General features: G+C 41.3%; 1 pseudogene; it reads right to left on the bottom strand.

The window, feature by feature from the left end:
• Window positions 1–33,345: 33,345 nt before the first annotated feature.
• LOC145407801 (uncharacterized) lies at window positions 33,346–98,471 on the bottom strand (annotated as a pseudogene).
• Between the last annotated feature and the right edge of the window lie 45,708 nt (window positions 98,472–144,179).

Here is a 144,179-nt window from a genome sequence, read left to right on the forward strand (position 1 = left end):
ATAAAAATGATAGATTACTAATGGAGAAGGGAGAAAAAATGAGCAGATGGAGAGAACACTTTAAGGAATTGTTGAACGTAGAGGATAGAAGTAATGTGAGTATAAGTGGCTGGGGAATGGCTGGGAGAAGGAGGGAGGTGAGACGACAGGCAGAAATCAGTAGGATCGTAGTTGTGGAAGCAATGAAGAAATTTAAATCGGGGAAAGCCCCAGGAATTGATGGAGTGTGTGGTGAAATGCTGAAGCATGGGGGAGAGATAGTAGTAGAATGGATGTGGAAGATGTGCAGATTGGCCTGGGAGGAAGGTAGAGTCCCGGAGGATTGGAAGTCAGGTATAATTATTCCCTTGTACAAAGGAAAAGGTAAAAAAGATGTGTGTGGTAATCATGGGGGCATTTGTCTTCTTAGTATAATAGGAAAAGTGTATGGTAGGATACTTATTGACAGAGTTAGAGAAAGAACAGAGGAATTAGTTGGAGAAGAACAGGGAGGCTTTAGGAAGGGAAGAGGTTGTGTAGATCAGATATTCATTCTTAGATCTTTAGTGGAAAAGTTTCTAGAGAAGGGAAAGAAGTTGTATGCAGCTTTCATGGATTTGGAGAAAGCCTATGGCAGGGTGGATAGACAAGGATCGTGGAAAGTGTTAAGAATATATGGAGTAGATGGGAAGTTGTTGAATGCTGTGAAGAGTAAGTACGATGGTGCGAAGGCTGCAGTGCGTGTGGATGGTGAACTAAGTGAATTTTTCTCTTTGAAAGTTGGGTTGAAACAGGGATGTGTCATGTCTCCATGGCTGTTCAATCTGTACATGGATGGGGTAATAAAAGAGGTACAAGGTAGGGTAGTGGATGTTGGAGTGGCCCTGGTGAGAGAGGATAGTGTTTGGAAACCCCCTGTACTGTTGTTTGCAGATGATACTGTGTTGTTGAGTGAAGACGGAGGGGAGCTGCAAGGCTTGGTGGATGAGTTTGGGAGAGTGTGTAAGAAACAGAATCTAAAGGTGAAAGTAGGGAAGAGTAAAGTGATGGTCTTTGAGAGAGGTGAAGTCAGTGAATGTACAGCGAGGTTGGATGGTGAGGAATTGGAAAATGTGAGTACGTTTAAGTACTTGGGTAGTGTGATGAGTAAGGATGGAGGTTTGGAGGGTGAAGTGCTTGAAAGGGTACAGCAGGGAAGAAAGGTTGCTGGTTCTTTGAAAGCAGTGATAAGAAACAGGGAAGTGAGCATGGAAGTGAAAGAGTTACTACATGACAGTATTGTGATACCAACTCTAACGTACGAAAGCGAAGCTTGGACGTTGTTGGAAGGACACAAGTCAAGAGTGAGAGCAGTGGAAATGAGTTATTTAAGAGGAGCCTGTGGAGTCACATGGAGAGACAGGCTGATGAATGAGGATATAAAGAAGCGTTGTGGTGTTGATGTGAATGTGATAGGAAGCCCTATGAGGAACACACTGAGGTGGTTTGGCCATGTGGAGAGGATGGAGGGTGAAAGACTGACGAAGAGAGTGTATGTGAGTGAGGTGGAGGGTGGAAGAGGGAGGGGGAGGCAGAGGATGAGATGGAGCGATGGGGTGGAGAGGTATATGAGAGAGGGGGGTGTGAGTTGGGAGCAGGGCAGTGAAATGGCAGGGGACAGGGCGACTTGGAGGCTATTTGTTTGTGGCCACCCCAAACGGGATTGAGGCGTCTGGTAATAGATAGACAGATGTCGGTGTCACTTTAATGAAGCTTAGAGCCGAAGGTACAGGAAAAAGCTATTTACTGTATAATGTAACAAATGTTCTTTTACACTGTTACATAGTATACCTACTGAAAGCAACATAAGTAAATAAAAAGCCAAAAAATGTGGCTTACCATTGATAAATATTATATAGATTTTTTATATTTTCAATGATACCTATTTAACCCCTACACCGCGGGGATGTTTTCGCCGATCCTTGTGCATCCCGTAGGGATATTCGCGCTCCGGCTGACTTTATAAAAATATTTACAAAAAATCAGTTATTAGCCCTAGAATATTATAATTATATATACCTATGGCACGTACCTTCAGCTTTCTCTTGGGATGTTTGTTGAGTCTTCGTCGACAACCGTAGGACTTGTGGAGACTTCTGAAATTGGGCAACTAAGCCTCCACTTAACACTTCCTGACATCCCGTAATATGATTAACACAGCCTGACATTATCACTAGAAACACTATTCTTTGATTTTCAAATAGTTTGGAATTCAAACTCCAAAAAAAACACTTTGAAAGCAATGTAAATTACGAGCGCGCACGAGCGTCCAACCCGTCCTCGTTCCCCGCTGGTATTCTGTCATTTAATATTCATAAAAACACTCACACTTTATATTCCTATTACTTTATAACACTTATATATATCTGCAGTATTTATCCATAAGTTTCCTTCAGTAATAGTAGTTTATTGTCACTGTAGGCATTCACTTTCTCTTTAAGTAAAATAAGAAGAGAGCCAAGGTTTAACTTTCACTGTCATAACTTCAAGTATTTGTACTCATATTCTTATATTACTAATTATTTACATTTCTATTTACATTTTCTATTGTATTTTCAATATTCACACTTATATTTTACTTACACTATTTTATGCACTGTCACTTGCAGTAACTTATAAAACTATATTACACTGTCCAATCATATTTACATCCATTGCTTTCACTTGCTATTTACACATTATTTACACATTATTTACATTTTCCACTTGCACTTTTAGAACTGCTTCCGGCTGTGGTAATCAAAGAAGCAGGTTACACAGAGGGGAACCTGGCACTTAGCGCACTGCCAAGAGGTGCGTTTGTGCTCAGGTGTGCGTCTGGTGGTATGTGCACACACCTGGCACCTGCAGATCGCAGCCTTCCTCTTCGTTCTGGCAGGCATTTGCACCAGTCTGTGCTGCTCCATGTACGCCCTCTGCTCAGGTCTGTCGGGAAATCTAACAGAATGGCGCCTTGGAGCTGCTGCTGTCACCGTACCATATCTCTCAAGCAGCTGCTGAACACAAGTCCTGGCGAACAACCTCAGGGAGAAGGACTTGGGTGGCTTTACCTTCATCTTGTACAGGATGAAGGCGCTCAGCATCGTCATGTCAATGAGATGCAGAAAAACTTTCCTTTACCACCTAGTATTCTTCCTGAGGCAGTCGATCTCTCCAATCATCATGTCGGACTTGTCCACCAGCCGCATGTTGATATTATAGTCGATGACAGCAACAGGTTTCCTCACAGGTTCACCTGTCCTACGGTCGACCTTCCCACTGTCTTTCAGTTCCCCCTTGTGTACAGTGGTGAGCATGTGCACGACCCTCTTGTCATGCCACCGTATTGCCAGCATCTTCTCAGATTTGCGTAGGTGCACGTCTCCTCGCAGCTAGTTTCCTGCCTCAGGGAATTTGGGGAAGTTGGCACGATTGCTCTTCACAGTGCCACAGAAGCCGATGCCGTGCTCTGAAAGGTATTTAGCAAGTTTCGGTGCTGTATAGTAGTTGTCAGTATACAGCACATGATTCCCATCAAAATACCTTTCAAGCAGCACTTTCACTACACAGCCTGAGAAGCCAAGAGGGTGTGTTTTGTCCAGATCGACAGTGCTGGCTGAATAGATGACAGAGTCAAGGATGTACCCCGTTTTACAGTCGCACAGTACAAAGAACTTGATTCCAAAGCGATGACGTTTGCTTGGAATGTGCTGTACAAACCTCAGACGTCCTCTGAACAAAACCAAGGATTCGTCTATGACAACCTCCTGAAATGGGTGGAAGAATGACATAAATTTATCCTTCATTCTGCTCAGAATCTCCCGGATCTTCCAGAGTGGGTCGGTTTGGGAAGGTACATCGTTGTTGGCAAAGTGCAGGTTTCCCATGATGTTCCGGAAGCGATCTCTGGCCATGTACTTACTGAAGGTGGGTGAGGGTAGTAAGGGGTCCATGGACCAGTAATCTTCCAACTCATGCTTCTTTGAATGTGGCATGAAAAACATGAGGGCGAAGAACACATACAGCTCCTGCACTCCAAGCACAGTCCACTATTGCATCTTTGCTGCACCTGCACCACTTACAGCACGTTGTGACTCGTACCTGTTGGTCTCATCACATATGTGCTGCATGACTTCATCATCGAGGAAGGCCAAAAGGAGGTCCACACACTCAGCTTCCTCGTCAAGAGTGAAGGCAGGCTGTATCCCTGAGGAACTCTCGTCAAAATGGATTTGTTCAGGGACGAAATCAGAACCTTCCTTCCACACGAAGGCGTCTAGGGTTCCCTCTCGTGGCGGTGTAGGGTGGGTGAGGGTGGAGGGTGGCTGTGAGGCAGACTGGGCTGTTTCAAGGTCACTCTGGCTGACCCTAGGTTGCCGTGTAGCACTAGCAGCCCTTACTCTAGTTGCTACTCTGCTTTTATGAGTCAGGGATTTACCTCTTCCCCTACAGCCTGCCTTCACTGTAGGTGCTGGTGGAGACTCTGACTACGAAGACTCAGGAGAAAATTCCTCTGAAGAGGAGGAAGAAAGTAGTGAAGTGGGGCTGGGAGAACGGGGAGGTGATTCACCTTGGGACTCATGGTGGGCTGGGTCACATGGGGCCATTGTTCTGGGGCTAACCCGCCTCCTCTTCACTCCCTTCCCAAATTCCTTCCCTTGCTGCACTAAGGGCTCCTTTCCCTTGGAGCTAGGATGAACCTGGGACACTGAAGCACTCGTACTTGGAGTTTCTATCACAATTTCCTCCCCAGGCTCATCACACAATTCACCCAAAGGATCAAAGTCACTATCCATCATTATCATAGATAAATCTGCCAGTTCACATTCCACTGCTGAGTCACTTAGTCCTTTACTGCTTCCCACACGAGTTTTTCTAGGGGTAGAGGTCACAGGGCCCTTTGCAATGGGCGCAGAAGCAGCGGAAATGGCGGGGCGTGAGTATGATGATTTCACCTCAGAGGATGATAAGGAACTGAATGATGCGGCGTATTTGGGCAGCCAAGGGTTGACAGTGTCAGTAGGGTGACAGCTGCTAATTTGTATGCTATGAAATGATTGGTAGCAAATCTCGACAATATATAATAAATTAGGTAGTTCCAGGTGAATGTAAATATCACTTAGGCTTCTCCCTTCCTTTCTTATATATTTTTTTCTTATGAGAATAGATTATACAGCATATGTTAAGGGGAAATTACCAGGGAAAATTAGCGAACGAGTGCACATGAGGTGTTGTCAGGTGATAATTAGCCAATTCCAGGTGTATGGCACTATCACTTACCTTATTTCTTTTTTGTATATATTATTTTGTATAAGAATAGGGCATAGGGCTTATTTCAGTGGATGAAATCAGTGGAAAATTCTGGGGAAGATTTGCTTAGCGCAGCATGGCTGGGCAGGTGAAAGGAGAGGGTAATGAAGGGGAGGTAGGAAGGGGAGTCAAGAAAGAGGAAAAATGGCTAAATTGTCAACAATGGATGGGAGTACAGGTGACATTAGGAGCGCTGACTATTGTTGGACACCGGCAGTACTGATAGATGATACGAGCCACCACTTGGAAGCCCAGGAAAATTAAGCAGAATTACAAAAGTGATGCCCCGCGGTATGATCCATTGCACCCGAGCATCACGAAAGTGACGCCCCGCAGTTAAGGGGTTAAGATATGTACGAAAAAGAAAGTAAAAATGAACTGGGGCTTTCTTTTAAAGGCTATTTAAACAATAGCAATATTTTTTCCATTACTTTAAACTGAAAGTAACATACTGTTACGAAATAATAATATAGTGAGTAAGAATTAGTCTGAAAGAGAGAGTGAGGGAGAGAGCGGGAGTTGGAGATGGGGATAGTTAGGTGTGTGTGTGTGTGTGTGTGTGTGTGTGTGTGTGTGTGTGTGTGTGTGTGTGTGTGTGTGTTAGAATGCCTACATCTAGCTGACATCCTTATTTATCTTTACTTAATTTAAATGATCGATAATTAACTAGCAAATTCCTGTCTAATTATTGCACATTACTAATGAATAATAATAAATTGCTGATATAATGTAGAACAAACATCATTAATTGACAGAACTGACGAAAGTTATTCGTCATTAATAAATACAACCAAACCGTTGGCATATCTGTATGTACTCACTGACTCTGGACCTGTATTCGTCGCGTGAGTAGCGAGGAGCGCGGAACGAGTGAGTACAGGCAAAAAGTAGCGGCGCTATCAGTTCGGCTACTGGCTAAAAAAAGTAATGGCGTTACCACCATCGCTATTATAATAGTAGTGGCGCTATTCCCAGCTTTGCACTTAACCTACCTTACTTACATTTCATTTATGAAAATATTCTTTATCCTTACACTGCCTCTTTCTGTTTTTATATTGGTGTAACAACTCTTTTCATAACTGGGCCAAGTACATGTAAAGAAAACTTGCCTTGCAATGCCAATGACATTTGCTGACCATTTTGCTCTCTTTGCGTTGGTATCCCATAATTTCCTACTTGCGGGATCACAGGGAATTCGGAAAAGTCGCACAGAAGGTCCATGAGTGTCATTAAACTCAAATGCAGCACAATCTGTCCATTAATAAGGGCAAAAAAAGCACCAGTAGAACACACCACCCTCCACCTTCCCCCTACCGACGCGGTGTGTTTTGTCAACATTACGCATATAATTTGGCAGTTATCACTGTATTTACATGTACTTTGAAGTAATATCCACAATAAAACCTGAAGAGTAAAACAAAAATCTTCAGTAGCTCAAATTTTAGTAAAATATGCTACGATTAAAGGGAAATTTTATCAACGAAACTTAGAGAACGAGATGTAATTTTAGACGAATTTGCAGTCAACCGGCACAACTGAGCTCATATAACATGGAGGGGCTGTCTCCGCAGCTAACGTGTGACTTACGGTCGCCATATTGAAACACCAGCACTCGTCTCCGGCTAATGCAAATGAAACACTGCTCTTAGTTTTCTTTCTCTGTCTCAGTGCTGCTCTTATGTATGCATATGCATAATAATACAAATATATATATATATATATATATATATATATATATATATATATATATATATATATATATATATATATATATATATATATATATATATATATATATATATATATATATATATATATATATATATATATATATATATATATATATATATATATATATATATATATATTGTTACATAGCCTATGATTTCATCATCCTTTGTGTAATTCTAACGTACAGTATGCTGCATGTTTGATCACGAGCGTGTTCTACCTCACTTCCCCCCTCCTCCCTTATAGTAGAGTAAGTCGTTCTTTCTGTTGTTCAGAGCAGGATTGTCAACTCTTTGTCCCCTATGGCTTCATTTGCGCGTCCTTCTTACAAGTTGTATCAAGCTCTGCTGGCCCCTATATAATGAGCTCAGTCTCTACATTAATTGCCATTTAGATCTACGCCTCATTTTGCTCACATCTCTGTCCTCCCCTGTACAGTCGTTGTTATTGTGAGTGCTCAGGAAGTCTCCAACCAGCTACTGTGTAATTTGAGTATACGTGTTATTACATTTTGTTCTTGTACTGTGTAGCATAAGGTGTTAATTCTTAGGCCTAGTAAGGTTTTTGTGATTCATGTGTTTTTATGTCAGTCATTTTTGATAATATTTTGTATCTCTAATAATATATCTTGCATTCCCTGAGTATTATCCGGCTTTCTCATTTTATCAGGGCTGACTTAGATAAATTTACTCTTGCTAATTTCGTGTTAATAGAGGCTATTGCAGTTAACCATATATTTAACCTGTTTTTTGCCATTGCATTGTCCTTGTGAGTCCTGAATGTTTTGTTGTTAGTTTGAGCATTAAACTTTAACTCGTAATTTTACGTAACTCTTTTGTTTTGAACCTGGAACTTTGCGGGACAGTAGTGATTTTTAGTATTCTCACTTAAAGTGTACATTATCTTTCTCTGTTCCGTAACATAAATTTGGCGACCTCTTATCAGGATATTCAGGATATTATCATAAGGATATTGCTTGATATATTGTGACTGTGATTTATTCATGATGTGTACTATTACTACGCTTCATGAAGCCAAAGATTTTTTGTCAAATGTGCAAACAGTGTGTGATGTAGAAAACAGAACAAAGAATGAACTTAAGCTTGTTGCTCAACTATTGGGAATTGCAGTTCACTCTCATCATTCTAAAGATCAAATTGTTGGCATGATTAATAAAAGCTTGTTTAATGTAACTCCTCTAAATGAGCAAACGCAGATTGAAATAGCTAAGTTACAGCTAGCTCTGCAGGAGGCTCGTGTTAAGGAGGCTGAGTTTCAAGCACGTGCTAAGGAGGCTGAGTCTCAGGCTAAGGAGGCGGAGTCTCAGGCTCGTATTCAGGAGGCTGAGTTTCAGGCACGTGCTAAGTAGGCTGAGTCTCAGGCTAAGGAGGCGGAGTCTCAGGCTCGTATTCAGGATGCACAGATACAGGCTCAGGCACAAATTGAACTTGCTAGGATTCAGGCAGACCATGAGTATCGCATGAAACAAGGTGGAACTGAATCATCTAGCTCTGATGATTTTGATGTGGCTAAAAATGTTAAACTTGTCCCTCCTTTTAATGAATCTGATTTAACAAAGTATTTTCAGTTGTTTGAGAGGGTAGCTACAGGTTTTAATTGGCCTAAAAAGTATTGGCCAGTACTCCTTCAAACTGTTCTCACCGGTAAAGCTCAAATAACTTATGCATCTTTGCCTCAGGATCAATCTGATAATTATGATGTAGTTAAGAGCTTGATTCTTAAGGCATATGAGCTTGTTCCTGAAGCCTATAGAGTAAAATTTAGGACAACTTATAAGCAAGATAAGCAATCCCATGTTGAGTATGCAAAAATCAAAGAAGATCTGTTAGAGCAGTGGTTAAATTCTAAGAATGTGGATTCTGATTTTGACAAATTTAAGCAGATGATTTTGCTGGAGGACTTCAAGAGGTGTATTAATAAAGATGTAAGCCTATATCTTGGTGAGAAAAGAGTAGATAATTTGTCTGATGCTGCAGTTTTAGCTGATGAATATGTTCTCAATCACAAGAGATATTATCAAGAAAAAAGGAAAGCTGAGAGTAAGTACGTTGCCTCTACTCAGAGTACAGGTAACAGGAAAGAGAATAAAGATGATGTTTCTCAGGGAGTAAATACAAGCCTCACCTCTAGGTTTCAGAAAAGTAAATGTACTTATTGTAGTAAGCTTGGTCATACTATGGAGAAATGTTTCAGGAGACAGCATGATGTGAACAAAAAGGAGTCTTTAAATATTCAGTCAATTGGTCTAGTGTCCACCCTTGAGAGTTCCCAGAATTCTTTAACTGAGTTAACTGAACCTGCTTTGAGGGGTAAATTAAATCCTCATGATGAAGCTCCTCTTTTGAGCAGTAACGTGGGTGACACTCTCAAGAGTTCATGTGCTAATTTCCTGTCTGATGGTTTTGTCAGTCCTCTGGACAGTAATGACAGGAAATCAGTTAAAATATATCGCGATACAGGTGCTTGCCAATCCCTTATGCTGACCAGTGTTCTAGGCTCTAATGTTAATTCCTCTGATGAAACTGTAATCTTACAAGGTGTAGGGAATAATTACTTCTCTGTCCCTCTGTGCAGAGTGAATTTAGAGTCTGGTTTTGTTAATGGTTCCGTTATGGTTGGGTTGGTTGAGACACTCCCAATGTCAGGTGTAACTTTCTTACTTGGAAATGATATTGGTGGAAGTCAAGTGTGTCCAGCTCCTCAGTTGTCTGGTGAGCCAGTGGCTGCGGCCCAGGAATGTGATGTCCCTGATGTGTTCCCTGCATGTGCTGTCACTAGGGCTAAGTCTAAAGTTACTGGTGACTTAGAGGATAATGATGATGATGATGTTATCCTAGCTGACACTTTTCTTGCTAATTTGGACCACTCACCAGATGAGGCAGTACCCCGTAGTGTTGATAATTTGTCTCGTCAAGAGTTGGTTGAGTTGCAGGTTGCTGACCCTGAGTTGAAAGGTCTAGCTAACTCTGCTTGCAGTGAGGAAGAGTCAGCCGGTGCTTCTACTTGTTATTATATAAAGTCAGGAGTACTTATGAGGAAGTGGAGACCCCCAACAGCATCAGCTGACTGTGAATGGGAGGTTGTACATCAAGTTGTCATCCCTCGTGTTTGTAGGCAGGATATCATTAGAGTGGCTCATGATTCCAGTTTGGCAGGACACCTTGGAGTGAGGAAGACTTTGGCACGCATTTTGAAACACTTCTATTGGCCAGGTATCTTCAGGGATGTTTCCTGGTATTGTAAGTCTTGTCACACCTGTCAAGTTGTGGGGAAGTGTAATCAGACCGAAAAGGTTGCACCTCTAGTTCCCATTCCTCCTTTTGAGGCGCCATTCACCCGAGTGTTGGTGGATATTGTGGGCCCTCTTCCTAAGACTTCTTCAGGATTTTCTTATGTGTTGACCCTGATTGATATGGCTACTCGTTATCCTGAAGCCATTCCACTTAGAAATATCTCAGCAAAGAACGTGGTTAAGGAAATGTTAGGGTTCTTCACAAAGTTTGGTCTGCCCAAGGAGGTACAGTCAGACCGGGGAAGTAATTTCATGTCAAATGTTTTCAAGCAGTCTCTGAAAGAGTTGGGCATCACCCAGATCACGTCTTCAGCTTACCATCCCCAGACCCAAGGAGCGTTGGAGAGATATCATCAAACACTCAAATCGATGCTCAAGAAATACTGTTTGGAACATCAGAAAGACTGGGATAAAGGTCTTCCATTTGTTGTATTTACAGCAAGAGAATCTCCAAATGAATCACTGGGCTTCTCACCTTTTGAACTACTGTTTGGCCATGAAGTAAGAGGACCCCTTAAGCTACTCAAGGAATGCTGGCTGTCAGAGGAAGATGACGTCAACCTGCTGGAGTATGTGATGAAGTTCAAAGAACGGCTGTCCACTGCTTTACAGCTGGCGAGAGAGAATTTAGGAGCTGCTCAGGAGAAGATGAAGACTTGGTATGATAAGAAGTCCAGGTTACGCCACTTTCACCCAGGAGATCAGGTTTTGATTCTGCTACCGGTGAATGGGCAACCTCTTCAAGCCAAGTTTAGTGGTCCTTATTTTGTGGAGAAGAAACTCAGTGATGTCAACTATGTCATCGCCACACCAGATCGTAGAAAGAACAAGCAACTTTGTCACATCAACATGCTAAAGTTATATCACAGGTGGGACGAAAATAACCCAGTCTGCACTGTAGCTGTTCCACCCGAGTCTGCAAGTGAAGTTCTCCCATGCAGTATGAGCCTGAGTGATAGTTTGGGGAAGAATCCTGATATCATGAATGATCCCCAGACTAAGCTTTCTCATCTACCTCCCGAGGAAAGGCAGGAGTTTTCGGAATTACTGCAGGAGTACCCGCAAGTGTTCCGTGCTACTCCAGGAAGAACCACTGTGTTGATGCATGATGTCGATGTTGGAGACGCAAAGCCAATTAAACTGCCTCCTTACCGTGTGAACCCAGTGAAAGTTCCTCTCATCCAGAAGGAGCTTGGCTACCTGTTGGACCACAAGATGATTGAGCCCTGTCAGAGCGAGTGGAGTTCTCCTGTCACTCTAGTCCCTAAGCCAGGTGGGTCACAGCGGCTTTGCATCGACTACAGATGTGTTAATCAGATAACCAAAACAGACACTTACCCTCTCCCTCGCGTGGAAGATTGCATAGACAGGATCGGAAAGGCTAGGTACATAAGTAAGTTTGATTTGTTAAAGGGATACTGGCAAGTACCTATGACTGAACGTGCTAGGGAGATCTCATGTTTTGTAACACTAGGAAAGACTTTTGCATGTTCTGTAATGCCAAATGATATGAAGAATGCACCAGCCACATTTCAGAAGCTCATGAATGTTGTAACAGAGGGTTTGGCAGGGTGTGTTGTTTATATTGATGATGTATTAATCTTCAGTGACAACTGGAAAGATCACCTATGCCATGTCAGTAAATTTCTTGAGTGTTTGGTTCATGCTAATCTTGTAGCTAATTTATGAAAGTGTGAGTTTGGTCAAGCTCAAGTTCAGAACCTTGGGTACGTAATTGGTGATGGACATGTTGCACCACCAGGAGCTAAGGTTCAGGTTATAATTGATCTTCCCAGACCTAAAAGTAGGAAAGAGCTACAAAGATTTTTGGGAATGGTATGTTATTACCGGAGATTTGTTCTTAACTTTTCAATTCTTGTATCACCACTTACAGACCTACTGAAAAAGGGAGTTAAATTTGTCTGGACCGATAACTGTGAATCCTTTTTCAGCAAACTTAAAGCTATCCTATTAAGTCAGCCAGTGCTCGCTACTCCAAATTTTGCTAAGCCTTTTAAGATGGCTGTTGATGCAAGTGATACAGGAGCTGGGGCTGTTTTGCTGCAAGAGGATGATCAGGGTATTGAACACCCTGTATCTTATTACAGTATGAAGTTCACTCCACCTCAAAAGAACTACTCAACTATTGAGAAAGGCTTTTGGCCTTGATTTTGGGTTTACAGTATTTTTCATTTTATTTGTGTTCTGGTTTTGACCCCATAATCATTTATACCGATAATAACCCACTGAAATTCCTTAGTAAGTTTAAAGATAAAAATCAGAGATTGACAAGATGGAATCTACTTCTTCAGGAGTATTCATTAGACATACAACATGTCAAGGGGAAAGAAAATGTTATTGCAGATTGCTTATCTAGACTTTAGACAGATTGTTTTAGAGTAATAAGAAATTTCCTTTGTAAATTTCTTTTTCTTTGTGGGGAGGTGTTACATAGCCTATGATTTCATCATCCTTTGTGTAATTCTAACGTACAGTATGCTGCATGTTTGATCACGAGCGTGTTCTACCTCACTCCCCCCCTCCTCCCTTATAGTAGAGTAAGTCGTTCTTTCTGTTGTTCAGAGCAGGATTGTCAGCTTTTTGTACCCTATGGCTTCATTTGCGCGTCCTTCTTACAAGTTGTATCAAGCTCTGCCGGCCCCTATGTAATGAGCTCAGTCTCTACATTAATTGCCATTTAGATCTACGCCTCATTTTGGTCACATCTCTGTCCTCCCTTGTACAGTCGTTATTATTGTGAGTGCTCAGGAAGTCTCCAACCAGCTGCTGTGTAATTTGAGTATAAGTGTTATTACATTTTGTTCTTGTACTGTATAGCATAAGGTGTTAATTCTTAGGCCTAGTAAGGTTTATGTGATTCATGTGTTTTTATGTCAGTCATTTTTGATAATATTTTGTATCTGTAATAATATACCTTGCATTCACTGAGTATTATCCGGTTTTCTCATTTTATCAGGGCTGACTTAGATAAATTTACTCTTGCTAGTTTCGTGTTAATAGAGGCTGTTGCAGTTAACCATATATTTAACCTGTTTTTTGCCATTGCATTGTCCTTGTGAGTCCTGAATGTTTTGTTGTTAGTTTGAGCATTAAACTTTAACTCGTAATTTTACCTAACTCTTTTGTTTTGAACCTGGAACTTTACGGGAGAGTAGTGATTTTTAGTATTCTCACTTAAAGTGTACATTATCTTTCTCTGTTCCGTAACAAAATATATATATATATATATATATATATATATATATATATATATATATATATATATATATATATATATATATATATATATACATATTATGAAATTCTTTTCTGCCCCGATCTTTGAATTATATGGGATTCCTTTAGCCAAGAGTATGACTAAAACAATGTCATAGGCAGCAGCAACGCAGAACACACCTCTCTTTTTTTTCTTTATGACCACCTTAACCTAATGTCTGTTTAATTGTGATAATAAAGTTATAACTGAGGTCGATGGAAAGCGCACACATTTGAAAACAATCTAGATTTCATCAAAAAGTAAAGAAGAACATTATGTACAGTACAAAGTGTCATTATCCATCAGCTATTAAGAGAATTATCTACTCATATCTTTATGTGCACAGACATGCGTGTATAAGTATTTCCTAATGATTTTTAAATGCGATCAACCTAGCCAGCTGCTTTCTTACTTTAGTACCAATAGCTTCCTCTGTGATGGATTTTTAAAAACTGTCATACACTCTCATAATACTGTGGCAATGTGATACCTGTTGTATTGATTTGAAAACATGATTGTCCTCAATGGAAGTGTCAAACATATGGGTGTTTAGACAATCAACCATTCTCTGTATAGCAATATTGTGTGAGATGTTGGGTAACACAGCAAAGGAAATAACTGGCTGATATTTTAAGAATTTCTTTTCGTTCTTTTGCAAAGTTTGAAAGCATTTCTCAGTTTCATGACAGATTTTAACTACCGGTACTCTAACTCGCACTGAGGAGGCCTCCCGTGTCTCTTTTGTCAATAAAAGTGCACAGTTAACTATTGTCTTTAGATTCTGATGTCACTGCTTTATGACAAAGCGTTATTTATATTTTGTATAAATATAAGAAATGAGCGACATCGATGCACTGAGCCATATGTTAAAACTCTCTCTCTCTCTCTCTCTCTCTCTCTCTCTCTCTCTCTCTCTCTCTCTCTCTCTCTCTCTCTCTCTCTCTCTCTCTCTCTCTCTCTCTCTTTCTCTCTCTCTCTCTCTCATCTTTGAACACCTAGTTTTCGGAATCTTTTAAATGCGATGCGAATGTCCTGTATGTTGCACAAATGTAAACAAGAGTATTGTGTTTATTAGTAATGTTTTAGAATTAGCTACAAGGTATATTACTTCAATTGTGAAATGTAATGCCATCTGTCTTCTATAAATTCCTGTGCCCATTTTTGCATTCATAAGCTGCGCGGTGGACCATGGCACTATATTTTCCAAACTCATCGCCTGATTTCAAAGGGTGCGGAGAACCCTTGAAGTAATCCCTTCACGTTATTATAGATCTCAGTGGCCAGCCTCCGAGCTAAGATACGTTGGCACAGAAATGGTGAACTTACTGGCTGTCCAGTCTCTCTTTCTATTGGGTCTGTAGTAGAAAGTAAAGTTCAGGACAAAAAATCCTCCAACTGCAACTTCACAGTGACATCCCCTTCATTACATCTCCTTCGCCATTACTTCCTCTTCACTACATCTCCTTCACCATTACATTCACATCACTAGATCTTCACCATTACATTCCCTTCACTACATCTCCTTCACCATTACCTTCACTTCACTACATCTCTTTCACCATTACATCCCCTTCGCTACATCTCCCTCACCATTACATTCACTTCACTACAGCTCATTCACCCTTACATTCCCATTACTACATCTCCTTCGCCATTACATTCACTTCACTACATCTCATTCACCATTACATACAATTCACAACATCTTCTTAACATTTATGTCACGTTCATCGCTTTCATTCTTGACGTTTCATTTCAGAGAGCAACATCAGTGAACTGAATCATGCCAAGCCTCTCTCAATTTGCCAGGAAAGGAAAGTGCGAAGTACAAGAGGCAAACTTAGCCAACAATTTAGGGTTAGAATTTCAAAGTATGGCTGAGGGTTCCGAACTAATGCAGTGATATTCCATGCATCGCTAATTCCTTCATCACGAAAGACAACAACGATATAGAAATGGCTGGATCTCATTGGGTTTTGACACAGTTTCCAGGAAGCACAAAGGAAAAAAAAAAAAAATCTCCTCTACCTGTCTCTCACGCAGATACTTCATCACGCACTGCATTCGCATTTCATATTTCGTGTAGTCAAATCAAGAATGGGGCAAGTACTTACACACACACACACACACACACACACACACACACACACACAGTCAGTCAACCAAGCAATATTCGCAACTTACCTCTCGAGTAGTTATATTACGTTCGTATATATACAGGTTCAACTCAAGGAATAAAATAACCTTGAGTCATTCAGAGACTTGGTGTCCCCTTTAGGTTTTGAGTAAGCCAGGCTGAGGGAAGGAGAGAGGGGGGAAGATGAGAAAGGGGAGGAGGAGGAGGAGGAGAAGGAGGAGGAGGAGGAGGAGGAGGAGGAAAAAGAGGTATAAAGAAGGATGGAGAGGGAAGAGGTGGCGGAGGAGGAGGGGTGTGTGGAAAGGAAGTGGGAAAATATCAGAGAAATTAAGAAGAGGAGAAATGTGAAAGCTAAGACAAGAGGAGGGGAAGGGTAAGGAGAAGGAGGAGGAAATGAAAATGATAGAGATTATAAGGAAGGAAAATTTGAGTGTGGAGGGAAGAGCAGGAGGAGGGGAAATTTGCGAAGAAGACTAGGAAAGAAAGACTGATATGATGACTGAGATGAAAGACAGAATGAATGAGGAAGAGGAAAGAAGAGAGTGTGAGAGAGGGGAAAGAAAAGCAAATTTTTGTGGTGAAGGAAAATGGGGATAGTATACAAGAATGAGGAGGGGGAATGGGGAAGAGGCGAGGAATGGATAAAGGCAAGAGAGAGGGAAAGGGGAAGGAAAAGAAGATATAAAAGACGGTCTGAAAAATAAGTGGGTGGAAAGGGGAAAAGGTGAGTGAGGGGTAAGGACAAGACAGAGGGATAGGAGATGAAGGACAAGTTTCGAAGAGTAGCAGTATAAAGATATGGCGAAGGAATGAGTAGAATGGGAGACGGATGTTTAGGAGAATTCACCCATTGAATTTGTGGACATCTTATACATTTTATTATTTCCATCCCCTGACGAATTCTCCTCCGCTCAGGACAGACCCATCAAACTGGAGGTATAATATATAACCTCAGTATACCCATTTATCCTTTTCTAAGTAAATTAAAATGGTAAGATAAATGCACAAGTAAACTAAAATTACATCACTCGATATCAAACCGGGATATGCAGAGGGGAAAGAAGAGCAAAAAGGATTGGTGAAATAGTACCGTGCATCAAGCAAAGAGATTCTAAAAAGTGGACCCAATTTTTACCCTCAAGGCCAATTATTTATACGAAAAATAAAGATATAGATATAAATTCGAAGCCAAAAACATCACCGAGAGAGCGTTAAGTAGTGAGCTAGGCTGGGAACCTTATTAGAGTGTTGCATTAAGTATGAGACCAGTTGGCCGGAGGGAAATTGTCATGTCGAGGTTGTTATCTTCATCTCAAAGACAAATATGCAGTGCAGAGAGTTTTTAGAAGGTGGGAATTAGTTGTGGGTTGCAGTGAGAGAGAAAGAGAGATTTTACCATTATGTATGTTATTTATGGCACCGTCGGAATAAATATGATTCTGTTGCATTTTCCGCATATTTCTCGAACGTGATGAGTTGCTATGGTGCGCGCGCGCACACACACACACACACACACACACACACACACACACACACACACACACACACACACACACACACACACACACACACACACACACACACACACACACACACACACACACACACACACACACACACACACACACACACACACACACACACACTATGCATACACAAATATTCATACCTAAATAATATAGAATCCGACGAAAATGCTTTGAAGATATTGATTACTGCTCGATAGTCACTTTATTTGTGTGTGTGTGTGTGTGTGTGTGTGTGTGTGTGTGTGCTTTTGATACATTTTGCAGTATCTATAAATATTCCGGCTGAGTGATTGATGGATCTGTAAGCTTTTTTTTATTTTTAAGTCTTCTCTGAGTTTTGAAGGTCATAGTATATATTCTTATATAGTTGACGAGTGTGATGGTAATATATATTTTTATAATGTTTATTTTTGTAGTAATATCTCACTTCTAAGTACATGTTGCCTTTCCAGTACTTACGAATGTTTTTTTTTTTTTTCGCCCCGATTTTCTTTTTTTTCTTTTTCTTTTTTTTTATTAGAACAGAATACTAATGATTTTTTTTTTTTCACTGTCAGTTTTTGTCTTTTTTTTTTTCATAACACAATATCTAGCAAACATGTAATTCTTTTTTCTGCACTGGGCATTTAAAATTTCCACATCATATTCCCGTCAGTGCTGCTACACGTGATGCTGTTTATGGTGAAATTTGTGTATGTTGGTTGGTGTTTGTGTGTGCGTGTGTGTGTGTGTGTGTGTGTGTGTGTGTGTGTGTGTGTGTGTGTGTGTGTGTTAAAGTTGCACCGCCCCAGCCTGTCTCCAGATGTCACGTTATTAGATTATCCGCCGCCCCTGCTACACACACACACACACACACACACACACACACACACGTATCAGGTAGTTGTTATTCTAAGTAGCTGTGCAGATTTAGTTACTCCTCTTCTTTTACGATTTATTTTGCATATCCAACATCAAAATCCTTCCGTCTCCAAATGAAATAACGTCGATATAACAGTGATATAAATAACATCCTAAATAATTTCAAGGTGTAATACGCAAAATAAATCGCAAAGGAAGAGGTGTTACGGAGCCTCCTACGTCACCAAGCCCCATCCTCTCGTAGGACAGGGAGGCTCCCTATAACCTCTTCCTTAGCGATTTACTTTTGGCTATTGCTGGTTGATATCTTTTTGTCTGTAATTTATGGAGCGTATGACGATATTGGAATGCTATAAGCAATACAAAAGGGGACAATAAAGTACTATAAGCAAAACAAATAGGTGTTAAGAGCCTTTATACCCTACGAGAAAACGGGCCCTTAGTCCAGCCTATTATTTTTTTTTTTCCTTAATGCCTCAGTCTGCGTTCTTTTCCTTTCTCTAAAATGCTTATGGCAAATATTCTTAGCTTAACTTCGAAATCTCGAACAAATCACGTATAATCACTGCGGCTTTTCTCTTTCTCATCCAGTGTTATGCATGCTGGCGGTATAATCACAGCCATTGTTTAGAAACCTGGTATAAACCTAATTATAGCAGTCATCTTTTATCCTGTTTCGGAATAATATGAAAAACTGCGGAATATCTTTGAATTTTTATCTTTGGGGGAAAAAGGAATGGAACATAGTGTACAGTAATTTTTTTGTACACCAGGCGATGTAATAAGATAGGATCAGAGAGAGAGAGAGAGAGAGAGAGTAAAAATAAGCAGAGCATGTAATTATCTGGAATACACTAGGGCTGATAAATGTTTAATGTCTTAATACTGCTGGGTCGTAAATCTAAGTCATGGCCGTTGCCGTAAAATAGTATTCATAACAACTTATCCCTCTAATGCTCGGATCAGCTCTAGTATTTTATTCCATTTAACGGCAGGGGATCTTATTCAGCTGGCAGTGAGCATAAGGACTTAACAGTGTTAATACGAAAGCGAATATCCCTCGAAAGGTCGATAAAACTATAGTGATTTAGTTCAGCTAACGCCAATGACTATTAATCTCAGTAAGTCATAGGACCCTGGAAGAGTTGTTGCTATTCTGACCCCATGCTGAACCGAATGTGAACCCCTCCTGTCGTTAGACAGAGAGGGAACTGAGGGATGTTTGTAGAACCATGCCACGTTTGTGGAATCATGCCAGGTTTGTAGAGCCATGCCACGTTTGTAGAGCCACATTAATGTAGAATCATGTTACGTTTGTGGGGATATGACATTCTTTAGAACCATCCCACATTTTTAAAATCATGTCACGTTTGTAGAACCATACCCGTTATATGTGTGCTACCGTGGGAGGCGTCCCTGGCCAGCACCTGCCAAAGAGTGCTAAAATGCTTTATAAATATTTCATCCTGTTCTGTGCGTGACTGTATGGCGCTGTCAGACTTATGCTGAGATATCGCGCGATAATTATTTTTAAGAGCCATCCTTCGCAATTTCCTTAATTTTAGTGAACAGTGGCACGCAACCAAAATTGGTCTCCTGGTAAAATTTAAGTGTTAGAGATTGTCACACTGGGTGGGAAAGTAGACGCAACACCGTTGAATACAATAATGTCTTTTTGTTACCGATATTAATTTTGTTGGTACTAGATTATGTTGTTGACAATATTATTCAGCTTAAGACAGGATTCAGACGAGAGAAGTTAAATATAGCCTTTACTGACCCCTTCACCACAAGGGATCATCCTTAAGAAGAATTTCATAAGAAGTGTGTTTGAATGTACCTTTTCGTGACAGGGAGAGTTGGGGCTCCAGCTTAATGAACTCTCAAAACTCAGCTTTTAGCAATCTTCCTTTACCGACTTTTTTCAGTGTTTCAGTTGTTAGCATATTCCAACACTAATTTCCTTTTAACTGTCTACAGCAAACTATGTATATCTTTCAATATTTAATAATCATCTAAAATTATCTTTGCACCAAGATACGGAGTCCTCAGTGGAGGGGAGAACATATTCTCATCTTTTGGTGTTAGTGACGACCACTCGCCAGGCCGTTGGTCAATCTTTGACATCCCTTCCATCGTCATCATCATCATCATTATCGTCATCTAACCTCTTTTTCCCACTTAGAGGTGCTGTGAGGTAGGGTCTAGAATGCATGACAAAATAAAAGCGTCAGAGGGAGGACTAAACAGCGTGCTCTGTGGAAAAGGCCACACATTCTTTCATTCACCATTCTGACTCCTGTGATCTTTGCTCCACATTAAAGAAAACCATCAATATATTGGCCGTTCATTTTACCTGTGAGGTAAAATCAATCCGATTACTATCAGGTTAAACAAAGTTCGACAATTCCTAGCCATATACAGCTCTGTACAAGATTCAGCCAACCAGCTTGATCCCTTGTCAGTTTCCAACCCTCCCCAACCGCCATACCTCGCTTTCTCACTCATTTACCTTTCTGTCATTTCTGAGTTATTCGTGTCCTTCCTCCAACTTCCTGTCTGTGAAAACCACGTCTCCTCCTTTGAACCTCACCTTCTCCTCCTCACTGAAACTCAAATGATGCCACTGACAGCAAAGCCCTGTTATTTGTCTTAATTTCTTTACATTCATTTCAATGCCATTGCTTTTGTGTGTTCACCTCATATGTCATACCTTCTGCTTCTCGCTTTTCTCTGTTGTCTTATATTCCTTGGCTGAGAAAGGCTCGGCTTGATTCCCTGCCGTTAGATTATTCACCTCCTCTGCTTCCGGCTTTCCTTTGCTGGCTAACATTCCTAAGCTGATAGAGGCCTGGTATGTTTCATTGCCCTTAAGTATGTTCTTTAATATGGTGCGTCAGGCAGAAAAGTGACTGACGTGCCAAGTCTAAAGTATGTGCAGTGGAGTAGTACCCAGAGTAAGCCTAATCCCAAATGAAGCTGCATTTATTACTTTCTTTATACCGTCTTGAAACTGACAAAATCAAATGAAATCTTGCAAATTTATCTATATCTATCTGTCTGTCTATCTATCTATCTATTTTAGTTTTAGTCAGACGCCTCACTCTGGAAAGGGGGACATCTTTTGAACCACTTACAGGTAGAATACGATCATTTAATGTAGTTACCTGACCCACACGCACGCGTTCCAACACCAAGCTTCCAAACGGGTCCTATAAAGAAGTCATTAGTCTCATTTAATCTAGGCACGTTCTCTTTTTCTCCCCAGCACATTTCTTTCCTTTATATACTCCCTTCTCTCTACGCTCCTTCCCTCTCCTTCCATAATCCCTCTTCCCCTCTTCCTCAAACCCATATACTTCTTTTCTCCTATCCACTTCTAACCTTGTTTTTCCCTTTCTTTCACATTCTTCCTCCCATCTTTCTCCTATTTAACTACCGCCCCATTCCCCCCCCCCTCTCATCCCCTTATTCCTTCCCTATCCTCATTGTCCCATCCCTTTTCCCTCCCTGTATTTCCTTCCCAACCCTTTCATTCCTCCCCATCCCTCTTCTTCCTTCCCTTTTCCTTGACCATGGCCTTCCTTCACTTTTCGCCAAGCCCATCCCCATCTTCCTTCCCCATTCTCACCCTCCCTTTCCCTTCTCCCTCTCCTTACTCCCTTCTTTCCTTCATCTCTTATTCACTCCCCTTTTCTCCCACTCCCCCGCCCTCTCTCCTCCATCTCCCTTCTCTCTTCCCTTACCTTCTCCTGAGCCTTGGAACACCTGTGCTTGTTTGCCTAAAAGCCCAGTAATACCACCCCCTTGCCCCCTGATGCTCCTCCCCTTGCTGGTATGGGTGTGGGTGTGGGTGTGGGTGTGGATGTGAAGATGAATGATGTGTTTGGGTCTGGGAGTGAGTGTGGTGTGGGTGTGGGTTTGGGGAAAGGGGGGATTGAGTGTAAGTGTGGGAGTGGATGTAGGGAAAATGGAGACATGTATATGTGAGTTTTGGGTGCAGGTGAGGAAGCAGGGTAGGAATCAGGTGAGTGGAGGTGAGTGTAGCAGGTATGGGGAGGGATCTTGGCGGGGAATGGAAGGGAGTGAAGGATGGTGGGAGCGAGAGGGAGTAAGTGGGTGTTTGTTTAAGGCTAAAGGGGCCATGGTGCGTGAAGGTGGTGCTAGTGTGTATGTGTGTGTGTGTGTGTGTGTGTGTGTGTGTGTGTGTGTGTGTGTGTGTGTGTGTGTGTGAGAGAGAGAGAGAGAGAGAGAGAGAGAGAGAGAGAGAGAGAGAGAGAGAGAGAGAGAGAGAGAGAGAGAGAGAGAGAGAGAGAGAGAGAGAGAGAGAGAGAGAGAGAGAGAGGCCTGTACAGTATATAAACTCATTTCGTTTGACTAAGTATGGTGTTTTGTTTTTGCATTCTTTGATTCAGAATAACAACTCCATCTTCATAATGCCGCATTATGGATAAATGGATAATGAGACGTAAGTATATTTAGCAGTGGAGAATAAAAAAAAAAAAACAGCAAACACGATAACAAGGGTATTAAAACACACCATCTTTTGATATACATGCGAGCTTCTCCCCACAAAGAGAGAAATCTTCGCATTACAGTACATTTATTGAACAATGTAAGCTACCTATGACAATGATAAGCTACTGTGTGGGGGCCCTAGAGGAGGACGACTGTACAATATAAAAGTGAATTAGTTCGTGCTGTATTCTCGATGGTACAGTATAGGAGATCTTGTAGTGGTTATCTTTTTGCGTATACACACTTATTTTGTATGTTATTTGTATCTCAGCAGCGGAATTCGTAGCGTTTCTTCCTAAGTATGTACGAGTATTTTGTGGCCTATGCATATATATATATTGTTTTGTATAAATGGAAAATTTTGTACCAACTGCCGTGTATGCTTTGGAAATGTAAGAATTCTTTCTATGCAAGATTCATTTTTTACATGTTCACCTTCTTATTGTCTTGCATACTTACTAAACTTTGCAACACTCCTTTCTAGGCGATCTTTTAAGATTATTTTTCATTACAAACCATCATAATATCCTGAACTGTTTTACACCCTTTATATATGGACATAGTTTCTATCTTCAGCATACATCAAGAGAAACTGATTCCGGGATGGGTCATGGATGAGTTTGATTATATGAAGGTCTTTAATACACGCTTTATTGATTTTTTACAAGACCCACGTACATGCCAGAAAAAAAAAACGCTAATACCTTCGCACCAATCGTGAATGAAAAAGCCCTAACATATCTTTAGTATGGACGGGTGGTATTGGCGCCGAAGTAGTGACATGTGAAAGTATCTTGTCTCAGGGAACAGCTAAAAAAGGGGTGCTAGGAGCATGCTAAGCCCCAGAGTATGCTGTTATTGTTGTTATGGCTCCAAGCTCATCTAAACGTGAACCCGGTGGACTGAAGGCTGAAAATTGCCCTCATCATCCAGTCAACCATCCTCCTCTTGGGAGTATAGGGAGGGAGTTGAGAGACGTTTGTACAGCCAGGCAGTGAATCCTCCCGGTTACATCGGTGCCACCACGTGAAGGCGTCCCTCACAAGCACGTCTGGCGTGTAAACAACTCCACATATACAGTTGAATCACCTATTTATGTATTTGTTAGTCTCGTATATACCACTTGGCGATGTGACTATGTAATCCGCTATGTACAAAAATACAAGCTAGAACATCTTGATATCAACATACAATCAACATACCTATTTCTGTTTCTTATTTATTTTCTCTCACCGGTCTATTGAGCAACGTTTAAAATATTCAATAATACAAATACTCAAAACTCAGGGCCACATTCTAGGTGGCATAAGAGGCTCGTAGCAATTCTTCCTTAGTGACTTATTCTGTACATAACAGAATAACATTCTCCTGTGTGTTATTAATCTTGCTTTAGCACGGACATAGTTTGCAACAGTAACATACAGGAGGGCATTAAAGTCTTTCATGCCGAAAAAATAGCAAAGGGAGATGTGTTAGGGAGCTCCAAAGCCACTTAGAACTCCTATGTCTTTTCTCACCCACCCATAACCATTAATCGATATCTTCAACCCCCTCGGACAGAGGACGTTTTTTATTCTTGCTATCTCCAGACGATTTTACTCAGCTTAGGAGACACTGTTCGAACAAGAGAAGGTAGATTCGGCCTTAATTAACCCTCATAACGCGAGAAGTCTTTCCTAAGCTGAAGAAAATCGTCTGCCTTTTTCATTTTATTTCCACTTTTCCTTTCATTTTTATTTTTGGCATTTCCTGAAGATTTTATTCTACCTAGGAGATATTTTCGAACAGGAAAGGATAGATTTAGCCTTCACTAATCCCATGGGCACGTGAGTTATTTATTTATTTATTTATTTATTTATTTACTTTTTACAGAATAAAATTGTCCTGCCAGTAATAAAAGTAAAGTAGAACGTCATCAGACTGAAGGGATTAAGGACCGTGTCTTTGGTGGCATAAGAGACGACGTGGCATCTCTTTCTTAGCGATTTGTTTTACTTATTGCATCTTACTGTTCTTTTTCCTGTTGTTTATATATTTCTAGTAATAATAGATTCTCCATATCGTAGTACTAAAAGTAGTAGTAGCAGATTCAACTCTAGGCTTATCTGAATGTGAACCCAGTGTACTGCAGGCTGAAGTTACCCTCCTCCTGCAGTCTAGCATCCTCCTTTTGAGGGGTAGGGAAGGAGCTGAAGGACGTTTATATAACCTGGCAACTTCACTGCCAAGTTATATGATATCGCCATGTTAAGACACCCCATCCCGGTAACGTATAAGAGCCTAGTAAGACATAACATGCAACATAACATGCAAAACAAATCGTAATGGAATAGGCGGTACGGTATCTCTTAGACAAATAGAAATACAATCCCATACCTTTTACCTCTCATTCATTATTCTCATTCGGCATCTCTAAAGATCTGACTTTGGAGACTGGCAGAAGGAATCCCAATTAGATTGCGGGCTCCTTTGATTATCCCTTAAGAGATATAAGCTGAGCGTATACAGAATTCTGCAATACAAAAAACAATATAAATCCTTCTCCCCATGCCAAGTATATTCCTCCATTCCTCTCAACCACATATACTTTCAAGAGTTGTAGTCTCAGTGTCCCTTCGAGAGATATAGGTTGAAGATATACAGAATTCTATCTATCTATATACCTAGGCTGCTTCCCCCAGGGAAAGGGAGGTAGCCGAGACAGGACAACACACTCCCAATTTACTCATCCACTCAAACACGTTCATTTGCATCTTAGCCCCAGAGGGAAGAAGGGGCAGATCCTCATCGCACCACACTACACGAGGGTCAAGTGCTCAGTGCAATCAGTGACATCCGCTGCAGGACCCGACGGCAGAGCTAGTTTACCCCTGCCACATCATAATAGACCCATCTCCTTACCCGCACCTGACCTGATCAGCTGATCAGACAAATGCAGGAAAATATCCCCTCAGGGCTGCATCATCATTTACTCATTCACAATTTCTCTCCATTCGTTTCTTTCACGCACAGCCACTCTTCCTTGATCAACAGACATCCCTCTCGCATCCAACGTTCTCTTCACACTGTCCATCCATCCTAGTCGTGGTCTTCTCTTCAGCCTTACACCTCTCACATCAGAGCTAGTTATCTTTTTCACCAATTGCTTATTGCCCATTCTCTCCATATATCCAAACCATTGCAACACCCTCTTCTCAGCTCGGTCTGCCATCTCCCGAACAACTCCAGTTCTCCTTCGCACTTCATCATTTCTCACTCGATCCATACGTGTCACTCCACACATACTCCTCAGACACCTCATCTCCATTACATTCAAACTTTTCCTCTCTGCTACACCCATATTCCATGTTTCAGCCTCATATAACGCGGTCAGTACCACAACACCCTCATACAGCCTTCTCTTTACATCCATTCTAAGCGAACGACATCTAAACACTTTTTTCATTCCTCCCAGCACCTTTCCTACTTCATTTATTCTAAACTTCACTTCTGCATCTATTCTTCCATCCACAGCAACATGTGACCCTAAATACTTAAAACACTCTGCCTCCTCAAGCAACTCACCATTCGAAACCATATTCATTCTCCTACCGTCCACCAACCTCGTACACTTCATCACTTTACTCTTATTCTCATTTATTTTCAATTCCTCCTTTCACACATCCTAAACTCTACCAACTGTCTCAATCTCTCTTCTGAATCAGCTACCAGTGCAGTTTCATCTGCAAACAGCAGCTGCTTCAGATTCCACTCTCTACCATCAACATTCACAGACTCAGACCTCCACCTAGCACTGTTGCATTCACCTCCCTTACAACACCATCCATATAAATATTAAATAACCAAGGCGACATCACACATTCCTGTCGCAGCCCCACTCTCACGATAAATCAATCACTCACAGTATTTCCCACTCTTACACACGCTGTACTATTTACATAAGAACTTTTCACTCCATTTAGTAACCTCCCATCAAATCCGTACAATCTTAAAACAGTCCACAAAGCTTCCCTATCAGTTCTATCATACTCTTTCTCTAAATTCATGAAAGCCTAAAACACATCCTTACCTTTCGCTAAAAAATTTTCACACACTTGTCTCACTGCAAACACCTGATCCACGCATCCCCTCCCTCTCCAAAAACCACACTGCTCATCACCAATCACCCCCTCTGTACTCTCTCTAACTCTTAATTAACATTCTGCCATACATCTGACCTAAAAATCATACCGTATAAATCCTCTTTCTCCCTAGCACAGTATGTTCCTCCACCCTCCTCAGCCAGTTCGATTTTTACATATATTTCAAAAGTTTGTCGGTATCCCCTCATGATATAGAGCTAAAAAGAATTCTGTAACATAAAAATCATATAAATTCTCATTCTCCCTATAGTCGTGGCGCGCGACTCTAAGGTGTTATTATCGTGCTTTGGCAACCTACCATTCAAAAGTGCATCTGATTTCGTGTATAATATGAGATGCATATGATTCGTGTATTGTATGTTCGTGTATAATAATATTCTTGTATAATATATTCGTCCATAATAATCTGATTCGTGTATAATATGATACGTAATTGGACGCACTTTTGAATGGCAGGTTGCCAGGGTACGATAATGACAAGCTCAGAGTCGTGCGCCGCGACTTTAGCACTGTATAGTCCTCCTTCCTTCACATTCAGTTCTCACCGCTTCTTGGTTAATGGTCAGTTTACCTCTCCTCTTCCTCCTTCTCTTCCCCCCCCCTCCTCCTCCTCCTCCTCCTCCTCCTCCTCCTCCACTCACTAGTAAATGGTGTTGGTGTATTGAGAATATATTTTCCAACCAGCTCTCTTTCTTTTGGTTCCTACTATCAGCTGTGTACGTGTTAGCACTGTAAAGTCTAACAAATATTAACTGAGTTGCTTGCTGGTTTAGTGCAAGTAAATAGCATTGTCTTTTCTGTAGAGTAAAAACTGTGTTTGATGTTACACCAGTGAATTAGTTTTTACACTATAAACAGTTGTTCACTGAGTGGAGCTAGGTTTTTATTTTGTTTTTCCCTCCATTCCATTGTTATTTTTATTTTCCCTTTTTTCTCCCAGTGAATCAGTTTATGGTGTATTTCCACATTTCATGGTAAGTTAGATTAGACCATAGCAAGTAGATTTTCTATTCTATTTACACTGGTAAAGGCATTTCATTGTAAGTTTGGTTATACCGTAGCAGGTAGATTTTGTTTTTTACACTGGTAAAGGAATTCTTGGTAAGTTAGGTTATACCATAGCAAGTAGATTTTCTATTCTTTTTACACTGGTAAAAGAATTAATGTAGGTTAATTTGTGTCATAGCAGGTAGATTTTCTATTCTTTTTATACTGGTAAACGAAGATAATATATAAAAATTAAGTGAATCTCCCTAGAAATTCAATATTTCATTTATAGAGTAAATTATCCATTTGTAACAACATCCCTTAACCAGTTGTATATTATTTTTTTATTTTTGTGGTATTTTGGAAATATTGCTGCAAAATGCCATCTATACTGAAGGCCTGCCAGGAGTCAACCGGTCGTTTTGCGCCTCAGTATTTTTCGGATGACTTTTCGACACCTGTGTGCAAACTATGCATCAAGAGAAGAGATTTAGAAAATGGTTTAGCTGAATCACAGAGAAATTACAGGGAACTCAAGGCAGAGTTTGAGACATTGAAAGAGTTCGTAGCGGCAAACGTAGGAGTCAGTGACAACACTCAAGAAGGAAGACGCTTACAAACTGACCTCGTACAAGCCCCCGCCCATCAGGCAGTTACAAACGATAGTGTACCAATATCTTCCTCACCCAGCGATTCAGTACTTTCCTCGCCAAGTGAAGTCCCCTTTACTATGGTAAGAAATGGAGCAAAACACGGAAAAGGTACGAGGAAGCACCTTCCCATAACCACGTACAATCGCTACCAGATCCTTGCCGAAGCAGTTGATGAGACAGAAGAAACAAGGCTTATTGGGGACTATATTGTACGCAGTCAGCTAGAGGAATTTTGTGGACGCACCCCCAACAGTAGAAAGAGGTATTGTTTTCCATGAGGTGGACTGTGTGATATCACAGAAGACTGCAATGAGGTCACAAAAGACGCAAGTGATAAAACTCTATACATCATCCATGTTGGAATGAATGATCTGAAGTGCAATAGATCGGAGGAATTGCTAGCAAAGTATCATTAAATGATCAAACGATTCAAAACTAAGTCCACTAATGTGATAATATCTGGTATACTCCCAAGGATCAAGGTAGAGAATAGTTTTTATGATAAGGCCTTTAGCACAAATACCCGTCTTAAATCTCTCTGCATGCAAGAAGAAGTCGACTTTATTAATCTGTGGGACCTGTTTTATGAGCAGCATACTATATTCCAGAAAGATGGTCTCCATTTGAACTCGGTAGGAACAGAACGGCTAGGTAGACTTTTACACAGTAAAGTTGCCCTCTTCAAATAAGAAAACGCGGAACGTCCAGGAGCAGTAACCTCAACGTAAATAATTGTAAAGTCAGTTCATCAACTGTTTGGGATAGAATTAGAGTCTGCTATGTTAACGCATGTAGTCTATGCAACAAGTTTGAGGATTTAGAATCTCTTATTTACCTAGAAAATTATGACATTGTTGGCATCACAGAATCCTGGATTAACACATCCGACCGTGACTTTCTAGCGGAATACTCATAAACAGGGTACAATATTTTCAGCTGTGAGCGACCACATCGAGCTGGTGGCGGTGTTTTACTATATGTGAAAACTAGTCTTCACCCCCTTGTGCTATCCAAACCCAGCATTACCAACATAGATGCCAGTTACGTTCAGCTGAGTATTTATTTGCACAAAATAAATAAATGTCAAGTCTATCGTCCTCAAGCACAGTCAACTGAGACAGATGAAATATTTTACGATCAAATTGCGGAAATTTGTTGTCAAGAGGATAGAGTAATTTTTGAAGACTTTAATCTACTGGTAACAAAGTGGGGTGAACTGCTAACGGCACACTCAGGACAAGAGCTTTATATGGATCTTCAAGAAAGTGCCCTTTCCCAACACGTAGAATACCCAACGAGGGAAAACAGTATCCTAGACCTGATCTTAACTACAAATGATAATCTAGTCAACATCGTTGAAATAGGACCTGAGCTTAGTTCCAGTGATCATCGAATTATACATTTTAATATTATTACTGCAAAAGTTAAAGAAACAGTGAGCAAAGAAACGGTTCCAGACTATCACAGAGTGGATTTCACCAGACTTAGAGAGCTACTTGCAAATACAGACTGGAATGAAATGTCTGAAGCCGATGACATAAACCAAGCATGGGAAATATTCACCAAAAAATTTAAAGAAGCGATAATGTCATTTGTACAACTATGTAACAGGTGTCCAGCTGGTAATATTAAACCAAAATGGTGGTCCAATGAAATTAAAAGTAACTTAATAGCCAAAAAACCGGCATACCATAAATATTAAACCACACAAAATGATGATGATAAATTACAGTATGAAAATCTATGCTGCATATGGAAAAGACTTATTACACAAAGCAAAAGAGCACTGGAGAGCCACATTGCTAATATGTGCAAATCAAATCCTAAAGAATTTTACAGTTACATTAGAAAGAAAAAGGTTATGACTACATCAATAGGCCCTCTAGAAATGAACAATGGCAAACACACAGAAAATGAGGTCGAAATGGCGAACATTCTTAACGATTACTTTGCGTCAGTTTTTACAGTAGAAAACACCACCAGAAACCTACTGTTACCCACGAACCAAGCAAATAGCACAGTCCTTAATAACTATGCTATCCATAATAGCGATATCCTCTTAGCCATAAATAGTACGAACATAAATAAAACCCCTGGCCCAGATAAAATATCTTGCTTCTTCTCAAAGAAGCAAAAAATAAGTTACTGCTGCCACTCTCTCTTATTCTATAAATCTTTAAGTATTTGGAAAGTCAATGGAAACTAGCAAATGTAACACCAATTTTCAAAAAAGGAAATAAGTCGTACTCAGGAAATAACAGACCAATCAGCTTAACATTAACAGTGTGCAAGTTAATGGAAAAAAATCATAAGAGATAAAATAGTGAATTATCTAGAAGAAAATAATATAATTAAAGACTCGCAGCATGGATCCAGACATTGTCGTTCATGCTTAACTAACTGACTGGACTTCTTCCATGATGTTTACAAATCATATGATGACTCAAGAGCAGTAGATATAATTTACCTCGACTTTCAGAAAGCATTTGACACTGTCCCTCACAAGTGTCTCATGAGCAAAATAGAAGCACATGGAATAAAAAGAAATATGCATAAATTGTTACAAGACTGGATTTCAGACCGAAAACAGTGAGTTGTGATAAACGGAAAGGAATCCACATTGCGTAATGTGATCAGCGGCATTCCCCAAGGCTCAGTACTTGGACCGATACTTTTTATTATCTATATAAATGATATTGATGAGGGTCTGACTTGTAAAGTATCCACATTTGTAGATGATACTAAAATAACCAGTAAAGTAACTTCAAAATTACAGTGGCAGCTGATCCACTCTCCCGTCTGGGAGAAAAATGGTAAATGAAAAATGGCAAATGAAATTTAACACAGAAAAATTTCAAGTACTTCATATTGGAAGTAACAACGTCCATGCAAATTACAAAATGAACAATATCCAGTTATCAAGTACAGACAGTGAAAAGGATCTTGGTGTGATAATATCAAATGACCCAAAACCGAGTAAGCAGTGCACCAAGGTGGTTAAAATTGCAAACAAGCTGGTGGGTTTTATTGGAAGAACTTTCGAATTTAAATGGGAAAAATTCATACTTGCCTTGTACAACTCGCTAGTGCACCCCCATCTTGAGTATTGTGTGCAGTTCTGGTCTCCATACTACAGAAAGGACATTGAAAAATTAGAGAAAATACAGCGAAGAATCACAAAAATGATACCACGACTTAGAAACAAACCATATGAGGAATGCCTTGAAGAACTTAAATTATTTAGCCTAACAAAGTGCAGGTTAAGAGGGGACCTTACTGAAGTTTTCAAAATCATGAAGGGATATGACAACTTGGTCGTGAATAAGTATTTTGATATAGACAGGTCGAGTCAAACCAGAAGTAATGGCTGTAAAATTATGGGAAAGCGTTTCCAAACCCAAGAACCAAAATACTTCTTCTTTAACAGAATTGTAAATATCTGGAAAAGATTACCCTCAGATACCATGAACCGCATCTCAGTTAAGACATGCAAAAACAAAATAGACAAGTATTTGCATGAGAATCCTCAGCTGACTCTTTTTCTGTCCAAATAACTTGATTTTATAGCAACGTGTAAGTTCATTCTCCTTTTGTCTACAAGACACCCTGTAAACAACGAACCCATACATAGCCTCGCGTCACGTCATTATACATTTTTCAGTTTACTGAATGCAAATAAGGTAATATAAGCACAGATTAGGATCTCCACAGATAGCCCAGAGTTAACGGTCACTACTCTTACTTTCGACCTGTGATGGGCTGTGGATCACTGAGGGTCCCTGTTAGCCAAGTGACCACCATCGGGATTTTTTTAATGTACCACGGGTCACTGCTCCAGGATGAGGCTAATGTACTTGTCCCAGACGTAAGAGTTCCTCGTCTCAATGGAGTGAACAGAGCTAGGGGCTGATTGACTGCTGCCTAACTTAAAAGCACCAGGCAAGGCTGCCGCACCACCCCTAAACCTCCACTCTGTGCATTGTACATCCACACTGTGCACTGTGTAGTCCCCGTTTGTCTATAACACATCCCGTCATATATATTTTTCAATTTCCCCAGTGCAAAGAAAGTTATATAAGCACAGATTAGGATCTGCACAGATTGCCCTGAGTTAACGGTCACTACTTTTACTTTCGACCTGTGATGGGTTGTGGATCACTGAGGGTCCCTGTTAGACAAGTGACCACCGTCGGGATTTTTTTAATGTACCAGGGGTCACTGCTTCAGGATGAGACTAGTGTTCTTGTCCCAGACGGGAGAGTTCCTCATCTCAGTGGAGTGAACGGAGCTAGGGCCTGATTGACTGCAGCCTACCTAAAAAGTGCCAGGTAAGGCACCACCCCTAAACATCCACACTGTGCACTGTGTAGTTTCCACGTTATGTCTACAGACGTTCCATTAACTCAATGTACCCGTCTATAATATCATGCCATAAGTATTAGTTTGTATCATTACTTTCTCTTTCAGGTTACTCAGACGGGTAGCTTATGGATGAAGTATTATAGAATGTGACTTTTCCTTTCCAGTATTTCCTGTGAAATTTCCATGTCAGTTTTTCCATGCTGCATGGTGGTTTTTCTCACTTTTTTCCTGGAGGGTTTGAGGGTGGGAGGAGCCTTCTTGCTTTACTATCCTTATCCTCCAGTTTGTAGAGTTAGATCTTGTAGTCATAGTCTTCTCCGTAACAAGCAGCCCAGAAAGGACCATAAGATCTGTTGCTGTTTGCTTTTCTATGTAATCCTATGTAAAAACCTCGTCTTATTCCACCTCCTCCGTTTCACAGTCGGTAGGTGATCAAGTGAGCCCCACAACTATGACAATTACAGAGGTGCTCCATCTGCTGACCGCCCATTATACCAGACCCAAACACACCATTTCCCCTGGTATAACTTACATTAACACCACCTCCATAAGCCGATTACACTGCCATCCAATCTCGTCTAGAGTATTGCCCACCTGAACAGGATATCATTCTTGTAGTTAGCTTTCTCATGATCAGGGAAAGTCTAGTTTTCTCTTTCATTTTACTCCAGAAGCTTTGAGTTGAGAGTGAGTTGTAAGAGCCTGAGTTTGTTAAAGTACTAACTTCATAATCTGACTCCACTGCCGTCCGATTTTCCCTGTGTTATTGCCCACCTGTACGGGATGTCACTCCTCTGTCACCAGCATCACATGCGTTTTGTGACTAATATCCTACCTCGTTGCCCTGTGCTTCAAGTGAGCTTTTCTTTGATATTCTAGTTCCAGTACAAGCAGTTACATATGTATATAGTAAACCACAGTGCTATACCGTATGTTTAAATTACTCGCATGTCTTGTAGTTCCACTGGGTCATCCATCACTATATCAATCACTTTTCCTAGTCGTAAAGTTCCATCACATACCCATATAGTCATTTCAATAAACCGCAGTACTTTTAATCACAGCTTCTTCCAATGAAACCCATTTCCAGTCGTCACTAGGATCGCCAGTTGATCTCCGTCCTAACATTTGAAGTCAGGTCAATAAAGTAACTGAATGTATCACAGAATTACTTTTTCTCAGCCTCCTCCAGTGATCTGAATTTCCATTCCATCCATCACATCATCATTCATTTCATCGCTATCCCAAAATGCCCTTATTGATATTATTTACCCTGTTCATTTACCAGCTGCTTCTGACTCCTTCTTGCTCCTTTTACCTTCAAGTCAGTCAGCCGTGGAATTCTCTCTCTCTCTCTCTCTCTCTCTCTCTCTCTCACACACACACACACACACACACACACACACACACACACACACACACACACACACACACACCTCAGCCACCAGATAATTTACTGACCCTCGCACACAGACTCACTCGTTGGTCCTCTGGACTTTCCCATCAGTTGCCCATTTATTCACTCTGGCATTCATTTTCACACATTTACTCATCACATCACCCATTTCGTCACACGATCCTTCACTTACACTCTCACCCCTCCATTCACTCACCGACCCTCTCTCTCAATCACCACCTCATTCACTGCCCCAAATCACCAGTCTATCCATTCACTTCCTCACTCACGCTCCAGTTAACGGGAACCTTTCACTCTCAGAACACCCGCTAAATTATCGTCCTTTCTCACTCTCCCAATCACCCTTCCATTCAGACATCTCAAATCACCACTCACCCTCCATTTACCAGAAATCTGATGTTATAACATCAAATCCCTACACCATCCGAATCATGCCTAAACATACTTATAAACTCACTATTCCAATCACCATCCCATTCACACATGCAGTTCACCAGGCTGTTTATTCTCTCGCTCACTTATCTTCCACTTACCAGGAGTCTGACTATTGAATAAGCATTAAATCCTAATTATCATCAGAACACTGCGCCAACCACCACTCCATTCATTGCCCCTAAATCACCAGTCCATCCACTCTCTACTCCCAACTTTCAATTATATACCAGAAACCTGAACACAGAAAAAAGTAATTAATTTGACTATCGAGATAACCATTAAAGTCACTCTTGTGCTCACTCTCCCAATCACCACTTCATTCACTGCCCTAAATCACCAGTCCATCCATTCTCTCGCACACTCACCCTCCAGCAGGCAGTGACCATCTCCCGAGCACCCACCACCTCCCTTTCCATCACACGGGACACCATGAATATTCTAACAGTGGCCGAGGCTGGGTGGGTTTGGACTTCGTGTCGGCAGGAGCTGGAGGAGGAGGAGGAGGAGGGAGAGAAGGAGAACCAGGAGAGGAGGGGAGAGGGAGAGGAAAGATAGAGAAACTGTAAGGAGTAAAGTTCGTCCACAATCTCCTACCAGCATTGTGTCCTGCCTTCCATATTTCTCATTCCTCCCCAAACGTCAGAGTATGCATCCTTCTCATACTTTTTTATTGTGTGCTTTATATTGCAATCACATAATAATACTTCATGCAGCAAGTTACATGACCACCGCCAGCATATTTGTATCGGCTAACTTTTGATTGTGATTGTACAAGTCCCTCTAGTATTTTCGCTATAGGGAGGAGGAGGAGGAAAACCAAGAGACAGGGAGAGGGGAGAAGAGAGAAACGAGTCTCTCCATGGTCTCTGTCGGGAGGCGAAGAGGAGAGAGGAGCGAGGAGAGGAGAGAAAGTGACAGAGAGAGAAACAGTTTCCTCTCATAGTCTCGCTGTCTGGAGAAGGAGGAAGGGATAGAGGAGAGGAGAGAAGGGAGAGAGAGAGAGGAGCACGGCCCCCTCATAGTCTGTCGGGAGCGCCGCCCCCCTAGTGATGGAGGTTGGTACCGTGTCCTTCCCGCTTTTAAGTTACAGCCGGTCTTAGGTCTCACCCTATGCCAGGCTGGGGAAGAAAGAGAATAGTTTGGCTTTTAGTAATATTAGGTTGGTATGATGATGATGATGATGATGATGATGATTATATTATTATTATTATTATTATTATTATTATTATTATTATCATTAATATTATTATTATTATTATTATTATTATTATTATTATTATTATTATTATTATTTTAATGCAACATTCAGCAAAAAAGCACGGTTACGAATGGTAATCAATTTTTTGGCCATGTAAGGTTCGCAGTATTAAAAACTCTAGTAAACTAAAAGAAAAAAACTCGCCTGAAGTTAGCAAGAAAAAGTAATCAAACAGAACGGTGAAAACGATTTGCACTGTTAATCTTTGACCAAATTTGCCAGCTGTGAAAATCCAGGCTGAAGGACACAAACTAATAGTAATGAAGGAGAGTTGATGCGGACCATGAACTCCTAATGTGCAGTTAATTTCGCCAGTCAGGAAAAAGTGGAAAAAGATGGAGGAGAGAGAGAAATGGTGGAGGAGGAGGAGGAGGAAGAGGAGGAGGAGGAGAAGGAGAGAAAGAAAAAGCAGAGGGAGGAGAAAAGGTGAAAGCAGGTGGTAAGGAATAAGAAAGGTCAGTCAACTACTAATGTGCAGTTAATTTCACAAGTCAGGAAAAATATGAAGAAGTGGAAGAAGAGGGAGGAAAAGGAGACAAAGATGGAGAAGGAAGATGAAAAAAAGGAAGGAGGAGGAGGGGAGGAATGAAAAAAAGAAAGGAAGGAAAGGTCAGTGAACTACTAAGAGGCAGCTAATCTCGCGACTTAAAAAAATGAAGTATTAGAAGATGGAAATGGAGAAAAAGAAGGAGGAATAGAAGAAAGGATATGAACTCTTAATGAATTCAGGAGGAGGAGAGGAAGAAGGAGGAGGAGAGTAGGAACAGGGATAAAGATGATGATGATGATGATGATGATGATGATGATGATGATGATGATGATGATGATGGTGATGATGATGATGGTGATGATGATGTTCCTTGGTGACGATGGCTATGGTGACTGATCGTGGTAGTGATGGTGAAGATGATAATATGAAAACGATACTCAGTGATAATGGTGGTAGCAATGTAAATGAAAAGACATCAGATTACATGCAAAGGTAATAACAGCATCGGAAATCGGTACGTGAAAGACAATAAAAATCGGGAAATGCTCAGCGCGAACCTCCCTTTTACAATTTTCTTGACAAAAATGCCAGCCATTCATAAAAGTGCTCCTACGAACTTTTCAATAACCTATTTAGTTTTGTACGTATTCTTCAGTTTATTATTCTATCTGCAGGCAATTTATTCAACTTAGGAGAGATTTTCGAATTAGAAGGGTTAGATACAGCCATCTTTAGCTTCTTCAGTAATCGGTCTTTCCTAAATTGAGCATAATAATTTGTAGATAAGAATGAAACGAGAATTACGTCCTCGGGTTGAAAGGGTTAATACTGAGTGCGAGAAGATACGTTAAGCCCATAGTTTGAGACGGTCAGTAATTTCAAAGTACCTCAGGGTACAGTAAATTTGTTAGGCTGCATTCCGTTTCATGTGGAGGAATCAGCAACGAGGTGGAAAAATCACTTTTCTGTAGTTATTCCATCAGGCGTTTCAGTCTGGGGAGGCGGTGGCTCGATCGGTAGAGAGGTGACCTGCAGTCCTGCCGGACCCGGCTTCAAATCCCCGCTGGGGCAGGGAACATTTTAAGGCTTTGAATTTCATAAAATCAGACTTTACTGATCTACCAGAAGACCCGCTGACATGTCGTAAAAATACCCCCGCTAATACCAATACACCAGTCCTGTATGAGATATCCGTAGCATGTATTCAATATGGACGGTGGGTTTTAGCGCCGAAGTGGTGACAAATAGAGGTGTATGGCATGTAGGAGGACTATTGGGCCTTGAGAGCAGGCTGTGAAGCCTATGCCGAGAGTGGACACATTAAAAAAAAAAAGAAAAAAAAAAAAGGAATTATGTATAAAAAATTAGGGTTTATCTTTACCCCAATCTCAAGGTCAATAATAGGAGTAAGTCCTTTTAGTACAAAGGAGCATATTCTCCTTTGGTCTTGTTATATCTAGGTAAAAGTTCCTCCTGAATCCGATGAGGCATTTTTTATATCATTCTTGCCATACTGAAGGTCGAAACGTAGGAAACTGTGACTAGATTAAGGTGTGATTAAGGTGTGATTCAACGCCTTCGGGGCCGAAATCCAATAAAGTCGTCTGGTGGCAGCAAGAATGTAAAATAAAAATGTAACAGCATGAAGACAGATGAGGATATCGCTTTAGCTACCTTCGATGGAATGCAGATTAAATAAAGTGAAGTGATCATAACAGACACACAGGATCTGAAAGCAATACTCTATCATTTGACGTGATCGCCCCGCCAAACCTGACTTCTCTATCCTCCCACTCACCTTAGCTCTGACGAGAGGACATTAGGCAAATGAGAATGCTGTTTGTACTTTTTTACAATGGAGGTCCCTCATATTTTCCACGAGTAATTTCCTTCTCGTTGGATGTTCGTCTGGCGAAAAGTACAGCTCCGGACATAAGTACTGACTCATCTAATGATGATAACTGACGAAAGAGCGAACAATAACTTTCGAAATCCAGTGTTAACATCTTTATAGCCGAACAGGCTTTTCAGAGCACGTCGTAAGAGTATTATATTTGATCGACTGAAGCGAAGAATGATGTAAGTGTCGCATGTGTAAAAAAATCTTAAAATTATTTCTCTTTTGATGTCGCAACAGTAGTCAGTGTTCTCATGGTTATGCCTGTGAGCTGAGCTAGGAGTCTGAGGGGTGCAGTTATGTGTGAACGACTAACATGGTCATTTCAATGGGCATACTGCTGATAGTTTTGTCGATATTATCCTTGTTTATTCTGGATGCTATGTTACCCCATCCATTTGAGTGAAATGTATTAGGATGAATAAATACGTAAATAAAGTACATAAATAAATCAATAAAGATTTCAATAAATAAAGGAGATTGTGAATAATCCTGTTACAGCGAGAAATGTACCTTACAGTGAAATTAAATGATCCCAGACGGTGGCAAAATTAAAATTTAAAAACATGTCACCGTACCACTTAAGCTAATGGGGCTCGTTCTAATCTTGTACTACAAGAGACCTCCCTTCATCCAAAGAAAATTACCTAGCAGTACTACTACTTAAAAAAATAGTACTAATAATAGAACCAGGTCACCAGAGACAATGGATAAATCTATAAAGTAATGTAGGTACAGCCAACTGGAAGCCATTAGTGAAGGCAATTTGCGAGGGGTGAGAGGAAGGCAGTTAGTGGTGGCCCGGTGAGAGAGGTAATATTGGAGGGGTAGGTGGGTAAGTGGGGTAGTGGGTGAGGTTGGTGGGTGGGTAGGTGGAGTAATGGTTGAGACTGGGAGGTGGGTAGGTTGGTTAGAGGTTAGGTGGGGGAGTGAAGGAGACAGATGATGGATTAGTGGTCTGTGTCAGTGGGTAGGTGGGGTGGTATGAGCAGTGGTTGAGTGGAGGTGGTTATCAGAGGGTGTGTGAGCAGAGTGGTAGGTGATGGAGTAGCAATGGGTGTGTGTATGTAGGTGACAGAATTATGAGAAATGGATGACTCGATGAGAATGATGATCAGAGGGATGGAAGAATGATGAATGGAAGAATAATGGATGACTGGATAGATAAATGAATGATAATAACAATGGTCAAACTCGCTGGTGCATTAGGGGGTGCTGGTGCGAGAGTAAGAGGCCCTCAGAGCAGTGGCAGCATCGTTAACAGGAGTCATGAGGCGATGGATGCTGGGTGGGTGGATGCTGGGTGGATGGATGCTGGATGGATGGCTCAAGGAAAAAAATAGGTGGATAGAGGGATGAGTGATGGATAGATGGGTAAATGTAGGATGAATTAATGAATAATAAAGATCCAATCCAACTCACCGATGCAGACTGGGGTGCTGGTGTGAGGGTGAGGGGCCCCCAGAGCAAGAGTAGTAGCATCGTCAGCAGCTGAGGCGAGGTACTGCTGACGGAGGGCGCCCCAAAGTGGATGGCTTGGGGGGGGGATTTGCTGCCTGTGGATAAAAAGAACGAAACATTATTGCCTTTGCTAAAGAGAAACGTCCAAGAAGAGCAAGAATGAGCTGCTCGAACAGTATACGAGTATAAGGGTTTTTTTTTTTCTCTCTCTAGGTTATTGGAGATTGATTCTAGGCACTTTACCACGAGTCTTATTCAGGTCTATAGCTAAAATCTTCCGTGGGTAAAATTAAACTTTTCACTTTAACGTGGCCTGAATTTGCCATCCCTCGACCTAGAATGCTGAGTTGTAACAACAGATTAACACTAGAAAATAATGCTAATCACAAGCAAGTGCTGTAGGAAGGATGTGCAGCCGTAGTATTCTCTTCTTTTGAACTGGGCTATATCAAATAAGCTGCATAAGGAGGAAAATCTGGCCCATGTTAGCCTAGAAAATAGCCTAGAAAATACGACATCGTACTAAACAGGTTAGCTCTTTGCCTAGGAGTTCTCTCAGCTGAACTACTTCCTCTGGTGTTAACTTAAATAATATTCCAATTTTCTACCGTCGCAATGAAGGAGCTAAAGTAAGTTTAAATATCATCTTCAGTTACAAGTTACTGAGAATTACTTGACACACAGAACATATGGAAAAAATTTATATATTCATGTTAAATTTCATAGAACTTTTGGGTGGTGATGTTTTTTTATTTTTGGTCTGTAATATGATTGTTATTATTATTATTATTATTATTATTATTATTATTATTATTATTATTATTATTATTATTATTACAGTATTATTATTATAAAGATTATTATTTTTTTTTTTTCACTGATAATATCTCCATTGATTTTGAGGAGATACGTTAAGCAAGTATTTTACTGATCAAATTGAAATTAGTTGTTTGGTAAAGTGTATAGTAAGTGCGGAGGCCTTTACTGATAACTCTCATCCATATGAATTTATTAATGTTAGGGAAGATCTCTCGGACTGAAATGGTTAATAACAGCTAATAATTTGAATTCGGAAAGGTTCACCTAATATTACAAGTCCCGGAGCATACCGAGGAAAAAAAAATAAATAAATAAAGGCGTTATGGCATTGAAATAATTAAACCCGACTGAATGATACAATTTGGCCCAGCAAAATATCACTTGAGTTTTTGATGCAATTTCGAGACACTGTAAAGGAACTACTGATCTCGGTTATACAGGAAGAGAAAATATTACACAGTCTGTCAAAAAAGTGTGAGCGTGGAGTGTGCAGAATATCACAAAACGGATCATTATCGTAGTTTTCATCTCCTGAACTCAATTACTGACGTTCATCCTACATTTTTAGGTATGCGAGGACACGGACATCTCGTAACTCCGATAACCTTCAACATAAAGTAATTGTGTATTGCAAAACCTGATGAGGATGACACCTGACACACGACACACACCTGACACTGACATACACTTGAAATACACTTGAATCACACACGATATAATCTTGACACACACCTGACACACTTGACACACACCTGACATACACTTGACACACCTGACATACACTTGACACACCTGATATAAACATGACACACACCTGACACACTTGGCACACTTGACACAAACCTGACACACCTGACATACCTGACACACCTGACACACTGGACACACCTGACATACACTTGACACACCTGACACACTTGACACACCTGACGCACACTTGACACACACCTGACATACACTTGACACACACCTGACATTTCCGTACCAGAGATGATTGATATTTAGTATGCATTATAGAAGCGATACAGGGATATGGCCTCCCGGGACGAGCACCACAAAAAATTATTTTGAATAAGATAATAATGAAGGAAATGACTATTTGTTGATAATGTTACCTTTCCTGCTTATTACAGTAGTTGATAACGATGTCTGATAATGATACTAATAACAGAAGTTGATGATAAAGATCGTTGATATTGTTGATAAGGATAATTATGGCACAAAAGAAATGGCTTCGTCCAATTAAGCAGTGAACTGAAAATGCTACAGCTAATTTTGATTTGGTAACTGATGACCATACTAATTCGGTAGTAAATGATGAGTAGGATGATAAAGATTGATGCTGCAGAATAAAATGAACATATTAGCATTGTCAAAAGTTAACAAAGATGGATTTTAATTATGCTTATATTGATGAATATGGTAGTGATGATGATGATGATGATGATGACGACGGTGTGATGATATTTATGATGGTCAAGATGATGGCGATAAATCCAAAGAAAGAAACCAAGGAGAGCAGAATAATACGATAAGAAATGCAAAATAAGAAAGGAGCTTACCCTTGAGGACATGTATGTTGATGCTGGATGTGTTAGCGTTGGAGGGTGCGCAGGTGTTATTCCCCGAGTCCTGAGGGCCACATCTCACAGAAGCAGCACACTCAGGCCACCGTTGTTCTCCACCTGTACCTGAGGGAGGATGTTGATAGACCTGATTTATGTTTTACAAATTCTTACATCAGTTGCCCAACTTTTTGTACCTTTCAAATCTTTTCTCTTGTTTGTATATACCTGTAGGCATTTGTTTTCTGTCTGTACCTGCCACACACACACACACACACACACACACACACACACACACACACACACACACACACACACACACACACACACACACACACACACACACACACACACACACACACACACACACACACACACACACACACACACACACACACACACACACACAGTCATTACAACAATCAAACTTTCACATGCACCGTTCTTCATACAACTATCTCTTCCCCATTCGTACATAACCAGCATGGAGAAGAGATATTTCTCTCTATCAGTCTCCTCCATTTGGATCCGATCAGGTCTCACAATAACCTTAACGAAGACTCCCTCTCCAACCACCACATCAACACCCCATCACACTTAAAAAAAAAAAAAATGCCCACAAGTTTTCATTTTTTGCCAAGCGATTAATCTGTGATGCTGGGGACTGTGAAGCGCGTTGCCGAAGTTCAGTCAATTGTTATGTTTTGTTGATCCTCTCAGTGTACAGGTTGTGCCAGAACTGTGTATTTATTGCCCAGACAACCGTGATGGCCTCTTTCATGACTTCTTAATCTGTTTATTACAACGGGTTTCTCCAAAGCTGAACTAGTTCGTCTAGATGCCCAAGGATAGTATAGTTTGGTGACAGCAAAAGTACAACACAAAAGACGCTTCCAAAATGAAGAGATAAACGACTACTTTCCCTAACCACTTCAATAAATGGGTCTCTCGTTTAGGCTGAATAAATCAACTGGGGTAGGTAGAATAATTATAAAACACGTCTGTGTAGTAGAGGGATAGATAAAGACTTTCTGGCCCCCTTTTATAGGTGATAGATAATGAATGAACTTATCTGAAGGCAGCAAGAATAAATCAAAATAGACGTCATTGTATCGTACAGAAGCTGAAACAAAAAGATAAACGCAAACAAACGCACAAAACACCCCTCCCCCCTCCACACACATGAGCACACACGAGCGTGCAGGACAACACGCGCTTATCTTAAATTCTAAACACCACAATAGGTAAACACACACACACACACACACACACACACACACACACACACACACACACACACACACACACACACACACACATGGACGCACTGAATCTTTCCTTATGAAACACACACACACACACACACACACACACACACACACACACACACACACACACACACACACACACACACACACACACACACACACACACACACACACACATGGACGCACTGAATCTTTCCTTATGAAACACACACACACACACACACACACACACACACATTTGTTAGCAGCCAGCCAACACACGCACCAAACTTTTAGATCTGTGGGCAGACTGGGATTAAGCCTCTTACGTCGCAGTTAATACTCATTGATTGGACATTTCCTTTTTTGTTGCTCTCTCTCTCTCTCTCTCTCTCTCTCTCTCTCTCTCTCTCTCTCTCTCTCTCTCTCTCTCTCTCTCTCTCTCCAGTTAAATAAGCAAGAAGAACAATGCTTCCTCGCTATAAAGGTTCTACAACAACCACCCCGCCACACAACCACATATTCTTCTTGCCCCCCTGGTGGAGTGTAATTATCCGGTACTCATGGTACCAGAAATCTTTGTTAGGCGGCTGCGTATTATTTCTGACATCACCTTTACACATAACCTTTCAACCAAACTAGCATCCTTAACCATTCAACCACAACGAATCACAATACCACAGGAACCATGACTTACCTCCCTGGTGGAGTGGTAGTTAATCATTTGGTCGTCGTGGTACCAAAAGACGTAGTTAGGCGGCTGTGTGTTGTCCCTCAGTACACACACCAGCCGTAGCCACGATCCCACAGCCTTGTACTTCTCAGGACCCCCAAGGATCTCAGACGTCGCCTCTGTTGGGTGGCGGTAGGCATGCTTAGGTTAGGGCAGGGGTTAGGTAAGGGTAGGTTAGGTTAGGTCTAGAGAGAGGCTTGGGTTAATTCGTTTCCCTTCCTACCAATTATGCCAACCTAAAAAGAAAAAACCAACATCAATGGGACAACTCAAATTAGCTTGTGCACAAAAAGCATGTATTATTATGGCTGGCTACGTCGGTAATCATATGCACTGAGCAGCTATATATTTTTTTTACTTGGTTTGCTTTTACCACTTCGAAGGTAATGCTTCCTATATTTATGCGTAATGTTACCTCTTTTCATTTTTTTCCTTCGTAGTTAATATTAGCTCCAGTTACGTTTACGGATAATTACTCCGGTACTTTACTTACTTACGGTACCTGTGTATTTACTTATTTACATACATCTTACTCTGTGATATCCATTGCTCTACTTTCTCACTTATATACATTTTACTGTTACACGGCGTTACGTACTTCTTTACTTCCTTCTTTACTTTGATCTTACTGATAATCATCGTGTTACTTTCTTACATCTTACTTACATCCTTACATTTTTGCTCACTCCTTACCTACTTACATAATTAATTACTTACATATTCCCTTTTGATACTCACTCCAGTACTTACATTCTCCTGCTTGACATAACGAACCTGAAACCTCTCATCACTACTGTGCGCTTGTGCTTCGACAGGCAGTAGGTGGTAGTCATGCCGTCTAATACACGACACCTGAAGGGAGAGAGAAAGAGAGGTTGGATCAGTTAGTAGCAGAGGTTGGATCACTCATTAATATAGGCAGAATTTGTTAGTAGCGGAGGCAGAATATTCAGTAACTTAGGGTGATGAAGAGAAGATTAATCAGCAGCAAAGGTAGGATCAGTCAGAAACATACGGTTAATCAGTAAGAACAGTGGAATTAGTCAATAGCAAAGGTTGGATCAGTCAACAGCGAAGGTAGAATCAGTTAATAACAGTTAAAGGATTAAACAATGATAGGAACTGAATCAATAGTAGGAACAGTAGTAAAAGAAGTCGTGCCGTCTGATCCGCAAAATCTAAAGGTATATGTGTAGGGTGGATCAATTAATTTTAAAGACAAAGAAGAAACTGCAAGGGTAGGATTAACTGAGGGATTAGGAACAGCAGAAGCAGTGGAAAATGTAGTCAAGCCGTCAATTTGACGATACCTCAGAGCACAGATGTAGGAAGGATCAGTAAGAAACATTCCATCAGTGTAAACCTTGCAGAGCGTCCTTCTAAGTTGCATAAAATCTCTTGTCACTAGCAAGAATAAAATAAAACATGTCCTTTGGCTGAGAAGGTAAAAAATGTCTTGTATGTTATTATCATGTAACTATGGACGCAGTTTGTATTATTATTACACAGGACACCACAAGCGTTATGTACAGTGCGTTGTACTCAAATGTTAAGGAAGAGATGTCAGAAAGTATCCTAAGCTCCTTTATTCTTCCACTTCCCTCCTTCTTCTCCTTCTCTATTTGCTCCACAACCTCCTACCTATTTCCTTCTCCCCCTCCTCTTCCTTCTCTTACTCCTCCCTTTCCATCTCTTCATTTCCATTTCCAGCTACCCTCCCTTTCCTCACTTTCTTTTCCTCCTCTTCCTTCTTTCCTATCTTTCTCTTCCTCCTCCTTCTTCAAACTCCCTTCTCCCCGTCTTCCTAGTTTCCCTGCTCCTTCCTCCTGGTCTCCAAGTCCATTAAGTAATTCAAAAACTCAATTACAAGTTACATGAGCGTAGTTGCCTGTCCGTCGCTAAGTTGAAGGAGACCAAATGATTAAACAATAAGGTTTTATCAATTTGACTGGCCTAGTATTTATCTACGTTGAATAAATTCGTCAAGAGTTAGTGAGAATTGATAATATGATCCTAATTCTACCCTTTCACCTACCCACCCCCTCTCCCCTCACCTATCTACACCTTTCACCTATCCCGCCACCCCTCACCAGCTCCCCCAACCCTCGCCTACCCATCCTCACCCCTCACCCATATCCCCCTTGCTCCCTGTCCCATAATTTCTAGGCATGACACCAGACGGGGAATTTGGAGATGTGGTGTGAGATCGCCTTTAAGTTAAATAAACTGTCTGGCGGAGACAAGAATAAGGTTTAACCCCTTTATTGTATTGTGAATGCTATTTTTGCCATACTGGTATGCAGATTTTTTTTTTTTCCCGCTTTTATATAAACTTTTCCTACTTGGGTTAGATATGTTCCTTATAGACTTCTTCGCTACTAAGGGACTCGCCTGAATAAAACGTTCAAGTAGCAGCAAGAAAAACATTCCTTGCCTAAAAGAGTTAAGAACCTTATGCTTAAAGACTTAAAGGGCGTCTTCAGAAAGAGTAGTTGCTGTCGTATAAATCACTTCCCTGCCTTTTCCCTGAGACTGGATAGATCTAAACTTAATATAATCTGCGGGTGATAGCGTGTATTTTAATGATTTATGAAGCGATTTTGTACTGAAGGAGATACTGGATGCTTTTTTTTTTTTTTTTTTTTTTTTTAAATTGAGAACCTACTTCTTCCTTTGCCTTTCTCATTCTTTTTCTGTGCCTGCCCTCCTCTCTTCCTATTTCTCCCATCTTTCCTGTCACTTCATATTGCTTTTCATTCCTTTACAGGTAGCTTTATATTGAGTGACAAGCCAAATGGTTTCCTGTAAGCCAAGAAACCATTTACAACGCTGGGTGGTAACCATATAACCAAACCATACGTGCTCCCTACATGTCAGCAAGTGGGTTGGTGGAGGGTTAGTGTCCCTCCCCGTAAAACAAATAACTCAAAGTCAAACGGCCACCCCTTACGAGATTATGGCATCTGGAATAGATAGATAGATAGATAGAGTTTAGTCGCCTGGTATTTATAAGCCATAATATAACATTCAGACGCTAGTCAAAGTAAAATAAATGAGTCTCCAGCTGTAACTTAAGGATTGATCTTGGCTGTTAGATATACCATGCTTCCTGCCTCCTTTTCATGAAGCGTAGAAAGTTTACACCAGTTGACCCCGGCGTGTCCACCTTGGTTCACGGTTTCCCCCTTCGAATCCTCCGAATGACTCTGGCACTCGACATGGAATTTCATGATTTCCAACGTGATACTGAATCACCAAGGAGCTCTCTATCTCAGCCCAGGCCGTCGCAGTGCCTCATGAGACGCTCTTCCAAGCGACGTCGTAAAGCAGCACTGATATGTGTCGTAACCTCCTGGTGTAGGAAAGGCAGGAGGTAGGGTATGACGCCCCCCTCGTGTCCTTTAGCATGTAGAGCAACACACACACGCCAGTGAAGATAAAGCTGAGATGATCTATAAAGCCAGTATACTGAACAAGGGTTTTGCATCAGAGTATGGTAAAAGGTGTGATGGACAGAGCCTAAACTATAGTAATGAACAGCAAGAACGAAGAAAGTGCTTTTTCCCTTAATATTCCAGCACATATGCTTGAAAATAAAGCTGAGATGTTCGATAGGGTTATGCATGAACGTACTGCAGGGGCGTGATGGAAGGGAGGATAAAGTAAGCAGGGAATGGTGATATGGTATTTATTTCCCTTAATTTAAACTAGAGCAACACCCACACATGCATGAAGGTAAAGCTGATATGTCCAATAGAGTATAAAGTAAAAGTATGGCGGGGGTGTGGACAGATAGTGACGATCTATACGTACAGGACAAATTATACAGTATGTGCAATAAACAGAATGTGCCGCCCCTTCATGTCCTTTAGCATATAGAGCAACACACACACACACACACACACACACACACACACACACACACACACACACACACACACACGCGACGGTGATAAAGTTTACGTACCGTAAAAGTATCATAGGGTATAACTGTAATGAAGGACATGCTATATATAAACAGGATGGAGTACACGTTCCCTGATGTCCCCTCCTTAGCTTACAGATCAACACACATATAATAGTACGCCTGGAGACGAGGCGTTGGCGTCCCTTATGATCATTAATATATGCATACAAGTGAAAGGGAGTGAAGACCAGGAGTTTGGTGAGATGTTGCACGAAATAATGGAAATAATATGAACGGACAGGGAGCAATAATGAATGTACAATTGATGACATAAATGTTGATGTGCCTCATAACGCTAGACAACGAGATAGTGAGCACTGTATGTTGAAATCTAATGGTCTTTCTCGGAACTCAACAATCTTTTTATGATATTGTGTACGAGTTTCATAAATATTCGGCAAGTAATTGCAGCGATTTTCTTGTCATCAACTGTACGTGAATTAATAATGAACGGACCCAACAATATATGCTTGGAAATTGAATCGGTATTGACTTTCCTTCCATGTCATGTTTCTTTTATGCAAACATAAAAGAACTCAAAACATAGCAGCCTGCAAAATGTGTCCTTGCAATCAATGTTAATCAGTGAAAAAAAATCAAGATCCGTTCATATCGAGGTGGCACACACACTTTGTTTAACTGGAGGTCATAGGCAGTGAGAATACAAGGCTGAGAAAGGAAGACAGTCATCAATGAATATATAAGAAAATTTAGCATCTATATGTCAGAAAATTTTGCATACATGTTCAGTGAAGCTTCCCATTTAACATGTTACTGCATACTGTGTTCCAGAAAGAGAGGAGTGAATAGTTTTCAACTGTTCAGTAAGGCAGAATCCGAAGTTTAGGACGAATGACTTACTCGATTCTAAACTTGTGGGCGATAAGCAGTACGCTAAGCACTTTCCTGAAATGTCCAGATGCAACAGCTTTGGACGAAGAGAGATAAGTATGGCAACCTTATGATAAGACAGTAAGGTACACCATAGCCAAGAACACTAAGATATGTGATACAATAGAGTTTTGTGAGGTTTTAATAATGCAGGGTCAGGAGCAAGAGGTGAAGTAGAAAAGAACAGGAACTGCCTTTCTTAGTCTGTTTATCATTCTGTCCTTCACCTCCAGTCTTTCACCACGCAGCTTATGCAGGTGTATGGAAATGATCGGATCTAAAACACTGTCTTGCTTTTTCGTTCAGATTTAACTAGAAGGAAACAGGCGCACGTTTCTCGCCTTCAGTGATTTCTATTGTTCATGAAAAAGTATAAAAGACTGAAATAAGAACTATACAATTAGATGGAGATCCTTGAAGACACTAGGAACAAAATCTGCAGCAAACATCCCAGACCTCAAGTGGGTGCTTCTTCCGTTAGAAAAAAAAAAATACTGTTAATAATCCCCTGATCACCCAAGACACACTTCCTCCCAGGTCCAGTACCTCAGAAACTAATCCCATTTTTTTTTTTAATGCGAGGAAGAAGGAACCAAAGGCCATGAGCATTACTGATACGAAGGAGGAAGGGGAGGTGGAAAGAGGTGAAAGAGAGAAGGATACAGAAAAGACGAAAAGAGACAGATAAACTAATAGTGATACACATATGGGAAAAAGTATGATGCCGTTGGTTGCGAAGTTTAGACCAAAAGAATGTCAATCTATCTATCTATATACAGTACCTAGGCTGCTTCCCCCAGGGAAAGGGAGGTAGCCGAGACAGGACGACTCACTCTCCATTTACTCATCCATTCAAACACATTCATTCGCATCTTAGCCCCAAAGGGGAGAACGTACAGATCCTCACCGCATCACACCGCACAAGGGTCAACTGCGCAATGCAATCAGTGACATCCACAGCAGGGCCCGACAGCAGAACTGGTTTACCCCTGCCACATCATAATAGACCCATCCCCTTACCCGCACCTGACCTGACTAGCTGATCAGACCAAATGCGGGAGAATATCCCCTCAGGGCTGCGTCATCACTTATTCATTCACAATTTCTCTCCATTTATTTCTGTCACGCACAGCCACTCTTCCTTGCTCAACAGACATCCCTCTCGCATCCAGCGCTCTCTTCACACTGTCCATCCATCCTATTCGTGGTCTTCCTCTCAGTCTTACACCTCTCACATCAGATCTAGTTATCTTTTTCACCAATCGCTCATTATCCATTCTCTCCATATGCCCAAACCATTGCAACACCCTCTGCTCAACTCTACCAGCCATCTCCCGAACAACTCCAGTTCTCCTTCGCACTTCATCATTTCGCACTCGATCCATAAGCGTCACTCCACACATACTCCTCAGTCATCTCATCTCCATTACATTCAAACTTTTCCTCTTTGCTACACCCATATTCCATGTTTTAGCCCCATATAATGCAGTCGGTGCCACAACACCCTCATACAGCCTTCTCTTTACATCCATTCTAAGCGAAAGACATTTAAACACTTTTTTCATTCCTCCCAGCACCTTTCCTACTTCATTTATTCTAAACTTCACTTCTGCATCTATTCTTCCATCCACAGCAACATGTGACCCTAGATATTTAAAACAATCTACCTCCTCAAGCAACTCACCATTCAAAACTATATTCATCCCCCTACCATCTATCAACCTCGTACACTTCATCACTTTACTCTTATTCTCATTTACTTTCAATTTCCTCCTTTCACACACCCTTCCAAACTCCTTTACCAACTGTCTCAGTCTCTCCTCTGAATCAGTCACCAGTGCAGTATCATCTGCAAACAGCAGCTGCTTCAGATTCCACTCTCCTCCATCAACATTTACCAGACTCAGACCACCTAAAACTCTTGCATTCACCTCCCTTACAACACCATCAATGTAAATATTGAACAACCAAGGCGACATCACACATCCCTGTCGCAGCCCCACTCTCACGGGAAACCAATCACTCACAGCATTTCCCACTCTTACACACGCTCTACTACTTACATAAAAACTTTTCACCCCTTTTAGTAACCTACCATCAAGTGCATACAATCTTAAAACAGTCCACAAAGCCTCCCTATCAATTCTATCATACGCTTTCTCTAAATCCATAAATGCCCAAAACACATCCTTGCCTTTTGCTAAATACTTTTCACACACTTGTCTCACAGCAAACACCTGATCAACGCATCCCCTCCCTCTCCTAAAGCCACACTGCTCATCACTAATCATTCCCTCTGTACCCTCTCTAACTCTCATAATTAACACTCTACCATACACTTTACCTACAACACTCAACAGACTTATACCCCTAAAGCTAGTACATTCATACTTATCACCCTTGCCTTTATACAACGGGACCACACAAGCACTTGCCCAGTCAATTGGCACCATACCTTTCTCAAAGCACACATTCAACAATCTTACTAACCAGTCAACAATAGTCACTCCACCACCCTTCAGGCATTCCACAGCACACCCATCCATACCTGCAGCTTTCCCTGTTTTCATCTCCTTTACTGCCATCTCCACTTCCTCCTTCGTGATCAAAGAATCATTCAACTCTCCCAACACATTTATTCCTTGCACCCTTCTATCTGCCACAATCTCAGCCACCCTTTCCTCCTCTACATTTAACAATCTTTCAAAATACTCTGCCCATCTCTTCCTTACTGCATCCATCTCAATTAACATCCTTCCATCCTCTGCTTTTACTCATTCTTCCTTCCCAGACTCTCCCTTTCGCACCCTTTTCACCTCCTTCCAAAACATTTTCTTATTCTGTTGAAAATTCTCTGTCAGCCGCCTACCCCACCTCTCATCTGCTGCCACTTTAGCATCACACACAGCCCTTCTCGCTCTATTCCTCTTTTCCTTATACCTTTCATATGACATCTCATCCTTCCTCTGCAGCCACACTTCATATGCACGTCTCTTCTCAGCCACAGCCATACTTACTTCCTCGCACCACCATTCACTTCCTTTTCTTACACCACCACCCACACGTCTCACACCACATACCTCTTCTGCATGCCCCACCACAGCACTCTTAAACAACTGCCATTCCTCCTCCACGCTGCCATTTTCCCGATCTTTCACTGCGTTCCACTCATCTTTCAATTTCTCCTGATACTCTATCTTTTTCTCTCTTTTATCCAACTCACTCACTTTCAAAACCTCCCTGCCACAACTAACCCTCCTAGCTCTCACCCATCTCTTACCTACTCTTAACTTTCCCTCCACCAGGTAGTGGTCAAACATACCTCCACCCTCCCCTCTCAGAACTCTCACATCCAACAATCTTCCTATTACATTCCTAGACACAACCACATAGTCCATCAAGGCTCTATCAACAACCCTTCCACCCTCCTGTCTCACCCATGTATACTTATAAATATCTTTCTTCTCAAACAGCGTATTCCCAATCACCATCTCTCGCTCAACACACATCGCTATCATTCGTTCCTCATTTTCATTTCTTCCAGGCACACCATGCTTACCAAGTACGCCTTCAACTGCTACATTTCCCACTCTAGCATTCAGATCATCCCATCATTACCACATTCACATTCGCTCCAAAACTCTGCAGACACTCATCAACATCATTCCAGAAAGACTCCCTCTCTTGTTCATCCCTTTCACTACCAGGCCCATATGCACTCACAAACACCCACAACTCACGTTCAAATTTCGCTTTCACCCACATCAGTCTCGATGACACCTCCTTCCATTCAATCACACACTGCTGTACTTCCGGACTCACTAACAAGGCCACACCTTCTCTTGCCCTTCCTCTATCAACACCTGACAATCTTCCATTCACACTTCCAAACATAGATTCCCCCTTCCCTTTCATCTTCGTTTCACTCAAAGCTAACATATCCAACTTTCTTCTCACAAACATTCTCCCAATCTCCTCCCTTTTAGCCTCAATTGTACTACATCCACGCACATTCATAGACCCAATCTTCAGGGTACGGGGATAACTCCATCCCCCATCCCTTTCTCTGGCCTGTCTCTTTTTAGGAACTAAAAAACAGAGGAGGGGGTCCCTAGTCCCCTCACACCGCCCCTTTTAGTCGCCTTTTACGACACGCAGGGAATACGGTGGCAGTATTCTTCCTAACACAACCTGGCCGCAGAGTAGTAGTACCACCCCATAGTGCGGCCAGGTTGTGTCCCCCCCGCCCCTGTGGCGGGGGGGACATAATATATATATATAGATATATATATATATATATATATATATATATATATATATATATATATATATGTATATTCCTTCCATCCTCTTCTGTCTTTCTTTCCTTCATTCTTTCCTCATGCTTCTGCCTGCAAGTGACTTTACACTGCCTCTTCTGTCTTCCTTTCCTTCATTCTTTCCTTTTCCTTCTCTCTGTGAGTGACTCTACACTCATTGACAATCCAAATGGTTTCCTGTATGTCACGAATCAATTCGCGACATTTCCGTTTTGTGAGAAGCCACGAACTATTAGTGGAAAACTCACTGTGTATCGCTCAGCTAACCGTTTCTCCCTCCATTTCGGGGTATACTTTTCAAAACATTCGTCACTGTTTAAAAGTGACCGATTTAATGCACGTCACTAAGTGCGCTACTGAGCGATACAATTGTTTCTTTATCGTTCACCTCTGCTCGCCTAAACCGTTAGCCACGCCTTCTTCTGGTAGCTTGTGCGTCCTGCCTATACATTATTTGAATGCAGTCTTGTGTTTGCTGTGACGGAGAAAGGTTCTGTGCTCAACAAGTTGGAGAGGTCAGCTAGCACCCCAGGCTCCACTAGTACAGTAATCCCAGTACTCCCACCTTAGTGGTGATACATAGCATTCATCGACTGGTATTTCTTTTGTGTATTTCCTAGTTTTAAGAGTTTAGTTAAGGTGTTTTTCCTAGGCGTAAGTATTTAGCTGTTGCGTGAGTGAGTGAGTGCGTCTCATTTAATTTGATTTGAATTGTAACGTTAAATTTATTTTGTGTAATTAATAAATTTAACAGTTCTTTTCCTTGAGCTCAATGTAAAAATCTTGTTTCATTTCTCCATAATTAAGCTTATATTTCCATACAGCTCCTAGCTTGCATAAACATTTGCTTTCATAACTGGTACTTAGACCAGTCTTGTTGTATTAACTTAAAATCCGTTGTGCCATAGGAGTTAAGCATCAGCAAGGACCTGATTATTGTTATTAGTATTAGTTATTTATTGTCAAGGGTGAAGTAACTTTCTCCAGAGGCTAACAGTACAGTAATTCAGCAATTGTGAGTAATTAGTCTCTGCTGTGTACTGTGGAGAAAGTTTATAAATTCTCGTTCTCAGAGAGTCGTGCGAAGAAGCAGCGTAAAGTAATCATTGCTTGATGTAGCAAGACAATCATTGTCTCTGCTCTTCAATATTATTGAATATTATTATCAATTTAAATAATATTTAAGCATTTATTTTAAAATTACCTTGATATTATAAAAACCCCGTGACACTGTACACCAGGAAACCATTTAATACGCTGGGTGGTAACCCTATAACCAAATTTTGGCGCTTGGTGGCTCAGTGAGTAATTATGGCACTCCAAACGGATTGAGCCGGTGCAGGTTTATATCCAAGGGGTGGTTGGGGTATATTGCTCACTTAATGCCACTCAGGGATGAGTGAGGACCAACTTGCCTAGCCCCGGGCTCCTACGCTCCTCATGGGGCGATGTAGGACTGGATGATATATATATATATATATATATATATATATATATATATATATATATATATATATATATAGTGTACATGCAGAGAGAGAGAGAGAGAGATTAGGGAGAGAGAGAGATGAGAGAAAGGACTGGAAAGAGGAAGGAAGCGGCAGTATCAAAGGACTTAATGAAGCTGAGGAGAGGAAGAGAAAGAAGAGACATGAGAGGAGCGAGAAGTGAAAAGAGAGGGAGGAGAGGAGAGGGGAGGGGGAAAAGGAGGCAAGGGGAGGAGAGGCTAGGGGAGGAGGAAAAGGGGGCAAGGAGAGGAGAGGCTAGGGGAGAGGAGAGAAGAGGGGGAGGTACTCACACCGAAGGAGGAGGAAAGGGGAACTAATGAACGTGTAAAGGGAAGCAGACGACACAAAGAGAAAAGAAGACAATGGAAGAGAGACAGAATGGAGACAGGGTAGCGAGGGAGGAGAGAAAGAGGGTAACCAGAGGGAAAACAGAGTAAGGGGAGACAGACACAGGGAAAACAGGGATGATACAGAGAGAAGTTAGAGAAATTGAGAGGGAAATCACGGAAGAGAGACAGGGAGGGTAGATGAAGAGAAAGGGGACATAGAAAAATGAAATGGAGGAGACACAAAGTAGACTGAAGAAACAGAGGAGAGAGGGAGAAAGGAGAGACAGGAAGGAAGATAAAAAGAGTGGAAACAGAGAAAGGAAACGGAGGAGGGACAATAAGTGAAGACCCAGAGGAAGGAAAGAGAGAGAGAGAATAGGGACAATGAAAAAGGATGCAATGGAGTTACAAAGCAAAATGAATATACAGAAGAGATGTAGTGAAAAGGGAGACATAGAAACACAGGATAGGAAATAAAAATTAATGGAAACAAAGATAGGAAATAGGAGACTGTCAAGTGACGAGACAGAAGTTGAGGAAAAGAGAAAGAAAGGGGATAAAGGGAAAGGAAACAAAACATAGTGACGGACGAGATACAGAAAAAAGAGGAGACAGAGACAGGGGAGAAGCAGAATGAAGAGACAGAAGATACAGAGAAAGGGAGACAGAAACAGGGGAGAAGTAGAATGAAGAGATAGAAGATACAGAGAAAGTGGAGACAGAGGGAGAGTACAAAGACAGTAGGGAGGCAAAGAGAACAAGAGGGAGGATGAGGGGAAGTAAAGGACAACCTGGATGGACCACTGAGGCTGGCTAAAATATATTATGACTCTCTCTGCCAGACTTCACTCATGAGCACGCAATTGATGTCAAACAAAACAATCTGGGGACATCAAAGGAGTATCCTCGACTGAAGAACAAACAACAAACAATAACAAAAATCCAAGTAGAAAGAGAAAATAATGGAGGAGTCAAGAAACACAAAAAATTAAACAGATAACTGGGAGACAAAAGCTTCAAAGCCAAACCAAGAGGAAAAATACACTTGAATATTTAAATTTCCACTGATGAACACTTTCTCTTGGTAGGATTAAAAAAATAATCGTGTCAATAAACTTAGTGCAAAGGATCCCCAAACTAAATAAAATAAACACACACACACACACACACACACACACACACACACACACACACAATAGTTCATGTCCCACCAAGACTAAAATAAAATCGTCTGGGGTAGCTAGAACAAAATACTGGAGTTGTCCAGACCACAAAAAAAAAAAAAGGGAAAAAGAGAGGGGGGGGGAGAGAGAGCACATTGTCTTCTGTATTCAAATAAAAAAAGACATTGTTTATACCCCGGGAATTCCTATGATAATAAAAACGAAGTAAAGTGAATATAAACAAGAGAAATAAAACGATAGAAAACTTCAGATCTTACCAACCAGGAGGATATAAAAAGGAAAGCAAAATAAAAACCATAAAATCTATCAGAGACGACCGAAGATGACTATTATTCTGGTATTTTACTTTTCACATTACACTTTATCCTTCTCGTGTATTTTATTTTTGTCTTTATTATCGTCAATGCATCACTGACATACAGTAGCAAAGTGAATGAATCTGTAGAATAAAACGCTTAGGAACAGGTGTTAAAGCAGCCCCATGTCACCTACAACACGTCTTTGTCTCACGAGTCTACAAGAAAGTCAATAAGTTCGATCAAAGGGCAAGGAGTGAAAACGACGATTGAATTTATTTTTCTCTCTCTCTCTCTCTCTCTCTCTCTCTCTCTCTCTTTGTTACTGATACCGTTTTAATGACGTGTGTGTGTGTGTGTGTGTGTGTGTGTGTGTGTGTGTGTGTGTGTGTGTGTGTGTGTGTGTGTGTGTGTGTGTGTGTGTAACTAAGGAGGAATGCACCCAAACATTTCCCCATACTTCACACCGCTAACAAACATAAGGATACTGAGGAACACTGCCTAGAATAAATCGCTAAGAATGGGGCGTAACGAAATCCTAAATGTCCAAGTTTCACGAATCCGCAAGAGAGCCGAAAGTCAGATCAAAGGTCAGGGAGAGAAGAGGAGCAGGAATGAGAGTGTGTCTGTGAGCCCGTGTTTCTTTCCGCCCGATAGCACACACCGAGGCGGATGAAGTAGGGTCTTGATAACTACCCACGGGATGGGGGTAGAGCAAAATAGGGTTGAGGAAGTTGCTGGAAATACTGAAGCTGTTAAGATATTTGTGTTGCTAAATCCAGAGCCACAAATGCCGCTAAACATGCTGTCAAAAGTGGCTGATTCTTTTTGACAAGGGGACAAGTTTGGGGGGAGGGTAGGATAGGATTGGTGAAGTTACTGGAAATACTGAAGTTGTTAAAATATCTGTGTTGCTATATCCAGAGCCACAAATACCGCTAAAGTTGCTCTCAAAAGTGGATGATCATTTTTGACATGCGGACGAGTCGAGTGTGAGGGATGAACTGGACAGAGCTTGAATTTTTTATTTTCTCAACGTTCTGTGTAGCCCGAAACGTTACAGGATGTAAAGAATTCAAGCTCCATCCAGTTTATCCCATCCAACTTGCTCCCAAGATCCTCTAGAATGGCACTAAATACAAATATCTCCAGAAGATAGCTAGAAAAGGACCAAAAATCATTGGAAACATCGCTAAGAAAATCTAGACAGTAGTCTGATTTCTTGATGTCAAACGTTAAAAATTACAGCTGAATAGACGTTAGAATCCAAAGATATAGCGGGAAAAAACGCAAATTTTGCCATAATAAGAAATATAAATGTCCCTCGTGAGAAGGATGATGTTTATTGGCACTGAGATCTGCACCATCAGCTTCGTCGGTAAACAGAAAGTAGCCTACGGGACTGTATACTCGTTTTTCTCTAACATTGTCAAGAATTACCATCTCCCCTTTAATACTGTTGTGATGAGATTAACTGTAGAATATGGTGCGAGTCACGAAGAAGTGCTTTGACAGAGCTGTAAATTGTCCTTTTCTCCCACTGAGCAATGTGAAATAAACTACAAAATGAAAATTCAGACCAAGTTAGGGCGAGAAAACATAGTAAATTTTAGGTTTCCCGAGATATAAGTGCTGTGCTGTCGTTTTAATTTTGTCATTGCCACCTTCCAAAAATTTTTATTTACCCCAGTCCAAGGCAGGAAAAGCGAGACCTTGAAGACTCCGTCGATGGGGAGGGGGAAGAGGGGAGGGGAGGGGGAAGAGGAGGGAAGGGGGAAGAGGAAGGGGAAGGGGGGGAGGAGGGGGGAGTTCATATTGGCGTCTAGGAAAGTTGTAGGAAATATTCGAATCGTCTGAAATGTCCCTCATGAGTTTGGGTAAGTCCTTGTCATTCACGGTTATGTTATTAAAACTGAGTGAGCAAATGTGTATGGGAGGAGTCATGAGAACCTAAGAGTGTTAATACGGCCATCATTAACCCTGTCATGGCCAGGGCAACACTAGTATTTAATTCCAACTAACGTCAGACGACTTTATTCATCCGAGGGTGAGTCACAGGAGCCTGAGTGCTAAGCAAGCTCCGTAACACCTCTTCCTAAACAATTCATTTTGCTTATAACACCTTGCTGTCCTCTTCTGTGATACTTAAATCATTCTCATATCATAATACACTACATACACAAATAAATCGCTAAGGAAGAATTGCTAGGGACCTCTTTAAGCGGCGAGAATACAGGCCCTGACTTTGCTATCTCTCGACGATTATATACAGCGTAGATCTATACCTCCTTCTCTTCAAGCTGGATGGAGAATTGCGTCCTCTTGTCAATTTCCCTTAGGTCAGAGGCAGAAAAAGATAATACTATAACCCTGCGTCGTGTCCATAGCATTTTTTCGTGACTAGCACCATATCTTAGTGCTAAACGTTACAGCACAGCATTCAATATGGAAAGAAACAAATTTTATATCCAGTTAAAGTCAACGGAAACAGCAAGACCTTGAAAGTTTCTCTGACGGGATGTACGAGGAGGAGGAGGAAGAGGAAGAGGAGGAGGAAGAGGAGGAGGAGGAAGAGGAGGAGGAAGAGGAGGAGGAGGGAGAGGGGGAAGAGGAAGAGGAGGAGGAGGCTCATGCTGGCGTCTGCTGGAAGTTATCGGAAATACTGAGTTGATAAAAAATGCCCCTCATGAATTGGGGTTAAGTTTTCGTTCAAGGTCGTATTTTGAGTGGTCCCTGAGATCTCGTAACACCCCGTCATTAGCGGTTTGCTCTGTATAGTACACCTCAGTATCTGTACGCTGTTGAGAAAGCTGTATCCATAGTACAAAGGCCTAAATAAAACACAGGAGTAGTTTAGGGCGTAGACCAAAAAGTAAATCGTCAAGAAGAACGTGATTTGGTTTGCTTCCTAGTGTATGGCCTTGAGAGTTGATGTTGGAAAACGAGGAGGAGGAGGAGGAGGAGGAGGAGGAGGAAGAGGAGGAGGAGGAGGAAAAAGAAAGGAGGAAGAGGAAAAAGGAAAGAAGAAACATTAACCCCCTGAACTCGATGACGATTTTTTCTTAGCTTATCGTAACCAAACGTAATGTGGTGTTTTGACACCCTCTCTCTCTCTCTCTCTCTCTCTCTCTCTCTCTTATCTCCATCTATTTTTCTATTTCTGATTTTCTCTCCCTCCTTATATACTGCTTTCCTCACTTCTTGTCACATCTCTCTCTTTCTCCCTCCTGGGTTGACACTCTTCCCCTTGGCTCATCATCATGAGAATTTCATTTCAACTCCTCTCATCCCTCTGTCTGTCTGTCTGTCTGTCTGTCTGTCAGTCTCTGTCTCGGTCTGTCTGTCTGTCTGTCTGTCTCTCTCTCTCTCTCTCTCTCTCTCTCTCTCTCTCTCTCTCTCTCTCGTATTGCTTGCCTCATTCAGCATTTGCGCAATTTTCTCCTTCCTTCTGCTCCTTTCTCGCTGTAAGGTCTCCCATTCAGTGCTCCCCTTTCCCCTTTACTCGTTCTCTTTCTCTCTCTCTCTCTCTCTCTCTCTCTCTCTCTCTCTGTATGTGTGTGTGTGTGTGTGTGTGTGTGTGTGTGTGTGTGTGTGTGTGTGTGTGTGTGTGTGTGTGTGTGTGTGTAAGGGGACAAGAGACGGAAGCGGTAACAAGTGGAAGATGAATAAATCAAAGCGTATAAGGAGGTAGGGGAGATACGGTGATGAAAGGAGTAGACGAAGAAAAAATGAAAGGATGGGGAGAGAATCTAAGACATTTCAGAGAGAGAGAGAGAGAGAGAGAGAGAGATGCGTAGGAAAACAATAGCTCGCTGGGAATGAAAAGGGAAAACTTGTAATGAAATGTCACTCACATTGCCATACTTCTGAACGTACAAGAGAAGGCGACCAGTTTTAACGAAAACACACACACACACACACACACACACACACACACACACACACACACACACACACACACACACACACATCTTGGGAATTTTTGAACTATTTCCCAGTTTGCCCTACGGTATTTCAAACTATACAATTAATTCCATGGTGTGTGTTTACTTATAGACTCGAACACAAAAATACGCTTTTAAACGACCAGACTCTCTCTCTCTCTCTCTCTCTCTCTCTCTCTCACCCATCAAAAACTTTTGTCTTTATTCCCTGTCTCCTAATCTGATCCTTCCCTTATTTTTCCACTTAATTTTCTTGTATTATCTTTGTCATACGTTCCTCTCTCCGTCAATTTTCTTTTATCTCTGTTTTTCCTCTTTATTTTTGCATTGGTATTCTGTTTCCATTCTTCGTCCTGCCCTTTCCTTTCATCTCTTTTCCTTTTTTTTCTCTGTCTCTGTGTTCTGCTTCCTCCCCTCCTTTTTGCGGTATTTTCTCTCATCCCATTTTCTTTTGTGTTCTTTTCCTTTATGTTCCAATGTTCTCTTTCCTCCACATTTTTTTTATTCATTCTCTTCTATCTTCCTTCTCATGTCTTTATTCTCCATCTTCTTACCGTGTCATCCTATCCGTCTTGTCTGTTTCCCTCCTATTTTCCTTCTTTCTTCAGTTTTCCTCTTCATCCAAAAGTCTCTTACTCTTACCCTGCTTTCCTGCCCTCCTCTCGCCTCTCATTTCCTTCCCTTCCCTACTGCCATTCTCTTCTCCCTGTCTGTCCTCAGCCCCAAAAATTCTTTCACTCTTACCCTGCATTCTTAACCTCCTCCCACCTCCCACCCCCCATTTTCACCTCCCATATTCTCTTATCTCACCTCTCTTCACTCTTTCCTCCCTCCTCCATTCCCTCCTCCCTCTCTTTCCTCCTCACCCGGGATTCCTCCACATATCCCCTCCATCTTGCCTTCTCACGACAGGCTTATCACAGGTACAAAAAGTGCAGGTGAAGGAGTCTATTTCTCCCCTGATGAAACGCCTTCAGGTAGAGATGCAGCCATTATTTTGTGTGAGCTTAGGACAAATGGCACTTATTTTTTGGCCATTATTATTGTTATTATTATTATTATTATTATTGTTTATTATTATTATTATTATTATTATTATTATTATTATTATTATTACTGCACAGAAGCAGAAACAGGAAAACACAACTCAGGAGAAACTGTCGCCACCACCACCACCACCACCATCATCATCATCATCATCATCGCCCACTAATACAAACGATGAGGGTGCGATTCAGAAAAACGATTACGGGAAATACAAAATCCAACAGAGTTGTTATGCAGTGCAATGGACCATACATCGGTTCGCCCATCATCCCGCCCTAATGCAGCCAATCAGGGGCAAATTATGGCCGCCCATTTTTCTTCCCATTGTCGCGTTGCATCACATGCGCTGGAAATGGAATATTTTGGAAGACTGGTGATCTATGGGGAAATGATGATGGATTAGTTTTCTTTTTAAATTATATGCTTAGTTGTAATTTCTTTCTGACGATTTTTTGTGGTTAGTAATTTACTTTCATTTTCGGTCTATGCACATTTCTGGTCTTTTCCACAAGGGTCTAGGTTAGGTCAGGTTGGGTAAGGTTAGAGATTGTTCTTCAGTTAATGTTCCTAGATCCTGCCCAACCCGTTTTTAATAATAGTTAGTAGATATTATGATGATGATAATGATGATGATGATGATGATGATGATGATGATGGTGATGATAATGAAGAGGATGAGGATAATTCATTACCATACATTCGTGTCAAAAAGAGAACGGGGCGTGAAAAATTCTGTGCCTGGCCATTGCTAGCACATTACTTAATTTTGACCTTAACCTGTGCGTGGGATTTACGAGGCGGAGTCACGCAGCTCCTGAGTATAGCAGTCTTACTGAAGAATCAATTAGAAAATAAACTTACATGTATATTCAAACTGTCTGGCATGTTGCGATGAACTTTTATATATCCCATCTATCTGTCTACCTATCTATAACTTTAAATAGATAGATACTGCTAAAAAATGACATTACACCAAACGTCACACGTGGTATAAAAAGTCATGTGGGTGCCAGCAACTTAGGTCCTCCGGTATTTTACTTTGGTTTTAAGAGGTAAGAGAATGTAAGCTTGGAACGTGCCTGGAGCCTGGGCCGGTATATTTGTTTTTGTTGATGCTGATATTCTCGGTCAGGGTCAGTGGTGGGCCGGGACCCTTCTCTGTCGTCACACTCGGCAATGGCATCGTCACACTCGGTAATAGCGATCTCTGTTTATTTGGACGCTTCTCTCTCTCTCTCTCTCTCTCTCTCTCTCTCTCTCTCTCTCTCTCACACACACACACACACACACACACACACACACATATTCACTACGATAACGTTCCATACACTCGTACCTGTATTTATTTTCTTCCTTTACGAAAATATTCTACCCAGCTTAAAGGTCACCTCTCTCAATCAAATGTACATTCGTCTGAACCCCACAGTGCGATGACGTCTTTAAACATTTATTCTTGTTACTTGTCACGAGTTATTTTCCTTCCAGCTTACGGGGATGACCTCTGAAATGATTATAAACAGTCCCCATTAGCCTCTGAAGGTATATGACGGCTGTTTATAATTTCATTCTGGCTTCCCCCCAAAGTTATCATTCAGCACAGGACTGAACTTTCAATAGAACAGTTGTAAACACTATCAGGCATTTCAGTTTATTTCCTTTTTTTGCGAGGATGAAGGAACCAAAGGCTACAGGTCCACACTATTGTTCCATCCACGAAAAATAGAAAACATCAGAGAGCCAAATTCAAGACCCGTTCATTTCGAGATGCCAGGATACACTGCATTTACAACAAGACTTCCTTTTATTCATACTTGCTATCACCCGACTACTTTATCTAGCCAAGAAGCGCTCATCGGTATTGAAAAGATAATGCATACTCTCTATTAACACTCATTTCCCACCCACCAGCGATTTTTATTCACCTCGTATATTTGCGTGTGGCCTGTGGTAGTGAATCAGTTACATAATTGCCTCTAACAAAACACAGGCTATTTTTTCCCTTACATTTTACCGCTGTAATAAATCTTCATTGGTCACGGTGGTAGAATGTGTTTATTAGGCCAGCATTTTGTGGTTTTCGTGAATTTAGTGTTAAATGCTTCCCGATTTGTGATTATCTCTCTGCCTGATATACTACATCACTGCCTATTTCTCTGTGCGTACATGGCTATTACCTTGCCTCGATCTACACACACACACACACACACACACACACACACACACACACACACACACACACACACACACACACACACACACCAACTACATCTATATACGCGTAATAGCAAGTGTGTGCAGTCTTTGTAGTGTAAACCGTCTCTCTTTGAATTTCTTCCACGCTCTCTTGGAGGGACGCACACAGCAGGCCAAGAACCATTGTTTAATCTCTTTACCTTCAATGTTCTATTTCTAAGATTACTTTTGCTACCATGAGACAATTTTATTTATTTTCAGAGAGACTTTGCTCACTGGGAAGGTCACACTGAGCCTTCATTCATCATTTTAGTAAAAGGCGTGTCCTCTAGGCTGAATAAATTGCCTGAAAGTATAAAGAATAAAACAAATGATTAAGTCACCGGATTCAAAGAGTTAACAGAGCAGGTCCTCACATACACATTTCATCTAGGTTAACGCATGGAAATTTTGCTCGGCTAAGCTAATCCTCTGTCCCCTCAAAGGTTAATTGGTTATTTCCCTGCGAACCCGCCCATTTCCCGGCCTATCTCCCTGCCTGTCTATCTGCCTGCCTGTCTATCTGCCTGCCTACCCGTCCATTTCCTTGCCTACCCGCCCATTTCCAGGCGTACCGCCCGTATCCCGGTCTATGTGCTCACCTGTCAATCTGTCTGTCTACTTGTCTGCCTGATTACCTGCCCATTTTCCTACTAACCTGCTCGCTTATTTGCCTACAAGCCCATTTTCCTGCCCATGTGTCTGCCTCACTCTCTGACTGTCCACCCATTTTCTTGTCTACGTGCCTGCCTCACTGTCTGCCTGTCTTCCCATTTCCAAGGTCACCTGTCCATTACCCTGCCTATCTGTCTGCCTGTCCTAGTACATGAATTCCTGTCTGCCTAACTATCTGCCTGCTTGCCTGTCTGCCTGCCTCTCTCTGATTAGATTTTGCCCGTGGAACAAAGCCATGTGTACCGGTGCGTCGCTCGGTCGGATGCTCGTAATTATTTTCAACTCTCACGAGGGAACGAGTGCTGGGGTAGTTACACACACACACACACACACACACACACACACACACACACACACACACGTACCGTATATATACACATGCTCCCTCCCCCACACACAAGCATACACATAAACTCGGACACACGCGCATATAAAGTACACCCATTCACACATAAACGCATTCACACACGCACACGCATATGTAAGCATATGCATACCCATGCACCTACACAGAATAGATACATGCACATGCAGAGAGAGAGAGAGAGAGAGAGAGAGAGAGAGAGAGAGAGAGAGAGAGAATATCAGCGCAGGTAGGAAAGTAATAGTTTTAGGTTCACACCAACTTTCACTTTTCCTCTCTATATAAAAAAAAAAAAAAATCCTATGCACTTTCTGGCTCAATAACTCTAGATTTACGTATAGAAAACAAAATCTGGAACTTGCCTTTAGAAGTAGGTTTATTTATACTTTCAGACAACTATACTGTAAGCTAATCCATCCTGCCTTAACCCCCTGATAACTGTGACGTTGTGTTTCGTGTATGTTGCCTTCAGACGATTTTATTTAGCTCTGGAGAGATTTTTTTAGCAGGAGTCAGACGTAGCCTTTACTATCCTCAAATTAAACAGTCTGGAAATATCAAGAATTTACTGACACAAAAGGACGTCACTTGATTCAATGTTTTGAAATAACTATCACATCTAATAATTTTCTGTAAATCTGTGTACTCAATCTCAGTTAAATAAAATCACAGAATATTAGTTCAAAGATAATACTAATCTCGACTTTTAGAGGATTACTATTAACAGTATTTACACTTTCATGTTGTTAAACTCGCTCGCATAAATAAACTTGTTAATGTTACGTGAAATAAAGTAGTAAAGAGAATGCGATAACAATAAGGTTAAAACCGTCATAACCACCTTCAGTACCATTATTACTATCACTATTATCCTTACCATTTTAAATCATCACCTGTCCATTTGCCATAGCCACCTTCAGCATTCTAATTACACTTATTAACACCACTGTCACAAATTTCACTATTGTAATTAACTCTTTTCACCAACCCCATTATAAGTGCTGTGAACCACTTCCTCATTACCTTCGCTATCTTAATTAAAATCATTATTATCATTCCAGTTAAAACAACCACTACCTCGACTGCCATTACTCTCATTTAACTGTTTAGCATTATAATCACCTGCATCATTAACACTCTGTCTCCTTTAATTCACTCTCAGATAGAAAAAAAATCGTCAGGGGGTTACCTGGAAGAAAATACCTGAGTTGTCCCGGCGTGAGTGGGTTGATGGCGACAGTATTAACACTCTCAGGCACCTATGACTCCCCCTCAGCTGAATACAATCGCCTGAGGTTAGTTTCAATAGCTTAATAGAGTTCTGCCGTCCATGAAAGGCTTATTAATGCCATCATCATTGTCCTTCCTATCTTAATTAAAATCATCACCACCTCACTCACCACAACCATCACCACAATCATCATTACCGACCTCTATCCGTCATTTCCTCCTCCCCACTAAATTAATGCCATCACCACTCTACTCTCATTAATATTTATATAAATTTTCATCACCATTAACAAAAAGGCCATTAATCTGTCTCTGTTATGCTCATTTAAAACATTATTACCGTCTACGTCATCATTCTTACTATCTTAAAATAATCACCACGCCATCTGTCACCACAACCACCACAATTACAAGCATTAGCACTGATTTTTTTGCAGCAACATTATCACCATTAAAACTCATTATCCTTACGATCTTAATTACAAGTGATTACCACTCCACCCAACATCACTGCCACCACGACCAACAACATCGCAGACATCGCCATGACTCATATTTTATTAATTACTATTTGCATTATCGTTAATAAAACTCATAACACTCTCAGTCTTAATTCATTATCACCAGTCCACCCACGACCACCACGAACACCACTACCACCACCATCACCAATACCACCACCACCAATACCACCACCACAACCACCACTACCGTCATCACAACAACCACAACCATCACAAACATCATCATCATTACTCTTATTAAAGACTATATCATTAACTGTTTTACCAACTTCCGTTTTTCTCATGATAGTAATTCAAGCCATCACCAATCCACTAACCACCACTGCCACAACCACCACAATCATCACTACCACAACTAGCTTTTTCTCTTTCCTCGTTACTTCCCATCATCAGGGAAGGTGGTGGTGTGGCGATAAGAGCAGTGAAGGTTGGAGGGGGTGGGGAGTGAGGGAGATGGTGGGGGAACTGAGTAGGGGTCGAAGTGGGGAGGGAGGGGATTTAAGGGTCGGTGGAGGAAGGAGGGAGGGAACAGGGCAGTTTCCTTCACAACGACGTAGTTATGCTTGGGTTATAGCCAATAGTTTAGTCCCTCCCGTATGCTTGCGTGGGTGTCCCGAGGATACGACTAAAACGAGATTAAAAACTCAGAGGATAAGCGTCAGGTATATATATATATATATATATATATATATATATATATATATATATATATATATATATATATATATATAGTGTTGACCCTAACATTCTACGAGTTTGATGCATTGGAGTACCAAATAAAATTTTGTGTTGTCAAAAAAAGGAAAAAAAAAATCATTGTAGTTAAGGCGATATAGGGGATGCAGGATCTAAAGAGGGAATCCTTCTCATGATGGCATCGCTATAACAGATCCGGCTCCGCTGTTTTCTATATACAGATGTCCCTCAGCTTCCCTCCAGTCCCCCGAAAGGAAGTTAGTGGACAGCATGAGGAGCGCAGTTTCAGCCTCCAGTCCATCAGGTTCATGTTTCATATAAGCCTACAGCAGGATCGCAGCAACATGTAGGCGATTCAGCGAAATATCAAATATAATCCTCTGCAGATGGGAGGAATAAAACATAAAACACGTCACCGTACCTTAGTTCCCTTGCCGTGTTTTCCAAGACATTGTGTGCGATGCAGTGAAGCACCGCCGTGGCGCCGACCTGCGGCCATATTTCCGTGTTGTTCTGCTGTGTGAATACGGTGTCCGGGGCGGGGTACACCGTCATGCCCTCTGCCGGCCCTACCAGCATCGTGGTGAGCGGGGGCAGGAAGCTGGGGAACACTGTAGGGAGAGAAGAGAGGACGTGAGATTCGGGTGAAGAAACTACGGTAGAGAAAGGAGATGGAGGAAGGAAAATATACACAGGACAAGCAATAGGTGAAGGAAAATAAGAGAAAGTAAGAAAAAGCGAGAGGAAGCAACAGAAAGAAATATTAAAAAGAAGAATGAGCAAGAAACGCACGGGAAAAGTAATAAATGTGGGACTGAAGATAAAAGAATATGCAAGGAAGGTGATAAAGGAGCTGAAGAGACGTGATGAGGAGTGTCAGGACCTTAATGAGATGACGAGGAGATGAGGGGGTAAAAGTGAACTACTGTTTTGATTATAGGAAGGTGAGAGAGAGAGAGAGAGAGAGAGAGAGAGAGAGAGAGAGAGAGAGAGAGAGAGAGAGAGAGAGAGAGAGAGAGAGCGAGAGAGAATGTTACTGTTGTAGTTGTTGCTGTTGTTAACAGTCTTATTTCTATAGTTACTTCTTAGCCTTTCACGATCTAATAATTTTGGCATTTTATTCACAGAAGCGCAGTGTGATTTATTTTATTAGTCATAGGGGCCCAAACGTGCTCCTATTCTTGTACTAAATTTTCACATGAAGACACTGATGTCTCCCACACAAGACACATACACTAACATTTCTACACATAAAGAGAATAACCTTGATTTCAGCCCCATAACCTGACCCAGTGAATCTACTGTATATATACATACGGAGAGTCAGATATGTAAAAAAAATAAATAAATAAAAAAAAAAGCAGATGGGGATCGCGTACCGTAAGTTAAAGCTCCGTGTACCGTGTCTTGTCACAGTCAGAGACAAAAGTTTGCTCAGTATTTCACCCCATTTACTTTTCACTTACCTCCCCTTACTAATGTTCTTAATCTGTGACAGGCTTAGTACATTTCTCTACCCACTGATGATTCTCTTTGGTATGATGCGTCAGGGTGGAAAGAGACGGGGAAAAAAAAAATTGTTTGTAACGTACATCACTGGAGCAGCAGGCAGGAGAGCTTTTGTCCCTGACTGTAGATGTACCCAAGGTGAAGCAGTGTCTGTCCTCTTCAAAAGGTCGCGCCACAAAAAATTTTTAACGTCCTAGAAAGTCTTTGTGATAGGGCGATTACTTAACATCATTTGGTACACATTTAAAGTACAGTAACACGCAAGAAGGCTCAGAATTCTAACCACCTCAGTGAATTTAAGGATGGCAGTTGCTACCTTTATTTTCACGAAATTCCTAGAGAAGTTTGGTTGCAGAATTTGTTAAGTATTCAGTCCCGCGTCCCTGAACATCTAATTGCCCCATTAATAAGGACTGTTATCACCGTTCTTCCAGACAGCATTCTTTTCAGTCACAATGCAGTTAAATGCACATAAGCACACCATAACTACGAAGCTCTATGTAGCCTTAACTACAAGAGGCCTCAGAATACTAAACTGCAAATTTTAGTTATACATGAATATATACTAACCACTAAGTTCATTACACCTTTCACCACGAAGGGCCGCTACAATACAGTTAGCAACACACCCTAGCTGCAAAATTTCAACAACCCATTGGGTCGCACTAAAATCACCCTGACTGCAGTAATTAGATACTCTTAAGTACGAGAGGCCTCTAAAAACGCATAAACACTCCGTAACTACAAAATTATAAACATCTTTCACTACAATGGCCTTTAAATAGTTAGTTGTACATGAACACAATTTAGGTACAAAGCTTCGTTTACATTTCATCATACGGAGCCTTTAAAGTAGCTATTTTAGTAACACAATAACACTTAACACACCCTTACTACAAAGCTCTATCTAAACACAGTTAAACAAAGTTGTCCCAATCTTGTGAGAGTTGGCAGCAAAATTAAATGTTAAAAAAAAAAAAAAGTGGGGGGAGGAGGTTATTTGTAACTCTGACTCAAGTTTATATTCAATTATTGGCGAAGTTGATGCACTCCCAGCAAGCCACGGAATCCACTAGACTCCGTTACTTCGAAGATATGATTCCGCCCACACGGTAAAACTCACTGGCTTCTATTCCTGGTATTTGGTTGGATGTTGGCCTCCAGAAACGTTCTATGTCTCTCGTTCTTCCCGTAATTAGTGCGAGGCTAAGACTCCTGAGGAACGAAGAAAGGATAGCGAAGAGTTCCCCCTTGTCCCTTGTTCTTCCTCCATTAAGCAGTCTTATTATGAGAGATAATTACAAGAGGGACAAGGTAAGGGAAACGCAGAATCTATGTTTCTTGTCCTTCCTACAAAAACAAAACATGCTTAAGAGGGGATAATTACAGGATAAACGTGAATAGGAGACAAGAAGATCTTCCCATGTCTTTCTAGTTTTTTGCACTAACAAATGTTATTAAAGAAAATGTGCAGAAACGACAATGAAAGGGAGACACAGAATCAACCAATTCCCTTTAGTCTACTTCGAAAAGCAAATTGTGTACTCATTTTACTCTAACTTGGCCTAAAAATTCAAATTTCCCCCAGGTTCCTTAGTCTGCCTGAAGAAGCAAATTCTATACTCTTTCTTGCACTATCTTGAGCTAAAGAGACCGCCGCGTCATCTCCAATGATTAATTTTAACAATAGATTAACATGAGAAACTTATACCAGTCATGAAAGGTTATAGAAAGGATGTAGAGTCGTCGTAATGTCTTTCTGCCATAGAGCTGCGTAAAAATAGCTGTAAAGGACGAAAATCAGGACCAAATTAAGAGGGAAGTATATTCACAAAAAAGGGAAAATGATCGAAAGTTACGATGCAAGTCTCAGTCCCGGTACGTTTCGATGCAAAAACACGAACCTCCACTGAATTCCACAAGAGCCAAATTACTTCTGTCCCTCTGAGTTCTACGGTAAGGCATGAAAGTTACAGATTTCGCTTCGGGGGATGAAATAAAAGCCAAAAATTAAAAGTGGGAGAGTTCGAGAGAGATGACTGTGGCTCGGAATACCAGACGAGTTGTAGGTTTGTGTTGGTGGGTCGGAACATGTTGAGGTGGACGCAGAAAGGAAATGTTGAGAGATCGTGAGGGAGAGGAAATGGGATGCTGCGAGAGAGAGAGAGAGAGAGAGAGAGAGAAATTATATAGATCCACAGACCAAAAAGGCAAGAGTGATTTGGTAAAGTCATAATACTGAAACAAATACAAATTACTGATCTTTTGGAAGAGGATATCAGATAGATAGACAGATAGATAGGTAGACAGACAGACAGATAGACAGGCAGATAGAACCACGATGACCTAATTACCATCCCTTTTTGGTGTTTCAAACTTTATATTGTTAGGAAACTTACTAATTACAGAAGTTTAAGAACAGCAGACCAAAGCAGACTTCTCTCTCCCGATCCTCTTGTCTAGCTCCTCAGGGTACTATCATTACAGGAAATGAGGGAAGGGTGTAAAAAACATGGACAAGGAAAGAAAGTAGTATATTAAAATTAAAGGTTACTAGCATCCCATTAATACTGGAGGAGTTAATGAAGGCTAGATCAAACCCTTCCTACTTCTAAAATTCTCTCCTCAACTAAAAAGACAATAATGTAGACCACAAGAATAACATAATATAAAAAAATAATTGGATTTTAATGAGTAATATTAACAGGCTTCAGTTTACCGGTCCAGTCACTCTATATGCTTTCTTGGCTACTTCCTTGGGTAAAGAGGCTCCGTAGCATCTCTTCCTTTGCGATTTATTTATTTTTTTTAAATTTGGCTGGTTAGTATCCTTTTGCGCGATATTTCAGACTACGGATAAGGTAAAAAGATTTATATAACACAGAATAGGACAGAAAGTGTAATAAGCAAAATAAATCGCTTAGGAAAAGGTGTTGAGGACCGAAGAGAATACCGGCCCTTCCCGAGTTTATTATTCGCTTCCTGCTCACTTCACCACCGGCTATTAATCACACACACTTAATAACAACTTAAGCAATTTACTCCCGTGACCTAATTACTCGCTCTTAAAATATAATGAGGGGAAGAAAGAGGAGAAGGGAGGATGCATTCGCGGTAGAAGAGTGGCCGAAACAGGTCCAGAGGCGTTAAAGTTGTCCTCAGATGTTGGAAAGACGAATATCATCATCATCATCATCATCATCATCATGCTCCTCTTCCTCCTTCTTTTCTTCATCGTCGTCATTGTCTTCATGGTCACCCTCATCATCATCATCATCATCACCATCATCACCTTTTCTTCCTAGCTGTGGACCAGGTGAGCTATAAAGAAAAACGATAACCACCGTAATAACCAAAGTATAAGCTAAACCTGCTAAACAAAAACTGCTAAAATCTGGTAAAGATCCCTAAAAAGCCATTGATAAAAGGATATAAATGCCTCATGATCAAGTACAACGAAGTCACAAACTACAGTTCTTTCATCTTAACTTGGCCCACATTTCCGTCCTCTAGCAACTTATTTCACGTAGCTCAGTAGCAGAATAAGACAATACTACGACTCTGCATCTTTTCCATTGCATTTACTCTTGAACAGCATGACATTCTAGCGTAAATCAGCTGCTACAACTCAGCATTCAAGATGGAGATGTGGAAATTTTAGGCCAAGTTAAGGTAAAAGGAGTATCAATAGGTATCGACTCGTAGCAGTTCCTTTAAGATGGGGAGGGGGAGGACGTAGGGGCTTGGAATGCCGGTCCCCTGTAATGAGGTTTTAAGTGGCTGGAAGTGACATGAAGTGGCATCTGGCTCCACCTCGGCTTTAAGAGGTATGGAAGGAAGAAGGAAGGGCTTGGTGGGGAGGAAAGGTGGGGAGAGAGAGAGAGAGAGAGAGAGAGAGAGAGAGAGGCGGGGGGTAGAAATAAGGGAGGTAATAAGGATGAGGGAAGGAGAGGATTATGGAAGAAGAGGAAGCAAATGATGGGAGGATAGATGGCGGGAGAGAGAGAGGGGAGGAGAGGAGGAGGAGCAAGGGTAGTAGTGATGGTGAGGGAATTTGATAACAAAAAAGAGAAGGAAAAGAAGAAAGGGGGAGGGGAGAAAGGAGACGGAAAAGGAAAGACAGAGGAGGAGAAGGGGCGCTGGTGAGGAAGATGGGGGTGGCGATGATGGTGATGAAGATAAAACAAAAGAGCATAAAGGAAAGAGGATGTCTGGAGTAGGTAGGTTGGTTACTACTTGGCAATTCCTATCAAAGAGTAAGACGAAGGATACGGGAACTAGAAAGCGTTCAAAGAGCGCGTACCTCCGCCAATGTCATTGCCATTAAAAAGGATCCGGATCCGGATCCACGGATAAATGATCCGGATCCGGATCAGGACCCCCATTAATTAAAAAAAAAATAATCAAATCTTTCTTGGTCCATGGCCCACCTTTCCACAAAACTTCTCTGAAATTCATTGAGAGCTTTTGGAGATATTGTGCGGGATACTCCGGATCCGCCCGCAAGTTTATATTTATTTATTTATTTTCCCTATGGTCCACCCTTTCACAAAATTTCACCAAAATCCGGTCATAACTTTTTGAGTAAAGTTGCTAACTGACAGACAGACAGACAGACAAACGAACCAACGGCGGCTAAAACATAACCTTCTTGGCGCAGGTAATAATAAAAGAATCATGTGAAAATATTATCTCCCCAACCCACCAAGCCCTTTAGCCGAAACTGTCAGGAAGAAAATGAATTACATTAGGAAGAAAAGGAGGCACTGAAAGATAAAGATGAGAGACAGATAGAGAGAAATAGCTGGAAGGGAGAGGAGGAGGGAGAGAATAGAAGTGGAGTTCTGTAAAAGCAGGAGAAGTTAAAAGTTGGAGGAGTCCGAATGATGAAGATAGCTGGGAAAAAGAAAAGAGAGGGATGAAGACTGGGGTTGGAAGAGGTATGATGAAAGTGAGAGAAGACAGGGAGAGACAGGAGAGTGGAAATGGGGTGAGGGGACCAGTGTCAGGACTCTAAAATGTCTTAATACATAATAGCTAGCAACATACATATATAGTCTAGAAGTTAGGTCAATGTCAGATCTAGGGGCCAAAAGGATATGACGTTAGCACCTCTCCAGCACTTCACCAGCACAATAGCCCACGAACAGTGCCTCGTGACCATACACACACATACACACACACAGACTTCTAGAACATTTCAACAACAGTATAGTACACGTGACATGGCCCCTGCTAAATGAGAATGTTGGAATCTGAGCTCAGAAGGGGACTGACCATAGAACCGGCAGGAAGTGGAGAGACTTAGTATATTAAGTCCCTTGTAATACATATATATTAGTATATTAAGTCCCTTGTAATACATACACTGCTCAACTTAGACTTTCTCTACGATAATAAATCAAGATCAACCTCCTGTATTCATCTTTAACTCCTCCTGCTCTTCAGTTACCAAAATAACTTGAACCAAAACTCAAGACTCACCTATTACAAGACTAAAGAGTTATATATATAAATGGTGGCTACCATGTCTAACATTAAATGGTGGCAGTAACGATCGACTCTGCGTCTATGAAACATCATTTCTACAAAAGCAGGCGAAAGGGTCAGCTCCAGTTCTACAGCTGATTCTACATTAGTACAATTCTACGATCAAGCAAGCGAGTATACAATAAGAAGAACGAGTCTACGAATCAATGAGCCTACGAGTCTACGAGCATACAGTAGCAACGATGAGTTACGAGTGAGGCTCAACAAGCTCTACGATTAACTACAAATAACAAGTCTACAAGACAACTCTATAATCTTCTTCACCCAACTTCAAGCAGCAGCATGAAGAATAAAAAACAAAACAAGTAAAGGAAAAGAAAGATCAAAGCAACAAGCACTAAAACCCCAACACTCTCTCCCCCCTACCTCCATCGCTGATGCAGAGGTCAAGACACACGGCAAAACACCAGAGCAACATTTATAACGCATCTTACTCACCTTTCTCCACTCAGGTTACTCATCGCTACTCAGTTACTCACCACAGCTACAAGTGTGGGAAGCCGACGTCACCATGTGTATCTGCTGAGACGACATCACCATGTGTGTTTGCTGAAACAATGCCACGCCAATCAACGTGTGACTGACATCAGGCACTTCTCACCCATTACTCATTACTCATTATTCACATAGCTCTTACTCATACTCATTTATTTCCACAGTATTGAGTGAGAATTCAACATTCTATGGTGAGGTTCGCCTGTGACTACGGCTGCTAACCAATATATTCATCAGGTCATGGAATTTCCTGAGTAATATCGTCCATCAACACAGCCCTAGAATTATCGAGAGATCTTCATTCAACTCTGCCTTTATCTTCCGAGATCGACAGTTGCTTCAACACGCCTCTCTGATCTGTATCAAGTGGGTGTAATTATACTTACTAAATTCTTCTCAGTGCTTAAATTAGGTACAATCAACTCCTTTACTTATTTTTATATATACACTTATACACTCACTATCTATCATTTATTACAACTCATTTACTCATCTATTTAGTTAACAAAAGATGTATTTCATAACACCATACCTTAGCAACATGAATTGTTTTTAGCTGAGTGATATGACAGGAATATTTTCGCCTCCACCCGTGTTAATACCAGATGATACACAGTCAGCGCCCACTGCTGTTACACAATTAGGAGAACACCAGGGCAACACACCCATCCTACAAAATTCACCACAAACTAAAGATAAAGAAACAAATACTTCAGTTCTAGATGATGATTGGCAAACCCCCTCTGATGTAGCGAGTGAGGACTTTGTCTCTGACTTGCATACCTTTGAAAATATACTTAACACGGTTCATCGTTCAGGGAAAATCTATTCCACTATTCCCTCACACAACGATAAACAAGTCCAAGTTAAATCAATATAGCAACCAGTGAAAATGAATACCACAGATAAAGCTCAGATATTCGTTTATCATGAGGATAAAACTGCCCCAAAATTCTCAGGCACAGAAAAAGATGGCATTGACGTCATTTCATTGGTCAATCAGTGCGAACAGATCTTCATTAAGAGGCACATTAAAGATGAACAAGAGAAAATTGCTATTTTTTCCTCTTGGATTAGTCAGAAGAGATGTCCAGCAGGAGACTTGCTAAGGTCAGATAAGCTCCTCAAAGCTAAGACATATGATGAATTTAAAACTGAATTTTTGAAGAAATTTTCTGGTGGTATGAACTTTTTGCCAGGTATAATCCCAGAATTACATAAGATTGTAGATCTTGTAAGGGAGCACACTACAAATCATGTGCTCAGTGACATAACTGCTGATGTCTCCACGATCAAAAGAACATTATTAGCTACCTTAGAAAACTCAAACTGGATAGCAGGAGATGGAAAGATGTCCCCAGACCTCGTTGTGGACATCACTGGTTATGTACCTGCCTTTTGTAAATTACCTGATTGGACCCTAAAGATCGCCAAGACGATCGCGTACACCCCAGGCATGTGCTTAGTAGACTTAATGAACGAGGTAGAGATGCAGTGTACCAAAGCAGGGATGATCGAAACACAATCACATTCTAGTAGAATGAGAGTGTCTGAGACAGTATCAGCTGTGAAAACAGCTACAACTAACAGAGAACTAAATCGATCCCGAACCAAAAACAGGCAGAGCAAACAACCAAACTGTCAAGGGTACGATCACAAACACCAGGCTACAGGCATTTTCATAAGTTTCCGCGCAGCCCGAGCAGATCTTGCACCACAGACACCACTAGATATGGGAAGTCTCTTGTAGATCACAGTCAGGAGATAGGTCCATTCTATGTCATTATTGTGCGAAACCAGGACACACAAGGAATGAATGCTTTATCAAAACAAAAGAGAATAGACAAAAGACACAAGGATTTGGTCCTTACTGTAGGCATCATAGATACCAAGGGCACTGGACCAGTAACTGCAAAACAGTAGAAAAAATTGTGTCTATGTTCAAATCGGGGGAAGACCAAGTCACGACAAAAAACGAACAAACGTAAAGAAAAGCAAGTCTCAAATTCACATAGGAGGCATGTTGCGAAATAAGTGTATCTTGATACCAGCTGTATGTGAGGATCAAAACGTTTCCTTATTTTCAGACACAGGCTCTCCAGTGAACTTAATAACACAAGAAGAAATAAATAGAATTTTAGAAATAAGAAGAAAGTAACTTTTCTGGAAGAATCTGATTTAGACTTACATACAGTAGATGGCAAACAAATCACAGTAAAAGGTATGATACGGTTAAACCTCAGTTTCACAGAGACTACAAGACCAATCTCTGCATTTTTCTATATCGTTGAAAACATAGCAATTAAAGCTCATATGTTACTGGGCAAAAGATGCATGAGAACAGAGAAAATAACTTTACTCCCGCAAATGAATGGAATAGACTTTGACAATTAATTCATGGAGGAAATACCATCAGAGCCCTCACTGATTAGTAAAAGAGAACCAAAAAGAATTGGTAATATGAAAAACTTAAACAAACACACACAAACAGTTGAGTGTATAGATTCACTCACACAATCCCCCCCCCCCCAGCCTCCAGGACTAGACACCCAGGTAACCGTATTAATTTATCAGTTTTTACCGCCCATCTCACCAATGATTTAGTTATACCACCTAACTCCTATATGAAAGTTACCATAAAGAGCAAGTTACGGAATAGTACTGTTCTTGTCTTAGAAGAATTATGTAAAGTAAAGGGATTGTCAGTGGAAAACGCATTATGTCAGATGAACGTCGAAGGGCAAACCCACATATTCATAATTAATCACATGAATGGGGAAGTTCAGTTGAAAAAGGGGACTTGCATAGTTAATACTGAAAAATGTCCCGCCCCTGTGAAGGAAATAGTTGTAGCTGGAGTGACAAGTGAGATAAAATCTACGGATAGAGAAAGCATAACAGAGAATTTAATTCACTCAGGTGAATTTGATGAAGAAAATTATTTGGTAACCCTGTTGGAAACACACAGGGACACCGTAGCATTACCCGGAGAACAATTAGGGTGTACTAACCTGATTAATCACATGATTAATGTGCACCCAGAAACACCACCAATTTTCGTACCAGCTTACCGTATCCCACACTCCCAACGTACACTTGCAAATCAGTATGTCGATGAAATGTTAAACTTGGAATTATTGAGCCATCAGTCTCCCCGTGGAAATCCCCATTATTCTTCGTGCCCAAACGAAATGGAGAAATGCGTGCGGTAGTAGATTACCATAAACTAAACAATCAAGCAATCCCAGACTGATTTCCCATGCCATTGCTAAACAACATCCTACAAAATATTGGACCAGAAAATAATGTATTTTCCACGATCGATCTGCCAAGTGGTTATTATCAAATTCCTGTTGAACAGGAGTCACGTAAATACACTGCCTTTTCCACAAATAGAGGACACTATCAGTATAGAAGGATCCCCATGGAACTAAAGACAGCCCCGGGCACATTCCAGCGTCTTATGAATTACGTATTGTCCGGAATTTTAGGACAAGGAATATTTATTTATCTTGACTATTATAATCGCAACAAAAGATATCTCAGAACATCTCCAGAAATTATACCTACTCTTACAAAAGCTTGGTGATGCTGGTTTAAAAATTAAGCTTTCTAAATGCAAATTTTGCTTTAAGGAAATAAATTTCTTAGGCCACAAATTAAGTTCTAATGGTATTCACACCACTGATGACAAAATACAGGCAGTGAGAGATTTTCCTGAACCCACTACAAATGACGAAGTTAGACAATTTTTAGGTCTAGCTGGGTACTATAGGTCATTCGTACCACAATTCTCTCATATAGCCTTTCCTCTATTCCAACTACTCAAAAAAGATGCTATATTCCAATGGAAAGAAGATTAAAAACAAGCATTTAACAATCTAAAAATTAAACTAACAAATGCACCTTGTTTGGCATATCCGGATTTCACAATATCATTTATTATATGTACAGACGCATCAGTTAAAGGATTAGGGACTGTACTGATGCAGGAAGATAGAAGAGGACAGAATCAAACAATTGCATTTGCCAGTATAGAAACAAAAGGTTCAGAGAAAAATTATTGCACTACAGACTTAGAGGTACTTGCAGTGATTTTTGCATTACAAAAGTTTCGACATTTGGTATATGGTTACGAAATACACTTATTCACCGACCATAAACCGCTAGTGGGTATGTTTAAAGAAAAATCCTCTCTGGGAGGAGAGCAAGATGGAAATGTACAGTCGAAAACTACAATGTACATATTCATTGTATACAAGGTAAAATTAATCTAGTAGCCGACGCATTATTTAGGAACCCGAACACAATTCAGGTTGCGGCATAAGATCTCAAAGGAGACATCCCAAACCACGATGATATCGCAAAAGCACAAAGACTTGATCCAATATGGTCTAAAGTTATATACAAGTTAGAAAGTGGAGATGACATACAATTACCCAAACTACATTTACCACTCGAACAATTCACAATTGTCAATAATACTTTATACAAGATCAACCCAGAACAACCAAAATGCCAAAGAAATAATAACAAACAGGTGGTACCTAATGACATGATACCCCAAGTATTACGAACGATACACGATACTCCACATGCAGGACATCCTGGAAAGGATAAGACATTCAAACAAGCCCAGTTGTTATATTACTGGCCATCATTACGAAAAGATATAAACAATCATACAGATAGATGCGAATCATGTGCGAAACACAAAGGATACCCAATTTCACCTGCACCGATGGGTAATTACCCTGTACCACATCAACCATGGGATATTGTCGCGGTTGAATTACTCAAGATGCCATTATCATGCAGTAATAAGCAATACATATTCGTAGCAACGGATCATTTTTCCCGTTATGTAATTTTAGCCCCAATTAAAGATAAAACAGCAGAGACAGTAGCAAAGGCAATAATAGATAATGTAATATGTCGCTTTATGACCCCAAAGGTACTAATAAGTGATAATGGAGGAGAGATTAATTATGATATCTTACAAGAAATATGTAAACAATACAATATCAAAAAGGTTAACGTTTTAGCCTATCACCCAGCATCTAATGGGTTAGTAGAGAGACAAAAAAAAAAGTATTAGATGTGCTACGACACATTCTCAATAAAAATTATGCAAGCTGGGATGATTGGATTCCTAAAGTAGAAGCCTCAATTAATGGATCTATAAATAAATCCATAGGTGACACACCACATTTCATTATATATGGGACAGATAAAAATCTACCATACTCGTATGAGCTCCTAGAAGGTGACAGCCTGCCCATATACAACCACGATGATTGCTCTAAACTCCGCTTACGTGAATTCCAGGATATACAGAAAAGTAAAAAAACAATTAACGATGTCCAAGGAAGAAATGACGGAGGCATTTAATAAAAAGGCAAGAGATTCGCCTATCAGCTTAGGAGACATTGTCTATGGTATCATTCATACGAGAGAGAATAAATTATCCCCCAAATTTGAGGGCCCATACGGAGTAAGTAACATAAAAGCGAACAAAGATTTAATTAGGTCACTGTAAAGTGGCGAAGAGAAACAAGTTCATATTGACCATTTAAAATGAATTTCAAGGGAACTATCCAATAATTATTCAGCCTCGGATACAACCGAACAACCGAACGTAACTCATGAAACTAATCAAGAAAACAGCAATAATTACAAAAGTAAAATAAGGTCATATACCAAACAATCAAACATAGGTGCAACTGTTCCAATAAAATCTACAGTACATCATTTACGAGATATAAATATCGATTTAAACTCCTTCTATAAATGAAATAACAAGTTATTGTTCTACGTTAGTCAACCGTAATGCACATCATCACTATCATCGACCACAGCATGACCATATTAGAAAATTAACAGATTTTATTGTCGGTAGATAACGATGACGGGACTTATGCTATGGATTCTCCTCTACATAGCAATAGGAAATGCTCACTTAGACGACCAACACTAACACCAACATCAGTAGCAGTTCATGTACTATTCATAACTAACGACCTGTTCACAGTATACGAAATACACCCCTTCCCTTCTAAGAATAATAACACGTTGGTCATCATCATCAACACAGACACCGAGCTCATCATGATCTCCAAGAGACGGAACACTCACTTTCGCAAGTGAATCAACGATTGAACGAAAGTGCCGCACATCCTTACATGCTGTTCACCTTTGTCCTGCGTACATTTTCACGTTTCAGCCTACTGAAACAGTCCCTTGCGAAATGGCTATCACTAGAAATCACAATATTAATAATCATTGCAACTTCACTTTTGCTCCAGATAAGCTTGTTCACCATCAACACATCAGACACTCAGTTTTTTTTTATTTCACTCATAACACATCAGTTTACATAGTCTGTCCAGATATACCACCATCTCATACTTCAGCATCAGGATTATACATAGCACCAGACTACTGTGCGGTATTTACACCATCCATGTCCACTTTATCCACCATCAATCACTACGCCATCCTCAATCATACACACAAACATTCCTACCCACTGCCTGATATGGACTTAAACATGAGCACACGTATTAAGTTTACTACACCTAAGTTTGAAACTATGCAACTGATCATTGAAACAATGAAGCCCTGGGAAGATTTGAGTTTGAGTATGTTCAACCCATATTATGTGTATAGCCCAGCACCTATTGTCTTTATAATCTTCTGTACTGTATTTGCACTAGTGCTGTTCGCAATGCACAGAATGCATGCATAAATTGCAAATTTGGAGTCAGTATTTAGTGGGGGTAGAGTAAGCATCCAAGTTAACCCCCCTGAATGAAGTGTGCATATTTTGTGTATAGTATTAATTAAAAAAAAAAAAAAAGAAGAAGAATGACACATGATATCTCTATATGAAATATTAATAGCTCTTACCATAATCTTAACTTTGAACATTTTTTTTTTGCATATATGCATTTTACTGTTATACATACACCAAATGTCATACAATAACCAATTTACAAAATGTCATACAATAACCTAACCATATTGCATTTATTCAATTATGTATACAACATGTTTAAAATGTAATATTACTGGATCATTGCAATATTACCAGGAATATTATATCTATACAATATTATAATCAATATTATGTATTAAGAGTGAAGAAGAAGAATATTATGTATTAATAGATTAGCATATGTCAATGATGATTGCTGTCGGAGGACCGCCAGCTGTGTGACCTAGCGACGTCAGGACTCTAAAATGTCTTAATACATAATAGCTAGCAACATACATATATGGTCTAGAAGTTAGGTCAATATCAAATCTAGGGGCCAAAAGGAAATGATGTTAGCACCTCTCCAGCACCTCACCAGCACAATAGCCCACGAACAGCGCCTCGTGACCATACACACACATACACACACACAGGCTTCTAGAACATTTCAACAACAGTATAGTACACGTGACACGGCCCCTGCTAAACGAGAATGTAGGAATCTGAGCTCAGAAGGGGACTGGCCATAGAACCGGCAGGAAGTGGAGAGAGCGAATAAGAAGAGGGGTCCAACTAGACTTAGTATATTAAGTCCCTTGTAATACATACGCTGCTCAACTTAGACTTTCTCTAAGATAATAAATCAAGATCAACTCTCTGTATTGATCTTTAACTCCTCCTGCTCTTCAGTTACCAAAATAACTTTAACCAAAACTCAAGACTCACCTATTACAAAACTAAAGAGTTATATATATAAATGGTGGCTACGAAGTCTAACACCAGAAGATGAAGTGAAGACAAGGGTGACGTAAGTGATGCTGAAAGTTAAGATATAAGTAAGAGAGCTGAAGAAGAGGGGAAAAAGGAGGAGGAGTAGATGAGAAAGTAAGGAAAGAAGAGAAAGACAGAAGCTAGAGTATGAAGAGATGGGGTTGGAGGAACGGGAGATGAAGCAAAAAGGACAGATCATGTAAAGATGAAAGTTAGGGTATAAAACAGGAGAGGAAGATAACGAAGGTGGGAAACTGGAGTGACTGTGAAAATAATGGAAAAAAAAAGGAAGAGACAGCAAGAAAATTAGGTGGAGGTGGGGAGCGAAGAGTGGAAGAGAAAGCAAAGTGAGGAACAAATTAGCTACTGAGGAAGGAAGACTGGAGCAAAAAGAAGTCAGAGTAGGGAGGAGGTGGGAAGATGAGTGCAAGTGAAAAGCAGATGGATGAAACACAGAAAGCAGGGGAGGGAAGTAGGTGAAGCCGTATAAGAGATGAAGGTAAATGATAGTAGATGAGATGGGGAATATATGGAAGTAAGAGCGATTGATAAGAAGAGGAAGGAGGAGGGGAGAAAGTAGGGGAGAGAATAATGTGAGAAGTTAGAGAGAGAGAAAGACAGATGGGATGATAATAGCTTAGCTAAGGGGAGGGGAAGAAGCAGGATCAAGTGATGGAAGATAAGGAAGGAAGGGTGGAGGAGATGCAAGAGAAGGAGATGGAGATGGAAAGGGGAAAACGTGGGGGGAGGTGATGGAAGAGAAGGAAGGAAAGAAGGGAAGGTAAGAGGTGATAAATAGGGAAAGAAAGGAGGAGAAGTAGGGACATATAAGATCAGAAAGAGAAAGAGATATGAATAAGGGAAAGAATACACGGACAATGATGGTGTAGATAGGGAAGACGTTTATTAAGGGAAGAGATTTAAGGGATGGGAGGACATGGAACACATAAACAGCAGGCGTAGGAAAGATTAGCAGGTGGGGAAGATAGGAAGAATAGGTGAGACAGAAATGCTGATGGGACAAAAGAAGGTGAAGCTGGAGAGGATGAAGATGGAAGTGAATGTGAAGATGGGACGAAAAAATGAAATATAGGAGCTATTTGGGGCAAAAGAAAGTATGGAAGGTAAAAATGGGAATGGATGTGAAGAAGATGTGAAAAGGTAAGATAGAAGATTGGGCTGTGTACACAGAGAAAGCAGGTTGCCTGTGCGCTGGTTTCCGGCTCCGACCCGCGCTGGTTACCTGCCCCGGTAGGTGTTCACAAAGGAAGCAGGTACCCAGCTCCGACCCGCGCGACGTTAAAGGGACATTAATGGGACAAGCGGACGTTAAAGGGACAAGGTCGCAGTCAGCTGTGATCTACCAGGCATAGAGTGAAGATGTCAAGCTCATCGTCTAATGAGTTCATGACAGTGTTCACCCAAAGATTAAAAGGAACAAAATAGCAACACATGAAATAAACTGCAAGAGAGAACAGCTTGGAGAATATCACCATCTTTTTTGTGATCTTAAAAGGGAGTTATTAAAAAGGAGTTATATTAGTTATTCCCGCAAAAAACTGTGAGAATAACTAATAGCCTTTCCATCACAAAATGTTTAAATTTCTATGTTTCCATATCGATCCTGAGTCTACAATGACCGATTCTGACAAAAAAAAGGCGAAAAAAAAAATGATTTCTGCATATTACTGGCGCGTCGCGATCTCCACAATTTCGCGCCGTCGCCAGTCTGTACACCTCTACTCACCTCTACCCTTGCGGGTTGAGAGCAGGCAAGAATGGTCCGAGGATTCCGGAAAGCGGGTTGAAGCAGGCTGCCTGCTCCGACACGCTCGACCCCGCTTCTTCTATGAACACCCCCACTTATTTGTATGGTTTAATTCCTGGCGCAGGTCGGCGCCGGTAACCCGCGCGGGTAAACCCGCTTTCTCTGTGAACGCACTCCTAGTGAAGGTAGAGGGGATGGAGATGCGCCTTTCCCGGTCAAAATATAATCACTTCTTCCTATGACGGTTCTCAGTCATTATTTCAGCTTTGGTATAATTCCAGTCACCAGTTTTTCCATAATACTGCAGAAGGACAGAAAGGCAAATAAACCATGTCAAAAACGTATTGTACCATCGCAGCGCGAGGCGGGCAGGTGTAATAGACATATTAGTAAGAAGGAATAAACTAAATAATAAATATATGAATAAATAAACAATACAATGAGGGGTATATGGACGTCAAGGAAATATAAGGAGTCAAGATGTAAGATTGGGGACGAAATCAAGAGAAACTGGAGAGAGGAAAGGAGGCAGGTGAAGGGGACGACTATTAGAGGAGTAAGAGAGGCTAAGGAGATCAGCCGTCAACCTGGAAGAATATAATGAAAAAATGAAAATATAAGAAGAAAAAATAATCATAAAAGAATATCATAAGGCAGAAGATGAGGAAAGAAAATCGAAGAGAAATCAAATCCAAAACGAATGACGACTAAAAATTGGAAAACAAAGATGATGGAAAAAAAAAAAAAAATCCAGACGTAAGAGAGACTGAAGGAGAAGTAAAATTATGTACGAAGTGGTGAGAAACTGGTGGAAGGAATGGAGGAAGGTGAAAAGGACGACCATCAGAGGAGAGAGAGAGAGGAAGGCTAAGGAGGCATCAGTCCACTCTCCTCACTGCTCAGGCCTCGCGACCTATTACTTAACCCAACTTTCCCAGGCTCCTCCTCCTCCGACCACTAATACTACTCTCCCCTCTTTCGTCTTACCCCTCCCTCTCTCTCTCTCTCTCTCTCTCTCTCTCTCTCATCTTCTCCTCCTCCTCCTCCTTTTCCTCCTTCCACCCTTCCTCTCCTTTCCCTCCCATTCTCTCTCTCTCACCTCCTCTCTCCTCCTGTTCCTCCCCTTTCCACCTCTCTCCTCCTCCTGTTCCTCCCTTTTTCATCACTTTTCTCTTCCCCTCCCTCTTCTTCTTGTCCTCCTCCTCCTCTTCCTGCATCTGGAGCTTCACAGAGCCTCGGGGGATTGTGGAGGGGGGAGGGGGAGAGGGAGGGGGAGGGGGAAGGGAGTGGCCGAGTCTTTTGTTGGCAGTTCTGGTTTTCCGTCAAGCTGGAAGAGTTTTTATGATTTTCGTCAACTGCCAGAGATTATTTTTTCTTCATGAGTTTTTGAGTGTGTGTGTGTGTGTGTGTGTGTGAGAGAGAGAGAGAGAGAGAGAATCCTATCAAAGTAAAGTACCTCAGGGCTCAATACTGGGCCAATACTCTATACAAGTGGCTCAGATGCAGCAGACGAGACGGATATTGCTAATGCAGACACAACAGACAATGATATAACCGCAGAGAGTGATGGATAAAGTTGCAAAATCATTTATACAAAATCTGGAAGTTTAGGATCTCTCTGCAACTTGATTTCACCCTTGCAACATATTAATTTGAAGAATCCTAATAAACTCCAGGTATGCAAAAGGTAATTAAAATATAAAGGTGATGAATGTTCAGGTAAACAAGTCTTGCTATTATTTTAGGTTGCTTTAAAAAATCATGTCTTTCATATAACAAAAATATTCGCCATTTCGTTAAAAGTTTTTCCTATGTGGTTTGGAGAATGAGGGAGAAATTTTTAGTGTGTTAACTTTATGTTTTACTTCTGCAGAGTATCATTTTCTATTATTACCAAGGATAACCCACTCTGATAAAACCGCAGAGTTGGTATAGACTGTGTAGCAATTTAACTCTCTCTCTCTCTCTCTCTCTCTCTCTTTATCACTTCACCCACTCCACCATCCCCCCCCCCATTCTCTCCAACACTACCATCCTTATTGCGCCGTAAGTTGCGCGGGTCAAGGCGGAGGCTAATTGAAAGTTAAGTTTATAGAGGGTATTCATTGCTGGCTACACTGGGACGTGGGTGCCGCTCTTAACAGTCTTTTATTGCAGCCTGTATAATGGCAATTCCCGTTCCTGTTATCGCGCCTGGCTCACATTATGATCAAGGGCTCCGTTCTCCATCGCTTATAGATTTCGTTAACACAAGTCTCCTCCTCTTCTCCTCTTCCTTCGTGATTTATTTTGTTTATTACCGGTTAGTACTGCCTATTACTATTACTGTTTATTGGCGATACTTCTCTGTGATATCGCACCCGACTTGCAATACGATAATAGGCTCCGTTCTCCACTGATTGTAGATTTTGTAAGAGCCCTCATTACGCCTTCTTTAGTGGTTTATTTTGTGTATTATAAATTACTATTACTGTCCATCACTATTGCCATCTATTACTGTTATCATTATCCTCTTGTATGATGCTGGTGTAATTTATATTGGCATTTAAACGATATTAATATAGAATATATTATTTCAGTTGTTCCTATTAATATTTCCTGGCATGTTATTAATGCAGATATAGTCGGTTTAAAATTTTTGAATAACATGAAAGAGAATATTGTATTTTACCCATAAAACACACACACACACACACACACACACACACACACACACACACACACACACACACACACACACACACACACACACACACACACACACACACACACACACACACTATCCTTATGTATGTTGATGCAAATTATGTAGGTATTAAGTTCTTAACCCTGAGAGCGGACTTTGTACTTTAGGGGAATCTCTCTGAGTAAGGAGCTTAGAAACACCTGCCATTAACCTCTGCAGCCTGAATACCTTGACTCTAAATTTATCTAACATCAGAGACCCATTGCAGTGAAGAAATTACGTACATATAAATAACGTATCAAAATGTAACATGCAAAATACATCGCTATGGAAGAAATGCCATCCAACCTGCCATGCTATCGAAATAAGAGATTATCTGGTCGTAGCCCCTCGTCAGTGCTTTATATATATCCATTTAATCCTGCCAATATATTCCTATGAACACTGTTATCATTAGACACCTGATATACCTCGCGCTTTTCGCTGTAGGCGGTGTAATAATAATCGAGGGCCTCACCGTCCACTCATTACCCAGGCTGGTGCAGGCCTGGCGTAATTTTGGGATTGGCGTTTACTGAGAGGGAGAAAGGAATCAGACCACATTTACTTTATTCGTTCGTCAGCCACTTCACCCCTTTATCTTGGTGACCTGTTTTTACTTTACGGAGAGTCAGAAAGGAATCAGAACGCATGTACTTTATTCGTTCGTTAACCACTTTGCTCCTTGTTCTTGGTGCTTTTTTTTTTTTTTTTTTTTTTTTTTTTTGCTCTACGGAGAGTCAGATAGAAATCAGAACACATTTGCTTTACTCACATTTGTTCTTTAACCATTTTACTTCCTTTATCTTGGTGACTATTTTTTTTTGTTACTTTGTTCTTGATTTGATGATTTTATTCACTTTTAGGCAGACTTTTTGACTGGGAAGGATTAGATATGGAATTCAATAATCTTTTCATTATGAGCGTGTTCTAAGCTAGCAAACGCGTTTTGTAGAAAAAAAATATAATAAATATTTGGTCTTCGGGGATGAAGGAGTTGGAATCCATCATCATCATCATCATCATCACCATCACCATCATCGTCATCATCATCATCATTATAATAATAAAAATAATAATAATAATAATTATTGTTATTGTTATTGGTAGGTGGTGGCGACCATCATCCACTCACTTGATGTAGTGCTGCCTACTTCTTCCTTAGTCTTTATCATTCTTTTTCTGTGCCTGCCCTCCTCTCATTATTTCTCCCATCTTTCCTGTCACTTCTTATTGCTTTTCCTTCCTTTACAGGTGGCTTTACATTGAGTGACAAACCAAATGGTTTCCTATACGCCAAGAAACCATTTACAGCGGTGGGTGGTAACCATATAACCAAACCATATGTGCTCCCTACGTGTCAGCAAGTGGGTTGGTGGAGGGTTAGTGCCCCTCCCTGTAAAACAAATAACTCAGAGTCAAATGGCCACCCCTAACGGGATTATGGCGTCTGGCAATAGATAAATAGATAGATTATTATTATTATTATTATTATTATTATTATTATTATTATTATTATTATTTTTATCATCCAGACCTCTTTTCTAACTTTAAGATCGGGTGAGGTAGGGTCCAGAGGCAAGAAGAAAAAAAACTATGCAAAATTAACTAACAAAAACCTGCCCATTTAAATCAGCCACACACTCATTCACCTACCGTTCAAGCCTTCGGAATCCTGACTTCAAACCACAGGCATTGACATCCAGTCTTATGAAGTTCATATTAACCTTCAGATACAGTCAATCCCCGTACAGAGTAAAAAGTAGAACCGTGTAATCAAACCATTTATTTCTTACAAATATCGCATCCAAAAGAGAACTTATAGCATGAAAAAAACATTATGTCATCAGATTTATCAAAGAGACGCGCCAAGGTGAGAGGAGTCATAATCAGACAATGGAATAAATTCTTTTGATGCAGTGTAAAAATGAGAGAGCATGAGTGAATGGATGAGAGGAACTAGGGCGTGAAGTGAGAGTGAGCGAGGGAGGGAAAGAGGAAGAGAAGGGTAAGTTTTGGAGATGTGAGAACAGGGGAGGTCAGGGAGGAGGTGGGAGGAAGGGGATGATGGAGAGGAAGAAAAAGAGGACATGAAGGGGGAGAGTTGATGGATAGAAGAAGAAAGAGGAGGGAGGGCAGATGATGAGAGGGAGGTGAGAATGGAGGAGGCCAGGGAGGAAATGAGAGGAAGAAAGAGAATAGAAAAAAGAGGTGGAGGAGAATGGAGAGAGTGAAATGACAGGAGGGGGAAGGGAAAGGATTTGGGAGCGGGAGGGGGTTGAGTGAGGGAGAGGGGTGAGAATGGGAGAGACTAAGGAAGAAATGAAAGGAAGGGATGGAGGAAGGGGAAAATTAAAGAAAAAGAGGAAGTTAAGGAGATGTAATGGAGGAAAAAGAGAGTGGGAGGAAACGAGAGTGGAAGTGAGAGACGCTGGGTTAGGAGGGGCAGGAGAGATAGAAGAGGGTGAAGGAGGGGAGGAGGAGGTGCAGGAGGAGGGGAATTTCAGGGGGAGGTAAGGAAAAACGCAGCAGAGGAAGTGGGAGAAGGAAGAGGAGGAGAAGAGGGAGAGGAAAAGGGATGGCGACAAGGAAGGAGGTCAAGGAGGAAAGAAAAAAGAGGGAGTGAGTGTGAGAGAACGAGGGTGTAGGTGAAGAGAGTTGGGGTTAGGGATAAGGAAAGGGGACGAAGGGAGAGTAGTGGGGCAGGGAGAAGGAAGGAAAAGAGGGAGCAGGGAGAGGGGAAAAGAAAATAAGAGAGCGAAAAGTGGGAGGTAATTGTAGTGGAGGTAAAGGAGTAAAAAAAAAATGTTTGGTAGAAAGGGAAAGGCAAATACAGGGGAGGATAGGAGAGGAAGGAGAAAAACGAAGGAAGATGAGAAGGAAGAGACGATGAGGAGAGTAAAATGAGAAGGAAAAGAGGAGGAAAGGAAGGATGGGAGGGCGGGAGGAAAGAAAACACACGGTGGCCAGGTCGATTTGGAACTGGCCTTACGTTTGGAGGTTGGTTTGTAATGGGTTTGAGCTCCATAGATTGAGCATTAACAACCCATCTCCTGTCCTTCAAAATCAGACAGCCAAAGCTTCGTATACCAATACTTTCTATAACTGGTTTGGTCTCATATGACAGAGCTGAGCCACTCGTAAAACTTGCATACCAAGTCATGTTATAGAGAAGGAATGAGTCTCCTTGGTTACTGGTCAAATCAGCTCACCAATCTGACTACACCTGGTAGTCAGGGTAGAAAAAATACACGATACTACTATTTCTTGTTTCACCGTCTGTGGCATGTCTGTTCAAGTCTGCCCAAACCCACAGTGACTTTACCATGAGAGAGAGAGAGGGGGGGGGGAGCAAGAACAATAGCATGAGAAAAAAGTTGGTGCGGGTGAAGGATTACTGAGGAGGGGAACATGGGAAGCACGACATACGGAGAAAGAGAGAGAGAGAGAGAGAGAGAGAGAATGGGAGGCCAAGGGAATTTTTGAAAGAGAACAAAGGGATTTTATTTTCATAGGAGAGGGAAGGGAGAATCATAACCTAGAACAGACGGGAGGTTGTGAGGTGAAAGAAGTGTTATTATTGCTCTGTGGTCTCACCCTCATCTGAAATGTTAACCCGGTCGCCTGCAGACTTAAATTATCTTTTCTGAGTCCATCATCCACCTTTGGGGGTACGGGGAGGGAACTTGGGGCGTTTTTGTGTAACCGGGTAGTGAAGCCACCCTGCTGTATCGGTGCCACCACGTGAAGGCGTCCCTCTCCACACCAGAGGCAATTGTAAAAGAAGTAAATAGAGTCGAGATGGAAGGAAGGAAAAGATGTAGAAGGAAGTCAAGATGTAAAGCGGAAGTAGAAGATGCAGAAGGAAGTCAACATGTGAAACAGGGGATAAAAGGCGAAGACCAAAAGTGTGAAAGGAGAAGATATTGAAAATGAGTAAATGGAGAAAGACAAAGATGTTAAGAGAAGAAGACAAAGATGAAAAGAACGCGAGAAAGGATTAAACCACTCATGCAACAGAGAGAGAAAAGAGAGAAATAAAGCAATTAAATAAATGGAGGAAGGAAAAGAGTGAATGAAATAGGGGAGGAGAGGACAGAGGAAGACAAAGGTGTGAGATGACGAAATAAATAATGTACAAGAGCGATAAACATGGAGATTGTAAAGGATGTGAGAGGAGTTAGTCAAAGATGCAAAATGTAGAAGTTGGAGATTTAATAACAAGAAGTGAAAGATGCAAAAGGAAGAAATCAAAGCTACAGTACAACAGAAACGAAAGGGGACGAGGGTGAAGGACTGCGTGAGAGGCGAAGGAATGACTGAGGAAAAGGTGAGGGGAAAGGAGAGAGAGGACAGAGTGGGGATGAAGGGGAGATAGGAAGTAGAGAGGAGAGAGGGGGGTGGACTATGGAATCTGGTGAAAAGAGTGGAGGGAAGAGCAAAAAAGAAAGGGAGTAGGAAAAGAGAGAGGGAGGAGGAGAGGGGAGGGATAAAGGCACAGAGAAGGAGAGGCAGAGGGTGAACGGGATACGGAAAGATTTATAAAGGGGACAGCAAGTAAGGAATGAGCCTTGGGCTGAGGAATGGATGAAGGGCAGGAAGGATTACAGAGGGAAAAAAGGAACAGGGAAGTAGTAAGAAGAAAGGAGCCAGGGAAAACAGTAGCGGATGAAGAGTGTGAAGCAGGCTGGGGCAACGAGAGAACTGGGACTGGAGAGAGGAGTTTGGGAAGAAGGCAAAAGAGGAAAATGAAGGACGGAAAAAAGATTGAAAAGAGAGGATAAAGCGAATAACAGTGAGGAGGAGAAGGGAAGAGAGAAGGGAAGGGAGAGAGAAGGGAAGGGAGAGAGAAGGGAAGGGGAGAGAAGATTGGAGGAGGAAAAATAACCCGTGTCATCATGGGCTGGCCCTCAACACTTCCACAAAATCTTTTAAAATTCGGATAAATAAAGCTCCAGCTATCTCACTGCTAAAACTACGGTATTTTCACAGTAGTTCCTGCGGTGGGATATCTCAAGGTTGTTATCAGATTTTAACCACATTTATTAGACGGGTTGAGGGGCAGCCCATGACGAAACGTTCCATATTTTTTTCCAGAACAATAGGTTAATGGATAAGGTCGTAGAGCAAAGCCAATTTCGACCTTGCCCTATAACCTTGACCTCTGACCCCTTGTTTTTGAAAGGCTACCTCTTTAGAACACCCTCAGTCTTTCACACAAAATTTGGTTAAAATCAGATAAAAACTGTTCGAGATATCTCCAGTCGGAAGTATTCTCATGTAGTGCGACTGTGAGAATAGTTCCGGGGAGGAAGGAAAGGGATAAGGGCAGGGAGGGGAGAGGGAAGAGGGGAGGGAGGGGATAAAGAGGATTAGAGTCCTGTGAGGGGGGAGAGAGGCTGGGGAAGGGGCGAAATGAATCATAGATATCTGAGGTGAGCAACCAAGATGTGAAAAAGTGAGAGAGAGAGAGAGAGAGAGAGAGAGAGAGAGAGAGAGTTGCTAAACTTTGAGAGGAAGAAAGGCACTGTAAGTTTGTGAAAGAGAGAGGGGGAGTTGGTATTGTGTGGGAAGAAGGAAGAGGTTCAGGGAGAAAAAGGGAAGCTGGACAGGAAGAGGAAAGAGTTCAGTAAAGGAGAGAGAGAGAGAGAGAGAGAGAGAGAGAGAGAGAGAGGTTAAATTCTTGTGGTTACGTTTTCTCTGTTGTATTCCACCTAACGCCAAACTGTTATTATTATTATTATTATTATTATTATTATTATTATTATTATTTTTAGATTCAGATGCCTGGGTGTGTTAAAAGCGATACCTGTCACCCATTTCATTTGGGGACCACTCTAGTGTTCTATTCTACTCAAAGCTTGACGATTTTATTCAGCTGAGAGTAAGTCTAAGAGAACCTGAGAAAATTACATTCGAGTACACAGGAAGTACAGACAAAAGAGGGTCTATTTGCCCATGAGTAAGATATCTAAAAAGATAATTTAAAAAATCTTAGCAATCTGTGAGAGAAAACGACAGAACTGCTCAAGGTTGCGGTTGAAAATAAAATGGGTTGCAGAGGAGGAGAAAGGCTGCAAAAGAGAGGAGGGAAATGTCAGAGTAAGGGAGGAGGAAATTTAACTGGGATTGTGTAAGGGTTTGGTTGGCAAGAACTGAGTTGCAAACGAAGAGGATAGAATGTGGTAGAGAAGGTTGATAGTAGAGGAGAAGCCATGAGCGGGAATGGAAACTGAATTGGATACACCGCTGGCTGTAAAGAAAGACGAGTAGTGAGAAGAGATCAGAAAATTAAAGGCAGAAGGAACTGGAGGGGAAATTACACTGAAGAGGGTCCAATTTGGGTGGAACCTTATATATTTTAACAGTAAGACAAAGTTTCTGCATATAAACCTTCTAAATTAAGGTGAAGTAGTTGATGGGAGGACTGTGAAAATAAGTGTGTGTGTGTGTGTGTGTGTGTGTGTGTGTGTGTGTGTGTGTGTGTGTGTGTGTGTGTGTGTGTGTGTGTGTGTGTGTGTGTGTGTGTGTGCGTGCGCGCGCGCCTAGGCGTGCATGTAAAAGGAAGGGACGGAGGGAAAATGTTTGGCGCATACGAGTGATGGTGGAGGGAGCTGGAAGGAAAGAGTGTGTTTTAATGGGTTGCTGAGAACAGGAGAGAGGAAGTGAGCAAATTGGGTGAAAGAGGAAAAAGGAAGGTAAAAACGATGCAGTTGGGGAGGCATGGTAATTAAGGTTATTTATTGGGTGCAGAAGAATGGTGATGGTGAGAGATAAGGTTTGGATGATGATGATGATGATGGTGGTCATGGTGATGGTGATGATGATGATAATGGTGGTGGTGATGATGGTGATGATAATAATAAGTGTGATGCGGAGGTGCAGGAGAGACATTACATAAAAAAGATTATAGGGAGGGAAGAGGATATGGTAAAAGTGAGATGAGAGGGGATGCCAGGGTCGGGAAAGGGGGTGAAAGGTGTGGAGAATGGAAAATGGGAGATTAATGTGGAGTACAGAGTGAAAGAAGGCGTTAGGGATTGAGAGAGGGGCAAATGAATGGGACGTGAGTGAGGGAGGGGAAATGTTAGGAGTGGGCGTGAGAGGGGTGAGAGAGGGGAAAAAAGAGGAGGGTGAGGACAAAAGTAAGAAGAGGATACGAAATGAAAGGAGTGAGAAAGGGGACAAGAAAGGGGGTGAGTGAGGGAGGGGTAAGACAAGCGCTGGGATTGAGAGGGATGAGAGGGAGAGGAAAAGAGAGAGGAATGAGAAAGGTTGATCACAAGGGCAAAAGAAGCGATTCGAGGGAAAGGAACTTGAGCCGAGGAAAGAGGAGTTGGGGAATGAAAGTTAAAGAATGAAGGGAGAAAGGAGAGGCGGCGAGAGAGGATAGGCAAGAAGAGGAACTGGAGAGGAAGGTGGTGGTGTCAGATAGGATTTCCGAGGGTGAGATTGAGTGAGGTGGTGAGAGATAAAGTGGAATGTATAAATCAGGGAAGAGAAGGAGGAGGCGGAGGAAGAGGAGGAGGTGGAGTGGGAGGAGGAAAAGGAGGAGGTGGAAGAAAAGGAGGAGGAGGAAGATAGGAAAGGGAGAAGGCAGGGTGAGGAGGAGAAAAGGAATATAAGCATGGGAAGACATAACTGTAAAAGATTGGGAATTGAACTTAAAACGAAGGCAGAGAGATGTAACTGTAAAAGATGGGACACAAGGGAGGGCAAGGGACCGTGGGAGGTGTGGTGTAACTCGAGGTGCAGGGAAGGGTGGGAAAAATTGGCGAGTATACAAGACGGTGTATAGGGACTGAAATTGAGGTCCAAGGGAAGTAAGGTACGAACAAGTAAGCATAAGAAAATGGGGCAACGAAAACAAGGCGTGGTGTAGCGAAGGACACAAAGAGACGTGACTGTAAAAAGCGGGACAACAGATGGAGGTGAAGTAAAGGGAAGGAAGACAGGCAGGTGGGCCCGGCAAAACGTGAATATAAATGATGGGACAGCAGGACGAAAGGTAAGGAACAGGAGGAGAGATGCGATGCAGGAGAGGAAGAGGGAGAAGGAGGGAGGGAAGAGGAAGCAAATGTAAATGGTAGATCGACAGAAAAAAGAAACAGAAGTGGAGACGGGATGCAGGGTAGGGGAAATGGAAGGGTGGGAGACAGGGAGACGTAAATGTAAAGGATGAGGCAGTAGTTGGGAAGGCAATGAAGAAGAAAGGCGATGGAGTACAGGGGAAGGACAACAGCAGGGAGGGAGGCAGAGAGATACAACAGTTTGGGAAAAAGATGCAATGAACAGGATAGATGGGTAGATGGGGTGTAGGGGATGGTGAGAGGCAAGGAAAGCAGAGAATCTGGCAGGGAGAGAGGCAGAAAAGCAGGTAGGGAGAGAGGCAGGGAGACGTAAAAGGTGGGACGACAGACGGGAAGGCAAGGGGACCGTGGGAGGAAAATTTACGTGGGCAGCGAGGGGTTCAAGAGATGGAGATATGTAGAAGCTGGAATTGGGACGGGACGAACCATTACGCTATATTTGTTGTTCATTCCTTCGCTATGTCAGTCTTTTTTTTTTTTTTTTTTTTTTTGTTAAGCTACTTCTGAACGCTTTTATTCAACTTAAGGTGAAACTCTGAAAGGAGGAATTAAAAACTACCTCTATTAATATGTTCAGTACAGTGATGATATATATATTTTTTATTTTTGCCTTAGTCAGACACATTTTTAATACTTAGGAAGACTTTTCTGCGTTGAAGCTCTTAATTTTATTTCTATTTGATTTTTTTTTCCTGTTTTAAGCATCAGACAACGCGCTCTTGACTTAATTAGCCTTCTTGTTATGAGACCGTTGTACGAGAGCTTGTTATGAGAGCTTTTTGTGCATAACACAGAATTATATTACAAAGCCTGGTTTTACATCCAATTCATACCAAACCCCAGTAAATACCACAAACCTAAACTCATATTAAATGCAAGTATTAGAGAAGCATACAAACTTCCAAAAGGCATTACGCGGAACAGTGCATGCTCAGCGTAATCTTGATGGGATTAAATTCTCTTCCGCCTTTATTGATGTTGCAAAAATTTACGGACAATTAACTTTAAAACCGTGAAACAGAGTGTGTATAGTTGTGCTTATCAGACTTAAATAAAAAGGCATTAAAAGTGTAGAGGTCAAAGGAAAAGACTGCAAATATATAGAGTATGAAAATGTGAACGTGTGAAGTGCAAAGTTCGAATGTAAAAGTGTGTATATTTTATTGGTGTCACTTGAACACGACACAGCCCCGACAGCATATTGCAGGTGTCACTCGGGTCCAGAGATCAACCTGGCAGTGTTGGATATTGCAGGGCTGGTGGTTCCTGGGTGCCGGAGGAAGAGAAGGAAGTAGGAGAAAAAGAAGGTGGGGAAGAGTATGAAGAATAAGGGGAAGCAAAAGAAGAAGGATAGGGAGAAGGAAGTAAAAAAGAGTATGAAGGGGAGGCAAAAGAGGAGGATGAGGATTCAAGAAGATAAGGAATAGGAGGAAGAACGAGGGGAACAAAATGAGGAACATAAGGAAGTGGAAGAGGACGTAAAGAAGTAGAGGAGGAGAACGTGAAGAGACAAAAGAAGGAGGTGGGGACTAGAGATGAAGGGAAAAAAAGGTGAAAAAAATGACATGAAGAGGAATATGGTGGATGATGAGGGAAAAAACGGAAACTGGCCAAGAATAATAATGAAATGTAGGAAGAGGACATACTGAGGAGAGAGAAAAGGAAGAAAACACATTGGACTTAAAGTATATGGAGGAAGAATACTTAAAGAAGAGGAAGAGGAAGACAGAGTGGATAAACGTAAGAAGGAACAAAGAAGAGGACAAATTAGGTGATCGTGATGCCGAAGAAGAAAGGGGACGAGGAAAGCAGAAGAAAACCTAACAGTGGAAAAACAGAACCATGAGGAAGAAGGAGGAGGAAGAGGGTGATCTGGAGGACGAAATGGACGTGAATAAGAATAAGACGGAAAAGCGAAAGACACTGAAGGAAGAGAAGGCCCAGGAAGAAGAATGAGAAAGAGGAAGATGAGGAGGAACAACTGACGTGAATAAGAATAAGAGCAAGGCAAAGGCACTGAGTTTTCTCTTTTAAATATGTATGTGGAGTCCCCCTGTTTTTCCTGCTTAAGATTCTGCCAAGGGACCCAGAGCGAAGGCAGTCTGGGGAACTTTGTAGGACGTCTCTTTTCTCTTTTTCTTATTCGCTCACTCGCTCGTGTGCACACATATATACGCGCACGCACAACGACTCACATACATACACACACAGACACATATGCATGAGCTAGCGTACACACAGACACAGATGCACACACATATAAAAACATGCAGATAGATAGATAGATAGATAGATAGATAGATAAATTAGATATAACTACAGATAACTGTGTATAGAGATGCATATAGATATAGACAGAGAGGGAGATACAGACAGACAGACAGACAGGTAATAGATAAGCATACATAATAATAATATATGTAACGTTCAAAATAAATAGCTAAGGAGAAGATACTAGAAAACCTCCCTACCCTATCAATATACGATCCTCGTGGTTCTGTCTACTCTTCTTGGTTGCGTGTGGTGGTGGTGGTGGATCGGGTGTATGTTGGTGGAGGTGGATCAGGTGTGTGGTGGTGGTGGAGATAAGGTGTGTGGTGATGATGGAGGATAAGGTTTGTGGTGATGGTGGGGGATAAGGTGTGTGGTGGTGGTGGAGGGGAATAAAGTGTGTGGTGGTGGTGGAGATCAGGTGTATGATGGGGTGGTGGTGGTGGTGATGGATAAGGTGTGTGGTGGTGGAGGATCCTGTGTGTGGTAGCGAATCAGATGTGTGGTGGTGGTGGTAGATAAAATGTGTGGTCTGATGCCCGTGTTATAGCATGTTAAATGATCTTACAACCCTGGACAAGCCCCTGAATACAAGAGTGAACAAAACACTAAACAAATGACTGACGTGTAGCTTGATTCTGTTCTTTAACTTATACAGTGAAGGGATTAGAAGAATAGTGCTGTCATTTCACTGAGGGCGTTAGAATAGCACTTACACTGATTCCCCCAAAAATCCGTTTTAGAAGGTTAATATCTTTACATACATACTGAAAAATGTGTTTTTGTCCTAGCAGATAAACGATGCTTTTACTTCACTACTTGACTTTAAGCACAACGTTTCCCAGAGTGTTGGGTCTTGTTAATGGTAAAAGGTGAATATTAAAAAGTCTGAACTCACCTGGAAAAGCGGCTTCTCTGGCCTGGCGACACTGCAGGAGCAGTGGCAGCAGAAGCAGCAGGTGTAGCAGCATAATGATGGGCACATCGCTAGGCTACCTCAGACGCAGGGGGCAAGATGGGGCAAGGGAGGTCACGAGGTCAGGTCATCCTCCCTGGGGGTCATCGTGGGGACATCAGCCTGGAAAAAGATTAGTGTTGATTATGAGTACGAGATTTATAAACACAGGAGAGATGTGAAAGGAGAATATTGCTGATTATGAATGCCAAATTTATATGCCCAAAAATAAAAATTAAATTGGTGCTGAAAATTGGTGCGAAATCTATATACACGAAAGATGTGAAAAGAAGATTACTGGTAAGTGTAAAACTTATGCAGCCTACACAGGGAGACTGTGTCGGCGCGTGTAAAAAGACGGGTTGTGTTTGGTGATTATCTGTGCAAAATTTATGGACTCAAGAAAGGTTGAGTTGGTGACTGAGAGAGAGAGAGAGAGAAAGAGAGAGAGAGAGAGAGAGAGAGAGAGAGAGAGAGAGAGAGAGAAAGGAGGAGGAGGAGGGGAAGGAAGAAGGAATGAAGAAGAAACTGACTGTTGCCTCGCCCGCCTTTTACACAGTGGTTACAGCGCCCCAGTGGGAGTAACAGTACTGTATAGGTTTGCTCCCCAAGGGGTGACTTTAGGTTTAACGACCATGAAATACCTCCAAGGAAAGTAAGCTGGTAAATTACTCTTAAATATACTGAGTTACTGTATCCTAGCCGAAGGTCCACACACCTCGAAAGGGTAATATGAGACTAAGCGTTATTGGCCTAAAGCTATGGGCATGACTATATATATATATATATATATATATATATATATATATATATATATATATATATATATATATATATATATGTATATATATATAGTTATTTATTTATTTATTTATTCTCGGCGAAGTGATAAAATCCGCCTGGATAAAAATATTCCAGCATCAATATTGTATTCAGACAGCTTTACCTTTTCCTGCGACCTTGACGCTTGATGTTTTTCTTCCAATATTCTTTCACGCCACTGAGGTGACCACAGACATTTTTTCAGTTTTTCAGTTTTTATATTCTATTGTTCATACTTGTTATTTATGTCAGATGTCTCCAAGGACAGATATATCCATGTATGCTTTCAGCCATCTCTTTGACAGCGTCTTCACTAGCATTTTATCGTAACTGACGTCACATGATTATTGGATATTCAGCTGCGAGTGAGACTGTCACAATAAATCCTCTCATGATCGTTACAACTCTAGTATTCTATTTCAGGCAATTTTATTTATTAGAGAGTTACTGGAACCTACATTTATTAATGTTATGTATTTGTTTATTTCTTTTGGGCAAGGTAAACTGAGGGCTGGGGGACACTGATGGGAGCGAGAAAGTGAGGGGATGAAGAGGCAATTGGAGGCGAGGAGATGAAGAGGGAGGAGGGAAATGGAATGGGGATGGGGGACGGTGGGTGATTTTGATATGATTAATTTATTACGCCCGAAGGCACGGTGGGTGGTGATGAGGGCGGAGGAGAATCAGGTGAGGGGAAGGAAGAGCTTAAGGGAAGGAGGATCGACGGGGTGCGGGGGGTGAGAGAGAGGGGTGGGGTGTAAATAATCCCGTTTTTAGCCGATGCTCTGGGCCACCAACTCCATTTGCATGTCAGTAAGCTCTAAAATCCGTTCATTTGTCTAGGGATTCGATGACGTACAGATGATAGACGGACGATAGACAGACAGACAGACAGACGGCAGATACTCAAACGATAGACAGACAGTCGATGCACAGACGATAGTAGGACGATATATGGAGAGACAGACAGGTGGAATCACAGACATTCTCAATGAGACAGTGGACCACCATGTCATCAGACACCCACCCATCCCACGTACCGTAAACTGTAGGGATATAAGTCAACATAACTGTAGAGTTACTATGGCCATAGAGTTTTGCGGTCTATGCCTTCGTTTATTAGTTACACATTCACTACTTTATCTTTGCCACATCAGCTTATAAAGATACAGTTTAAAATTCTGTTATTACAGAAATTTGCTTAATACATGTCTCCCGAATTACACACATTTGGAAATACTTTGCTAAGACAATACACCTATGGGCTTAACGTGGACCTGAATTATTGACTAAACTACATTATTCAGTAAAATCAAAAAAATGATTAAAATATCAATTGCATAGTTACTGAAAGAAATGAAGTTTTTGTCCAGGGCGTAGACGGCTGTTAAATATATCCAGTGTAAATGAACACTATGTACATACGGCAACAAAATATATATATATATATATATATATATATATATATATATATATATATATATATATATATATATATATATATATATATATATATCGCGTGGACTGTGTACGAACCAATGTGGCACACGGACGAAGAATGCGTGTTGGCCTTGTATTACAGCGAGGGTTGGCTGAAATATTACGAATGCTATCGGTCCCCTTCTGTGAGACTTTTTTTTTTTCTTTTCCGTGTGCACAATAAAAGATTTATAGTTGAATAAATTAAATGCATTACTACCCAGGTGATATATGGATTCACACTAAATGTGGCTTCTCTTCGCTTTATTTTCGTAATGCAAATATTTATGAATGTGTACTTGTATAATAATGTTGAACTTTATGGTGTATTACCAGATATTGTTGATATACGCATATATAAGAAGTTAGTGGAGAATTTCAAACTTTTTATGCACAATTGGAAATGTAAAAGTGGGAAAAGAGAGAATACAGTTTTGGGGGACTTGGTAATATAAACAATTAATGGATACTGTACAGGGACACCTTCCCGTGGTGACACCAATATAACCGGGCAGGTCCACTGTCTGGTCATACAAACTTCCCTCACTTCCCTCCCTATTCCCCCCAAAAGAGGATAGTGGAATGCACAAGAGGGATAATTTCAGTCTGCAGTGCACTGGGTTCACATCCAAACGAACATGGGTTACAACTACTACCACTATCACAGACGAAAAGCCTTGCTGGAGCGGCTTTAATTTTACGAAAAATAAAGTAAAATTCTCAATAAATAAAAAGTGTTGGAGTATAAATGCAATCTCTTCCGGCCAGTTTCTTAGAAATTGCATGCTTGGTCTGCGTGAGGGAGGCCATGAGGAAATAGTGTGAGGGAGGAAGAGAGGGCTGTGTGAGAGAGAGAGAGAGAGAGAGAGAGAGAGAGAGAGAGAGGGAGAGAGAGAGAGAGAGAGAGAGAGAGAGAGAGAGAGAGAGAGAGAGAGAGAGAGAGAGAGAGAGAGAGAAGGATGAAGGTGAGGTATGAGTGAGGTAGGATGAGAAAGTGTGAAGGGGTGTGAGGACAGTATGAGGGAATGTGAGAGAATATGAAAGACGTGGAAAGGGGTGAGAGAGACAGTGTGAGGGAGTGTGCGATACAGTATAAAAGTGTGTGAGACAGTTTGAGGGAGAGTGAGAGACAGTATGAGTTAAGAGACTGTTTGAGGGAGTGTGAGCGAGTGAGAGTATATGAGAGACAGTGTAAGGGAGTGTAAAGAGAGTGTGAAGTACGATTTGAGATATAGTGTGAGATAGTACAGGAGACAGTGAGAGAAGAAAAGGGGCTGTAAGAGTGTGTGGGAGAAGTGTGAAGGATGAACTTGATATGTGAGGGGGACATTGAGAAGAAAGTGTGAAGAGGAATTATGAGAAAGGAAGGTGAGGGAGATGTATAATGAGAGATGTGATGGAACGTGAGAGACTGTGAGGGACTGAAAAATGTGTGAACGAGTGTGAAAGACTACAGGGGAATGTGAGAAGCAGGCTGAGAAAGCGTGTGAGAAAGTGTGAAGGAGTATGAGAGACAGTGAGAATGTGGAGTGATAACGGTTGAAGTGAAGTGTATGAAAAAGAAGTGTGAGGGAGAACAGTCAGAACTGAACGTCAGATGTGCGATGGAGTGCGAGAACCGAGTGTGAGAAACTAGTGTGAGAAGAAACTGTGCTGAGGTAATATTACGAAAGGGTGTATGAAGAAAATGACTTGGATGACTATGAAGTTTGCGAGGGAATACAAAAAAGAATAAATGTTGGTGGGGACATTAGTAAGAATAGTTAATAATAAATAAGAGTTGTGTGACAAAGAATAACTGTGAAACATGAGTTAGGAAAAGCGTGAACGATGAAATAAGGTGAAGGGGATTAAGAAAGAAGACTGTAAACTATGAGTGTGAGGGAAATATATGAGCAAAAATGGGAGTATAAATCAAGTGAGTGATGTGAGAGAGTAAAATGAGACTGACTAAAGGTGGAGGTGCGAGGGAGTATTATAATAACTTGCGAAAAGGTAAAAGAGAGAGAGTGTGATTGATGAAGGCGACGATGATGGTGAAGGTGAAGAAGTGTGTGGCTGGAATGTGAAGGACGGATATTAGGAGAAGAATTAGCAAAAGCCGAGTATAACCACAAGACATAAGCATCAGTATGCAATGAGAATCAAAACTCAGTAAAAGAAATAATACTGTAGAGTCAGTAAGCAAGACTAATGACCAGCCATGAATAATAATCAGCTCAAATAAAGGAAAAAAAAATAAGTAGGAGAGTAAATTAAACCAGCACTCAAAAAAAAAGAAAAAAAATAATGAAAAACAAAAGAAGACCCGAAGTCAATCAAAAGAACCACCTCTCATAAAAAACTAGAAATAGTAGTTTTACCCAAAAGGTAGAAAAAAGATCAGCACACAAACTAAAAAAAAAAAAAAATCAAAAAGTAAAGAAAAGAAAAATAATCAGTTTCAACAAGAAGTAATACCAACAATCACTAAAAAGGCATCAACACAGAAAAAAAAAAACAGCATCGTCACACATCACTCACATTAAAAGGAATCAGCACAGGAACACACACACAGAAAAACTTGCACTGGCATAAAGCGAATCAACTCTCATCCAAACAGAATCAGCAGTCAGTCAAGTGGAATCAGAAGTCACTTAAACAGAATCAGATCTCCACAAATAGCATCGCCAGTCTCCCAAACGAATCAGCAGTCTCTAAGCGAATCAGCACTGAGAGGGGAAACCAGAGTGAGGACATCAGAATGAAGGACGTGAAGATTGAGAGAGAATCCCGAAGGAGGAGGTGCGTGAGGTGAGAGACTGAGTAGAGGCGGGAGGGAAGGGAGGTGGGGAGGGAAGGGAGGGGGGAAAGCTAATCGCAAGGAAGGGCAGGGGTGGGAGGGGGAGGCATACTCTTGTAGTCTTTGAAGGCTCCCTGATTAGCTCTCCTTACCAGTTTATCATTTATTTATCTACTTATTTACGTAACGAGTTAGAGGTTATATTTCACTTCTTCCTTACTTTTTATATTTCTCCGCCTAAGCATAAGGTGAGGTAATAACAAAAATGTATTTTTAAAAAGTCATTATATCACATGGGTCTATATACTGTAGAAACGAGACAACTAGAATGTAATCTGTAAAATAAAACGCCAAGGAAACAGTGCTGGAAGCCTCTGAGGTTACGAAAATGCTGCTTTAGTCCTCGTCCAACCCTCAGGGATGGGTCTCTTCACGTGCTCCTTCCCCTGCTGAGAGAGGCAGAATTCAGATGTAATCCCGCAAGCACTAGCAGGCAACTTCGAGGGAGCTGTGGGAGTGTGGTTGGCCAGGGGAAAGGCTGGGAGCAGAGTAGAGTAGCGAAACACCAGAAAAAAAGGAAAGAGTAGGCAATAAAAGTCAAGGAAAGAGTAAGGAGGGCAACGAAATAAAGGAAAGAGTAAAGAGAAAAATGCTGAAAGTAAAGTGTGTAAGAAGGAAATAATGACAGTAAGGCAGATAGGGAAACTCAAGGAAATAAGTAGAGTAAGCAAAGTAGTGAAGAGTAAAAAAGGCAACAAAACTCAAGGAAGAGAGGAATGAGTAAGGAAGGCAGTGAAACTCAAGGGAGAGAAGAATGAGTAAAGAAGGCAGTGAAGCTCAAGGAAGAAAGGAATGAGTATGGAAGGCAGCGAAACTCAAAGGAAGAATGAGGAAGGGCAACAGTATGCTAGGAAATAATAAAAGATGGGTAAGGATGGTAGCAAAACTCAGGGAAATACTCGTAAGGAAAGGGTAAGGAAGACAACGACACCAAGGAAGTAACTCAAGAGCTGGAAAGTACGAGGCTCAAGGAAGAGAGGAAAGGGGAGGAAGAAAGAAAAATCTAAGGAGAAAAGTTTAAGCGAGGAAGCGATAAGTAAATCCCTCGTAATCAGTTGCCTTTTTGACGGTAGACCACAGTTTATTATAGAAAAAAAAAAATCTTTATTGCGGCAGAAAGGTACATTGAGAAAAGAAAACAGATTTGCCAAGAAAACCCTGTACAGTACTGAGTGAAGGAATACCACACAGCTTGCTTCATTGGTGATACACACACACACACACACACACACACACACACACACACACACACACACACGATAGTTATACTGATAAGCAATTTGAAGAAAAAAAAATCTCATTTTCTTGTCCTCTAAAAATGCAAGTCAACAAAAGGAGAAGTTGGAAAAGATAAGCACAAAAATTTTAGAAGCCCATCTCTCATTTTTTGTCATCAGAAATATATGGGAACAAAAAATTACTTCAAAAAGAAACATCTCTCAGTCTCCTTTCTTTCCAGAATATTTACGTACTAGGAAAATGAAAAAAAAAAAAAAAAAAAGCTTGATAATTCCGTGTCCCATTCACCTTTCTTAAAACAAAGGTACTGACGAGGAAATGAAAAAGTACAAAAAAAAAAAAAAAAAAAAAAAAAAAAACTGAAAAACCAGCCTCTCATTTTCCTCCGTAAAAATCAGTATTACTCGAGCAAAATGAAAAGTAGAAAAAATTAACGTTCGGATATTAAAAAAAAAAAAAAAAAAAATGCCTTGCATCCTCTTCCTTTTCAAAAACATGCACACAAGCAAAATGAAACATCGAATAGCTCCATGTCCAAAAAACATGACAGATCCACCTGTCATTCTCTTACTGTCATAGAAAGAAGGCAAAACGAAAAAATGGGAAAAAATATCCGTCAGAAAAAATGTGAAAAGCGCGTCTGTCATTCTCCTCCTTTCCAAAAATCATACACTGAAGCAGAGTAAAAAATCGAAAAAGACCCATAAGTGAAAAAAAAAAAAAATGGAAAGCGCTTCTCATTTTCCTCCCCTCAGCCTCTAAAAATTCCTGTGTCCCTCGTCTTTAGTCGGGCTACACGTAAACCCGTAATTAATGAAGTGCTTTACGTTAAGACTTTAGGGAGGAGGAGAAAAAGAAAATGCGTTGGATCAGAGAGGCGTAATTTTAAAAATGGGAATGGAAGGGATTGATACAGACAAAGGAAGGCGGGAGGAAGAGAGAAAGAAGCAAGGAAGCAGAAAATGTTAGATTATGGAAAAGGAGAAGGGAGGCGGAGAAAGGGAGAAGGAAGGAAAGAAGGAAGGAAGGGATGGAGGAAAGAATGGTATAAGAGGGGAGGAGAAAGGCTGAGGACATGAGAAAGGAGGGAAAGAAATAACTATGGCAACAAAGGAATAAGGAGTACACGTGAAGTGCTTTATGTAAGAATTCAGTAGGGGAGTAAGTAATTTTTCTTTTTTTTGCAGGTAAGATGATAACACCACTCCGCCGGAGCAACTCTTCTCGCTGGAGAAACTGTTGTACAGGTTCGCCTGTGGTATGTGTCCAATTGCTTTCTTGATAGGGCGATAGGGATGTTAGGTTGTTAATCCAATGCCACGAACATGAATAACCCTTTCTTCCCCAGGTTTTTCCCTGCAGGATATTTAGAAACATTATGTGAATTTTGGCTGCCGCTGCTGCTGTTGTGGCTGCAGGCTCAACTTATGAGAACCATTTGGAGGATAATGAGTTGAGGGATATTGTATAACTAGGCAGCAGAATCGCCCAGTTAAATCGGTACCACCAAACGCAGGCGTACCACTGTCAATCACGAGACATGAAATAGTGGTGAGTATGATTAGGGTGACATGCTGATAGATTTGGAGGTGCACATGGAATGATAGATTTGGAGGTGCACATGGAATGATAGATTTGGAGGTGCACATGGAATGATAAATTTGGAGGTGCACATGGTATGATTGATCTGGAGGTGCATATGAAATGATAGATTTGGAGGTGCACTTGGAAGGATAGATACGGAGGTGCACTTGGAAGGATAGATATGGAGGTGCTCATGGAGTGATGAATATAAAGGTGCAGTTTGAGTAGTAGATTTGGAGGTGCACACGAAATAATAGGATTCAAGAGGGGATGGGATTAGAGGACTCCGAGAAAGAAGCGAATTAAAGGAAAGTAAAGGAAGTGGAGAAAGGTAGGAAATTAAAAGTCATACGAATGGGCAGCAGATGGAAATGTATGGAGTAAGAATGGAAGGGATAAATGTGGATTGGAAATGAAAACTAAGAAAAATAACAGGAGCAGGGATGGAGAATAGTAGGAAGGAAAGGAGTGGGCAAGGAGAGGAGAGAGGGAGAGGAAGTGAGAAAGAAATCAGAGACAAAAGTAAGGAAGCATATTAGGTAGGCTTCCCTGACTTAGATCAAAGAGTAATAAGAAAAAAATTAGGCATGCAAATGAAAGTGGGTGGTAAAAGGTGTGGGATAGAAGGAAAGATGAATTAAGCAAACGAAGGGATGGTATAATGAGAAAGAGCAGGAGGAAGGGAAGTAATTACGAAAAAAAAATATGAAAGCAAATGAGAAGGGGGTCGAGAAGGAGACGGGACAGGAACGAAAAGGTTAAAGAAGAATCTATCTATCTATTGCCAGACGCCTCAATCCCGTTTGGGGTGGTCACAAACAAATCGCCTCCAAGTCGCCCTGTCCCCCGCCATCTCACTGCCCTGCTCCCAACTCACACCCCCCTCTCTCATATACCTCTCCACCCCATCCCTCCATCTCATCCTTGGCCTCCCCCTCCCTCTTCCCCCCTCCACCTCACTCACGTACACTCTCTTCGTCAGTCTTTCACCCTCCATCCTCTCCACATGGCCAAACCACCTCAGTGTGTTCCTCATAACGCTTCCTATCACATCCACATCCACACCACAACGCTCCTTTATATCCTCATTCGTCAGCCTGTCTTTCCATGTGACTCCACAGGCTCCTCTTAAATAACTCATTTGCACTGCTGTCACTCTTGACTTGTGTCCTTCCAACAACGTCCAAGCTTCACTTCCGTACGTTAGAGTTGGTATCACAATACTGTCATGTAGTAACTTTTTCACTTCCATGCTCACTTCCCTGTTTCTTATCACTGCTTTCAAAGAACCAGCAACCTTTCTTCCCTGCTGTACCCTTTCACGCACTTCACCCTCCAAACCTCCATCCTTACTCATCACACTACCCAAGTACTTAAACGTACTCACATTTTCCAATTCCTCACCATCCAACTTCGCTGTACATTCACTGACGTCACCTCTCTCAAAGACCATCACTTTACTCTTCCCTACATTCACCTTTAGATTCTGTTTCTTACACACTCTCCCAAACTCATCCACCAAGCCTTGCAGCTCCCCTTCGTCTTCACTCAACAACACAGTATCATCTGCAAAGAACAGTTCAGGGAGTTTCCAAATACTATCCTCTCTCACCAGGGCCACTCCAACATCCACTACCCTACCTTGTACCTCTTTTATTACCCCATCCATGTACAGATTGAACATCCATGGAGACATGACACATTCCTGTTTCAACCCAACTTTCAAAGAGAAAAATTCACTTAGTTCACCATCCACACGCACTGCAGCCTTCGCACCATCGTGCATACTCTTCAGAGCATTCAACAACTTCCCATCTACTTCACATATTCTTAACACTTTCCACAATCCTTGTCTATCCACCCTGTCATATGCATTCTCCAAATCCATGAAAGCCGCATACAACTTCTTTCCCTTCTCTAGAAACTTTTCCACTAAAGATCTAAGAATGAATATCTGATCTACACAACCTCTTTCCTTCCTAAAGCCTCCCTGTTCTTCTCCAACTAATTTCTGTGTTCTTTCTCTAACTCTGTCAATAAGTATCCTACCATACACTTTTCCTATTATACTAAGAAGACAAATGCCCCTATGATTACCACACACTTCTTTTTCCCCTTTTCCTTTGTACAAGGGAATAATTATACTTGACTTCCAATCCTCCGAGACTGTACCTTCCTCCCTGGCCAATCTGCACATCTTCCACATCCATTCTACTACTATCTCTCCCCCATGCTTCAACATTTCACCACACACTCCATCAATTCCTGGGGCTTTCCCCGATTTAACTTTCTTCATTGCTTCTACAACTTCTATCCTACTGATTTCTTCTTGTCTTCTCACCTCCCTCCTTCTACCAGCCATTCCCCAGCCACTTATACTCGCATTACTTCCATCCTCTACGTTCAACAATTCCTTAAAGTGTTCTCTCCATCTGCTCACTTTTTCTCTCTTCTCCACTAGTAATCCACCATTTTTATCTTTCACTCCCCTGCTAACTTCACTTCCACCCTGTCTTACTCTTTTCACCTCTTTCCATAACATTTTCTTGCAGTCCCTCCACTTTACACTTAAATTCCTTCCAAATTCCTCATCTACTCTCTTCTTACTCTCTCTTACTAATCTTTTCACCTCTCTCTTTCTTTCTACATATAACTCTCTCTTCCGCCTCCCAACTTCTTCCACGCCCCTCTTTCTCATCCATTCATTGTATGCTTTCTTCTTTTATGCCACGGCCTGTCTCACCTCTTCAGTCCACCACCCCCCTCCGTCTTCTCTTCCTTCCACACACCACATCACATGCTGCACATATTTCTTCTTTAAATATCCTACACACACCTTCCACGTCTCCCATCTGCTCCAATTCATATTTGCCCAATCGTTCCTCCATTTCTCTCTTATACTCTGCCTTTTTCTCATCCTCTTGTAACCTTTCCACTCTCCTTGCAACTACTCCTTCCTCTCGTCTTTCCCTTCTTCTATTCCTCCATCTCACTTGAATTCTAATTCTGGCTACCACCAAGTAGTGGTCAGAAAGTCCACTCCCCCAACCTCTATGAGCTCTTGCATCCATTACACATCTTCGCATCCTTTCATCCACACACACATAATCAATCATTGCCTTCCTTTCATTCAGTTCACCACCTACCCTTCTCATCACTCGCCATGTATACCTGTGGAGAAGAAAGAAAGATGTAAATGCAATATAACAGGAAATTAGAAAGAGTAACAAGGAGTAACTAAGGAAGAAGGAATAGAGGAGAGGAAAGGGTTTAGCAAACAAGGTAAATAGAAATGGTGCTTTTGCAAAAGAAAAAAAAAAAAACAGAAAAATCATAGGAATGAGAATAGGGGAGATCAAATTATATAGGAAAGACGGAAGGGATGAATGAAGGGATATGATGAGAGAGGAATGGAGAAAAGAAATATGAAAAAGCGAGAAGAAAGGTAAATAAATAGTAGAGATAAAGAGGACAGAAAGTAATAACTGAAAAGAGCCAAGCAAGAGAAAAGTAACACAAGTAACGAGAGAAAGAAAGTACGTGGAGGAGGACGAAAACGAGAAAAATAAACGAATGGAGAAAAAGATGAGAAGATATCATAAATGAAAGAAAAAGAAGAGAATATGTTCAGTAGAGAGGGGAAAGGAGCAGAAGAATGAGGAATAGAGGAAGAGGGAGTAAATGAGAGCCTAAAAGAAGCATCTTTCCTATCCCAACAATCTTCTCTAATCGTCAGCGTGGGTTCCGTCAGGGACGCTCCACCGGCGATCTTCTCGCCTACCTTTCACATTCCTGGTCATCCTCCTTTCGGGACTTTGGTGAAAGCTTTGCCATTGCACTTGACATCTCAAAGGCTTTCGATCGAGTCTGGCATAAATCTTTAATTTCCAAACTGCCCTCTTACGGTTTTCTATCCTTCTATCTGTGCCTTCATCTATAGCTTCCTTTCTGGTCGTTCTATAGCCGCTGTTGTAGACGGCCATCGTTCTGCTCCTAGATCTATCAACAGTGGTGCCCCTCAGGGCTCTGTCCTATCACCAACTTTTCTTTTTATTCATCAATGACCTTCTAAGCTGTACATCTAACCTTATGCACTCATACGCTGATGATTCCACCCTTCACCTTTCCATTCGGTTCCCGCAACGTCCATCTTAGCAGTTAATTCAGCAAACACAGCAAACGAGGGATGAGGCTATGGCACACTTAATGTCTGACTTGGCTCGTATCTCTGACAGGGGTAAAAATAATCTTGTTTTTAATGCATCAAAAACTCAATTCTTACATCTATCAACTCGACAAAATCTTCCACAGGAGTACCTACTAATGTTTAATAATATCCAGCTCAATCCTGCATTATCCTTGAACATGCTTGGGGTTTCATTCACTCTTGACTTTTCTTGGAAAGATAATATTACATTTCTTGTATAATCTGCCCCCAAGAGATTAGGTGTGCTAAGCCAACTCCGTACCTTCTTTGCCCCTGCACAGTTGTTGACTTTATACACGGGTTTTATTCGCCCCTGTGTAGAGTACAACTCTCATGTGTAGCGAGGCTCCCTACATACAGCTCTTCTCAAGAGGGTGGAGTCAAAGGCTTTTTGTCTCATTAACTCTTTTGCTGTTACTGGCTCCCTTCAACCTCGGTCTCTTCGCCACACTGTTGCATCATTATCTCTTGTCTATCGCTACTTCAGTGGTTACTGCTCCTTTGAACTGTCTGCTTTCATCCCTCCACCTCTGTGACGGGCGCATGGCACCCGTCTAGCAACAAACTTTCATCCCTTTTCTGTCCAACTCTCTAATGCAAGAGTTAACCGTTACTCTCAGTCTGTCATGAATGCAACAGGTCAGCTCTGGACCTGTCTCCCTCTGTCTGTATTTCTTACTATGATCTCCAGTCTTTCAAAAGCAGTGTGTCTCTCGAAATGAACGGATCATGAATTTGGCTCTCTTTTGTATTGTTTTTCTTTTATTTCTTGGAAGGAACGGTTTGCGGGCTCCTGGCCTTTGGTTCCATCTTCCTTGAATATATAAATAGGAAGAAGAAAGAATTAAATAAAAGATAAAGGCGTAAAAAAAGGCCTAAAGTCAGAGGAGAAAGAAAAAATGGGGAACTGCTGATGTGGCTGGGTTGGAAACTTTGAGTCCTTTTCATTTTTAGGGAATAAATTAGACATGATTATTTTTCAGGAAGCAGATACGTAGCCCAGGTTGGATCAGCACTTCTCGCTCTCTCTCTCCAATGAACTGAGTGGCAAGACGGCGCTCCCCAGTTTTGACAGATGGTGACAGGCTTGTATAAATTCTTTCTGCGTTATATTAGCTGGTCTTTCACTTCGCATATAAGATGAGTGAGAGAGGGGCTTGAAAAATTGTGTGTGTGTGTGTGTGTGTGTGTGTGTGTGTGTGTGTATACTTTGACTCATATGTATGTGTGCCTAGTTTCGTAATTAAGACAGGCTGGACAGAATGTCAAATATCTTCGTACCGTGTTTCAGAATGTAAAGGACAGGGAGAGTAATGATCCCCTTTTGTTGGCCTTACAGAAACATTTCAGGGCATGTCGAAATGAACGAGTCTTGATTCTGTCTGTCTGTCTGTCTGTCTCTGTCTCTGTCTGTCTCTCTCTCTCTCTCTCTCTCTCTCTCTCTCTCTCCCTCTCTCTCTCTCTATTTTTCTCATTTTCTCACTTTTTTCTTCCAGTCTTTTTTTTCGGTGAGGGAAGGGATATTTTTTGAGCAGCTTGTCAGTGCTTGATTTCTTTCAGCATAAAAAAAGAAGATGGAAGACAGACTTTTATATACATTTTCTGATTCTTCCTGCTTCCTCTCTCGCACTCTCTCTCTCTCTCTCTCTCTCTCTCTCTCTCTTTCTCACACGCAGTGGTAATGTTCTCGCTTGCCAACTGGTGGACGGGAGTTCGCGCCTCGCTCAGGTTGCGAAAAGTTTCACTGACGAAGTGGGTGGTTACTGTCTCCTTTGAGCAAGGGGACGGGTGTGTACGTGTGTGAAGGTCACAGCCTTGCCCTTATATCGGACTATATGAGCTCTTAGCTCCCTTCCGGGAGGGTAAAAGCTGACGATCACGACCATCAAATGATCCTGACCGACCCGGTGAATTACACACACACACACACACACACACATACTGAAACAATTAACACTTTCCATCATTTATCACCCAATTTACAGTATATATTCAACCCGTCAGACGGTTTTTCTCATCAGACGGTAGGCTTCACCCAGACAAAAGGTTACCACCGTTTTACTCCTGCGACTCACTAAACTTAATGACATCATCTGTTGGAATATGGTACTAGAGTTGCCCCGACCATAAGATACTATTTCCCGTATTCTCACTCATGCTCTTGTGACTCACTATACTCAGAATAAAATCGCTTGGCATTAGATGGAATAAGATATCAGAGACGATGCGACGGTGAGAAGGCTAATATTATGGCCTAAGTGATGATGAGTGTATTCTATTCTTGTGTTTGTACTTTAGTCTTCTTACTATCATGCAATTTTACTGAACTTTGGAAGCGCCTCTAGAAGGGAAGGTGTAAATGAAGGCTATATCTGCCCTCGACAGTTCGAAAATTTTCCCCGAATTGATCTGAATCATCTTTAATAAATTCTAGGGACTACTGCACTGAAAAGATTAATGACGATTGTTTTTATTTTAACATCATTCGGTCTGACATGCATCAGTAAATGAAACGTTCCCTTTAATAGTTCACAGTGTCACACACACACACACACACACACACACACACACACACACAGGAGAAAAAGGAAAAGAGCAAAACACTCGACTAATTACAGCACCTCCAGAAAATGGGCCACACATCCATGCCCTCGTCACTCAAGCCCCCGAATGGCACAAAGAAAAGAGCACAAAGGAAAAGAACGTCGGAGGAAAGGCACAAAAATTTTACCGAACACAGAGGAGAGAGTGAGAGTGAGTGATGAGGGGGACATTGAAAATCACTTATTGTCACCTCGTTCAATGCCCTCATTGTTAGCTGGGGTCACGTGAATTGATGGCATGTCAGGTGAGATCAGGTTGACCTCTTTACTACAGTACCATCCTTTTCTTTACTACAATACCCCGTAATCCTTTACTACAGTACCCCTAACCTTTACTGCAATATTCTTTACCACAATGTTCTCTAACCCTTTACTGCAACATCCTTTTAATTTTTTACTGCAATACCCCTTAACCTTTCCTACAGTATCCCTACTCATTACTACAGTACCTTTAATCCTTAATTACAGTACCCCCGTAACTCTTTACTACAGTATCCCCGAGGCCTTTACTACAGTACCTCTTAAGTCTTTACTACACCACTCACTCCATTACTATAATACATTTTTACTCTTCCGTATTGTCTGGACGCATGCGATTTCTTTTAGTGAGGTTAGCACAAGATAATATTGCTTAGTATGGAGAAATTGTGGTAGTCAGGGGCAGCACCTCTTCCTAAGCGATTAATCTCGCATAGGCCTATTAAATTACACTTTAATATTCTCTTGTAAGGTATTTATAATGCTTAACTCTCGGCATAGTGTGTATCAGTATCACACAAGAGTCTACTGGTGTGTAATATACAGATTACATAGCTAATAAAAAAATGCCACACTCCATAGGTACAGTATAAGGGGCATTAGATAAATGCACATCTCGATTAACAGGCTTCGACTTATATACTGGACGTGAACCCGGTGGAGTGCAGGCCTAAGCTGCCCATCTCCTGCAGGTCACCATCCTCCTTTCGAGCGAGAGGGAGAGGGCTAAGGGACAGTTGTAATGCCGGGCAGTGGAGCCACTCAGCTATATCGGCGCCACCACGTGAAGGCTTCCCTCTCCAACAGTGATGGAGAACGAAGAGGTATTATGAAGAATGTCGGGCAACGAAGCACTCATTCAACAAAGGAATATTCGATGAAGGTGAAAGAATGAGTACTATAAAGTATAAGGAGTATCGGATATTGGATTTGGCGATAAGGAGGCGTCGATCTATATATGAGTATAATGGGAAGGTGGAAGAATGAAGAAATATGGAGAATATCAGGGGACGACCGAGATGGAAGGATAAGTGCGGTATACGGTATAAGGTTTCGGTCCGAAAACCCTCCCCTGAGCTGAATGAAACCGTCTGAATGTAAAAGGTAGATACAGAAAACATTTAATTATTCTAGGGGTTAAGATTTCCCTCAGTTATAGGAATCTTCGTTGGTCTGAATAAATTAATTAGTTGTGTGCGTTCAAGCGAATGTTAATATGGTTAGGTGTATTGTAGTGTGAAATTGTGATACTGCCACTACGTGGGGTCAACAGCCTGGCTAGACTTACATACACATACGCCTGCAGACATGTATGAAGTTGTGTGTGTGAAATTGTGACGCTGCTGCTACGGGGGTCAACAACCCGGCTACACACACACACACACACACACACACACACACACACACACACACACACAATAAATTTCTATAAACACGCAAATACACTTAGGTATATTTTATCCATTGCAAAATCACTACAGGTCCCAGATTCCAGTTATTTTCCAATTTCTAGGCATAAAAATCAAGGCAGCTGTAATTACTGTTCTAAGCCCACCCGTTGGACGATGAAATATTGCCTTATTTACTGATGGTATTATTTTTTGTTTTATTAATACAGAAATTTGTCATGGTTGTCTTTTGAGTTGTTTATTATCATACGAATTGTTGGGTACGTGTGTGTGTGTGTGTGTGTGTGTGTGTGTGTGTGTGTGTGTGTGTGTGTGTGTGTGTGTGTGTGTGTGTGTGTGTTTGTGTGTGTGTGTGTGTGTGTGTGTGTGTGTGTGTGTGTGTGTTTTCTTAACTGCTTGCGTATAAAAGTGTGTGTGTGTGTGTGTGTGTGTGTGTGTGTGTGTGTGTGTGTGTGTGTGTGTGTGTGTGTGTGTGTGTGTGTTTTCTTAACTGCTTGCGTATAAAAGTGTGTGTGTGTGTGTGTGTGTGTGTGTGTGTGTGTGTGTGTGTGTGTGTGTTTTCTTAACTGCTTGCGTATAAAAGCGTGTGTGTGTGTGTATATGTGTTTGAGTGTCTGCAAAGAATATAAATGAACATCTTTCATTATATGTACAAAGAAACCTCGCGTTTGTATGTGTGTGTGTGTGTGTGTGTGTGTGTGTGTGTGTGTGTTTGTGTGTGTGAGGAGTCTGTGTGAGTACCTGTATATGTGTGGGTTCTCTAGTTTCTGCTGATTTTGTATTATTTAGAGCGAGTTTCCTACAAAGTTTTCTGGTTTCGAACTAAAGGTGGCAGGGTTATTACATTGGAACGTCTATACTGTAATGTAATGCAGTTGATTCATAGGTAAATTTATTAATTTATTTTCCTGTTACGAGTCATGTAATTAATTTTTAGAGCGAAAGGATGATTTCTGGGGGACCTTCTAGTGGCAATAGGTAGTTAGATAAATACGTAGATAGACAGATAGATAGATAAATACAGTAGATATATGTATGACTGGATAATGAGATAAGCTGACAGATGGATAGATGAGAGGACAGACAGATAGACGGATAGATCGATAGAAAGATAAATAGGTAAGTTAACTGTTAACAGATGGATGGATGGGAGGACAGACATAGATACATTTATAGATAGATCCATAGATAGACAGACATTCAGGGCAGACTTATCAAAATATACATAATGCCTGTGTGCCATTTTCTCCAAGTTTCAAGACAGGGGTCAACTCAAGTAACCTTTAATCCACTCAAGGGGAGGGACACACACACACACACACACACACACACACACACACACACACACACACACATTTAATATTCCTCTCGACTTCAAGGCATCCTAGGTTTGATGTAAGTAGATAAATATGGAGAGAGAGAGAGAGAGAGAGAGAGAGAGAGAGAGAGAGAGAGAGAGAGGCACCGTTATAGATGTTCACACGATATCAGACATACACACATACACAAAAAGATATGCAAATACACATACACATTAACACAGCCAACACCATCAACACTTAAAAACACATCGTAAAAATAAAAAATAAAAAACGTTTTCTTTAAGGGTCGTCTTTAGGTAGGCAGGGGAAGCTTCGTAACATCTCTTCCTTTGCGATTAAATTTTGCGTACTTCATATTAACTTTCTTTTCTACGTAATATATTCTTCTAAACGTTATTTATATCGTTTAAATATCGACACTTTTTTTATCAGTGACATATATGAAGGTACTGAGGTGTAACATGCTGGATAAATGGATAAGAACAACTGTTACGAGATCTGAGTTTTCGTCAAAAGTGCAGTTCAGCCAACCTTTAATCCACTCACTTGTAACACACACTCAATATCCCTTCGTCCCTCCTTCCATTACTGAGAGAGAGAGAGAGAGAGAGAGAGAGAGAGAGAGACTCGTTCATTTGGACATGCCCTGAATAAATATTTGTGTAAGACTAACATGAAAAGATCATTACTCTCTCGGTCCTTTTTGCTGTCGCAAGGGGCGAAGATATATGACATTTTGTACTGCGTGTTTTAGTTAAAAAAACAGTCACAGAGAGAAAGCCAGACCGATGAACAGACATACGGACAGAGAGACAAACAGACAGACAAGCAGACAGACGGACTACTATTATATCTGAAGGCACTCAGAGATCAGTACCTCCTCCAACGTCCATGAAACTTAAGATTTATTGCTGTCATTCCTTTTTAGAACAGTAGAATACAAAAGGTCTCACATAGTCAATTGATTCTACGGTCTTTGTCTGCCCTGTTACAGTACCTCAGAAATCGCATGCTTCCGCCGGCGCCAGTGAAATTTATTACTTATTCCTGCAGCATCCGGATCAGTACCCGCCTTAAACTCTAATCAGCTCTTCCCTGATCCACTGCCCACCCATCAGCAAGATTTCATTGATATCTGATAAAAAGGCTTTGAGATATGATGTCCAGAAACATAAAAAAAAAAAAAAGACAGACGAGTGAAAAGTATCCTCCTCTAATTTCCTTGGCGGAGGTAATTATAAATGCCTCGTTTTCTACTCGTATTTCCAGCAAAGGGTCAACTCACCCAAGTTTTAATCCATTAATTTTCGACACACGCACTTTACATTCCGCCTTCTCTCCATTCATCACCATTGATTTCCAGCACACGGGTATTAATATTGTCAAGCTTAATCTTTTCCCGTGCGGGCCGTGACAGATGGGGAACGGGGTGGTAGTCAAGGCCGAGTCTGACGAGAGTAAAAAGTGTAAAGGACTGTAAACGTTGCGACCCTCATCAGTGACAAAATTTATGGCCTGGAGAATTATCATTACTATTACCAACCCTAATATAGTTTGTTATTATTATTATTATTATTATTATAATTATTATTATTAGTAGTACTATTGAATATCAGCCGTCTTGATCAGTGTTGAAGAGAAGAAATATGATCAATTATCATTATCATGATCATCATTCAACCCCAGCCTCGATAACTGACGATAAAAAGAATATTATGGTGAATAATTATCATTGTCAATATTTTCGTCGTTTACCTTATGTTACTGATGATGATGATGATGATGATGATGATATTATGATATTACCGTACTTTTTTCGTCACTGATAGAAGCTGCTGTATTTGATGATGATGATGGTGATGATGACTTTCCCTGCCATATAAAGGAGAAAGAACAATGTTGTGTCAGGTCACTGGGTCCTACACCTCTGAAGAGGAGGGGTGGAGGGGGAGGGGAGAAAGATGTGGCAGAGAAGGAAGTGATGGGAGGGAGGGAGGGTGCGGTGCTCCAGGAGAGAAAGAGAGAGAGAGAGAGAGAGAGAGAGAGAGAGAGAGAGAGAGAGAGAGAGAATTAATATTTGTACCTCAGAACTTTTATATTTGTCATTGTGACGCCCTTCATCTGTTTCATGGCAAGATGTCTCAAATTATTTATTTATTTTTTTATATATATACTTTCTCATACCTCCATTTGATGCCATTCAGCTCATGGAAGACATCTCATGGTGAAGAAGTTACAGGTAATTCCAATGATAACATTTTCATTTTTATTCGTCCATTTGCCTGGCGTTTTATTCAGCTCAAGAGATCCCATATATAGAACAGGTTGATGCTGCCAGTGTGTGTGTGTGTGTGTGTGTGTGTGTGTGTGTGTGTGTGTGTGTGTGTGTGTGTGTGTGTGTGTGTGTGTGTGTGTGTGTGTGTGTGTGTGTGTGTGTGTGTGTGTGTGTGTGTGTGTGTGTGTGTGTGCCATGTCTTTATTTCAATTACCTTAATGGAGATCGTTCTCCATCAAGAGGTCTCAAGTCTCAAATTAGCTGAATATCATAGCTGGGCAAAAGCTAGAATTAAATACAAAGACGTCATCAAAGTTAAGAGGTAAATACTTCTGTCTTACTTGTCCTAGCCTAGGGGTGGGGAAGGAAGGAGAGGAGGAGAAGGAAGGAGGAGGAAAAGTGGATGGGAAGGGGAGTTGGACTTTGACAAGGAAAGAGAGGGGGAGGGTCATGGTAGTGAAAGGGTGAGAGGAGAAGCGAGAGGGGGCGAGGGGAAAGGGAAAGTGAAGGAAAAGGGGGATGAGGGAGAACAGAGAGAAGGGGATGAGGAGAAGGAACGGAGGCAGTGCTGGGGCTAAGAAAAAGAGGTGGATAGTAGGGGAGGGGAAAGGGGGAAGGTAGGAGTGAGAGGGAGCAGGGGGATAGCAAGGAGGGAAAGAACGATCGGGGGTGAGGGGAAAGGAATGGAAGGAAAGGAGGCAGTGGGAAGGAGAAGAAAGACGAGGAGTATTAGAAGGTGGGAGACAAAAAAGTGGGAGGGGATGGGGAGGAGGGAGGGGAATGGGAAGAGGGAGAGGGGAGAAAACTGGAGAGGGTGAAAGAAAATTCGCCCGTGGTTACCGGCAATATCTTTGGATTCTTATATTCGCCAAAATGAACCCTGGAAGCGAGACATTAAAATTTTCGTCTCGTAGATTGTATAGATGGTTGATACAAGGGACACGAGATAGACAGATTAATAGATAGAGAGATAGATAGATAGGTAGACAGACAGACAGATAAATAGACAAAAGGGGGATGTGAAGAAAGGTGGTTGACACAAGGAACGAACAAGCGTCTAGGCCGAAAAATATCGTAAAAAATAATGAATACTTCGCAGTATAATACTTAAGTAAAGCAACAATGGAAAGACGGCTAATATTTGCATAAAACAATAACTAAAACAGGTAACTCACACGACTTACATAACTTACATCCAAACTATATAACTTATCAGAAGGGCATTATTAAAACTAATAAGGGGTTAGATGTAGCCTTAATTAATCAAACCAGTACGAGAAGCCTTTCAGAGGTCGAAAAAAGGGAGCTGTAAGGGTAAATTAAGAACCACATTACCCGGCGTCAAGGTTTAGCTTCGTATTCTCCTGCATGTTCCTAATGATTTTAATCCTTTGAAAACTGAATAACCGGATGCTGCATAAGCTGGTGAACACACACACACACACACACACACACACACACACACACCACCAACAACATCACCACCACCACCACCATCGTCATCAACATCGCTGCGAAGGGTTGACGCACCAGACACTAATAATAACCTACTGAACAAAATACAACACGTAGCTTCTGAACGCCTCGAGAAAATACAGGGGAAGAAGAGCTCAGAAATTACCTTTGAGCGGACTGCCATGATTACATTACACGCTCCAGATTCTTTGTCACGTTAAGACGTGTATTTATTTCTTTATCCCATTAAGACGTCCATTTCTCTACTCCATTAGGGATGTATTTCTTTGCCACATTCCCGTCTGTCCTTCATCCAAGTCTTTGCTTTGATGGGTCAACAACCCCTGAAGGAAGGAAACAAAATTTCTTAATCAGTATTCTGTGTCTTAGCGTTTCACTTTCGTCTTCTTTCGTTTCGTTTTTTCTTTCTTCTCTGATTGTCTTCCTTTCATCATCTTCCTCTCCGTCCTTTCTTTTTCCTTTCTTCTTCTTCGTCTCCAATTTCTCCTTCATCTTGTGTGGGGCAGTGACCTGTGTTGATAACCTGCCATGATCATTTTAATGTAATCAGTCAAGCTATCAACTGCATTTCGGTACCTTTAAGGCGGCGCGATAATATTCTTGTCCGCTTCTGTGTGTGTGTGTGTGTGTGTGTGTGTGTGTGTGTGTGTGTGTGTGTGTGTGTGTGTGTGTTTCCATTGTACCGGTATCTCATGAACGGCTTGAGCTATCAGTATGGAACCTTCAGGGTATCAAGATATAGCCAAAATCTCGGCCGAGATCGAAAATGGGCATTCGGAGTCACGGTCAAGGTCACCAGAATGGCTGCCATAAGTCAACCAGTTTTTATTGCCCCCTTTAGCACCATTTTATCTCATGAACGGCTTGAGCTATCAACACGAAACCTTCAGGGTATCAAGATATGGCAAGACTCTTGGAGTTGGCAAACAGCATAATCTGGCGGGCGATTAGCATTCGGCTCCCTAAAGCTTTTCTTTCATTGTTTATATTTTATCATAGTCATGATCATAACGATGATGGCAGTTATATTGATACTGGGGAGGAGGATACAGAACTAGAACAGAGGCTGGAGAGAAAACAGGAGGAGGAGGATATGGATGTGGCGAAAATGAATTCAAAAGTTTTCTTCTAAGAAGAAATAGCAGAAACAAGAATAAGTACACGAAACTTAGAATTGTTATCGTGCTTCGACGGCCTCATTTCCACTTTATTCTTGCTATTTCCAGACGATTTTATTCAGCTTACGGGAGATTTTTCGAACTGGAGGGGTTATGTATAGCCTTCCTTAACCTCTTCATTAGCAGGGATCTTTTATTTATGCTGAATAAAATCGTCTGATAGCAGCCTGATTGAAGACGACGTCCTCGGACTGAAGAAACTTTGTGGCCAAAGGAATGTTGTCACGGGGTTTTTAATGAATAGACAATATTAAAGAATATTTATTCAATAATACTGAAGAGCAGCGACAATGAATTGTCTTGTGAAAATCAAGCAATGATTACTTTATGCCGGGTTACTTTGCCGATTCTCTAAGGACGAGAATTTATGAACTTTCTCAACAGTACACAGCAGAGACTAATTCCTCACAATTGCTGTTTGTTAGTACTGTTAGCCTCTGGAGAAAGTGGCTTCACCCCTGACAATCAATAACTAATGCAATTAATGATAACAGGTTCTTGCTGATGCGTTAACTCCTGGTTGGCACAACGGATTTTAAGCTTAATACAAAAGGACTGGCCTAAGTACCAGTTATGAATAGCAAAGCGTTTATGCAAACTAGGAGCTATAAGTGAAACAAGTTTAATATGGTAAATAAAACACGAGTTTACATTACATTAAGCTCAAGAAAAAGAACTGTTAATTTATTGATTACAATAAAATAAATTTACGTTACATGAGTCTCAAGATGAATTAAAATAAGGAGATCGCACTCACTCACTCATTCAAAAGCTAACTCTTAAACCTAGGAAAACGAAAAGAAAATACTGGTCAGAAAAGCGGACCAAGCGGATGACTGGGCGTCGTTGAGGAAGGATGCTGCACACGCTAAGTCTCTCGCCAATCACACTAGGTGGAAATTCAGGAACTGCACAACGGCGGCACCGCTACGCAATGGGCCCAACCTGCTTTCACGGCGCTCAAATCCTGACAGATTCAAATTGTGAGAGAGAGGGGAGTGTCGTGGCCGCACTAACGGCCAACGAGTGTGAGCGATACATACCCGCAATTCACTCAGCAAAGGTGCTAACATCGCACACAAGGACGATCACTTATGAAATAGTGTAAAATGTCCTGAAAAAACACTCCCGATCGGTGAATATGTAGCTGTTAAACTGAGCGATAAATACTGGGATTCCACTAGAATTCGCAATTTCCCACCAAAGTTGATGTCATGAGTTTATTCAAATACTTAATCGCCCCGACTCGTGACATTACACCCCATGAAAATCAAATTTTTTTTTTCTTCAGAAAAAAAAAAATTTCAATATACATACATATAAATCCTAACTCAGTCACAACAAGATTCACACTGTGGTGTGTGTGTGCTATCCTGCTACAGGAGAAAGTCACAGTCGCCAGTGAGCAAGAAAAATCTCGTATTTACGTTAATAGAAGCAAGTTTGATGGAAAAACTCCGTGACGATGGTGAAAAATCCTGTACTCAGGTCAAACTGAGCGAAAAGTTCGCTACATTTACATTAACAACTAATTGTTATGTAACGTAATGTATGTAATACATGGTGTAGGTGTGACAGTTATGGTGTAACTGTACCTACGTTTATAATTACATTATGTAAATCAATAGTAAATGATGACGATGAGGCAGACTAGAAGAGGCGGCAGCATGCGGCAGGGACGATCAGCTGTTCTGCACGGCAATGCTGCACCCGCCAGCTGGACCTGTGAAAGCAATCAAGGAGAAGCATCAAAAGTGTCATTTCTCTCTCTCTGCCTAGCAATCAGTACTTATGTTACAAAAAGTACACTATTTACATTCTTAACCAGGAAACGTAGTCAAAGCGTTTCTGCAGGACATCAAACGCTGACCCAGTTTACTGGTTAAACCCTAGACTTAATTAGCGAAAAGACTGGGCGTTTGTGCAGGACATCAAACGCTGCAATTCGCTAATGGAACCCAGTTTACTGGTTAACTTACACTACGCTGGATTAATGACAGGAAGCTGAGAATCCCTACGCAATCTCGGGCAGGTCACTTTTGACACCCACCATGAGAGTGAACACTCATGTGGATAATGTGCATTCTCCGGTAATCCTCTGAGAGGCCCACAGCTCGAGATGTTCCACAAGGTAATTCATACACAGCCTCAGACTGTCTCTGCGGGGTCCCCAAACTTCCCCCTTAACTTACGGTACATATGTATGTACAGGCCCTGGACATACTGTATCCTGTGGGGCCAACGGGTGAGATGTAAGGTCTGCACCCACATCACCACTGCCCTGTCTCTCAACTGACTCAGAGATTCCGGGTGTGGTTACAAACGGCACAGGAAGGACATGCCCCTGATTAGTGGTGCATGGACACACATTGCAGGAATGCACAAAACTATATATTTTTCGTCCCATACCTGGCCAGAAAAAGTCAGCTCGGATATGGCCCTGGGTTTTCCTTTTGCCCAGGTGACCTGCTGAGGCTGAACAATGACCCCATTCTAACACTGCTTGGCGGTACTTGGCAGGAACGACAAACTGCAGTCGAACCTCGCCGTTGGGTGTTTGTGACTTACGGTACAGCCGTCCTTGATTGCGAAGGAACTTGGCTTGACCTCCCCGTGAATACTTTATCACTCTACCGTTTTGTTTCTTCCGCATGGCAGCAAGTGTTGGGTCAGAGTGTTGTTCTTGAACAACAACTTGGCTACACATCAGATCTTGCGGCGATTCAATGGTCACTGGGGTGACAGTTCGGAGCCTCATCGATGGCTCGTGTTTCTGCAGCCGAAGACTGAGTAGCGTCATCTTCGGTGCAACTATCCATGGCACTGGGAATATTGCCTATGATAAGGTCAAATAAAGATTCTGGCATGACAACTGTGAGTGTCGTACCAGTGTAAAATGGAGATGCCACCTGGATACGTGCCTCAGGGAACAATCTCACTGATCCATCAATAGCTTGGATCTGTCGACCTGTATACTCCTCAGGCTGAACAAGACTCTGCCTGACAGAGCAACCTGAGGAACCATTGTCTCTCAGGACCTTCACAGGAATGGCTCCCACAAACCCTGGCTGAACAAGGAAGGCACTGTCACCTGTGGGAGGGCCTGTGGAGGAAGCAGCTAGCCACTGATTAGGCTGCTGAATTAATGATGCAGCAAACATGGTGCCCCGTGAACTAGACACTTGAGGGGTCTTATTCACTGCCTGGGGAGATGGAACATTGGCCATCTGTGGAGGGGTGTTCACTGTCACTGTGGGACTAGTGAACTGTGGGGGAGTACCCGTACTGGTAGGGACGTGACCACCGTGCTGCTGCTGAGGAATGAAGGCTGCGTTCGCCTCCTGCTTCCTATTCACTTGAGCTGGTGGTGAAAAGGACAGTCCTGACAGTCGGTTGCATGGCTGATACTGCTGCTGGTTAGGGTACCTGTTGTACCGCTTCCACTCAGGTTTCTGAGTGTTTTGCCCCTGATCCTTCCACTGCGGTTTTGGACCTTAGCCATTATTCTGAGAATGGCCTTGTTGCTGGGGTTCAGTCTGAGACAGTTTCCCAGATTTATCAGATTTCTTGTTCCAGGTATGGTGCTTGCGAGTTTGATACCCGTATGCAGTAAAGAATGCGTCAGCTTTCTCCACCATTTGGCTGGCATCTCTTACCTGGCAGATCTTAAGCTGAGCCATAAGTTCAGTAGGTCACGACTCTTATAGCTGGGTGCGCAGCATAAGGTCAATTATCCCCTCACGCGTGGAAGGAGTTTCATCTTTCTCCATCCACTCACCTAAGTAAGCAGTAAGCCGGTCAAGAAACTGAACGGCAGTCTCTTTTTCCTGTAAATGTGCCCTCATGAACTGACTCTTGGCGTCGTCAACTGTGAGACCGTACACTTTGACGAGTGTGGCCTTCATCATCTCATACGTGAGATTGTCTCCACGAATTCTGTGGAGAATATCGAGGGCAGGGCCCTCAAACAGGCTAAGAAACTGAAGCCGCTTAGCTGCATCATCCAGCTGGTAAAGTTGAGCCATGTCTTCAAAACGAGCCATGTATGGCTTGATTCGCTCGCCTTCCTTATATGGGGGAAGCTTGATGTGTGGGGCCGCCATAATATGTGCAGGGATAGTGCTCGTGGAGCTTGGGCCAGCTGCACCAGATGTGTCTGAAACCAAGGAATCTCGCTTGAGCTTCAGCATTTCAATTTCATGTTTTTCGCGTGCTTCTCGCTTGGCAGGTTCGTGTTCTCGTTGTTCTCGCTCATGTTCTAACTCGAGTTCGCGCTGTTTCCGCTCGTGTTCGCACTGTTCTCGCTCGTATTCGTGCTCCTTTTCCCGTTCCTCATGCTGAATTCGACGCTCTTCATGAGCATCATTCTCGCGTTGCTGTTCGTAATTAAACTGAGAGAGGACAAAGTCCTTAATTTATGAGGAGTAGACTGTAGCACCAGTCGAGCAGGGCAGTACTCCCGAGGTGGATGGAAAGCTGATGACAGGAAGTGTTGGAGCTCCCGTTTCATCAGCCCTCAGGACTAGTTCCTGACCATCCCCCTTTGCTGAACTTTCTCAGTGTCACAGTTACACAGAGAGTAGGCCAGCATGCTCTCCAGTACAAATTTCTCTAACTGTCTTCATCAAACTACATGTACAGTACACACTACACTTCCTATTCAAATTTCACCAAAAATGGCGTCGATTAATCAAGTCTCGGAGTCCCCAGGGGGGGGGACCATAAATGCCCCCGCCATCTGCCCCTCTCCCGGTGACGACTTGAGATGCCTGGAACCACTGTCTGACTCTCTTGTTCTTCATTTCTGCAACATTCACGGCCTTTCATCTAACTTTCGCTCTGTTGAGCACCACCTCTCCTCCTCTAAACCTCACCTTCTTTTTCTAACGGAGACTCAGCTGTCTGAGGCAATTGACAGCAAACCCTTTTCTATATCCTCCTACTTTCTCTATACTCATTTCAAAGCCAAAGGTGGCTGTTGTGTATACATACGCAACGACTTATCTTGCTCTCGTGTTCCTGAACTTGATTCTTCTGAATTCTCCACACTCTGGCTTTGGCTTTCCTGTCATTCTCTGACTAAATACAATATATCTGTGCTGTTTACTTATCCCCTAATTCTACTGACTATCAAAAATTCTTTGACTATCTTACTTCTACGACGGAACACATTCTGTCCATTTCTCCTTTCTCTGAAATCTCCATTCTTGGAGATTTCAATGTTCACCACCACCTTTGGCTCTCCTCTCCTTTCACGGATCCACCTGGTGAACAAGCCTACATCTTTTCTATCCTTAATGACCTAGAGCAGCTTGTACAGCACCCTACTCGTATCCTTGACCGCCTTGGAGAGAGCTCCAACATACTTGACCTCTTCCTCACAACTAATCCTTCTGCTTACTCTGATAATCTTTTCTCTCCGTTGGGCTCCTCCAATCACAACCTTATTACCTTAACCTGTCCTATCACTCCGGTACAGCCTGTGGACCCTCCAGGGAAACGTCATCTGTGGCATTTTGGAGCCGCGGACAGGGAGACCCTCAGGCAGTACTTCTTTGATTTTCCCTGGAATGATTATTGCTTTCATGGCCGTGAGCCATCTGAGTGTGCCTTGCGCATTACGGAGGTTATTCACTCGGGCATGGAAGCATACATTCCTTTCTATATCCTTTGACTAACGCAAGAAAGCCTTGGTTTAATCACGCTTGTTCTAATACTGTCCGCAACAAGAAGGCCTACAAAAGGTACCGGAACCAACCCACCCCTGAATCACATCATCTTTACGTTTCTGCCCGGAATCGTGCTAAGTCTGTTCTTCGCTCACTAAAAATAATTTCATCCATACTAAATGCTCTCAACTCTCCAACTCGAATTCTTCCCGCTCCTTCTGGCACCTTGCCAAAAATCTTTCTAACAACTTTACCTCATCATCCTTCCTTCCTCTTTTCTACTCTGATGGTTCTGTAGCTATTTCTTCTACTGATAAAGCAGATCTCTTCGCACAGACTTTCTCCTCCAATTCCACCTTAGACGATTCCGGTGCTGTTCTTCCATCACTTCTCCCCTCTGACTTCCTCATGGCTGACATTAAAATTTCTTCAGTTGATGTATTTTCTGCCATCACTGGCCTCAGTACTATCAAGGCATATGGGCCTGATGGGGTCCCTCCTGTTGTTCTCAAGAACTGTGCTTCTGTGCTTACACCCTGCCTAGGCAAACTCTTTCGCCTTTGTCTGTCAACTTGTACCTTTCCTTCTTGCTGGAAGTTTGCTCTCATTCAGCCAGTCCCAAAGAAGGGTGACCACTCCCAACCCTCCAACTATCGTCCAATTGCTTTAACGTCCTGTATTTCAAAAGTTTTCAAGTCAATTCTTAATAGAAAAATTTTAAGGCATCTTTCCTATCACAACCTTCTTTCCGATCGTCAGTATGGGTTCCGTCAGGGACGCTCCACTGGCGATCTTCTCACCTACCTTTCAGACTCCTGGTCATCCTCCTTTCGGGACTTTGGCGAAAGCTTTGCCATTGCACTTGACATCTCAAAGGCTTTCGATCGAGTCTGCCATAAATCTTTAATTTCCAAACTGCCCTCCTACGGTTTCTATCCTTCTATCTGTGCCTTCATCGCTAGCTTCCTTTCTGGTCGTTCTATAGCCGCTGTTGTAGACGGCCATCGTTCTTCTCCTAGATCTATCAACAGTGGTGTTCCTCAGGGCTCTGTCCTATCACCAACTCTCTTCCTTTTATTAATCAATGATCTTCTAAGCTGTACATCTAACCCTATCCACTCATACGCTGATGACTCCACCCTTCACCTTTCCATTCGGTTCCCGCAACGCCCATCTCAACAGTTACTTCAAGAAACAAGGGATGAGGCTATGGCACACCTAATGTCTGACTTGGCTCGTATCTCTGACTGGGGTAAAAATAATATGGTTGTCTTTAATGCATCTAAGACTCAGTTCTTACACCTATCAACCCGACAAAATCTTCCACAGGTATACCCATTAATGTTTAATAATATTCAGCTTAATCCTGCATCATCCTTGAACATGCTTGGGGTTTCATTTACTCGGGACTTATCTTGGAAAGATCATATTACATCTCTTGTAAAATCTGCTTGCAAGAGATTGGGTGAGCTAAGCCGACTCCGGTCTTTCTTTACCCCTGCACAATTGTTGACTCTATACAGGGGTTTTATCCGCCCCTGTGTGGAGTACAACTCTCATGTGTGGGGAGGCTCCCCACATACAGCTCTTCTCAATAGGGTGGAGTCAAAGGCTTTTCGTCTCATTAACTCTCCTCCTCTTACTGACTCCCTTCAACCTCTGTCTCTTCGCCGCACTGTTGTATCTTTATCTCATTTCTTTCGCTACTTTAATGGTCACCGCTTCTCTGAACTGTCTGCTTGCATTCCTCCACCTCTACGACGGGCGCGTAGCACCCGTCTGGCAGCAAACTCTCATCCCTTTTCTGTCCAACTCTCTAATGCAAGAGTTAACCGTTACTCCCAGTCTTTCATTTATGCAACAGGTCAGCTCTGGAACTGTCTCCCTCTATCTGTATTTCCTGCTGCCTATGATCTCCAGTCTTTCAAACGCAGTGTGTCCAGGCATCTCAAAATGATCGGATCTTGAATTTGGCTCTCTATTGTATTTTGTTTTTCTCTTGGAGGGAACTGTTACTGCAGGCTCATGGCCTTTGGTTCCTTCTTCCTCGCATAAAAAAAAAAAAAGTTGGGTCTGTAAGCCCCATATCTTTAACTTCCTGTACATAGAAGCTGGTGGACATGATGCTAACTCAATCTAAGTAAACTAGTGACTCATTACTGACTGCAATTTTTTTTCAGAGAAAGATGCCAATAATCGAGAATACAGAATATAGGCACAGGTTAGTGGTGACCAGTTTTATATAATTAAACTGGTAAAGAAAGAAAATTAAACAAACAACTGCCTGTGAAAACTATTAATTAATATTCACCGGTAAGATAGTGCCTATAGACTTTAATGATAAATACCTAAGTATGAGTGAGTGAGTATTATCTCGTGAATAACTTTAGAGCTAGAAGGTAATATCCTAGAATGAGGTCGCCAATTGTCACGGGGTTTTTAATGAATATACAATATTAAAGAATATTTATTCAATAATACTGAAGAGCAGCGACAATGAATTGTCTTGTGAAAATCAAGCAATGATTACTTTATGCCGGGTAACTTTGCCGATTCTCTTAAGGACGAGAATTTATAAACTTTCTCAACAGTACACAGCAGAGACTAATTCCTCACAATTGCTGTTTGTTAGTACTGTTAGCCTCTGGAGAAAGTGGCTTCACCCCTGACAATCAATAACTAATGCAATTAATGATAACAGGTTCTTGCTGATGCATCAACTCCTGGTTGGCACAACGGATTTTAAGCTTAATACAAAAGGACTGGCCTAAGTACCAGTTATGAATAGCAAAGCGTTTATGCAAACTAGGAGCTATAAGTGAAACAAGTTTAATATGGTAAATAAAACACGAGTTTACATTACATTAAGCTCAAGAAAAAGAACTGTTAATTTACTGATTACAACGTTACATGAGTCTCAAGATGAATTCAAATAAGGAGATCGCACTCACTCGCTCACTCAAAAGCTAACTCTTAAACTTAGGAAAACGAAAAGAAAATACTGGTCAGAAAAGCGGACCAAGCGGATGACTGGGCGTCGTTGAGGAAGGATGCTGCACACGCTAAGTCTCTCGCCAATCACACTAGGTGGAAATTCAGGAACTGGACAACGGCGGCACTGCTATGCACTGGGCCCAACCTGCTTTCACGGCGCTCAAATCCTGACAGATTCAAATTGTGGGAGAGAGGCGAGTGTCGTGGTCGCACTAACGGCCAACGAGTATGAGCGATACACACCGGCAATTCACTCAGCAAAGGTGCTAACATCACGCACAAGGACGATCACTTATGAAATAGTGAATAATGTCCTGAAAAAACACTCCCGATCGGTGAATATGTAGCTGTTAAACTGAGCGATAAATACTGGGATTCCACTAGAATTCGCGGTTTCCCACCAAAGTTGATGTCACGAGTTTATTCAAATAATCGCGCCGACTCGTGAAAAATGTACTCCCTGAAAGTAGACATTAGGGAGAAGAGGGTGGGGGAGGGGGGGTAAGGGAGGGGATTGGATGGGAGGAGAGTGTAGGGATGGGCAATCAGGAGGAAAGGGAGAGGAGAGAGAGAGGCGAAGTGAAGAAAAGGGGAGGGAGGGTTGAGAGGAGAGGAGAGAAGAGGAGAGGAGAGGGCAAAGGGGAAAGGAGGGAGGGGGAGACTCGAGCAAAGATGGGGTGCTAGAATCACCTTACAGTGAAGTGGCTACCGTCATATAACTCCCGACGTGAGTGAAAGGACGTCATCGCACTCAGGTGGGTAAAGGAAAACTGCTTACAAAATTCATAAAGGTGATAAATTGATCGTACGGGAAAAATTCAAGAAAATTCCTAAAAATTTATGCATGAGTCACTGTACGCTTTCCTGGTTGGGCTTCAGCGACAGCGTTCCCTGCGGTATTGGGCCTTGTACTGAATGGATAATGAAACTAAAGAGAGAAAAAGTATACATTAATTAGCATATATTTCTCTGGAATTAGATAGATGAAAGGAATGAAATACTTACCCGACACAAGGAGGTAAATGCTAAAAGAGTACTCGTGGAAGTCGAAATTCTGGAGGGGAAAGAGAAAGAAGGGGGATCGAGAAGGAAGGTAGGGGAGAGAGAAGAGGGGAAGGAAAGGAAAAGGGAGGATGATGGGAGGAGAACTCCTGAAGAGATGGGGATATAGGAAGGGAAGCAGAGGGAGGGAAGGGGCAGGAGTGGGAAGGAGGAGAGATTCGGAGAGGGAGTACCAGCGGTTGTGGTTCGTGGCGGTATGTAAGGGGCAAAGTGGTGTACGAGAATGATATTACCGTGTTTTCTGTGGAGATAGTAAGGGATGTGGATGGTCTTAGACGAGGCAACTGTTGATACTGTCGATGATGCACCACAGGAGATGCTGACGATACTAAAATATTGGTTTCATGCAGGAAGGAGGAAGAGGAGTGGAGGGGGAAAAAGTAGAAGAGGAGGAGGGGGAGGGAGGAGGATAAATTAAAAAAAATGGTTGTATGTTGAAAAGGAAGGGCAGGGTATTAAGAATGTGTGTGTGTGTGTGTGTGTGTGTGTGTGTGTGTGTGTGTGTGTGTGTGTGTGTGTGTGTGTGTGTGTGTGTGTTTTCTGTGTAAGTTTTAAGACTAGAAAAGTTGTTTTCAGAGATGTAAATTCATTGATATTTAGAAGTCAGTATTACCATCCTCATCACCACTATTGCTGTCATCGTCATCATCATCGTCATCAATCTGAGTCGTTATTATATAAAGAAAAAGTAGATCTTTAGAGCAGAATAAGTTATTGACATAATATTCTTACTTCTTTCTACTTCTACTTTTAATCCCTCTTCTCAGTCTTCATTTCCTCTTCCTCCTTTTCCAAACACCACTCATTTCCTTTCCTCTTCAAATTACCTTATCGGTTTGTACCAATTTCGTATAATATTCCATCCTCTTTTTTTTCTACTTATCCTTATTCTTTCTTCTCCCTTTTCATCCCCTCATTCCTTCATTACTTTTTTCTATACGGTTTTCATTACTTTTTATGTTTCTACTTGTATTTAATTCTACCTCCTACTTATCCTTCTTTTCCCTCTTCTCACTTTTCCTTCCTTGATTCTTCACTCCTCTCTCTCTCTTCCCTCGCTCCTGCACGTCGTCCATTATTCGATTTTTCCCTGTCTTCCAAACTGGCCCAATTTCTTCTGCCAAAGACTTCCTGTAATCAACTTGTCCTCCGTCTACTTAATTTCTCGTTCCTATTATCTCTATCCTGTCTTCACTCCTTTCATTGCGCCTATTCCAGTGTTCCTTTTTCTTCATTTCTGGTTCTTATCTCCATTTTTTTTTTCTTTTCTCTCTCCTTTATTTGCATGCAACTAGTTTCCCATTTCCTTTTTTGTCTTCGTTCTTTATGTGCCCCTAATTCTCATGCTCTTCTTCCTTCCTGCCTCTTTCTTCTCTTTTCTTCTGTTTTTTTCCTCTTGCCTTCTACCATCGTACTCCCATCTTCTTCTGCAATTGGTTTTCATCTACCCACTCTTTCTTAATCTCCTTTTTTTCTTTCTTTCTGTCGTTCCTTAATTTTCTTTTGTCCCTTTCTAATTCACTTCTTAATTACTGGTCATAATCATCCGAGCCTTCCTTTCTCTCTCGATCACATCTCAGTGTTTTGATTCTGCTTCATTCCTCTTAATATCCTCGTCTCCTCTCTCTCTCTCTCTCTCTCTCTCTCTCTCTCTCTCTCTCTCTCTCTCTCTCTCGTCTCTTTCTATTGTCTTCCTCATTATTATGTTGATTCCTCTTATCCTTTCTTCTTGTCCTCTTTTTCTTCATTTCTTTCTTTGCATCCAACCCATTGTCATCATCCTTATTACCTGCATTATTCGCATTCATATTATTGTCATCAACATCCTTTTAGTTCACATGGCTTTCCTTTTCCCGATATGTTCTTTCTTTATATCTGTCCCTTTGTGTTCATTGTTTGTTGGATCTTCTCATTTTCTTTTTCCTTTTCCTCTTCTATTTTTCTATAAGCCCCATTGTGTTTGTTTTTCCTGGATCTTGTCAATTTCTCTTCCCTTTTCTTCTCTCGTTTCTTTTTTTTTTTTCATCTACCCCTTTTCCTTCATTCGTAGCATATCTGATCATCTTCTCATATCAACCCCTTTGTCTTCGTCGTCATCTCCAATCAGTCTGATCATATTCTCTCTTTTCTTTATCTATTTCCTTTACACACGTTTAACTGGCTTCGTTGCTGCGTAGTTTTATTTATCACTCTCTTCACGGCATCATTCCCTTTTCTGTCAGTTTTATCGTCCTCACTAGGCTACGTCCTTATAATATTTTCAGTTTTTTGGGTATTAGAGAGAGAGACAGACAGAGACAGAGACAGAGACGGAGAGAGTAAAAAACAAATCGAGAGAGCAAGGAAATAAACAGTGTAAAAAGAGGGTAAAAAAAAACGAGCTAAAACAGAGCTAAAGCCAGCGTGCCATTCTCACTCTCCCGAGATATTTATGGGGCGATTATACACGCAGTAAGCCTAGTGATTTCCCAGATGGAACTCTAAATACAAGGTGACGCTTTCCCATACATATGTTATCCATGTATTCATATTAATTCCCAGCTAGATAATTAATGGGGAGCTGAAGAATTAGTGTGTGTGTGTGTGTGTGTGTGTGTGTGTGTGTGTGTGTGTGTGTGTGTGTGTGTGTAATATGTATATATATATATATATATATATATATATATATATATATATATATATATATATATATATATATATGTACTGTATATGTATGTATGTATATTTGTCAGTGCATGAATCTTTATTTCTGTGCGAGTATGCATATATGTATATATTTATTTGTTTTTATTTGTGTAAATTTGTAATTGTGTGTGTACTTAGATATGTTTGTATGTTTGTACGTATGTATGTATGAGTATGTGTGTATGTGTGTATGTATGCAGACCTTTGTGTGTATGTCAGCAAGCCTATGCATGTATGTAAAGCTCTGGGACCACACTGTCTGTCCCTGCTTTCCACTCATTAACTATACTGTTCACTTCAAATAGGCGTCAAATTGCCATCTGTCCAGTAATGTTTAGCTGTAACAACAGATTAACATTAGGATATGGTGCTAGTCACGAAGAAGTGCCGTGGAAAAGAAGTTCTCAATATTGTGTTATTCTGCTACACCGTTACGGGAAATAAACTGCAAATGGACGAAAATCTCCGCCAAGTTGGAATGAACGGACTATCGTTTCCTTGATTATAGTCTACCCTATAATAGCCTTGAAATGGCCGATGTGTCTGTTGCTGCTTGGTATCCTCTGTACTCCTTTGTACTCCTCTGTATTTCCTCACACATACTAACATCCATCTTCCCTTTTCCTTTCATCTCATCTTCCTTCTTTCCCTTTCATCCCTCTCCCCATTCATTATCTCCCCTTCCTTCCTTTCTCTCTTTCATCTCCCCTGTTTACCTCCTTCCCTCCTTCACTCTCATGCCCCTTACCTCCCTTCCCTTTCATCCTTCCCTCCTCTCTCCTTCCCTTTCTCCTCTGCCTCCTTGCCTCAACCCTGCCCTTTCCTCGTCGTATCCATTCCCTCACGTTCTTTTCCTTACCCCTCCCGATTTCCCCTACTATCTACTCTTCATTTCCCCTCCTCTTTGCCCACCTCTCCTGCTTCCTCTCCATCACCTCCCTCCATTTCCTCTTTCCTGTCTCCTTTCTCCTTGCCTCCCTATTCTCCCCCCCCCCCAACATTCCCTCTCTCCTTCCTCTCTGCCTTACCTGCTCAAATCTTATTTTTCTTATTCCTCTCTCTCCTCTCCCTCCCCTCTTCCCCATTCTTTCCTCTTTCTTCCCTTGTTGTTTTCTCTCTCCCAATCTCCTCTCCCTTTCCTTTCCTCTAACTTCTCTCTTCCCTTCTCTTAACTTCTCATCCCATTTCCTCTAACACTTGATCTAAATCCTCTCCCCCTCCATTCCCTCTCTCCTCCCTCTTTCCCTTTCCTCTCCCCAATCCATTATTTCCTTATCCTCCTTCAATCTTTCCCTTTCATCATCCCATCTTTCCCCCACCCCTTGCTTCTATTTTGCTCCCTCCCTCTCCTTCCCTTTGTGCCTCTTTCTCCTTCCCTCCACCTTCTCCACACCTCGTAGCCACTGCCACATGCCCCCACCTAATCCTCACACACTGCCTGAGGGTCCCGCCTGACATTACAGCCCAAATCCACCAGGGTCAGGCAGGTTCTACCATTTCCACACGTTTTACCCACGTCCTCGTCATGGATGTAGGGCCAGACGGTACTGAGGGAGGTAAGGCTATGTGAGGTCAGGTTCGGTGGTTTGTTTGTTTGGTGAGGTGAGGTTTAGGTTACATTTATTTATTAAGATGCCAGGAAGGTGAGGTGAGGTGAGGTAAGGTTAGTTAGGTTTTTAAAGCTGGTTAAGTGGGTTTGGTCAGGAATTTTCGGCAGTGGTGAAATCAGGTTAAGTTAACCTGTAGGTTAGCGTTCAAATGATGGCTAACCTCTAAACAATGACAAACGCCAGAAAATCTAAGGGTGCGGGCGCACTTGCCCAACGCATGTGATCGATAAGGGGAAATGAGGCCCAGAATACTGTCAGTAGATCATACTCTGTCAGAAGAGTGTAGTGCAGAGTATATGAAAAGATATAAGAGAGGAATATATATATATATATATATAAATATGTATATATATATGTGTATATATATATATATATATATATATATATATTGAATGATTGATTGATTGATTGATTTATCATCATCATCATCATCATCTTCAGCAGCAGCAGCAACCATAACTAGTCCACTGCTGAACAAAGGCCTCCCCCAGCCTTTTTCACGAATTCCTTGACTGAGCCAATCTTTGCCACGTTTTCCCTACAAATATCTCTATCTCATCCCTCCACCTCCTGTCTGGCCTTTTTCTGCTACGCTTACAATCTCTTGGTGTCCAGTCAGTCAACCTCTTGCTCCATCGATTATCCCTTATTCTTGCTACATGGCCTGCCCACCTCCATTTCTGTTCTTTTATAACTTCTATAATATCTTTGACTTTAGTCTGCTCTCTCACCCAAGTTGATCTTTTCCTGTCCCTTAAAGATATTCCCAACATTGACCTTTCCATTGCTCTCTGAAAACGAATTAATTTATTTACCATCGATTTTGTCAGTTTCCAAGTCTCACAACCATACATCTATCTATCTATCTTTATCTATTGCCAGACGCCTCAATCCCGTTTGGGGTGGCCACAAACAAAACGCCTCCACGTCGCCCTGTCCCCCGCCATTTCACTGCCCTGCTCCCAACTCACACCCCCCTCTCTCATATACCTCTCCACCCCATCCCTCCATCTCATCCTCGGCCTCCCCCTCCCTCTTCCCCCCTCCGCCTCACTCACATACACTCTCTTCGTCAGTCTTTCACCCTCCATCCTCTCCACATGGCCAAACCACCACAGTGTGTTCCTCATAACGCTCCCTATCACATCCACATCCACACCACAACGCTCCTTTATATCCTCATTCGTCAGCCTGTCTCTCCATGTGACTCCACAGGCTCCTCTTAAATAACTCATTTCCACTGCTCTCACTCTTGACTTGTGTCTTTCCAACAACGTCCAAGCTTCGCTTCCATACGTTAGAGTTGGTATCACAATACTGTCATGTAGTAACTTTTTCACTTCCATGCTCACTTCCCTGTTTCTTATCACTGCTTTCAAAGAACCAACAACCTTTCTTCCCTGCTGTACCCTTTCAAGCACTTCACCTTCCAAACCTCCATCCTTACTCATCACACTACCCAAGTACTTAAACGTACTCACATTTTCCAATTCCTCACCATCCAACCTCACTGTACATTCACTGACGTCACCTCTCTCAAAGACCATCACTTTAGCCTTCCCTACATTCACCTTTGGATGCCGTTTCTTACACACTCTCCCAAACTCATCCACCAAGCCTTGCAGCTCCCCTTCGTCTTCACTCAACAACACAGTATCATCTGCAAACAACAGTACAGGGAGTTTCCAAACACTATCATCTCTCACCAGGGCCACTCCAACATCCACTACCCTACCTTGTTCCTCTTTTATTACCCCATCCATGTACAGACTGAACAACCATGGAGACATGACACATCCCTGTTTCAACCCAACCTTCAAAGAGAAAAATTCTCTTAGTTCACCATCCACACGCACTGCAGCCTTAGCACCATCATACATACTCTTCACAGCATTCAGCAACTTCCCATCTACTCCATATATTCTTAATACTTTCCACAATCCTTGTCTATCCACCCTGTCATATGCTTTCTCCAAATCCATGAAAGCCGCATACAACTTCTTTCCCTTCTCTAGAAATTTTTCCACTAAAGATCTAAGAATGAATATCTGATCTACAAAACCTCTTCCCTTCCTAAAGCCTCCCTGTTCTTCTCCATCTAATTCCTCTGTTCTTTCTCTAACTCTGTCAATAAGTATCCTACCATACACTTTTCCTATTATACTAAGAAGACAAATGCCCCTGTGCTTACCGCACACTTCTTTTTCCTCTTTCCCTTTGTACAAGGGAATAATTATTCCTGGCTTCCAATCCTCCGGGACTCTACCTTCCTCCCAGGCCAATCTACACATCTTCTACATCCATTCTACTACAATCTCTCCCCCATGCTTCAGCATTTCACCACACACTCCATCAATTCCTGGGGCTTTCCCCAATTTAGCTTTCTTCATTGCTTCCGCAACTTCTATCCTACCGATTTCTTCCTGTCTTCTCACCTCCCTCCTTCTCCCAGCCATTCCCCAGCCACTTATACTCTCATTACTTCCATCCTCTATGTTCAACAATTCCTTAAAGTGTTTTCTCCATCTGCTCACTTTTTCTCCCTTCACCACTAGTAATCTACCATTTTTATCTTTCACTCCCCTGCTAACCTCACTTCCACCCTGTCTTACTCTCTTCACCTCATTCCAGAACATTTTCTTAGAGTCCCTCCACTTTACACTCAAATTCCTTCCAAATTCCTCATCCACTCTCTTCTTACTCTCTCTTACTAATCTTTTCACCTCTCTCTTTCTTACATCATAGCTCTAATTATACATTCATTATATACTTTTCGTTTCATACAAACTGGTAATCTACTTTTCATAATGTCCATATGTTTACCGAAAGGTTTCCATCCAATTGTAATGCTTCTTTTTATTTCGCTATCATTATCTTTCGTTAATTTTAGTATTTGTCCAGGTAATTGTACTCCTCGAGTTCTTCAAAAATTTCTCCACTTATTCTGATGACGCTCTTTGGTGTTTGAGGATTAAACATATTACCGTATATATATAAATATATATATATATATATATATATATATATATGTAATATTTATCTGTCTATCTATATACAGTATATATATTATATTTATATATCTATCTATATCTACATCTATATCTATCTATCTATATATGGATAGATTGATTGATTGATAGATAGATATAGGCAGATATAGGCAGGTCGGTAGAGGGATAGACAGATAGATTGGCATAGATGGATAGATAGACAGATGTATGGACTGATAGGATTGCTAAATAGATGAATGATAAAATGGATGGACAGACACAGACACACAGACACACACACATATTGACAGATAGATCGACGAATAAATAGACAGACAGATGGACAGATAAGACAGACTGATAGACTGAGCCACCAAGATTTAGATTTGAACAGCAGTGTAGGAAAGGATCAAAGGGATGCTCTACCTATCTGTGTACTACTGCATAAGACTTCTATTTAGTTCATTCTGATTGCCACCAGACCATCATATTCAGCTGGTCGTATATCAAGGAGGTTAAAATTTTTTAAGCTACTTGCATCGAGGCGTCAGATGTGATAAACGGTCTGCAGATGGAGGTGTTATCAGCACCACTCTTATTACTGATTTAGTCTCCGTACTCTCTGCAGCAATGTTGCATCGTGAGAGACAGACAGGCAGACAGACAGAGGAACACATAAACAGCTAGCCAGCTAAAACGATGGAGACCTGCAGAATGGTTACTTTGTTTATCGGCAGAGCAGTTGATTATTATTGATGAATGGACTGATGGTTGGTATGGATGAAATGATTTACTTACCGACAGTAGCACACACAGATATACAGAAATGACATCAAATATTACTGCTCCAGCAAATTCGATGAACACCTCATCCCCCAGGTAAGGTGGAAATGATTCTGCGACACCTGACTTTCCACTCATATTCCCGCCGTTTTTCGTCCAACCCTTTAAAACATAGCATCCGATCTATCTCCGAGGGTGTGGGTGTACATAACGTAATACAGTAAGTAACCAAAGAATATATGTTACGGGTGAGGCTCATTTTAGTCTAAGCTAATTAAAACTGTCAGCCAGTAGCAGGAATAAAGTAGCAGAAATGAAGTAGTAGGAATAAAGTAGCGGTTTACTTGAGGAATAAATGATTTAGGGAGTGTCTGTCTGTTAGCATGCATGCCTGCATATGTTTTGCGTCTTCGTCTCCGGGATAGTCGTATTTTCACTGAAGTTAATACAATTTTCTGGCAGCAACAATAATAAAGTATCATATAATAATTATGAATTGATCATTCCAATTACTGTGAACCAATTTTTCGCAAACTGCCTGCCTCGCTTTCGTTCTCTTCATTCTACCTGTTAAACTTTCACGTTTTCCTCTACGGCAAGGGTTTAGTCTCACTTAAACTGAATAAAATCGTTTGGCTTTAGCGGGAGCGAAATAACAATCGATGTGAACTGATAACTGCAACACTTTCCTTCTGTCCGTCTGTCCCATGTGCCTTTCACGTCTTTCTCTACGTCTACAAGGGTCTGATATCATCTCATCCGAATCTTTTCATCTCCTGCAACCAAGAGGAATATAAAACAACGTGAATCGATCCTTCAGAGTCTGTCTTTGTCTGTCTGCCTGTCTATCTTACGTAGGAGGCGTATTCTTTCCGAAGATGGATATAATCGTATGTCTTTGGCAAGAGTGAATTAGCAATCATCCTGACTCTCAAATGGCGTGTGTCTGTCTGTGTGTTTCTTTTTCCTTGCTGGAATGGTTTATATTCACCTTGCCTTACTAAATGCTTGGTGATATTTAGAAAATATATATTTTGACGAATATAAGGCTTAGCTATGTCTGTCTTTCCGTCAGCTTTTCTGTCGCCTGTCCATCTCGCTGAAGATGACTTCTATCCAACAACATGATTCTCCACCAGACAGATTAAAGGGACAGGTTGAATGTTAAGGGAAATACATAAGTAATTTATTTTTCATACCAATACGATGTTCATCCCATTTTGCATCACGTTTTTTATGTTAATGTAGAATCAGAATTTCTTCAAATGTTTTTATGTAAAATGGAATCCACAACATTCCATTAGCATCGAAAGATGCATCGAACCGCGAAGCAAAGGAGTGAGCAACGTGTCGATCAAAGGTCATGGTGGTACTTGGGGGAGGAGGAGGGAGAGGAAGAGGCACGGAGGGGGAAGAGAGGGGGTTTGGAACTATGTCCGTACTCCGGACTCCGAACACCAGACCATTCTTGCTTTCCTCTCTCCGGCATCGACAAGACCTGGATACACTCTTTGAATCGGGTCTGTACATATATATATATATATATATATATATATATATATATATATATATATATATATATATATACATATATATATATATATATATATATATATATATACATATATATATATATATATATATATATATATATATATATATATATATACAGAGAGAGAGAGATAGAGAGATAGATATAGATATAGATAGATAGATAGATTGATATATATATATATATATATATATATATATATATATATATATATATATGTACCCCCTCCACAATATGTCTACCCCGATGTATATATGTCCCCCCCCCCCCAATGCATACATACCCCCACTAACCTTGCTAGGTCAGCACGCTTTCCAATGACCTGCAGCCTGGGAACAAGGCGTTATTGCGTCAGTTCACAGCAGGCAGCCAAGTCAGGCAGACTATTTTACTGTGAGATTGTAATAAACTCCTTATCTAGCTGTTTGTACACGTAGTTTCTATCACCAAACTATTGCAAGTGACATATATATATATATATATATATATATATATATATATATATATATATGCTGTATATGTATATATATATACATATATATATATATATATATATATATATATATATATAAATATATATATATATATATATATATATATATATATATATATATATGATATATATCATCAGTCATTACAAGTCCACTGCTGAACAAAGGCCTTCCCCAACCTTCTCCACGAATTCCATGACCGAGCCAATCTTTGCCACGATTTCCCTGCAAATTTCTCTATCTCATCTCTCCACCTCGTGTCTGACCTTCTGCTACATTTACAGTCTCTGTGTCCAGTCAATCAGCCTTTTGCTCCATCTGTTATCCCTTACTCTTACCACATGGCCTGCAGACATCTATTTTTTTTTTTTTTTTTTTAATAACTTCTAAAATTGATTTGATTTTAGTCTGCCTCTCACCCAAGTTGATCTTTTCCTGTCTTTTAAATATACTCCCAGCAATGACCTTTCCATTGCTCTCTGAGAACTGATTAATTTATTTTCTATCGAGTTTTTTAGTTTCCAGGTCTCACAACCGTACATCATAGCTGGAAATGTACATTCGTTATATAATTTTCGTTACAGACAAACTGGCAAGCTACCTTTCATATATCTCAATGTTTTCCGAAAGCTTTCCATCCAATTGTAATACGTCTTTTTATTTCGCTATCAAGATCTTTCGTTAATTTTAGTATTTGTCCTAAGTAATTGTACTCCTCGACTTCTTCAAGAATTTCATTGCTTATCCTGATGATGCTCTTTGGTATTTGTGGATTAAACATTAGTTTTACTCCGGTTCATCTTTAGCCCTACTTGAGAATTTCTGTGTTCAGGCCATTTAACATTTCTTGCAATGTATCTGCTGTTTCTGAGATTAGGACAATGTCATCTGCAAATCTTAAATGGTTTAGCTTTTCTTCATCTATGTTCACTCCTTTGTTTTCTCAGTCTAGTTTTCTGAAAATACTTTATAGGCATGCTGTAAATAATTTTGGTGAAACTGTATCTCCGTGATGCACGCCCTTCTCAGTCTAAATGATTTTCGAGTCCTTATGGAATTTAACTGTAGCAGTTCCCTCTTCATATATGTTTTCGAGCAATTTTACAATGTTTTCATTCACTTCTTGTTCTCGCAATAAATTCATAATAGCTATGTGCTCCACTGAGTCGAAAGCCTTTTCGTAATCAACAAAACCTAAGCACAGTGGTTTATCATATTCTGTAGTTTTCTCAGTTAGCTGATTCATTGTGTGTAGATGATCAGTAGTCGAATACCCGCGTCGGAACCCTGCCTGTTCACGAGGTCAGTTTTCCTACAAAATTCTTTTTCTGTTCGTAAGGACTTTAATGAAGAGTTTGTAAATGACTGATAATAACCTAATGGGTCAGTAGTTACTAAGATCTTTCGAGCCACCTTTTTTTTTTTTTTAATGAAATAACTATTGCAGTACACCATGTTTTGGGAATTATCTTTTTTATACATTGAGTAAATATGTGAGCAAACCTGTTTTGTACTTCTACCCCTGCATCCAACAGTAAATCTTCTACTATTCCATTCTCTCCCTGAGCCTTGCCTATTTTCATATTTATAAGAGAAATATTTATTTCGTTTGGTGTTACCTCAGGTATATCACTCGTGCCAACTGAAAAGTTAGTTATTGGTACTACTGTCTTTGATGCATACAGTTCTCTGCAAAATTTTTCAACTCTCACCACCATCTTATGTCTGCATTTAATGACTTCACCATTTCTGTGTTTGAGTGATGTAATTTGTTGCTTTCATAGTGCCATTTGACTTCGGGCTTGTTTCAGACTCCTTCCTCTTTTGATGGTTTCTTTGATCTGATCCATGTTCCTCTTTCTTTTTTCTACTGTTTGTCTCTTGTTTATAAATTTCATTAATTCCGCTCGTTCTGTTTCATCTTTCTTTGTTTTTAATTTCATTTCCTTTTTTTTTGTTCATAAGCTCGAGTGTCTTTCCTGAAAACTTCTTGGCTTTGGTTGTATTAGGTTTTCCTACTACCTGCGCCGATTCTCTTAGCACTTTCGTTAGTCTGTCATTCACCTTATCAATGTCACATTCAGCATTACTTAGAGCCTGAAATCTTTTCCTTATTTTCAACCGAAAGACAGCTTTGTTTTCGTTTACTTTTCTTGGGCAAATCTTTTCATCTTTAATCATCTTTCACTTCTGAAAGTGAATCTGGCTGTGCAACCCATCATTCTATGGTTAATTTCTATATTTTCTTTGTTGATAACTGTGACATTTGTGATCATGTTACTCTTATCTGCTACTATGAAGTCGATTTCGTTCTTTGTTTCTCCGTTTGGGCTTCTCCAGGTCCACTTCCTCTCCGTTCTTTTATGAAAGGATGTGTTCATTATTCTCATGTTATAAATTCCATCAAAATTTACCACCATTTCTCCCCATTCATTCCTTTTTCCCACTCCAAATTTTCCCATAATGCTCCTCCATTTTTTGATCTGCCAACTTCTGCATTGAAGTCTTCCATGAGTATAGTATATGTGGTCTTTTCTTCTTCCATAATCTGGGAGACGTCGTCATATTATGTTTCTATTTCTTCATCTGAACTTTGAGACGTTGGTGCATATAGTTGTATTACTTTCAGGGTATATACACCCTGAAATATATATATATATATATATATATATATATATATATATATATATATATATATAAATTGTAAGTGCTTGTAGTGAAGTTTTGTAGGTCAGTTATACTACGAGCGGTTGTTATACGTGAGTAGTTTTGTAAGTAGATAATCTTCGTTCCCTTTTTGTCATGCAATGACAGGAGAGGTAAAGATTAGTATGGGACTATTTTTATTTGTCTTGGAAATATTAACAAGTCTCTCACACACGAGTGAAGTATAGAGTCCCGCAAGCTACCTCGTCTCTCTCTCTCTCTCTCTCTCTCTCTTCCACCCTCTCGCCCATGTTGCTCCTTCTCCCTACTCCCTGTCGGTTCTATGGCTAACCTCCTTCTGAGCTCTGGTTCCTAAATTCTGGTGTAGCAGGGGTCGTGTCCCGTGTGTTACACTGTTGTTGAAATGTTCTAGAAGCCTGTGTGTGAGTATGTGTGTATGTGCGTTTATGGTCACGAGGCGCTGTCGTGTGCTTATCAAGCATTAGAGCGTGTAAGCATGTTTAGCATTGCTCGATTCTCGCAGACAC

The sequence above is a fragment of the Coenobita brevimanus genome, chromosome 74 (genome assembly GCF_032717465.1).
Source record: "Coenobita brevimanus isolate Jiangsu-jjx chromosome 74, ASM3271746v2, whole genome shotgun sequence".
NCBI classification, from domain to species: domain Eukaryota; kingdom Metazoa; phylum Arthropoda; class Malacostraca; order Decapoda; family Coenobitidae; genus Coenobita; species Coenobita brevimanus.